This window comes from Vitis riparia, chromosome 6, assembly GCF_004353265.1.
Source record: "Vitis riparia cultivar Riparia Gloire de Montpellier isolate 1030 chromosome 6, EGFV_Vit.rip_1.0, whole genome shotgun sequence".
NCBI lineage: Eukaryota > Viridiplantae > Streptophyta > Magnoliopsida > Vitales > Vitaceae > Vitis > Vitis riparia.
This window is the reverse complement of record NC_048436.1, coordinates 13,847,158-13,969,053: the sequence shown is the minus strand read 5'-3', so window position 1 is coordinate 13,969,053 and position 121,896 is coordinate 13,847,158. Positions and strand designations below refer to the sequence as shown.

The following is a 121,896-nucleotide window of genomic DNA, read 5'->3' as shown; positions in this document are numbered from 1 at the left end:
AGGCAATTCTACTCGCCTTACTGCTTATAGTGATGCTGATTGGGTTGGTTGTGCAGATACCCGTCGCTCCATCATTGGTTGGTGTGTGTTCTTAGGTGATGCATTGATCTCTTGGAAAAGTAAGAAGCAAGACAGAGTCTCTAAGTCATCTATGGAATCTGAGTACCGGACGATGTCTCTTGCTTGTTCTGAAATCATTTGGGTTCGAAGTTTGCTTGTAGAGTTAGATTTTTCTGAGACCGATCCTACACCTCTACATATCGATAATACAAGTGCTATTCAGATCACGACCAATCTTGTCTATCATGAGCGCACAAAGCATATTGAAGTGGACTGTTACTCTATCCATGAAGCCTTTGAAGCTCATGTTATTACTCTTCCACATATTTCCACTGACTTACAAATTGCTGATATCTTCACCAAGGCTCTCCCTCGTCATCGACATTGCTTGCTAAGCAGCAAATTGATGCTTGTTGATCAACTTGCATCAATTTGAGGGGGGCTGTCTAAGGATAGCTTTACTGTCCACACTTCTTTTCTTATTTTAGCCCACAATTGTTTCCTTATTTCTCCATTTATTATTCTGTACAATTAACATACATTATTTTACAGATTATAGTTTACATATATAGGACTAGAATCATGCGGAATTTTATTTGCTTTCCATGTATAGCATCCTTATAAAGTCTATATATAATATACAAAACTTAAGGCCAAGGTATTTGACCATTCACATAATATTTTGACATACAGTACTAGTTTGAGCATTAGAGAGAATCTCACACAGAATGATGATGAATCACCATAGCTTTACTATCGATTCATCAAATACCAATATTAAAAAAAAAAATGTGATACTACATAAATGTATAACTCAAATATTTGACTTTTCTCTTTTCCATAAAATATCATCCAACAAAAAAATGTATCTATACCACCAACACTTTTTCTGTCATATGCCCACCCTTTCTGAGAGAATTAAAATAATAATCCACCTAGCAGTATGGTTCTAATATCCCACAATAATTTGGATTATATGCTAAACAATAGCTAGCATTTGGTTAACAAATACTTGGATAGAACTCAGACGAGGTCTTAAAGACGGTGAGGTCTTCAATGACCTGCACAGACTGTGATTGTGCTTCAGCCTCTTTCAAGTCAGTGTTACAACCCCACACCCGAACGGCAAGTCTCCGACAGTTTGGTGATGATTGAAGCAAATATGTTCTATACCAGTCAATAATGTCACTCTTGCAGATGCTCCTTAGTTCCTCTGCTTCCTTCACTGACATGTCAAACATATACCTGAAGATCACCAATATTTAGGGTTACAACCAGTGAAGCTATTGAGAAGAAGTATAATTTCGATGGTCAAGAAACCTTAATAATGTCGAACTTTCGGAAGTGAAACTTCCCACATGGGTCTCAACAATTAGACAATGCTTTCCAAGACCCTTAATTTTTTTGAACATGTGAAGAGAAACAATAGGCAAGAAATTGTCAAATACCAGCACACAGAATCAAACTGGATAACTGCTGCTTCCTGGTTTATAAATGTTTCGTGAAATCAGAAGAAATAAAAAATAACCAAAGCAAATGATTTGTATAAGACTCCACCATTTTGAATTTAGTCTTAGAGCAATAATAAGTACACATACATGCCAACTCATCCAGTCTACAGTCATTGCCCAAAATTGGGAACAGACCTAAGATATTTACCTTGAACGCATTTAAATTACTAATTATGATTCTCAAATCATCAGATGGGAGTATGATATATAGCATACTGATGCATTGTTAGCCTATAGTTCAATTGATTAGCGAGACCTAAAACATCCGAGTTGACAGTAAAGCAGAGTAAATGGGCATAACCAAATGATCAACCATAGCTGATCTAAAGCTGTTAACTGAGCAAAGAGAATATATATGGACTCGAGAATTACAATAACCTTTCAGATTATGAACATTAAAGAAAACTCACGTTTCAGATGGAAACACAAGGTGACTCAAATTCCATGACCATCTGATAACTACCATCTACATCAACCTTATGCATAGAGATGTTACCTCTTATCAACAATTTGACCCCAAATCCGATTGGTTTCATATGTGAGAGATGTATCTTTTTCCAGCAACTTAGCCAGTAATCCATTTCTGTATTGCTCAAAGGATTCAACATCGAGTCCAGCCTGCAATGCAATGAATTTTCTTTTCTTTTTTCAAATTGGAAATAGACAAAACCACTCAATTTTCAAACCAGGAATGCATTTCTTCTTGTTCTTTCAAAAAATTGGAAGTACATAAACCCAGCATATGAAGTATTGTGCTTGTATGAGCAAAAATAGAACTAGACAATTCTTGTACCTCTTCAGCCAAGTCAAGGTGCACGCAAGATATCCTTAGAAGTGAGAGAAACCAGTATTTGAAATAAACAACTAAAATGTTCTTGTGAATCTTACAACATACATTCTGCAAATTAAGAGCAAGTGATCTCACAGCCAAAACCAGTTCAAATTACATTATTCCTCCAGGCCATTCTTACATAGTTCTCATTCAAAAGGATGAAACCTGTCATAAGAATTTACCAGTTTCCCTAAAAGACTACTTACTAGGAAGCCTTGGATTGTGAAATCCCATGTGCATGTCACAGAAGTATTTTTCCAAGGCATGATTTCATAGTCAATAGCTAATCATGCTTATATAGTGGAAGGCACCTTTATTAAACGATATTGGAAGCATACTCTAAGCACACAACAGGAAAAAAGCACATCAAATGGATGTAGATTTCTGTGTGAACTATTGAACTAAGTGACCATGAGAAGGAAAGAATTTTGATTGCTTACCAACAAGTCTTCCAGACCATTTATGAAGCAATCAATTCTCTCTTGCAAGTAGACTGGGTTGTACTTTGAAGATTGAACACAAAAACAAAACCCAAACACACGATATGTTATCCGTGGGCCACATTCAACAACATATCCAAGCTGCTCCTTTGTCCTACATAGAATACAACATAAGCAAAGGTATTATGAGATTAGGACAGCCAACAAATAAGCCAATTAACCCAATGAAAATCCATGTAAAGCTCAACCACAGTTATCCCAATCATCTTTTACTGAAATTTATTCCTATTCATGATGGGATTATGACACTTGCAAACCCTAAACATAGTGAATGAATCAGGGACCAGTATACCATTGATGCTAACTAGGAGGTCATCCATCATTGAGTTCATAAAAGGTGTGAATGGATGAGCATAGGTCTTGGAAACCATGTGAACCTCCCCTTAGAAAATACAAAGATGGAGATTGAAAGTGAAATAGAGAATACATTAAATTTTCTTGTCCTGCTCTTTGTTTGAGGTTGATCATGCTGCCACCCCCAACCCACCCCTCCCCCAAAAAAAAAAAAAAAAAAAAATACGAAAAAGAAAGGATGACGAACAACATCCCAGGCCTGAGAGTTTTCAAAAGCAAATTGAGTCCAATGAGAAATGCAATATTTTTTTTTCCTGCCATGTTGTTTAAGGTTGATCTTTGGCGTGGCAAATTTCCTGGTTACGACATAAGTAATAACAATCATCGCCCCCACCCCAGCCCGAGAATTTTTAAAAGAAAATGGAGTCCAATGCAAAAAACCGAGCCTCAGATTGCATCACCTTAGCTGATTGAAAAGTGGTTCTTCCACAATTTCATCAAAAAGATCTACCAAAGCTTTCAATTTGGTTGTTGATTTTGCCCAGCATTCTGGCTCAATTTGAAAATAAAGCTGCAAATGGTAAAGATCGCCAGGAAATATCAATCAATTATGGAACAGGAGATCATAGAAGCATTGACATCTTGACAACTAAAGGGATTCCGAAAAATGATACCAATTCAATTACCTCAACCACAGAGTTTGTTTCAGGCTTATTCTTCACTCTGACATCTCTAACAAGGTTGGCACCAGAAGGAAGATTTATAACATGCTCTTTATGCATCATTTCATATGGAAGCGGTTGTACAGGAAAATTGTTTTCAAATATATTTGATATGTTGAGTGCTTCTTCTTTCAACATATTACCATGACAAAGACCCTCAATATGTACCTGTAAAAAATGCAGGCAGAAGTTAATAATAATCACTCCATGACTGCCATTCTGATAAAAAATAATTAGTAAAATATGAATAATGAATCAAAATGAACCCTTGAAATAGCCTGACTTGGTAGATTTATGGCCTTAGTGATCACAAGAAAAATGATCATAGGGAGATAACATTATTTATGGTTCATACAACCATTATGGTCCACATGGAGAAATAGTAGCTCAAATTAGAAATCACTCTTCTTCTCACATTTTCCTATTTCTCTTCCTCAATGTTATTTGAGTTATTCTCTCATTGATTGGTTTGTGAGATCAATATATCATGCTGCAGCACATGGATATGTCAGAGAAAGTAAATGACCTCAAATTGGAAGGCAACCGATCAATTTCAGAAAAGGTGCCAAAGAGAAGTGCATCCAGAATACAAGTGAAGTACAAGAAACAGTCACTAAAAGGAAAAAGGAATAAATGACAACCAAATTGACACTTTGGTTTTCAAGATGGACTCATCAGCTATTAGCTGGTAAAGTTTATTTGGGTTGTATACAGAATGGAGATCAACTCTCCAAACCCTGAGGTCAAACAACATATTCATTACCTAATGACTATCAATTTCTTGCCTCAACTGATCGTAAATCTCCGGAGAATGAGTTCTCCAAACAAGGTGCTTTGTATTGAATACAAATTTAACACGTATACTCATCAGAGACATGCCATACAAAACCCTAAAACTAAAAAATAAAAGAAATAAGAAAAAGAATTATTATAGATTCACTATCTTAAGAAACATGCATAGGTGATAGCCTTGCTAGGGTGGCATGGATCTTTTGGGGGAAAAAAATGGAAGAAGGTATGGAGAGTTACTCCTTTGTGCATTTTTTGGACTACGTGGAAAGAGAGAAATCGAAGGTTGTCTAAGAAAGAGGAGTTGTCTATCCAAAGTTTGAAAAGTATGTTCCTTAGTCATGTTCTCGTGGCTAAAGTTGTGCATAAGTGATGACTCAATGTCTAATTGATTTTGTTGAGTGGTTGGATTCTTATTAAGTGAGGGAGGTATTTTTTGTAATCCTGCCTCAGTCGCTCCTTGGCTCTTTTTTGATGTTATCTTTGACGCTCTTTGCATAATTCCGGTGTACTTTGTTGTGCTATCTCTATTTTTAATGAATTTCAACTTTGACTATCAAAAAAGAAAAAAACAAACCTAGAAACATGTATATAATATTCTTGCAACATGGCCCAATAAGTTTAGGATTTTGTTGGGTTAGAAAGCAACATCTTGAAAAGAAAGAGAGAGAGAGAGAGAGAGAGAGAGAGAGAGACCTAAGTTTCTTACAAAACAATAAAAATGGGGGTCATTTGAAAATAAATATCAACAAAGGCTTCTAAAAAATATCCTTATTAGATACTATTATATAAAAGATTGTATAAATGAGGGTAATTGCTCAAAACACTATAGCCTCATGAATCATAATTGGAGAGAGAGATACTCCCATCAAATTTAATTTTCAATATCATTAAATATTAAAAAATATAACTGTAATCTTTTAAATAAACTAACAAAAAATAAATGTTTAACTTGTTATTACACATACTTTCTAGGTAAATGACATGTTCTCCACCTGAACTATGACCATTTTGAACTCATTGCTTTGAACTCTAGGAGACATTTTTATTTTATTTTATTTTATTTTGATAGGGAAAATCAAGATAGTATTAAGAAAAAAGAAGGGGCACCCAAAAAGTGTCCCAAAGCATACAGGAATAATACAGTTGTAGAATCTACAAAAAAGAGGGGTTTCAAAAAAAATCACACGCCCTTATCTAGAACCCAACCAATCAAAAAAATTAATTAAAGGAAGAGGACCTTCATCTATACATGACTTTGCCCAAGACCAAAAAGTATAAGCAAAAGAGTTTTTCAGTCTTTTGTCATGGACTTAGTCGTTCACTAAGCTCGTGCGGCACTTAGGTAAGTCAAGACACTTGATCTTGCTAAGTCAGCCTTGTTCCCGATCCTTAGCTTGCTAAGTTAAGACGCTCACGACTCAAAAGTTTAAGAAGCTTAGTAGGCAACTCTTTAAAGAATGGAAGCTCTTATTAACTCAAGAAAGCCTTTACAAGTGCTTGGAAGCTCACTTGCTTGGTTAGGAAGTGATTTGGGTGGTGCCTTGGCCAAATGAGGGCCTCACTTATTTATAGGCACCAATGGAACTCTCTGGAACCTTGGAGGGTTCCTTACAAATCAAGAATATTCTAGAACTCCCTACACTAATCTATGTACAACCCTATGTACAAGAATATACAAGAGATCTCTAGAATTCTCTAGAAAGCCTTGGACTCCTCTCATGCCTTCCACCATAGTGTAGAGATGTGTGGACATCTCTAGGCATCTCTAGAACCTTCCACACTCTTCCCACCAATGTCTTAGTGTAGATAGCTCTAGGAGTCTCCAAAAGCTTCCCTCCTCCTATATAAGCCCATGGGGAGGGTCATTTGAAGCATCTTGTGACACTTTGTATTGAAAGCTCCTTGTTATCAAAGGCAAGCCTATATTTTTCCTTTCAAACTATACAAAAAACACATGAAGGGGTTGCCTTTTGAGCCTTTTTGCACTTCTTGCCCACAAAGGAGCCATACCAACCAAGAAGAGCCTATCTAACCAACAAGGGAAAGACCCAAGACACTTCAAAGAGAGCAACAAGTAATTCCCACAAAACCTTAGCCTTAACGCAATGAAGTAGAATGTGATCTATGGTCTCTTCTTCGACGTGGAAAAGGAAGCATGTATTTGCTAAAGACCATCCCCTCCTTTTCATCTTATCCAAAGTTAAGGTCTTCCCCACTGCTTCCTAAGTGAAAAAACCCGCCTTGGGAGGAACGCACAAACTCCAAATGACACTCCTCGGAAAAGGGACTGCATCACCTGGCTCTAAAGCATCATAGAGGGACTTAACATAAAACTTTCCACTATTCGGCACTGCCTAAAGCACCCTATCTTCCAAGTCTCATGACACCCTCTTTTCTTAGATTCTTGAAAGGAACTACTCCATAATATCCACCTCCCAATCATTAAAAGGTCTAGAGAAACTCGAATTCCAACCACCATCCTCAACTGTGGAGTTCCATACATTTGCCACTCACACCTCTCTTGAAGCCGTTGGAGGAAATAGAAAGGGGAACAAAACACACAAAGCCTTGTCACCACATCACTTATCCTTCCAAAAACCCACCCTTTTGCCATTACCCACTTCAAATGCAATTCTATAACTCAAGATATTTCATTCTTTACTTATAGCTTTCCAAAGGCCCACCACCCCAAATCCCTCTCTCACTTCATGGAAGCTCCATCCCCCTTCTTCTACCCCATACTTCCCACTAATAACTTGCTTCCAAAGAGCCCCTCTTCCATTCACAAAGCATCAACACCATTTACAAAGAAGAGCCCTATTAAGCAAAGAGAGACATCTAACACCCAAACCACCTTTCCTTTTATTTGAATATACAATCCCCCACTTTACTAAGTAGGGCTTCCACGCAAGAGCCCCCCTACCCCAAAGGAAATCCCTCTGAACCTGCTCTAATCACAATATAATGAACCTTGGCATGCTCAACAAGGACATAAAGTAAATAGGCATACTAGAAGACATTATAATCTGCACCAAACTTTTCAGAAAATTTTCATACTGTTTACACAAGGGTTTTCTTCAAAGGAGGTTGACCACATAAACAATGAGGTACCTAAGCTTTAATGGAAAGTAAATCCAAGTAAGATATGACAAGGATAGGAGGGAATAACAATAGCCTTACAAGATTTGAAATAGAAAATTTCAAAGAGTGAGTCTCTAAAGTGGAAAATTCAAGGAATCATATCAATAAAAATTCCCCTTCTCTATGGTGAGCTCTTTGTCATATTTATAGGAGTTTCCAAGACAAGAGTTAGGAGAGGTAAAAGACAACGAGTCAATAAGACATGGCATGTGTGTAACTAACTAACTCATTAGGTGGAAATGCAGATACATAATATATGTAGCCTAAAGTGGGACTCCCAATGCTCAATTAGGAGGAACGAACTTGGCAATGCTAGGTCACTCCTACCTCCACAAGCTTCCAATTCTAATCATCAAACGAAAATCCTAGAACCATCTCATGTACAGGTTAAATCCATCATCAAAGCACCACATCCATGTTGGCCCTCTAAGACTACTCCAACACATCTAAATTTTGTGCTACCAGCCTCCTTGGAAGGAAGCGTAGGGGAATTCTTTGGCTCAAGTAGTAGATGCTTTGATGATACCCTCCACAAACTAAACTACTCCCATCCCCATCCAAGGGTTATGGAAATCAGTGGAAACACCTTCTCAATGGGATGAAAAGGGCATATAAGGGATTGAAGGTGATCACCCACCTAGCAAGTTGGGAATGGTTGCATGAAGATATCCATCCTAAAAGAGGTAGGCCCCTCATTTATCCACCTTATAAAGTGGATGCTGCCATCTTGAGATGGACAGAAGAACTTCTTTCAGCATCCATCACAGACGATCATCCACATATTGTGAGCATCCACCAAGGGGTAGGTAACACCACTTGGTTGCCACCATGTCCTAGCATCAAGAATATATCAAGAACTTCATGACTGTATGGGCCACCTGAAAAAAGAATAATACATAATGCTCTATCAATAATCCTATATGGAAATGGTGTCCAAAAGTGTATCCACTTGCTACTAGTTCTACATATCATGATGGACACAAGGTTCATATTTGAAGGTCTGCATTCAACACAAAATTATGCATTAATACTAGCAAATAAAAAAATTCCCTCAACATCAAAGCCCTCTCTTTTATGAATTTTCTTTGTTGTTATAGACACTCTTTTAGACACAAAGAAAATCCCTCCAATAAAACAAAAAACCTTGAGGCTTTTTTTTGTGAAAGGAGAGAAAGATAGATGTAAGAAAAGTTTTAAGTTTTTTATATGTTGTTTTATTTTAAATAAAATTTTATAAAAAAATTCAGACAATAGGGCTTTCACCACAAAACTACAAGGAAAAACATAGAGATAGTAGGAAAATGATCTATGACCATGAGTTTGAAAAAGGAAAAATCACTATAAAAGAGATTTAAAGTCACATGTTGTATGGATAGAAGATGGAAGCATGATGTTGCAATCACACAAAAACAATCATGTGTGGCATGCATGATCTTTTTCTATTATCTTTCCCAACAAGAAGATGAAAGGTGGGTTTTTTATAGGTAAAAAAGAGATAGTATTACTAAGTGTAACAAAAATAGAATGCAAACCGTACACCAAAAGTATACAAAAAGGCACCAACACAACAAAAGAGAAAAGTAGGAGCCCTACAACAACTAGTTCATCTCCAAGCCATCAATGAACTATAAAAAAAGATTGGCTTCACCTGGAGGATTCCTTTACCATTCAACGAAAGACGTAAGGAATTCAAAGAGGATCAATATGCTCCACATCTTTCAAGACTTTGTGATTATGCTCTTTTTGCATGCACAAAATAGGAGGCCCAACCTATTAAAAGCTTATGCTTGTGCAAGGAAGAATGGGAAGATTTTCAGGTGATCTATGCAAGTGGACCAATGGGTGCAACCATATGGCTCACACAACAGAGGAGTATCTTTAGTGAGGTATGGTTTAAACTACTTCCTTCTATACACAAATTTTGGACCTGAAATTGATATCTAATCATATTTTAGTTCTGTAGCATCAAAGTTAGCAGCTATTTGTGGTGGATTCTGTCAACTTACTTTAGGTTTGCTGCAGCCATATTTGGTTAGTAGAAAGTATTTTACTTGTTTTGTTTTCAAAATTTGAGTAAGGAACAGCAACCTGGCCTAATGAAAAGTCCTGGCTTATTATAAGCTTTGCTATTTAGCTATCCGTTCCTAAATTTGAGTTCTATTTAGAGTTTAAAAAGATTAGAAATTCTTATTGTTAGAGTTTTCTGTTTACCCCTCTTTAGTTAGAAGGATTTCGTCAAAATGCTTCTATGTAGGCAAGATTTGCATACGTAATTTAGTAATTCAATGGAGAAGAACTCTTAGTACATTTTTTTGCTTGGGAGGCAGTCTAGGATAAGATACTCACAACCAACCAGCTTATGAGATATGGGTGGACTAGTAAATTCATGCTGTTTATGGAAGCAAGAGGACTTATGATTATGAATCTCCTAGTCTACTCAAGAAAGGAATGAAAAGAAATAAAGAAATCCTAAATTATTCTATCAAGGATATTCAGGTAATTTTGTAGTTTTTTTAGGTTTTCTACAGTCATTATTAGTTAATATTTGATCTTTGAATTTATTTAGAATTTAGGAAGATTTAAAAATCTCCTTAAAAGAAGTTATAAACTTTTTATTCTCTAAAATAATCTTTTTATTCTCTAAAATAATTTTATTTTGAGATCTTAGAACGTAGATAGGACATACATGTGTGATTTTTGCCAATAATTTATTTTCAAATTTATAAGTGTAAAAATGGGGGCACTTTGGTCATTATATTCATAACCTAGTGTATCAAAATGTGAAATAAAACTTATTTTGTTCTTTCTAGTTGAAAAGCAAAAAACTTGGTCATCTTTTTTTAAATATGACATTTTATCACACATTTCCCTCTTTATTTCCCCATATAAAAAAGATCCCCTCTACTATTTTACAATTTTCTGTGTTGACAAGTGTATATTGTGTCAATAAACATCCCTTATCAAAGTCCATGTTACTTAGAAGATCCATGAACGCTTTTTTCAAAACTTACTATAGCCCAATTAGGGAAAAAAGAAGAGACAATAGCTCCCTCAACCAAGAAAATGCCTGCCATATTCATTTTATGATCTGGCATTGTCCTATTTTCAGACTATTTAAAAGCCTTGTTTAGGGGGGCATTCTTTGGTGCAATGGTAAATCTCTCAGCTGCACAGTAGAAATGCTCAAGTTTCAAGTCTGAGAGGTGGCCATTCTGTGTCAAAATGTGGCATAAGAAAGTGCACAACTCACCCTCTGATGACCTGCTGTGGTGGGACGAGCACTGGTAAATGGCCTTTGACAAAAGCCTAAGTTATTTTTAACTATTTTTATCATGACATACATGCAACATATTTCTCATACCTGTCAATCTAAAAAAATTAGTATTCATACATAACAAATGATAAGTCCTTCAAAAATATTTTTAAATTCAATTGTTTATATTTCCTCTTCTTTTTCCCTTTTACTTTTTATGATTGGTTCTCCATATTCCAAGGTGGTTCTGATTTGAATAGGTTTTTACCACTTCAGAGTTGAAGACTTGAAGTTGGCCAATGTCCTCACTGGTATTGAGACTGTAACATCATGTTGAGGAACATATCCTAGGTTAAGCATATTACACAATGGGGCCAACAGGTCTGCACCTATGTCAAGCTACACATCAAGTGAGTCAAAGAACAAAGGAGGCAGCAAACAACATAGGATTTAAGAATAAAGTTGGTAGGAAAATGGTATTATTTGGTATGAAGAATTTAACGCATTAGACCTAATACAAAAATTCAATATGCCCATGTACATGCATACCTGGGAAAGAACCTTCGGAATGAAAGCCTTCAAATCAGCAAGAGACAAATCATTTAGAGAACAGAGCTTCTCATCTACATCCCAGAAACTCTGACACAGAATTTGCAGTCTCAAGTAAGATGAATGACTCAGAGGCTTCATATTGGTGTTTCTCAAAGTTCGCTCCATATCCTCTTTAATAACCTGTAAAATTCAGTCAGTTTTCCAAAGACAAACTAAAAACCAGGAGTTTACATGTAAGATAAAACCAGACTAAATGCAGAATTCGATTCATCTAGAATATACAGTAGAATAATGGAAATACAAAGCTACACTACAGCTTTCACATGACTAACTTTGATAATCTAACTATTAACAAGACAACATATCACTTTTTTATGAGAACAAAACAAGATATCTTAGTTTAGTTAAATTTTCAAATTGCATGCGGGAGACTGGCTTAATGCAGCTTTCCTTGGTTTGCAAGAGTCATTTCCTTGAATATGCAGGCCTAATTAGCATGCTGCCTTCAGTCTTAAATTATTGTCCTTCAGCTCAGCCTGATAAAAAGAGACTTACGATTCTCCTAATGAGCGGAAGCTTTTGAAGTGAAGAATTGATAATTGTTGAATATAGTGTATTTATAGTGTACAATCTTTCTTTCCTTTCTTAATATAGGTCACATATATGGTAGTTAGTTCAACCTAGCCTTGTATATATATTTTTCTATTGTAAGAAGTTAACAATATGAATGAGAATTAAGGTTTTTTCTCTCTCTCTTTCAACATGGTATCAGAGTCAAGGGAGAAAACTTTATTCTTTCTAGTTTACCCGTGTAATTAATTCTGGGAATCCGTCCAGTGATCGTGTTTCATTCTGGTCACCTTTTCCATCTCCCAAAGCTTTTCGGTCAGCCATATCGTGATCAGAAAACCCTCATCACTGTCAACATTTTTTCGGCGATATTTTCCAGTTACTTTTCCGGCAACTTTTCTCAAAGCACCGGAGCCAAAAACCGATCCACGCGCCTCCCATGCGCCATTTTTCTCCGACGGCCTGAATCCCATGCACTAGCGCGTGAGGGTGCGTGGCCCACTTTCTGGTGCTGAGCTTCTACCAGCAGGCTCGTCCGATGTCGTCTTGCACTTCGAAGCCTCCGTTAGTCCTCTCTAAACCCTGCTTCTCCATTTTTTTGGCATTTCAGCCTCCGCGGGTCTTCTTTCAGCCTCCTCCGGCCTTCGACGACAGCTCCCTTCCTTGGCCGAGACTTGTGTGTGCCTTGGGAAGGCCTCTTCTTCATTTCCAGTCACTTTTCTCCTTTGTTTGGGTCCCGACATACCAGGTTCTTCTTCCACAGCTGTGATCCAACCTCCCTTTAGGGCTCTCTTCGATCCAAACGTGATTCAATCTCAGGTGAAGTGGATATGGCGACTAAAAATCCTATTTTTACATCCGTCATCTCTGGATCTCCTATCACATCGGAAAAATTGATTGGTAATGAGAATTATCTCTCCTGGTCAGTGTTCGTGGAACTCTGGTTTATGGGAGAAGGTTATGAGGGTCATCTTGTTACACCTGAGGATGCTATACCTGATGTTGACAAAGTGCAATGGAAGAAAATTGATGCACAATTATGCAGCGCATTATGGCAATCTGTTGATCCCAAAATTTTACATCATCTTTGTGCCTACAAAACCTGCTTTAAATTTTGGACTCAGGCTAAAGGATTATACACGAATGATATTCAACAATTTTATAAGGTGGTTTATGATATTGTTCATGTGAGACAGTAGGACATGGATCTGTCTACTTTTATTGGTCGGATTGCGTCTCTTAAGGAGGAGTTCTTAACTTTGATGCCCTTCACTAATAGTACTGAAGCTCAACAAATACAGACTGACAAGTTCTTTATGGTGTTAGCCCTCATTGGCCTCCGTCCAGATCTTGAGCCTGTCCGAGATCAGATTCTTGCTAGTCCATCAGTATCATCATTGGATGATGTGTTCGCTCGTCTCTTACGCCTCTCCTCTACTCAGACCTTGTCGACTGATGGTCCTTCAGATTCATCTGTGTTAGCCTCTCAAACTAACTCTCGAGGAGGACGTAGTGGCAATCGGGGTCAAGGACAACGTCCTCAGTGCACCTATTGTAATAAGCTTGGTCACACTCGAGATCGTTGCTATCAGTTACATGGATGGCCTCCTCGCACTGCCCACATTGCTCAGTCATCTGATCCTCTGCTATCTCGACCTGATTCCGCTGCGAGCTCCACATCTCAAAGTATCACCCTTATTGGTAGTGATTATGATGCTTATCTCCGATATCAGGCAGCCACATCAGCTTCTATTGCCAAGACCGGTAATGTCTCTGTTTGCTTTACTCAGTTTTCTTCTCTTGGCCCGTGGATTCTAGATTCTGGAGCATCTGATCATATCTCTGGTAATAAACACCTTTTCTCCTCTATTACTACTACCTCTGCCTTACCTACCGTTACTTTAGCTAATGGTTCCCAAACTATGGCTAAAGGTATTGGTTTGGCTCATCCTCTCCATTCTGTCCTTTATGCCCCTAAATGTCCTTTTAATCTTATTTCCATAAGCAAAATAACTCGTACTCTTAACTGTTCCATCACTTTTTTTTGATAAATCTGTGATCTTGCAGGACTGGAGTACGGGGAAGACGATTGGCATAGGGCGTGAGTCTCAAGGCCTCTATCACCTCACATCACTTTCATCTTCTGCAGCTTGTATTTCCACCGATGCTCTTCTTCTCATTCACAGTCGTCTGGGTCATTCTAGTCTCTCCAAGCTCCAGAAGATGATTCCTCGTTTTTCCACTTTGTCGTCGCTTGCGTGTGAGTCGTGTCAGCTTGGGAAACATACTCGTGTCTCGTTCTCAAAGCGTTTGAATAATCGGGCAAAGTCTCCTTTTGAACTTGTCCACACTGATGTTTGGGGTTCGTGTTGGACCGTGTCTACTTTAGGATTTTAGTATTTTGTCACTTTCATTGATGACTATTCAAGATGTACTTGGTTATTTTTAATGAAAAATCGAGCTGAGTTATTCTCTATTTTCTAGAAATTTTATGCTGAAATCCAAGCACAATTCAATGTTTCCATTCGAGTGTTACGCAGTGACAATGCTCGGGAATATTTTTCTACACCCTTTACTTCTTTTATGTCCCAACATGGGATCCTCCATCAATCATCTTGTGCTCATACTCCTCAACAAAATGGGGTTGTTGAACGTAAAAATTGACATCTTGTTGAGACAGTTGGTACCCTCCTTCTCCATAGTCATGTTCCTTTTCGTTTTTTGTGGGAATGCTGTTCTTTCAGCCTGTTACTTGATTAATCGTATGCCTTCGTCTATATTACATGACCAAATCCCTCATTCCCTCCTTTTTCCTACCCAACCTCTTTATTTCCTTCCTCCTCGTGTCTGTGGTTGTACTTGTTTTGTTCATACTCTCACACTTGGACAGGACAAGCTCTCCGCCAAGGCTACGAAATGCATCTTCTTGGGATACTCTCGACTTCAGAAGGGCTATCGTTGTTATTCCCCTGACACTCATCGTTATTTTCTCTCTGTTGATGTCACATTTTTTGAAGACTCTCCATTCTTCTCATCCTTTGAATCTCTTCCCATTTCTGAAGTATTGCCACTTCCCTATATATCCCCCCTTTCAGATGCGCTCTCTCGTTCTCTTTAGGTTTATCATCGTCAACATCGTGTTGTTGCTCCTCCTCTCTTTTCAGTTGAGGTACTTGATGACTCACCTCCTGTCCCACCGATTTCTCCTACCCCGACCCTGTCATCTACTGACCATTTGCCTATTGCTTTTCGAAAAGGTAATCGATCTACTCGTAATCCTCATCCTATTTATAATTTTTTGAGCTACCATCGATTATCTTCATCTTATTCTGCCTTTGTCTCTACTTTATCCTCTGTTTCTCTTCCTAAGAGTACTAGTGAGACACTTTCTCATCCTAGGTGGCGACAGGCAATGGTTGATGAAATGGCTGCTCTGCACTCCAATGGCACATGGGATCTTGTTTCTTTACCTCCTGGTAAATCTACAGTTGGATGTCATTGGGTCTACACTGTTAAAGTTAGTCCTGATGGTCAGGTTGATCGCCTTAAGGCCCGCTTGGTTGCTAAAGGTTATACTCAGATTTGTGGTTGTGACTATGGTGACACCTTCTCTCCTGTTGCCAAGATTGCTTCTGTTCGCTTATTTCTCTCCATGGCAGCTATGTGTCATTGGCCTCTTTATCAATTGGATATTAAGAATGCTTTCCTTCATGGTGAACTTCTCGAGGAAGTGTATATGGAGCAACCACCTGGTTTTGTTGCTTAGGGGGAGTCCGATTTAGTGTGCAAGTTACGCCGCTCTCTATATGGCTTGAAATAGTCTCCTCGGGCATGGTTTGGGCGTTTTAGTTCAGTTGTTCAAGAGTTTGGAATGCTTCGGAGTGAAGCAGATCATTCAGTTTTCTATCATCATAACTCTTTGAGCCAGTGCATCTATTTGGTAGTTTATGTGAATGACATTGTCATTACAGGCAGTGATCAGGAGGGTATCCAAAGACTAAAGCAACACCTTTTCAACCACTTTCAAACCAAAGACTTGGGCAAACTCAAGTACTTTCTGGGACTTGAAATAGCTCAATCCAGTTCAGGTGTGGTTATGTCACAAATGAAGTATGCCTTAGACATCTTGGAAGAAACATGTATGTTAGAATGTAAACCTGTTGACACTCTTATGGATCCAAATGTTAAACTTGTACCAGGACAGGGGGAGCCTCTAAGAGATCCTGGGAGATATCGATGACTTGTAGGTAAACTGAACTACTTCACCATCACTCGGCCAGACATCTCTTTTCCTGTGAGTGTGGTTAGTCAATTTCTACAGTCACCATATAACAACCATTGGGATGCTGTGATCCGCATTCTTCGATATATTAAAGGAACACCAAGCCAAGGTATGTTGTATGAAGACAGGGGTCATATCCAAATTGTTGGTTACACAGATGCAAATTGGGCTGGTTCACGCTTAGATAGGCGTTTCACCTCAGGGTATTGTGTTTTTATTGGAGGTAACTTAATATCCTAGAAGAGTAAAAAACAAGATGTAGTGGCTAGATCAAGCGCCGAAGCTGAGTACCGAGCTATGACTTTGGCAACATGTGAACTCATATGGTTGAGGCAACTCCTTCAGGAATTGAGATTTGGAAAAGATGAATAGATAAAGTTAGTTTATGACAATCAGACCGCATTACATATTGCATCCAATCTAATCTTTCATGAAAGGACCAAGCATATTGAAGTTGACTGTCACTTCATTAGAGAGAAGATCGCATCAGGGTGTGTTGCTACAAGTTTTGTTAATTCAAATGATCAACTAGTAGACATCTTTACTAAATCTCACAGAGGTCCTAGGATTAAATACATTTGTAACAAGCTTGGTGCATATGACATATATGCTCCAGCTTGAGGGGGAGTGTTGAATATAATGTATTTATAGTGTACAATCTTTCTTTCCTTTCTTAATATAGGTCACATATATGGTAGTTAGTTTAACCTAGCCTTGTATATATATTTCTCTATTGTAAGAAGTTAACAATATGAATGAGAATTAAGGTTTTCTCTCTCTCTCTTTCAACAATAATAAAACATAAAAAGCAAAAGATGGCAAAGAAAGAAAAAGGATGCAGAAGATACAAAAGTTACCACATAAATACCTTAAAACGATCTTCAGTTGGCAAAAATGATTTGGCTATTGCCAAAATTCTAGACAAGAGAACTGGAAGCTTATCATTAAAACCATAGACCTTTAGCTCCAGCTTGTCGCTAAACAGAGCTATGGAAGTTTCTAATTTGGCTACACTGGCCTGCAGATAAAGAGTGAAGGCTCCTGTCAACTACAGAACTAAAATACAATATGAATGCCTGCTAATTATAACAAACATATCAAGTATGGCCATTCATGGCACAGGGCAGTAGAAAAACTCTAGCAAGTGGCACCATTTGTGCCAGGAGTAGGTTAGATTGAATAATGGTCAAAACTGAGATACAAAGATGTAAGTAGATTCCTCAGTGGTAAATGCTAGCTTTCTAAGATTGATAAATAGTGAAATTTGAAAGATATGAAACAATGGAGAATTTGTTTTAGAAGTAGTTTCACCCAACCTTGTAAAATATGGAAATTACAGGAAAAAAAAAAAAAAACCCACGGTTAAGCACATTACCGATTTAACATATTCAACAACAGATTGATAAGCAATTGACCTGATATATAATCTCATTCAGCTCATCTTTGAGAAGGTGCATAAATAATTCAGTCAAAACACAGTTCTTCACGTTATCATATGCCTCCTTCAAAGTTATACGGAAATATGTATTTGCACGAGGAAGTTTGAAAGTATTATCAAGCTTGTACCAAAGCTTCATTAACTGAGTATCAAGTATACATCTTGGCAAAGATTCATTTGCAAGATCATTATGCATGTTGTTAGCATGGATGGAAAAATCACATGGAATGAACTCATTCTTCAAGGGCAGATGTAAAGAAACATCAATTTCAGGAGGATCCCTCCACAGTGCCATCAAAGATGGAGAAATATCTTCCTCGGTATATTTGGATCCAAACCATGGCTCATATTGGAAATCTGGAACAGGAAGAAAGAAATGGAAGCATGGTTAAGCAGATCAATAAATTTATTGAAATATACCTTGCAGCATCAATCGGTCAATACGACATACTCGTGTGCATGTGTGGCATTTTGGTAGAAGCTACTAGTGTGTGTGTATATATATATATATATATTTAAATTTAGAGGAATTAATGAATCTGAAAAAATGTAAGAGTGGCAGAAGAATGGTGACTAACAGAGAAACCATGACCATGTTCCATAAAACTCAAATGTGTCTAGGACCAAAAAACCCCACAATCAGGGTAAACCCATCAAAAGCTGAAATATAGTTCCATTCCAAAAGCAGGTAATAAAATGAGACGTAACTGAGCCAAGCCAAAATTTTCAATCTGTAAGACAGTTTCTGCACCTTTTTTTCACTAAGATTACTTCCAAGAAGTCCTCTGTGTATGATATTGAACTGAGAAAGATTCTAGGCATTCTACTACCTTGTTTTTGGGATGAGAAACTATAAGCTCTGTCCTTTCATTCAAAGTGAGAAGATAAACTCACTGTGGGGAGAGAATCTTCTAGACTAGACTGATTGCCATCTAAAGTAGGCAGGAGGTTTTTGTTTCTGGTTAAACATAAAAGGAAAATTGAATAATCCTAATAAATTGGCAAGCCTGCAGAGATAGTTCTAAACCAGTCAACTAGTTTAAAAATAGAATCTTCAAGATATAAATTTTTAAAAGCTAATCTTATTTATAAAAATAAAAATAAAAATTTAAAAGCTAATCTTAAAATAGATTATTATAATAAGTTACTGTCTATATAGTCTAGTTTTAGTTAACAAACTACTGGTAAAATGAACTCTTCTAATACTGGTTTAAATAAACAAAAATGAAACAAAGGCCAATCATTTATGGTTAGTACCCATAACTTATATGAGTTACTGTTAAAACAAAAAAAAAGGTTGCTAATAAATTAAAAGTGAGAAAGTACTCAAACAAACCACTTCATTACATACTATATTAGATGCACGCTCGTGTGCTTTCTGCACCCTATACTGTAATAACTCTAAATTGTTTAGTAAATCAGTACAAATCTCCATGTCTAATGATAGTTTTCATACTTTTTTCAATTTTTAATATCGAGAGCAACATATTACATTTTAAGCATCAGCATTGTGATTGGCAAAACATGTGTCTTGAATTTGAACATATAATGTAGTTTTGTATCATAAAAAAAAAATCCTGAAATGAAAATATAGTTTTGTATCAAGCCTGATGCAGCCCCCACCTTTATGAAAAGTTGTCCATAATATCCCACTTTAAGGTAACATCTGGACATTTTTATTATTTGTAACAGAAAAAAAAAAAAAAAAAGAACCTATGACTCCAAGTCACTTCTAAGAAACACTTACATTTCCCATGTAAAAAGGAAAAAAAGAAAAACGTAGTGAAAATACCATGATAGGACATAGTAATGGTTGGTGAGGGGATATAGAAAGTTACCTTGTGATTCAGGAAATGACTTTGATAGAACATCAATCCTCATGTTTTCTGGTGTGAAAAAACACAGAAGATTTTTTATCTTTTCCTCATCCCATTCTTTGAATGCATAATCCCCATAAATAACATGTTCCTTAGGATAAACAAACAAATTCTCTGCAATAAAGAATATCATCAGTGACTAAGCTGAAATAGCTATTTGTTTTATTATTAGTACTAGTAATAGTGAGCAGTTGTGGTAGTAAGAAAGACAATACTCCATCCTCAAAAAAGAAGAATAATGAAAATAAATGAAATGAAATCACTTCAAACCATCACTGTATAAAATTCCCTGTTGATCACTTGCCCAAATAATTTAAAATATTGGCATAATATTCCCTGAATTTATTTTCTTAATTCAGCATTCTTGAATTATTCACACACATAATGACTTAGAAGAATGATGAGAATGATTTTCAAATTATTCAATACAATTAATGAAAGAAAACAGTGTCTTCCTTTATGCTAAACTGTGAAGTATTCACATATATCATGACTTAGAAGATTGCCTGACATCATAGGAAAAACCAGCCAAAGACCCAATACAATATACTCCCATGTAGTATAGTATACAATTTAATAGATCTAAGGAAGTGCATGGCGACCAGAGCTATTTAATCAACCTAGGAACCTCAAGAACATTATATGTTTTTGAAAATTCATACGAAATTAGTTAGGCAAGCTAAATATATGTTATGCCTTCTGTGCACTGTGTGATAATGGAGCAAAACTACTCAGTTGACATAGGAACCTCAAGAACATTAGGGCAATGCATATATGTTATGTTTTTCAAAATTTGTATGATTCCGCCCAAGAGTATACATGGTATGTTGATTATCTCATTTAGAGGTTGGGAGAGTTTCATCTGAGGCAAGACCCTTTGGCAACTCACTTGCCTCACTAAGCATGAGATTGTTTGGTGAGAAAGAAATATTCGGATCTTTGAGTAAAAGTTAAGAACAGAAGAGACAGGCGTTCCACTCAGGCTATGCTTGGTACGTGGGAATGAGGATGGGAATGGGCATCTCATTCCTTTTCTCATCCACTCCCATGTTTGGATAACTAAAGCAAGGATGAAAATATTGGTAATCATGGATATATCGGTACTTTGATTTTACAGATATATCGACGGATATTTTGAAAAAAAAATATCGATAAACCTAAAATTGATCAAAATTTATAAAAATATAAGAAAAACTTCATAAAAATGTAATTAGAAGTATAATGATATTTTTAAGTTGTTTTATTAAATAATTTGATATATGTATAATATGATTTATCATATTTGATAATAATATCGTATGCATTGATAAAAATATGAATTTTATAAGTGTACATTTATTATTAAATTACATCTAATATTATGATATTTGATTGTAATATGTCTAATTTTAAAATATATATTAATATTAAAATTATGATCCATTTAATTCAATTGTATTAAACAATATAAAATAAATTATGATATATGTATAATTTTTTAATATTTAATTAATTATTAATGATATTAAAAACATTATGAAGAAAATTATATAATTTTTATATTTTTGGTAATCAATTAAAAGAAAATTTTGCATTTAATTATAAAATAATTATAATTAATTTGCTCTTTAAAATATTATTTTAATACTTTCTTTATACAATGAGTTTAACTATATATATATTTAGTGCATATTATATAACAAGGGTAAGTTTGCCCGGATGGTAAGTGGGTTGAACCTCAAACCTTTTGGTTTGAGGTTCAAATCCCCTCAGCAACAAAAGGATTTTTTTCAGGCACTGTAGCAGCACTGTAGCGCATTGACTTCACTGTAGCGCGTTTGACCGCCGTTGACCCGCATTGACCATGTGATATATCGGGAAAAATCGGCGATTTATCGCCAAAATTGTCGATATATCGCGAGATATTGTCGATTTTTTGGGATTTCTCCCGAAATTTTGTCAGACCGATATTTCTTGGAGAAATATCGTATCGATACCCTCCGATACACGATATATCAGCGATATATCGCCGACATATTGTGATATTTTCCTCCTTGAACTAAAGTGACGATGGAAATGGAAATGGAATCAAGAATGATTCCAAGGAATTGACAATTCATTTCTAGGAAGTATTTTAATTCCTTAGTACAAGTTATTTTTAAAAACACTTTTCAAAAATGAAAAAAATCAACTACAAATAAATTAAAAAATTAACAGTTTTTAATAAAATATGAATAGTAATATTATAATAAAGTCATAAATTAATTTTAATAAATATTATAAACATATGAATATTAACATTTTATAAAAGCATAATTGATTTATTTTGTTAAAAATAAATAATAATAATTTAAAATTAATAATTTCTAATATTATTTTTAAAATTGATTAAACTTATTACTTTGTTTTTAAAAAACGTTTCTCAAGAACAACAACAAAACGATGGTATTAATTTTTAAAAACAATTTTGTTTTCAAATCACAAGCCCAAATAATTTTTTATTATTTAGCAAAAAGAACTCTCAAAGATATTTTTTTGAATGAAAATAAAAATTACTTTAAACTGAGATTTTTTTTAAAATAAAAATTATTTTAAACTATATGTATGGATATTATGGTCAATTTATTTCTTTTTTTCATTCCGTTCCCATTATTATTTAACATTGAAATGGAAATAAATAATCATTCCAACTTTGCATTTCTATATACATCCAAACACAAAAATTAGAATCATCAAATCCATTCCTATTAAAGGAGAAATAGGAATGAAAAGAAAATTTTCATTCCGATTCCTTATTCCCATGTACCAAACATGGCCTCAATGTTATTCAACTTAGTTGGCTTTCAATTTGTAATTCAAAGGGGGAGGATAACTTTTAGGAGTTGAGTCCAGTTTTGAGAAGTTTGTGTATCCTTAAGCAGCCTATGCCTTTGTGTATATAATACTTTGGTCAGTATTATATATATATTGTGAGGACAACCTCTCATCCTTCTCTTGTACTTTTTCATAATAAATATATCTTTTGTTTTTTATATATTAAAAAAAAAAAGTATCAAAATTGGTTAGGCAAGCTACATATATTTCATTTTTGAAACTTCTATAAACGCTTTAATTATATAACTACCTTAAGCATATTCTGTACAGCTAAGCAAACTGCAAACTGCAAGATTTTCTGAAACAGTCATATGACTGAAGCTTTCAAATAGAGCATATCAGGCTCAATACAACACATTGAGGTATGCCCTCCTTTGGCAACTGGAAAATGAATAAAAGTTATAGAAGCTATAGAAGGACATAGGAGTCCTGAGAAGAGCCAATGGTAAACAAAAATATATAAATAAATAAATGTCAGCCAACAAAGAATCAATGGTGGTCTAATTTTCATGCAAACAGAAACTATGCCAACATAAAAGAAATAATGACATCTAAAAAATTATTAACACCTTAAACATAAGGTCTCAAATTATTCACACGAAATAAACAATCAGATGCAAGAAGCGAAACATAACCTGAAAGCTCAGCAGCATAATCATCCTGAGGCTGCTCCTCTGCAAATCTAAATTCCATATTTCCGATATTCTGAAGTTCCTTAAAGATCCATTCTTGGGGAGAAACTTGACGCAATAACTTAAAATATTGATAAACAAAGCCAATGATCTCAAAGATCTGCCAAATCAGTTTGTCATCGTATAGGGAGAAACATCAATGAAATAAACTTGAGAAGGGAAAGATATCCAGAATGAAATAGATTAAAAAAGCACACATATTAAATATACAATATAATTAGAGTAGCCAAAGCAAGACATAGGCAGTGGCCTATAAAATAACCACCAATTACTTGCATTACACCCTAGATTGGTGGCATTTGGAAAACCAACACTAGGCCACAAAAGAGATGTACTTTCATTTACTTCCATAGAAAGAATCCATATAGATCCACAAGCACTCTATTTCATATCTGACATGTTTACACTGGTAATGGAAAAAGCAATACTTCAAGGCCAACCGAACTAAATGTTAACCAGGAAGAGATTTAGTGAGACAAGAGTCAACATGATCAGATGGGTGTGGAATATTTGACTTAAAAGTTCTCCTCTTTTATTTCAGCTGGTGTAGTTTGCAGGTAATGGCATGTATGTGGGGCTTATCTAAAGTCCTTGCACCAAGTGAGGATTGATGAGGGTCTCCCTAGTTATCAAAAAAGAGAGAAGAAAAAGACTTCAATGAGAACATTTCTTTTTTTATCAGAAACGAAAAATATGTTATATTAATAATAAATTTTTTTTATTTATCAATAAGCAGAAAATTGTATAGCAAAGAAGCGCTAAAGAAGTGACTCACAGAATTACAGTATAGACAAACTCACCCCCATACAAAAGGACCCAAACAACAAGGAAAACACAAAAAAAACCTTCTCCCTTGTCACAAACACACCCAATCTATAAAATCTATTAAGGTCGAAGGACCATTTTTTATCCACAATTTGGTTTCCGACCAAAGTAAATACACAAAAGAAACTTTCAACTTTTGAATGGACAGCACACCGTCCTCAAAAGCAATTGTATTCATAGCCTTCCAAATGACCCAAAACAAGCATAACGGTCCCAGCTGCCACGCCACCTTCCTCTTCTTGCCCACAAAAGAGCCCCTCCATCCTAAAAAGGTTTCCTTTACCGAATAAGGAAAGACCCAAGAAACTCCAAAGAAAGAGAGGAACAACGTCCACACTTCCCTTGTTCTTTCACAATGAAGGAGGAGGTGGTCAATCAACTCCCCACACGTTTGGCACAGAAAGCACCTATTTGCCAAAGCCCAACCCCTCTTTTGTAAACGGTCCAAGGTTAGAACTTTTCCCCAAGAAGCCTCCCACGTGAAGAAGCTTATCTTGGGCTGCACATAAGAATTCCAAATAATCTTCGAAGGGAAGCAATAGACACCGGCTGCAAAGCCCTATACAACGATTTTACCTAAAAAGCCCCACCCTTTGAATCCATCCACCTCACCCTATCCTCCTCATCCACCCTAACCATCTTCCCATCCAAGCAACAAAGCAGTCTTCCCACTTCTTCCATCTCCCAATCATTAAAAGGCCTATTGAAACGAGGAGTCCAATTTCCCCCCCTTTCCCTCTCGGTTGTCCAAACTTCATTTACCCAAACCTCTTTTGAAGTTGCTAGAGCAAATAATGAAGGGAAAGCCTCACAAAAAGGGGTGGTTCCACACCACTTATCTTTCCAAAAACTCACATTCTTCCCATCCCCCACCACAAAACCAAAAAGAGGGGTTACTAGCTGTCCCATCTTACTTATAGCTTTCCATATCCCAACTCCATAGGCCTCCCTAGCCTCACAAGATCTCCACACCCCTTTTTCCTCCCCATATTTCCTTCTAATCACTTGGTTCCAAAGGACCTTTTTTTCGTTTGCAAAACACCAAACCCACTTGCCAAGGAGAGCCCTATTGAAAGAACCAAGACTCTTAACCCCCAACTCTCCTTTACTTTTGTCTACACACACAATCGGCCACCTTACTAAGTGCGGTTTTTGCTCAAGAGCCCCACCACCACATAGAAAGTCCCTCTGAATCTGTTCTAGTCTCATCCTGACCACCCTTGGTAGCTGGAAAAGAGACATAAAATAGATTGGTAAATTGGACAAGGTACTTCGAATTAAGGTAATCCTCCCCCCTTTTGAGATATACTTCCGCTTCCACATAGCCAATCTCTTTCGGATTCTTTCTTCTATTCCATCCCATGCACCAACAGATTTAAAAGGAGCACCCAAAGGCATTCCTAGGTAGGTGGAGGGCAAATTTCCCACTTTATAACTGAACTTATCAGCCAACTCTTCCACATTCTCAACTCTACCAATTGGAATCAATTCACTTTTTTCCAAATTCACTCTTAACCCTGACATTGCCTCAAACCACATTAACAGCCAGTACAAATATGTCAACTGCTCCTCTTTAGCCTAAAATCAGTGTGTCATCAGCAAACAATAAATGGGAGATCTGGACCCCTTCTTCCCCGAACCGAACACGGTGTCAAATAACCTCCAGCAACTGCTCTTTTCAACAAACAACTAAAAGCCCCCATGACTACTACGAATAAATAAGGCGAGAAAGGGTCTCCTTGCCTTAAACCCCTTGAGCTCTGGAAAAAACCAGTAGGGCTTCCATTCACCAAGACTGAAAATCTAACAATGGATAAACACTACTTTATCCAACTACACCACCCTTCCCCAAACCTCATTTTTTCCGATACCGCTAAAAGAAATGACCAGTCCACGTCATCATAGGCTTTCTCAATGTCTAATTTGCAAAGAATTGCCCCTCTATTACTTTTCAAAATGGAATCTATTGCCTCATTAGCGATTAGCACTGCATCCATAATCTGCTGCCCCTCCACAAAAGCGTTTTGAGACGTTAAGATCAACTTGGCTAACATTCCTTTCATATTGTTAGCCAACACCTTAGCTAACCACTTGTACAACCCTTCCACAAGCTAATTGGCATAAAATCCTTCAAGTCCTCACCCACGCCACCCCCCCCCCCCCCCCCCCCCCTTTCTTAGGAATCAACACTAAAAAGGTTGCATTCAGACTTCTAACAATCTCCCAGCCTCATGGAACTGTCTGAAAAAATTCATAACCTCCTCCTTCACAAAATCCCAAGAAAACTGCTAAAATGCCATTGAGAAACTGTTAGGGCCTGGCGCTTTCTCTTCGCAATAGCCTGACAGTGCTCCAAAAACCTCCTCCTCCGAGAAAGGCTTCTCCAACCCTTCCACATCAACCTCTTCCAGCCTCTCAAAATTTAAACCATCTATACCGGGCTTCCAATCACCAGGATCAACCAACATACCTTGGAAAGCTCTACTCACCTCCTCTTTGATTTCACTTTCCTCAGTCAACCACCTCCCATTCACTTTTACTCTGGTCAGCTGATTCTTTCTTCTATGAGCATTAGTTATCTGATGAAAAAACATAGTGTTTCTATCCCCCTCCTTCAGCCAAATTTCCCTAGACTTCTGCCTCCATGACACTTCTTCTAAAAGAACCCATTTCTTATACATCTCTCTTGCCTCCTTCCTAGCCTCCTCTTCTTCCAACGACAAAGAGCGAACCTCTCTTCCTTATCCCAATAATCCATTAAATTCCACGCATCTTGCTTCTTAGACTCAATCTGACCAAAAACGTCTTTATTCCAACTTCTCAAAATCGGTTTTAAAGCCTTCAATTTTTCAGTCAGAATGTAGCTCGCTAACCCACTAACTTGAATCCCCTCCCACCACTTTCTCAACACTTCTTTAAACCCCTCATCCTTCAACCACATATTCTCAAATCTAAAGGGCGTGGGCCCTCTCCTCATCCCTCCCCCATCAAGAAGAATCGGAGAGTAATCAGAAACTGGCCTAGCCAATACAACTTGTATGGCCCCCTAAAAATGAACTTCCCAATCCTCATAAATGAGGAACCGATCAATTCTTGACTTTAACCGATTATTAAGACCTCCACTCCACGTGAACAACCCCCCTTGAAGAGGCAAGTCCCTTAGCTCTAACTCCTCAACCACCTCTGAGAATCTCCTCATCGTCGGGGACATACGACCTCCTCTACTCTGCTTAGAAGGGAATCTTATCATGTTGAAGTCTCCTGCTACACACCACAGCTCATTCCACAAACCTCTAATGGCCCCCAGCTCACTAAAAAAATATTCTCTCTCCACTTTCACAATGGGCCCATACACTCCTGAAAAAATCTAGCAGAATCCATCTTCACAATTCTTAAAGCGACAGGAAACTACAACCCCAACCCCCCGCCGCCCCCCTTGAATTTAAGGCCCCCCACTCCAAATATCTTCTTACCCTGAGGCTTCTTACAATTCCATTAGTCATCTCCTGAGTTTTTGTTTCTTAGAGACACACTAAGTCCACCTTCTGTGTTTTAATCATATTCTTTATCAATTTTCTCTTGTCTCTGTCATTTACTCCCCTTACATTCCACGAAAGGATTCTAAGCCACATCTAACACACTCCTGATGACCCCGATCTCCTTCTGATCCATTGTAACAATAATAATAGTAAAGGTACAAAATGAAGCAGGAAATATCAAGTATGAGAAGAAGCAGGAAAGCAAAATGAAGAAAGAAGTCAGACCTTCTAAACTCTACAAACATCAAATCTAATCTTCATTTTTCCTTACTATGTATGCATTTTTCAATTGAATGATGCTACTTTTTTGGTCAAGGAATGGAATAATACCATCAAGTGAACCAAGTCCATAGCTTTGGCAAAACCTACCACAATATTTTTTTTTGAGCCTGTAACCAAATAAATTTATGTGGATAAATCAACAGTCACAACAAGTTTGGTAGAGTCACAAAAACTGGTCTCAACCAGGATTGCTGGAAAGAAATACAGTACTAATGTACTATACTGGTAAATGCTAGAACAAGTAAAAAAACCACTATTGCAGTCAATAACAACAGATGAAGCAAGCATTCAGTCATTTTACATACTTCTCCTGCAATTTTAGAATTGATGGATTAGATACTTAAACTCATCTACTGAAGAGAAGCATTGACCCAGAACCTAGGATTTCTAAATGGTGTTTCCGGCAATTTTGCATGGGCACCAAATGTAAAGTAAGTACATTTGGTCCCCAAGAATCCTCATATAATTTATTCAAGGAAAGCAATCCCATTACTGAACGTATTTTTCAAGATGAAGAGGAAGCAGAACATTAAATAAACTTACAAAACAGAAGACAAGGAGTACAAGAAAAAAAGGAAGCTGTACAAAAACTATGAAAAATACACCACCTTTTCCAAGCCAGAGTCAGTGAGGTGTATAGACATGCTAAATATATAGGCTATAGACGATTGTTGCATTCCTTCATTCCCAACACCAGCAGATATAGAAGTGACCCATCCTCTAGCTTTTAGAAAGAAATGCAAGCTTCCTCTGCCCTCTGAAAAAATAGTGATTTTCTGCTCAGGCTTAAAAAGACTGGAAACATATGATCAGCTAAATGAATTAATGCAATTTGAGCAGGGCAGGAAAATCTTCTGAAAAAATTGATTAGACCAATCTGAAGTCTAAAAAGAATTAAAAGAATAGAGTCAAAGCACGAAATTTGTAACAGTATGTGCCAGGAGAAAATCAATTTCGGAGGTACCATTATGTATGGGCCTAAAAAATTAGTGAAGAGATATTTTAAGATTCTATGGCCTTTCCTCTCCATATACGTCACATGTGCATGAGTAGGCCCTGTTTATATTTAATAATTTTTTGCTCATAGAAAAGGGTACCAATCGGTTGGCTTGTTGAAAGAAGCAATATCTTTGGTCTGAAATGAGTGTTTCCAGAGACAGTGAAAAATCTACTCCTCGAATGGAAGGCTAAGGGATTGGATAAGAAGAGATGTTATATTTGGGGAATAGTTCCCCTATGTCTGTTCTGGTGCATGTAGAAAGAGTGTAACTGCCGAATCTTTAAGGGTGAATGGCTCTTAGATCAAAGGTTAAAGGAGAACTTCACTAGAGCCCTCTTGGAGTAGTCAAATGTTTCTTTAGAATTGGGAAAACTTCTCAATGTTTGACTTTTTAGATAGTCTTAGTTACAAGTGGATTGGGTTTTGTGGCTGTTTTTTGTAGATACATGTTGGCTTTCTTTGTTTGGTTTTTTTGCATAAACACCTGTATACATAGGGTGTGCCCCTTTTTCTTGGCACTTTTTTAATGGAATGCTCTGTTTGCTTATAACCAAAAAAAAAAAAAAAGGCAATATTTTTTAAGTGAAAAAGGTTCATGCAAATCAAAAACACCCTTTCTAGTCTTCCAATTTGCTTCAAGTACAATGGATAAATATTAGGTATGAGAAGATTTAGAGAAACTTCCTCCTTTGTACATAAGGAGCACCCACTATCATCAAGCACTTTCAATTGCATCTTTGTTTACCCATAAGCAAAGAGAGAGATTCAGTGGTAACAATCTGAATGGAGACCCATCTTATGACGTGGTCATCTGTTTGCTTAGATAAAGGAAAAGGAAGTCTAGGAATCAGAAAGCCCTTCAAATAATAGTTCTGAAAGGTGTAAGATGCGCCTAAGGGGCAAAAAGGTCTCCTACAGCCTAGGTGCAGATCACAACTTAAGGGACACACTTAAGCAAAGTGAACCACAACCTAGGATGCATGTCTATTTTATAAAATAGTGTAAATTTGAGCAAGCAAACATTTACCATATACTCATATAATCAAATATGATGCAAAATTCCAATTCAAGCTGCAAAAAAATAAAGATTCCAAACATTTAAAAAAAAACCATCAAATAAAAAACAAATGCAATGTAAAATTTCAAAGTTCATAGAAAAATTTCAAGAATTAAGGTCTACAAAGGAAATAAAATAGATAAGGCACACCTCTCCAACAAGGTGTGCACCCTAGTAAGCAAAGGGGTTACAGTAAGGGAGCCGTCATGCCTTCAGCCCACATGCACCTTCAACAACTATGCTTCAAATTCAACAAGGCTTTACTCAAAAGTGGCTTTGGAAGTCTAAAAAGGAGTGGGATAATTTTTGGATTTAAGTCATATGAGAAAAGTAGGTGTGCTTTTTTTTTGATAAGTAAGCACGGAATATATTAACACAAGGCAAAAAAGCCACATAGCATACAGGGAATATACAGAGCGACAAAGGCCTCACAACCAAAAAGAGACAAAAAACAAACCAACCCTTACTTGGAGGCTAATCACTCCAAGAAGCCTATAAGAGAGCGCGTCTCCACTCCACTATACAATTTTGCCCAGCCCCACACATTACAAACAAAAGAATTTTTAAGTTTCTGAATAGCTAACCCCCCCCTTCAAAGCTAGTCTATTCCTTTCCTTCCTAACCGTCCAAAAAATAAATAACGGAATGGATGTCCAGGTTTCTTTTCTCTTTTTACCCACAATAAAGCCCTTCCAACTGAGTAGAACCTTCTTTACAGTTTCTAGAAAAACCCACTGGGCACCGAACAAACCAAGAACAATCTCCCACAACACTCTGACCACTGTACAATGAATGAGCAAATGATTTACATTTTCCTCTTCACTACCACATAAAAAGCATCGGTTAGGAAGCTGCCACCCTCTCTTATGAAGTCTATCAAGGGTAAGAACCTTCCCCCAAGCGGCTTCCCACGCAAAGAACGCTAGTTTAGTTGGGACTCTATCCACCCAAATGCCATTTTTGGGGAAAACGGAGACAATGGGGCTGATCAACAAGCTGTACGCATTCTTAACCCCAAACTGCCCGTTTTTTCCTCCCTTCCAAAAAACCGAGTTTTCCTCCAAGGTAACCCTTTGGCCCCTTAATGCTTGAAGTAATTCACCTACCAAGTCCAACTCCCAATCGTTGAAATCTCTGAAAAACCTTAAATTCCAGCCTCAACCAGAATTCTGGTCCCACATTTCTCCCACTGTGGCATTCCAATGGGCAGCCACGGCATAGAGTTGAGGGAATCTTAGGGACAGCTCAACACCCCCACACCAAGGATCAGTCCAGAATCTGATTCTGGTGCCTTTTCCCACATTGAAAGCCATATTATCCCAACACCAATCAGATTCCTTCAGAATTTCCTTCCAAACCCTACACCAAACCCCCCATTTGCCTTCTTAGTCCTCCAACCAAGGTCCTCTTGCCCATATTTCACCATGAGCACTTGCTTCCACAGCTCGTCCTTGGCCAGAGCGAATCTCCAAACCCATTTACCAAGCAATGCTTTGTTCAAGAGGACTAGCTTCCTCAAGCCAAGCCCCCCCTTCTCCTTACCCGCACACACCATCTCCCAATTGACTAAGTGGGCTTTTCTTTCCATATTTCCCCCTTCCCACAAGAAATCTCTTTGCAACTTTTCTAGCCTTCTTGCCACTATCTTAGGCATACGGAACAAGGATAGTTGATACAAAGGCATACTAGCCAACGTACTCTTTATGAGGGTGATTCTTCCACCTTTGGAGATATACTGTCGTTTCCAAAGGGCAAGTTTCCACCTCACCCTCTTTCCACCCCATCCCACACGAAAGATGCCTTATTTGGCGCCCCTAAGGGCAGCCCCAAGTAGACTGAGGGTAATTAGCCTACCTTGCATCCAAGCTCCACAGCCATCTCAACAATCTCTTCCACCTCCGCTACTGGGATAATTTCACTTTTAGCCAGATTAATCCTTAACCCTGATGCAGCTTCAAACCAAAATAAGATCCAGCTCAAATGAGTCAAGTGGTCCTTCTTTGCCTCACAAAATACTATTGTGTCATCAGCAAAGAGAAGGTGAGAAACATTGGCAGCCAGCCCACTACCCCGCCTGATGTTGCACCCAGAAATAAAACCCCCCTCCACAGCCCTCCTAATAAGACCACTCAACACTTCCATTCCCATGACGAACAAGTATGGGGATAGAGGATCACCTTGCCGTAGCCCCTCAGAGCTAGAGAAAAACCCAACAGGCACTCCATTTACTAGAACTGAAAACTTGGCAGTTGAGATACAACTCCACATCCATTCCGTCAACTTAGACCCGAACCCCATTTTTTGCAAAACCCTCATCAAGAAATGCCAATTAACGTTGTCATACGCCTTCTCAATATCCAATTTGCAAATTAGGCCTTTCTCTCCCATTTTTTTCCAAGAATCAATCACCTCATTTGCAATTAAGGAGGCATCCAGAATCTGCCTACCCATGACGAATGCATTCTGATCCGAGGAAACCACTTTTCCAATCACTTTTTTAATCCTATTGGCCAGCACCTTAGCCAATAATTTGTACAGCCCCCCTAAAAGACTGATAGGTCTGAAGTCCCCCAGTTCCTCCGCCTCTCCTTTTTTGGGTAAAAGAACCAGAAACGTGTTATTAAGGCTCTTGAGGAAAGAGTTTTGCTCATGAAACTCCTTAAACATCTCTAGAATCTCCTCTTTCAAGAACTCCCAACAGCATTGCCAAAAGGCCACAATGAAGCCATCCAGTCCTGGAGCCTTGTCCCCATTCATGTCCATTAGAGCCGAATGAACTTCATCCTCAGAGAAGGGAAGCTCCAGAATTTCCGCTTCTTGTTGATTGATCTGATTCAAGTTTAGCCCTCCTATATCTGCCTTCCACTTCGAGTCTTTCGTGAGCAACTGTTTAAAGGCGTCTACAATCCTTGTCCTTACTTCTTGCTCCTCTGACAACCACACCCCAATAATTTTTATTTTGTCCATGGAGTTCCTCTTTCGGTGTGCCGTTGCCATACGATGAAAGTAACCCGTGTTTCTATCCCCTTTCCTTAGCCATAACTCCCTTGATAACTGTCTCCAGTGTATTTCCTCCAGGTTTAGCCACTTAGCATAACCCTCTTTGGCTTATTTTTTACTAGAGATTTTCTCCTCTATCAACCTCTTCTCACTTTCCACCTAATCCCTATATTCCACTTGCTGAAGAGCTGCAAACACATCCTTATTCCAGGTTTTTAAATTCTATTTAATCACCTTCAGCTTTGTAGCCAACTTATAGCTAGCCCTACCTCTGACCGACATCCCCTGCCACCAACTCCGTATGAGGTCTTTAAACCCTTCCACTTTAAGCCACATATTTTCGAACCTAAATGGTGAAGGATCTCTTCTTATGCCACCCCCCTCAATTAGAATAGGAAAGTGATCCGATATGGCCCGAGACAGTCTTTTCTGGATCACATTGCTGAACTGATCAAGCCAACTGGGAGACGCAAGGAATCTGTCCAACCTGGCGTAGGATTAGTTATAGAGACCTCCACTCCAAGTATATGATCCTCCTTGCAGGGGGAGGTCAACAAGCTCGAGATCATCTATAACCTGAGCAAACCTCCTCAAAGCTGAGGAATCCTCCCTTGTCTACTCCTTTCCCCTTGGGATAGAATAATGTTAAAATCACCCCCTACACACCAGGGTTCTCCCCAAATTACTCTAATTGCCCCAAATTCATCCCACATGCTCTCCCTTTCCTCTTTGGTGAAAGGACCATAAACTCCCATAAACACCTAGACTACCCCATTTTCAACATTCCTGAATTTACAGGAGATTGAGAACTGGCCCTCCTCCCAATCCAAGATTTCCATAGATCTTTTGTCTCAACAAATCAAGACACCTCTTGCCGATCCAGAAGCATTAAAGCTCTCCAGTCTAAGAATCTCCCCGCCCCTAAACTTCTCACCACCCTTTTAGACATTAAATGGATTTTTGTCTCCTGGATACAAAGCAAGTCCACCTTCTGTCTTCTAACCAAAGACTTGATTATTTTCCTTTTAGAACTGTCAATCGCACCCCTCACATTCCAACTCAGTAATTTGAGATTCATTATCCGATCATTAGTTGACCCCCTCTGCCCTTAAGATGACAGTTCTTCTTAATTTCCCCCTCATAATTGATTGAACTCTTCAGCCTCTTGAGCTCCCTTTCGAATTTCGATTTCACCAAATTACCTTTGTTGTGTATCCTTTCCCACCTTTTTTTGATCTTGATAAAAAAAAACCCAAGATTTCCTTTTCCAGGCCTTTTGTTGGAAATCCCAAAAAGTTACTAAATTTGGCCAGACTGCTTTCCTCCCAATTAATCTCCTTCCCGCCTTTGATTTCTTGGGGCTCAGCCCGAGCCGAATTCCACTCCAAGTTGTGTGCCTCGTTTGCAGCACAATTAACCTCAATCAAATCCCAACAACCCTTACCACTCACTGTGGACCCTTTTGCAATTGCCACCTTCCTGAAGATTCTCCATCCTCACCCCAGAATGGTCCTAACACTCCCCCTCCGGAGTCTGACCAAAAGAAAAAGAAGAAGAATAAAAAGGCCCCGAAACCCTTAAACCTCAAGAGTTTAAATCAGACCCATAGAGGCTTCTTCCACTAATGCACAGTTTGTCATTGAACTTTGGGATTCCGGCTACTGCTTCCTCCTTTCATCCTTCTCTCAGCACTTTAAAAATTCCATCTCTAGGTTACACCCAAAGCAAGCCAGGTGGGCTGGGGAACAAAACTTCAAAGGGAGTCCTCTGTCGTGGGGTTGGGCCTGAGAAGGCCCAAGACTGCCCCCAAGCAGGACTGAAGGCGCACAAGGCGAAATCTTGGACCCTTCCGCGGCCTGCCCCTCAGACGGCCCAAACGCTGGCCCAACACCAACAGTGCAGCCCCCTTTAAAATAGCTAAAGGGCCCTGCGTGGGGGCCCATCAGCCCACTTCAAACCCACGAGACCCTCAGCCAGACCAGACTGGGTCAACCCAGCACCCGAAGATCCAGAAGAAAGGCGAGTCACCGGCCCGATATGGGCCGGTGTTCAAACTCTTCACTGCCCGCCCCTCTTACCTGCCCCCTAGTCACATCATCTGAGCGAAGCAGCTCCTCTGGCCCATCAGCTAGCATTTCTCCCACGCGCAGCCCAGCGCATGTTACACCGTCATCCCTAACCTCCCCATCCTGTCGCCCAAGCCAGACTCGACAGTCCCCCGGTTTCTTCCTCAGCGACGGCGAGATCTCCCACCATAGAGACAAGGAGTAGATCCCCTCCTCAACCCCGATCTCCAGCGAACTCGGCTGGTCATCACCACTCGTTTTTACTAGAATCCTAACCCACTCAAGCTCCTCCATCCTTTCCGTCTGAGGATCGACACCTAAAAACCCACCGCACGCTTCCCCCACTCTTCTCAAAATTGACGGAACCCACAACGAAATTAGGAGATCTAGAATCCTTACCCAAGCTTCATTCCTAGCTTCTCTCTCTGTTGAGCACCCAGATTTTGGACTCCATCTCTCCAAACCCATCTGAAGCCCTCCCACTGATCTCTTCCCAGAGGCGAGGACATTTCTAGCTTCCTCCACGAATTCAAACTCCAGAAGAACTCGTCCCTTTCCCAGCCTTGCCAAACCTAATTTTTCTTTCAATCCCCATGCACTTGCCACTAACCACCCTAATCTCTCCAAATCCTCTTCTCGTGCTGAACTAGGGTTCCAATTTCCTACCAAGCAATGTTCCAATCTGCTCAGATTTTTACTTATTTCCTCCCCCTTTACCTCTACTCTGACCCTTGTAATATCCCTACTCCTTGGTCCCTTTGCCACTTCCACATACGACCTCCCATGGCCCTCTCTTCTTGTCTATTCTCCTTCTTATCAAAACAAAATCCCATATTCTATAAGGACTCCACCATGGAAGCCCACCCCCCCTTCTCCCCCTTGCCTTTCAGAATGCAAATACTAAATCTCCTCTTCTCCATGTTGGTAACCCCTAATCGAAGTAGGTGTTTAAGGGTGGGAAGCCTTTCAATCATGCTAGAGCATTGTTGTCAGAGTGACATTTGGTGGAGGGATTATTTTTTATTTTTTTATTTTTTGATAGGAAACAACAAAGGGATATAATGAAAGAAAAAAGAAGTACAAGGGAAGGATGAGAAAACCTCCCACCAAAGAAAACTAAACTACAAGAATACAAAAACAAGAAAATACACAGTTCCTTGAAGGGATTATTGATTGAAGGACTTTTTTCCAGTTCCTTTTAGCAATGCGTCTTATCAAAATTCTTAAGCGTCTAATCTTTAGAAGGGAGAAGGTGGTCAGAATATTCCCTTGTTTTCAGAGAAACTTCTTGAAAAGGGAGTTGAAGATGGTGTCAGTTTTATTTATTATTTTTTTGGTTGTGTTCAGTGGTCATGAAAGTTGGATGCTCTGATAAGTTAAATGAGGCAAACAAAGAATGGTATTTCTCAGTCTACTCATTCTATAGTTTTTTGAGTTTGAGCGTGCAGGATGCTCTTGCTACTAAGGAAATTTAGGTTCTGATGGCATTATATAAAGTCAGTTTCTTTGCTTCAGAGGTTGTTTTGCAGAAAAGAAAAAAACTCAAAAAAAAAAAAAAATTACATTTGATTAACTTAAAAAGAGGAGTTAATTGTTAGCTAATTGGTGCTTCCTTTTTCAGTCAGATGAGAAATCAGCTAATTACACTCATTCACAGTGGGGTGCCTGCAGTTTATGGAGTTCGGGTTTTTCTTTGTTAGGGATTTTGTGAATACTTTCCAATCAGTCAAAGAGTAGTTATTAAGTAGGCATGGTGGTCAGGAAGAAATTGAAAGAGGTTGTGGAGGATGTAACTCTTTGCTTGATGTAGACTGTTTGGAGAGAGCAAAATACAAGATGTTTTGAGAAAATGAAGAGTTCAGAAATGAGTTGTGAAAAATTGCTTCGTGAATCCTTCATACCCATCATCTAATGTCGTTTCCAATAGTAATTGTGGTTCCATATTCCATGGACTGCTCAAGAATGGGTTAAGGTGTTGTTCCATTTTTTGTTGCCTTTGGTGCTCATCGCATACACTTGTGTACTTGAATTGCACCCCTTTATGTCATATGCAACTTCTAATAGAATTTTGCATTGCCAATAGATTTTAAGGGATTCATGCAAAAAGAAAGCAAAATTAGGACAATCTTTATTGGAACAAGCAAAAGGTGGCTATGGTGCTGTACAAATCAGGGAGAAGATGACTATCAAAACTTGTGTGATATCAAAGGCATTATTTACAAAAAAAAGGAAAGAAAAAAGAAGGAAAAAAAATCAACCATAGCAAGCTAATAATGAATAAATAAACTTTAAATGCATTAAAAAGTCCTAATTCTATAAAACAAAGAAAATAAAAGGACATTGCATCATTTAAATATAATCACTTATTCCAAAGCAATGAAATACAATACCATGCCCAATAAGATGTGCTAAGTAATCTTCAGACTTTTTCAGGTAATCTTGGCGGAGACAAGGTAATGTCCATGATAAATCAAGGATATGAACATCTTTTACTGCCTCTAATCTGTAAAGTTTACCAACTTTCCAGATAGGAACTGCCATCCTCGGCTCTAGTTTTACCCAAGGACCTTTTCTGACATTATTAAACAATTCCAAAACCCAATTCTCCAGTACATCAAGGGACTCTGCAGCATTTGAACATATATTAACATAAGATACACTGAATATATCAAAGCTCTACAGAAGTTGTTTTTAAATTCCCACTTCAACAGTCACTGTACAACTGAATATAGTAACACATGTAACAGTTTCTCTCGCCACAACTTTGTTAAATTTATGTTGCTAACATTAGCACAAACTGAACATCAACATCTGCATAATTAGCAAAACAATTTTGTTAAGAAAAAACATAATTAAAGGAATTCTACATCATGATAATAACTGATTTAAGTCATAATCAGAATTTGATTTTTAGCAAACCCTGAGATGGTCCTTGGTAAATTTCCCTTCTCAATTCTTGAAATATCACCTGAAACTCTCAAGTTATAATTAAGGCATGTTTCAACAGGATGAACTTAAACTTGGAACTGGAATTGGATATTCAAATTCCTTTAAAGTGTTATTGAAATGAAGTGAAAAACAAAAGGGGGGAATATATGCCTAGATCAACATTTAACTGCTTCAAGACCTTCAACTGCTCCTATGGCCATGACAATTGGCACCAAACCTCCTCCTCCAACTCCAACCTCTACAACTGCATATCACCATGAGCACCCTGCCCCAAATAGCTGGAAGGCTGCAATTTATGCTGAGATAGCCTCACAACTATTCATTCAATCTGAAAACCTCCAGGCTAAGCTAAATACAGGTATGGGCTGTATGGTGCTCAACCATGGCCCAAGGTCCAATGCCAAGTTTGGGCAGAGCTTGAGCCATTCTCAGCTCAGCCCAAACGCTGTCCTGAGCCCAAACTGAGCAAGGGCACTCAAACAGTTCTGATATAATGTATACATATTTGTCAAAAGCTGTTCTCAAACTCTGCATTGTTTATATTATTTTTTTGATAGGTTGCTTTGTTTATGTTATACATATTTACTGCTTATAAGGTCAAGATACTCACTTGATGGAATGGTTGATGCAGCAGTTTAAAACCTAAATACAGCAATTTTAATATTTTTTGCAGATTAATAGCGGAAAACAGGTTTTGGAGGGCTTTTTAAGCTTGAACCAGCCCAAATTGAGCAATAAGTTCATTGCTTAATATGGGCTCAACTCCAGTTATGGAACAAAGATCAGGCTGGGCTAAGCTTGCACACAACCAATGAGCTCCAGGTACACACAGGCAGAACTCAACCTGCTTTGGCCAGCCAAACTGACCCGCCACACTACTGTTCCTATCACCACAGCAACCTGCAAGGCTACCCCAACCACTACCATTGTCACCATTACCACTCCAGCACCACCTTCACTGTAAGACTAGCATCATAACATCACCACCACTACATTTCTGCCTCCATCTCTGGCACCCCATTGATTGCTCTGCCACTTGCTCTTATAGTCCCACAGAATTCAACATAAACATCCTAAAAACAAAATGCCTCCAAGGAAATCAATTTAGTTTGATCAAAATGAAATTCCTTATACCAATTTCATTCCCTCCAACCAAACACCTTAAGTAGATATTATAATATGAACTACATCATTAGCACTACAGAAGGAAAACTTCACCTCCCCCAATGACAACTAGCTTCATTAATCCACCACGGTAGTTATCTTTGTACAAGTTTAGAATTTGTTCACGCAAATTGATCCCTTTCTCCATTGCATCAATGAGGCTCTTCTTATTCCCTTCCATTCAAGCAGACAAAGAAATGAGTTATTTCATGTAAACAAATAAAGACCACCAAAAAATAAAAACAAAAATAAATAACACCACTTATTTCAAGCTTACCCCAACAAAATCTGTTAAAAGGATGGCCAGGTGCAGATGTATGGCATTGAAGTTGTTGAAGGCGGCAAGCATCACTTTGCAAAACCTGATTAAATTCTATTTTCCAAGTTGTTTCACGTTAGGGTATACCATAAAGCAAGAAAAAAAAAGCCAACAGCATAAAAAATAAAATAAAATAACTTTTAAACAAGAGTGAATATAGACTGAGTTCTTCATGAAAGTAAAAAACAGAAATTATTAATTCCAATAAGATCATACACACCTGAATCTACAGCAAGAACCTCTCTCTCCATGGCATCAATTTTCACTAAAGGTGAAATAAAGAACTGAGAAAATCTGAGAAAGCAAAACAACCAACATAAATCAAGTAATGCTCTGGTTCAGAAATAAAATGTGCAACAAACTACAATAAAAAATAAGAAATAAAGTATACAACAAACTATACTGAAAGATAAGTAATTTGACGGAAACAACCAGGAATCAAAAAATAATAATAAGAAGAAGAAGTAAATAAATAAATAGATCGAGCCATACATTATGCAATTGGTGATACATATTGCAATTGCAATAAACATCATGTTTCTGCATTATCATGTTGCAGCTTCATGTAGGAAAAAAAGTCAAACAACCTCTTCTTTATCAAAAGCAAAGAACTTGTTTTCTTTTTAGGTTTTCCTACTCTCTGCTCCCCTTTTTTTGATAGGTTTTCTGACTCTCTACTTGTAATACCCCAAACCCAATTTAGGGGTAAAATCGTAATTTAAAAATTAATTAATTAAATTAATTAATCTAATAAGGGTAGAAAAGTCTTTTCGCTTTTAAAAATCTTAGGTATAAATTAGATTTTACCTATCTTCTCTATTCAAAAAACCCTTTTACACGGAGATCAAAAAGATTAGAGAGCATAAAACTAAAGATTCGGAGGTTTAGGGTTTGAAGATCACTTTTTCATGTGAGATTTTAATCATCAGATTACTATTTTATATTCATTAATTAGATCTGAATACTTTAGAAATCCCAATCTAAATTAGGGTTTGTTTATTTAATTTTTTTAGACCAAAAGATTGGAAATTTATTATTGCAGATTAATTTATTGATGAAAATAGGAAATTTTCAATTGAATAGAAAATAAATAAATGAAAAATTAGTGGAAGAAGAGATTTTAGATTTATAAAATAAATAAATAAATTGTTTGTGGAGGCTTTAGATTGAAAAAAGAAAATAATAATAAGAAAAAGAAGAAGAAGAATTGAAAGGTTTCTAGATTTTGGAATTTGAGGAGGTATGTTGGGGCAACAATCTCAAAAAAATAAAAATAAATAAATAAATAAATAAAAATAAAAAATCAATCTAACCGTGAGAGCCAAAGGGTGAAAGAGTGGTAGTGGAATAAATTAAAATAATAATAATAATAATAAGTGGAGTTGGTGGGGTTGTTAGAGTTGTTAAAAGTGCATGGGTGGTTTGTTAAGGAAGAGAGGATATTGGGATTAATAATAATAATAATGGTTTTTGTATAAGCCTTAATTTAATTTAAGTATATAAAGAAATAAATAGTCAGGATAATATTGTGGAGGAATATGAATTTTATAAAAATTTGGAAACTTATTAAATTAATTTATTATTGTTTAGGAAGTTGAAAATAATATTATCTCTAGATAAATAATCAATAATAAATGTTATGTATGATATTATGTTAGATGAGAAGTAAATTTTTCAAGTTTTTGAGTGCTTCTTTGAGGTAAGGAAAATTAATGCAAATTTTGTAAAAGGAAATAAGTTTCTTTTTATATTATATTTTGAAATGTGTAAAGATATTATTTTTATTTTTATGCATGGATCAAATATATGTTTTGTATGAAAAAATATATGTTTTGAGTATTTTTTTTGTTTATGAAAAACGAAAATTGTGGAGATATGATATTTTGTTTTGTAAGTTTGAATTAATGAAATGAAGTGTTTGACTCTAGTTTCTATGGCCCTAGTCAACAAGTTATAATTGTTGACATTTCTATGGCTCTAGTCAACGGGTTGTAATTGTTGACTTTTGGTTTTGTTCACCTTAAATGGAACAAATTTGAAACTAGTCACTCATTTGTGAAGTCTCACCTAATTGGGATCAGAGTAAAGATATTTTGAATGTATTTGATTAGGTTTTGATGAGAAATTGTTTTGGAATGGATATGAGAAAGTTTCATTGAAAAGTTTGATTGTATTAGCATTTTGAACTCAAAAGTTTTTATGAAAATAATTATATGTTGTATCTCCAATTTGTAATTGAATTGAAAATGTTTGATCCATGAAACTGCATTGATGTTCCTTATTGAGCTTTAAGCTCATGCCCTTTTGTTGATAATTTTTCAAATACTCTCAATTGGGGCAAAAAGTGATGGCTAGGCTGGGGAATTTTTCTTTATTAAGATTTTGGTTCAAACTTTATTTTGGACATTGTTTAAATGTTAAAATTTAATTCCTATTTGGATTATTTGAGTTTGAAGTTATTTGGACAATAACACTTGGGTAGATGTGTTAGTTTTTAAACTTGAGAATTGAGGATTATAAAATTTATTTATTTTACTACTCTGAACAGGAATTTGGTAACTGGTAATTTCCAGTTACAAGATGAATGTTTGTATTGTTTCCACTTTAAGCCTTCAGGTTTGAGGTGTGAAATGACCGTCATGCCCATGGAGTAGGTTTTGGGGCGTGACACTACTCTATGCAAGCCATGTATCCAACCATGCATACAAGATGCGCAAAAGAGGAAAAGAAACCTTGATCTGCTAGCCACTCCAACCTTGTTTACAAAATCAATAAAAGAGTGTAACCTTTTCTCATTCCCCATTAGACCATAAGGAAAGGGCTTTCAGGAATGAATTCGTTACTGCCATAATCAACTTCTCCATCCCTTCAAAGGTTCTGAGTTTGTGCTCTTTCCAGATATTCCAGAACAGGTGCAAAGGGATCAATTTCCAAACTGCTTCACACCTGGTTCCAACCAAAGCATCATACCAGCTTAATAAAGCTTACTTAACAGATTGGGGAACAACCTAAGTCACTACAAACATGGAGAAAACCAAAGACCAAAGGCTAGAAGCCTACTGTCAGCCCCTTAGCAACTTGATTCAGACCAAGAGGAGTTGGAATGTCGGCCGGACAGAATGGCGGCTGTAAGACATCCGGATAAGGAAGAACCCTGGCCGACAGAATTCCGGATATAAGGGATTCCCGTCCGGGTGGAATAAGGGATTCCCGTCCTGGGTGGAATGAGGGATTCCGTCCGGGTGGACTGAGGGATTCCCGTCTGGGTGGACTGAGGGATTCCCGTTCGGGTGGACTGAGGAATTCCCGTCCAGGTGGAATGAGTGATGCCACGCGTCGAAAGAAGGACGTCTGCGTGTCCAAGAAAGAGGGAGCCACGCAGCACCTTTTTAGGGAAGATCCCACAAGTGGGTGGTTTCTCAGCAAACCATCATCTGGGTAGTGGGTGGTTGTGCAAGTGGTTCAGGGCAATTATGGGCGGTTGCATAACCACCAAGGGAAAAACTGCAGATGAGTCATTTAAATAGGGCTCCTGCAGCCTTGAAACAGAGGGTGAGAGTTGAGGAAAGGGTTCCTTCTCATATGCCTTGAGTAAGTGCATTGTACTCTGGTTCAAGAAGCAATTTTGTCTTGTAAGAGTGATTAATACAAGTTGAGAAAGGATTTTCCTGTAACCTCGTGTGTTCCTATTGCTTTGTGATTTCTGTATTCTACTCTGTTCTTCTAAACGTTGAAAAGGGAAATGTTGGCTAAGGAAGGGTCCTTAGCACCACACACTCGTGAAAATTTTAGGGTGATTTTCGAGGTGTGACACCTACTCACAGTGAATCAGAATGTAGCCTGCCAAATCAGATCAGAAACTAATTCATCAATCATGAGGATTTTCATCCAAATCGCCTCCCAAATAAAGAAGCTAACCTTAGATGAAGCCTTAGAAGTTCAAGTCATTTGAGCTGGAAAAAGAGAGGACATACTCATAGTCAAAGAATAACATCTGATTGAGAAATCCATTCTTGGAAAATCTTCCAAACCAGTTTATCCACCAATCCACTAGCCACTGACAGAGAATTCATCCACAGCAACAAGGATTCCACCACCAAAGCCACTATTCAAGAAGTTTGTTCTAATGCTTGGACTTCAGCTGTTCCCATCCTAATATTCAGAAACCTAAGTCTCTCCATGAACTGCTATATTAAATAACAAGGGGAAAAAATCTTCCGACAGTGTTTCACAACACCTAGTGTTATGCCAAAACCTGATCTATTGACCATTTCCAAGAGAAAAGTTTGTTCTCAAGAAAAAGTCACACCTCCCTTCCTCATGATCAAACTCCCTCCATTTTCCCATACCTACACAAAACCACTTTTCTCAAGTATCAGAGGCCTTATTTGAACAAACAGTTAACCACCTCACTAAATGGATCTTAATATCTGATAGGCCTCCTCCCCAAAGAAAATCCCTTTCTCAACTTTCTAAGAATAGCAAAAACCAACAAGAAATAGATTGGCAGGCTAGGGCAATAAGTTGAAAACCAACTCTCTCGGCCAAACGTAGTCAAAGATACAATCCATTTCATTTTTCTACTCTCCTATGCCATATCCTTCAGATTTTGAAAAACTAGGTTAATTGGCCCAATCTTCTCAATTCTCAAGCACACTGCACATCTCTTGTAAGAATTATCTTAAAGTCCATTTGGAACTTTAAATTGTTTATTTTAATTGACATTAAAGATTGGGACTTGGGGTTGGTCTTTTCTTTGCACAAACAACCAGTGAAAACTCCTTTTCTTAAAATTTCATTTGTTTTCTTAATATTTTCCGATCCAAAACATGTGCAGAAGATGTGCAGTTAGGATTGGTCCTTATCCTATTGGTACTTAGAACTGAACTTTTCTTTCACTACACCTAAGAAGACTGGTCAGTGTTTTTTCCTAATTCTTGGTTAAAACAATATAGAGCAGGAATCGCCGATATTTCATTCTTTGGTACTGTTGATGAATTTGTTTGGGGGTTCAAAGCTGCAGTCATTTGTCTTTTCTTTTTTCTTTATCATCTTTTTCTTCATCCTTAGGTGTCCATGTATAGTTCCATTAGACAATTCGCAATAAATTATTGTTCATTTGCCTATGAAAAATGGTCTTTTCCTTGACACAGTTTGTTCAAATTCACTCAATTAAAACACAAAAGAAGAACAGGTTAAGGCCAATCTGAAAAGCATCAACCCATTTCATTAATGCAGATAATGGATTATAAGCACTCTGGTTTTCAATATCTAATTGAATGAAGAGATCAGCATTTACCTCCTCAAAGCACCCTTAAGAAACTCTCTATTAACTTCAAAATGGTAGCAGGTATGTTCAGCTTCTGTGTATGCATTTGATGAGCCTCCATGTTTGGACAAGTAACTATCATACTAGCAAAGAAAAGAGTCAAATACGAGGCCAAAAGACATTTAATTTTTCTTTTTCTTTCCTTTTTTTTAGGTAAGAGGACAATAAATGACCATTCATGATCAATATTTTGTCAAAATTATACCAATTTACAGATATCACAAGCTATAGTTCCATAGTGGGCTCTATACCAATAGAAGGAAAATAAGTATTATTCAGAACTCAAAAGGGGGAGAGGGGGAGAATTACACTGTAACTATCTTTCATGAAAATAAGAAAAAGACCAAATGAATTATTTGGAAATATACATATACTACTAGACATTAATACAGAGATAAAAAAAAAATTTGACTTTTGCTTCAAGGATCATCATATTAAAAATTATTCACATTTGTTTTCGCCTACCCTTAGGTAGGGTGACCTAAACACATCTAAGACACATCCCCAGTTCCATAGACTTAAACATCAGGAACAATTTGGAAACTGACTTGCTTATCATGAGAGGTGGAATATATGATTCCATGACTTGATGACATGGAAATAGTCCTATATGGTCAAACATATTTACAAGCTGAATACTAGCATAAACACCTAATTATGGATAGACCTTCAGTTTGTGTGATCTTGAAATTCTTCTATTACCTTAGAAAACAGTTGCTATGCTCTCCTATCTTGTCATATTTCTCATTTTCATTTTTCTTGATAGGTAAAGGCAATTGTATTAAAAGAAAAAGGTATACACAACGTATACAAAACAACCAAAGAGGTGTGAATACACAAAAACTATCAACCACACCCTAAGAAGAACCTAACCTATCCACAAAATCTAGTAAGGACATAGAACCATCCCCACTATACAATCTAGCCCAATTCCAAAATAGATAAAAAATGAGCTTTTAAAAGTTTGGTCTAAACTTTCGCGATTCTCAAAGGCACTCTTATTTCTCTCTCTCCAAATGGTCCAAAAAAGGCATAAAGGATCAACTTCCCAAGCCTTTTTCCTTTTTCTACCAACAAAGGAGCCTCCCTAACTCAAAAGCAACCCTCTCACCGAAGAGTTCATCACCTACTATACATCAAATAAAGCAAAAATCAACTACCACAAAATGCGAGCTTTTGAACAATGCAGAAGAATATGATCACTTGTTTCTTCCTCTTCTTTACACATGTAGCATCTATTAGGCATCTTCCAACCCCTTTTTCTGAGTAGATCCTATGTTGAAATCTTGGCCTAAGTTGCCTCCCAAGCAAAAAAGAGGCTTACTCTAACTAGAGCCCAGGAATTCCAAACTATGCCATGAGGAAAAGGATTCGTCCCCTACTAGCCAAGGAAGAATAGAAGGACTTCACTGAAAAGATGTCATTCTTTGTGTCCACCCACACCAAAAGATCCTCAAAATCCAAAGAGAAAGAATGATCATGCAACCTCCAAAAAGTTATCCACTTCCTCCAACTCCCAATCATTCCACTATCTAAAAAACCTAGGATCCCAACTACCACAATCCTAAACATCAACCGCCCAAGCATCCTTAGAGGAAGCTATAGAAAAAAAATCTAGGAAAGCATCCCTCAAAGGCATATCCCCACACCATCTATTCTTTCACCCTGTTCCCAGAACCAACTCTAAAGCAAGTGTTGACTTTAAAAGCCTCCCAACCATTTCTGATTGCCTTCCATACCTTTATCTCACCCCTTTCGTGGACCAACCCCCATCTTCTTGCCTATACTTGCTAACAATTACCCGTTTCCAAAGAAGATCTCTTTCAATTGTCTTATCTCTAAGACCACTTTCCTAAAAGGGCCTTATTAAAGGTCAAAAAGTTTCTAAAACCCAAACCCCCTTTCATTTTTTCCAAGCACACAATAAACCTACTCAGGAAATGGGGCTTGTTAACCAAAGCCCCCCCTCCTTAAAGGAAATCCCTTTGTATCTTTTCTAATCTAGTCACTACCCTCTTAAGGATGACAAAAAGGGACATATAATAGATTGGTAAGCTAGAAAGGGTGTTCTTAATCAGAGTCTATCTTTCACCTTTTCAAAGATACTACCACTTCCACAAAGCGAGCCTTTTTTGAAACCCCTCCACAATTTCCCAAACCCTTGAAGACTTAAAAGGCACACCCAAAGGAGACCAAGGTAGGTGATTGGGAGAGCTCTCACCTTGCAACCTAGAATTCTCAGCAAGCTCCTTCAAATTCGGCACATCCCCAACTAGAATCAACTCACTTTTCCCGGGTTAATCTTTAGCCCTGAACACACCTCAAACCACATGAAGACTCAACTCAAATACCCAAGATTTTTCTTGCTTGCATCACAAATAATGAGAGTATTGTCTGCAAAAAACAAATGAGACACCTCCACTCCCACATCATGCCTTCCTCTAACTAGAAAATCATTGATAAAACCACCCTCATTCGCCCTAGAGAGCAAGCAAAAGAGAGTCTCCATTGCTAAGATGAATAAATATGGAGACAAAGGGTCTCCTTGTCTCAAACCTCTAGAGCTTTGGAAAAAGCTTGAAGGATAACCATTTATCAAAATAGAGAAACGATCTGTAGAAATACACCATCTAATCCATCCTATCCACCTGGAACCAAACCTCATTTTCTTCATAATTGCGAGTATAAAGCTCCAATTAACATGTCATAGGCCTTTTCGATGTCCAACTTACATAAGATTCCTTTCAAATTGTGTTTAATTTTGGAATCAATGGCTTCATTTGCTATCAACACCACATCCAAGATTTGTCTCCCCGCCACAAAAGCATGCTGAAAATCTAAAACTAGAGAACCCACCACCTTTTTAAGTCTATTTGCTAGGACCCTAGCCAAGAGCTTGTATAACCGTCCAATCAAGCTAATAAGTCTAACCTATTGGGTATGTACATAGGAGATCCGATGCCTTGGATACATTCATTGAATTTAAGTCGGGATAGGATAATCTATTAAGTATACATACCAAGTCACTTCGATTAGATCAAGGTGATATGTCTAGTAAGTTTGATTCTTTCCACTGAAGCACGAGATTATTTCCTAGTCATGTGCACCAGGGTCTCTTGGTTGGACAAAGTGAGATCGTGGATAGGTTTCTCATCTTTCCCGAATTCTTTTGGGGATATGTCTTATAGATTGTGTAATACCTCTTTTCCTTAAGAGGTAAATCAGTTTATAAGATATCGAAGAGGATTTTTGGGTTATTACTTTTATAGTCAGGATCATCAAAAGATATTTGTTGACACAAATATCAGATTTGTTATGAAAACTATATGATAAGGATTAAGGCAGAGAGTAATACAAATTGGAGGGTATATTAGAAGATAGTCCCACATTGCATAGGATACTATGGATCCAAAGGGTTAAAGAAATATCATTCCTATATTTCTAATACACCTAAGGGCAACAAGTATTCTCAATAAAAGCACCATGATATCTCATGGGATTGAGACAGTGTGTCCCTTAGGTGATCCAAACGACATGTGATCATGAAATCTATGACCACAATAATTCCTTTAGTAGAATTTGGCATATGCTCCTTGGAGTTAGAGTATGTCATTTAATCACATAATAAGTGAGATCTATAACTCAAGGATTCGAGAGGTAACCTTGATAGGTGATAGCACTACCTTGTTAGATTACTAACATCAGTTCATGGGGAGTCTGCATATAGTGGATAGTACGTCATGAACATGAGCACTTAGTGTCTCATTATAATATACATAGGGTACTGGAGTGCAGTTGATTCTTTGTAGTGGGATGTTGAGTCAATTTCAGAATTTGATTATGAGGGAGTCAGTACTCTTATGGGTCCTAGTGGTCCCTGCTCTAAACTCATATTCCTTGTTGGCACAACTTATGAGTGTTGGTTGAGTTTTTAGCTCACTTTTGTGCATAAAAGTGTTTTGATAATTACACAAGATTGCACAGAGATAAATGAGTGGTATCTTTGGACTAGGTTAATTGATTAATTAGGTCTTGTATGGTTAATTAATCAATTAGCAACCTTTTTGGGCTACATTAAATGACCCAAGCCCATGGTGGACTTAAGTCATTTAAGCCCAATAGGACCCTATAAATACCCATTTAGGGGTTAGGGTCTCCAAGTATTGTCATTCTCTCCTTCAGTCTAGAGAGAGAACCCTAAACTCCACCCTTAAGGTCTCCACCATCTCAGTGCCTAGACACAAGGAAGAGTCATTAGGCGGAAGATCATGGTGCTTACGAGATCCATTATGACTTTGGAGTTATCTACCTCAATTTGAATTGGTCTGAGAATATCCGGATCAAAGGTAAGTGGCTTTATTCTCTAAATCTATGTTTTCTTTGGTATCCATATTGTTTGTGAATATTTGTTTATCCGCTATGATAGATTTAAAGAGCCTATGATATATTTGCATACACCCTACACGATTCAAGGCATGGAAACGGATTAATCCAAGGTTCCCAACAACACCAAGGATCATTCCAAAGACCCCTAATGACACTCAAATCATCCCAAAAGTCTTTCCTCTCCTTTGCCAAAACAGGGCCATACACTCTAGTGAACATGTAAACAAAATTATCCTAGCAATTTCTGAAGCGACAAGAAATTGAAAAGGCACCTAACTCCATCTTAATAAGCTCCAAAACCCGATTGTCCCAAAGAACCAAGATATCCCTTGACCCCTAGCCTCCACTACCCCCCCAGTCCAAAAACCTTCCCACACCCAAATTCTTCACCAGGTAGGCTATCATTCATTTGTTGCATCTTCGTTTCTTTAAGGCAGACAAGGTCGGCCGAGTAAGACCGAATCATTGATTTAATGATTCTACGCTTATCTCCCTCATTCATCCCTCTCACATTCCAAGAAAAGATTTTGAGCTTCATTGACACACTTCGGCTAATTCTCCAAAAGACTTTCTCTTCTCCCACCAAAGGAGTTAGTCTTATAAGACACAGAGCATTCCAATTTTCATAACTCCCTCTCAAATTTAGACCCTCCACAGCTAGACTTTTTTAATATCTACCCCACAGTCTTTTTATTAGTATAGAACTCCATATTTCTCAGAAGGCCTAGAATTTCTTCCTCAAATCCATTGTACCTTGAAAAAGAGCTGCTTCCGCCACCAAAGCTTCATCGACAAGAGAGAGAGAATGCCTTCCGTTTTTTTTTTTTTTTGATAAGTAAAAAGTAAGTATATTAACCAAAAAGAGGAAACACCAAAAAACTAGTGCCCTCGAAGTATACAGGGAGTATACACACCACTTTCCCTTACTAGGAGTCTATCCAGTCTAAAAAACTTATAAGAGAAGAATGACTCTCTACTAAGGAAACCCTGACCTAAGACCAAAGATTACATAGAAAAGAATATTTCAATCTTTGAAGCGAGAGTTCCTCATTCCCAAAAGCTAGTCTATTTCTCTCCTTCCAGACTGACCAAAATATACATAAATGAGCCATTCGCCAAGCCCTTTTGCGTCTTTTCCCCACAAACACTCCATTCCATCCAAGAAGGGTTGCCTTCACTGTACACAAAAGAGCCCAAGATACACCAAAAAGGGAGAAAAGAAGGTTCCACAGTACCCGCATCTTAACACAATGAAGTAAGAGATGATCCACCGTTTCTGCTTCGAAAAGACAAAGAAAACACCTGTTTGCCAAAGAGAACCCCCTCCTTTGAAGTTTCTCCAAAGTTAAGACTTTACCCCAGGAAGCCTCCCAAGCAAAGAAAGCTACCTTTGGACGCACTCTTACCCTCCAAATTCTTTCGCTAGGGAACATAGAAGAACCCCCCCACTCCAACATAGAATAAAGAGACTTAACTGAGAAAGCACTGTCATTTGAAGCTATCCAGATCACTCTATCTTCCTCCTCCCTTTGAACCCTGAAGGCATGGATCTTCTGCAACAAACGCTCCACCAAATCGATCTCCCAATCATTAAACACCCTTGCAAAAAGAGGAGTCCAGTCATCCCCATCCCCAACGGGGTTCCAAACCTCCGAAACCCAAGCATTTTTAGACATGGAAATGGAGAACAGAGAGGAGAAGGACTCACAAAGTGGCCCATCTCCACACCACTTGGCTTTCTAGAATCTCACTCTTTGCCCATTACCCACATGGTAAGCTAACCTACCATCTAATAACCACCACTTCTTCCTAATTGCTTTCCAAAGCCCAACACCGTTTCTCCCAATTACATCCCGAGAGAATGCCTTCCGTTGGAGACAACGAGCTACCACCTTGCTCTTTGACAGCTTTAAGGCAAAGATCAACCTTGCAAGAAGGAATCGTGTTCATCGGGGCCTTAAAACCCTCCCTCTCCCGCGATGGATCAAGGCCCATAAAGCAATCTTGGGCCAAATATAAAAAAGAAGGGGATTGGGACAAACTACCATCTCTCATTGATCAATATGCCTATGCATATACACAAGCATGGGTAAGAAAATTTGTAACAATGGTGAATTCAAAGTGGAGGGAAGAGGGGGTGAGGGTGTGGGGATTTCTCATCTCTAATTTGGTAATGATTCTTTATTGTTCTATGAGGCTAGTAGTGTGCAATTGCTCCATTTAAGATGGGTGGTTCTCTTTTGACTTGAATTGGTTTTAGAACCTCAAATTAATCTTAGCAACAATGAGCTCATTCCAATAGGTGTTGGGATTTGGTTGCAAAATGGGTCCTTGCCTTCTACTTACTTGCATTTGCCTCAAGGCGCTCCTTCTAAGTCCTCTATTTCAAATCTGGGGGAAAAAAAGATTCAAGAAGAGACTTGCTCTTTGTAATAAGCAATTTCTATCAAAAGGAAGGAAACTTATACCACTCAAGAGCACTCTTTCAAGTTTACCAGTCCATTGTTTTGTCATGCTTTGTGATTTCAAGTAGAGTAAGGAGTAGATTAGATAACTACCAACATGACCTAGCGAGTATCTAGAAAGGAAAATTCACCTGGTAAGTGGATTGTCATCTGCTATTCAAAAACTAATGGTGGAATGGAGTGCATAATTCTTGCTCTACTTAATAAAGCATTGTCAAGAAAGGAAGGTGGGAGGTAAAACCGGTGAGAGGGTTGACGCGACTCACCTATTGTTTGTCAATCTAATTTTTGGTGAGGCGTGCAAAGATTAGATGATGTATCTTAGTTGGATTTTAATGTGGTCTAAGGCGATTTCTAAGCTAAAGATCAATCTTAAGAGAGTAAGTCGATTCCAATTAGGGGTGTTTCTTATATGGAGGAATTGGTGGTTGTTTTCAGGTGCAAAATAGGGATGCTCCCATCCACATATCTAAGTCTCCCTTCGGGAGACTCGTACAAATCGATGGTGGTCTAGGATATGGTGGAAGAGAGGTTTTAGAAAAGAAATGCAATGAGAAAGCGACAGTATATGTCAAAAAGATTCAAAAGGATTTTCTACGAGGTGGAACATTTGAAAATAAGCCTTACTTGGTGGATTTGTTTAATGTTTGCATGCACAAAAAGAAAAAGGGGTAGGCATTCGTGATCTTTAGTTTTAAACAAGGCTCTACTTAGCAAGTGGTGTCAAAGGTTTGTATCAAAAAGGGAATCTCTTTGGAAGCAAGTTATTATAGGAAATTTTGGAGAAAAAAATGGAGGATGGTGTTTAATGGAGGCGAGGGAAGGTATGGTAGAGTTGTGGCAGGCAATAAGGAGAGTGTAGGGAGTTTCAAAAGTAAAATTTGCATTATTGTGGACAATCAAAAGATAAAAATTTTAGAAGGAAGCATGGTGGAGGGATTCTTCTTTAAGGGTTCCTTTTCAATTTTTGTATGCTATAGCTTCCTCAAAGGTTGCTTAGGTAGCAAATGAATGGAAGCAGGAAAGGGAGGGCATTGAACTCATGTTTTTCAAGACAACTCCATGACTAGAAGTTGGATGGTGTTGAAGCTTTCCTTCTAAGACCTCAAGGAAAATCAATAAAGGATGTTGAAGATATGGCGGCATGGATGACCTCAAAGAGTAGCAACTTTTCAATTAAATCCTATTGCTCTTGGTTGGAGCATGGGATGTATCGATGGGTTCCAACAAAAGGCAACTTTTTTGCCGATAATGTAATTTGGAAAGGAATCTTGACTATGGATAAGTCAATAAGGAGAAGATAGACTTTGGTGAATATATGTTTTATGTGTAAAGGCAAGAAAGAATTTGTTAAGCACATCCTCATTCATTGTTTCAAAGCAAGAATTATATGGCAGTTGGCCTTCTCCTTGCTTGGAATTATATGGGTGCTAAATTCATTGATTAAAACAATACTTCCAAGTTGGCATAAATCTTTTGTTGGGAAGAAGTAGAAGAAAGCATGGAAAGTTGCTCGTTTGAGTTTACTTTAGACTATTTGGAAAGAAACAAACAAGAGGGCTTTTGATAACATAGAGTTGTCAAATCAAAAGCTTAAATCCCTGTTTATGAGTAATTTTTTGGAGTGGGTCAAAAGGGGTTTAGAGGATGTGTCCATGTCTATGGTAGACTTTGTCGATTGATTAGGTGGCAAGTAAGAGGAGGGAGTGTTTTTTGCTCTCTCTCTCTCTCTTCTTGTTCTTTACCATGTGCTAACCTTGTATACGTCTTGTGTACATTTGTGTGCCCTTCTATTTGATGCTTATTAATATATTACTTTACTTGCCTACCAAGAAATAATACACCATCAAGAAAATGGTGTTGTAGGTTTTTTAGGGAGTGTGATTACCTTTGGAGGAGTAATAAGGACATGGTTTAGGGATGTAAAGGGGGCTTTGGTACTCTAGGATGGGAAGGGAGATCTATGAGATAAGCCTTTTGGAAAGCTATTAGTCAAGTATGGGATGACTTCTTTGATAGAACTAGTCTTGAGGCATCCAATGGTTGGAGGACCAAGTTTTGGCTAGAAGTGTGGTCTAGGAAGTAGCCTTTTGAAGGACCATTATATTAAACTTTTTTGATAAGAAAACAAGATATGCATTAGAAAAGGCTAAACGCCACAAAGCATACAGGGAGTATACAAGACGACTACAACCTCAAAAAAAAGGAAAAGGGACCAAAAAGAACTACCTCCCCTTAAGTGGAAGCTATCCACTCCAAAAAAACCTATAAGGAAGGAAGACTCCTCACCTAAATATACTTTGGCCCAATTCCATAAGTTACAGACAAAAGAATTCTTTAATTTCTGAATATTCAACGCACCCCCCCTAAAGGCTAACCTATTCCTCTCCTTCCAAACCGTCCAAAAAATACACAACGGAATGGATTTCCAAATCTTTTTCCTTTTCTTCCCTACAAATGAACCCCTCCAGGAGATTAAAGCCTCCTTTACAGTTTCTGGGAGGACCCACTTAATATCTATCAACCCAAAAATAATATCCCATAGGGCTCTAGTCACTATACAGTGTAAAAGAATATGATTTACATCCTCTTCTTCACAACCACACAAAAAACAACAATTTGGGAGTTGCACCCCTCTTATCTGGAGTCTATCCAGAGTGAGCACCTTCCCCCACGTAGCCTCCCAAGCAAAAAAGCAGACTTTAGTTGGCACCCTATCCACCCATATTCTCCTTGCGGGAAACACTATGGCATTAGGCTTGTCCAACAACCTGTAAGCTTCTTTAACCCTGAAAAGACCATTTCTTCCCTGCCTCCACTTAACTGAATCATCCTCCAGGGAAGGCCTATGACCCCTCAAAGTATGGAGCAAATCACCAACCATATCCATCTCCCAATCATTGAAGACCATTATATTAAACTTTAAAGCATAGCTTGCACAAAGATGGTTGGATTGCAGATTTATGGGTGGAAGAATGAGGAAAACTTTGATCATTGTTTGCTTGGGTGTAAAAGGGTATTCTAAAATTGGGAGTTAACATTTATGGAGTCCTTTTTGCAATTAATCCATCTTTGAGTTGGAATGGCATGCAACCAAGGACATTTTCTTTGTAAAATTCTTTTATCTTGTGCAATGCTCAAGGAACTCCATTCCACTCCCTTCTAAAGAAATTTGGTTTTCAAATGCTCCTTCTAACGTGTGTTTCTTTTTGCAAAAGACTAAATGAGGGAAAATTCTTACTATTGGTTAGATCATGACTAAAGGGTAGTCTCTAGTGAACAATTGTATCGGAAAATAGTAGTAGTAAATTAGCCAACCACATCCTCACTCATTGGCAAACTATCATCTTCTATTATTCTCTCTTTTTGGTGTGGAGTGGATTTAAGGATGAACATATCAATGGGTTTGATTTTTCAAAATATTGATAAAAATGTCGATCAATATTGACATTGGCAAAAATGATAGAAATCATAGGAATAGACCTCAAAACATGGACATTTTGAATAAAACCTTTAAAAATAATAAACAATCAATAATGCACGAATTAAACTAGTTCTTTTTATTAAAATAAGATATGTTTGATAAAATTAATGTCATTGATTGATAATATCACATGTGTAGATAAGAAATATTTGAAATTAAATTACATTATTTTTAATTAACATTTTAAATAAAATTTACAAAATGTACATAAATTATGTTTAGAAACTAAAGAATAGAAATCATAAACTAATTGATCATATTCAAATTAACCATATTAAAAAATCACATAATAAATAAGCAACAACTCATTAGAATACAACATCGTAATAAAACATGTTACATGATATCATGCAATTAAATTCAACTAAGAAATGAACAAAATAAATACTTTGATCATAGACTATTATGACATGATGTCAACCATGTTCATTATTTTCATTTTTGGAATTGGCAATGGCTTTCAAAAAAACTATTTTTACTCATAATTGCACAGGCCTATGAATTCTTCAATTTATTCATAAACTACCAAATAGATTTCATTCAACTAATTCTCTAGCCTTTAACTTTTGACAAAGCCCACAGAAAACCAGATTATTAATTTGCATATATAATTAAACAAATTAAGACTGAGCTTCAATAACACAAATTTAAAAAAAAGAGAGAAAGTAATATATTTTTATCAAAAACAATCGCAAGACACTATTAATTACTAGAACAACCATGAAACATTAAAAATAAACATAAGATACCACCTTGCAATGAAAAGGGGGTGATAAGGTGTGAGGGAGGAAAGAAATTAATAAGAAAAAGTTTCGACACCTAAACTAACATTTTATGAGGAATCCATATTCATCAGTAGGAACTCTATTATGAAGGTAATCTAGGATGTAGTTCGAGTGAGTGAGTGTTCCACACAGTCAAAACAATTTTTGTTGGATAAGCAGATTCTTTTCTACAATTTGAGCTATACCATGTTTCTTAACCCCATTCATTTTTATTTATAAAAGTGCAAAGCTTCTTAACTAGTGTTGTGAACATAATCTCACAAAACCACATTTTTGATTGGTCACCAAAGAAATATCATCTCTAACTTAATTTAGACATTCAAACATGGAGAAAACAGATTAAACAAATGTAAAATTGACTATGAGAATTTTTTTTCTCAAACAAACCTCATTTTCATCTGGAAAATCAGCACTCCCCATGAAGAGCATGTGTTCTGCAAAACATAAAATTTGTAAAGTAGTGCACTTGACAAGAAATCAACCCTAACCACCCCTTAAGCAAACCCAAAAAGAAAAATGTAAAAGAAGAAGAAGAAGAGAGAAATAGATCTATTTGGAAATTTTTGAAAAAAAACATGTAAAAAGAAAGCCCATCCTCCATAAGGGAAAAAGGGATGGATGAAGCTAAATCCAAAAGGTCTAAAACACTACAGTTAAATCTCCTTCAAACGTCTCAAATCTTGAGAAGCCTCATAAGTCACCATGTCATTGCCCATAACCCATTGCATGTGCTTAATGGTGGCTCAGACAGACCCATCCACCAGTCAATCCACACAAAATCAAGTCACAATTTTATGAGTTCCAAGATCATCCTCATTAGTTTCTCTTTATCACTTCCATCCATCCCATGGACATTCCAGATACAGATAGTTTGGATGGGAAGGAACAAAATTGTTTTTGATAATGAGGAGATTTCCAAACAAAAGCTGAAAACCTCTTTTGTTTGTAACTTTTGGTTATGGGAGCCCTTTACAAGTCCTATAGGGTTTGGGAAGGAGTGGAAGAATGTTTTTTAAAAAGGTTTGCCTTGTGGAAGAGACAGTATCTCTCAGAGGGGGGAAGACAAACTCTGATAAAAAACACATTGTCTAGCTTACCGATCTATTTCATGTCTATGTCTACCATCCCGAAGAGGGTAGCTATGAGATTGGAAAAAAATGCAAAGGGATTTTCTATGGGGAGGGGGTGATTTGACTCACAAACCACATTTGATGAATTGGTCTATTTGCTGCATGGAAAAACTAAAAGGGGGTTTGGGCATCAAAAATTTATCCATCCTAAATAAGGCGTTGTTGGGAAAATGGTCCTAGAGATTTGGGAATGAAAGGGACTCCCTTTAGTAACGGGTTATTGTAGGAAAGTATGGACAAGAAAATAGAGGATGGTGTACTATAGAAGTGAGCAAAGGGTATGGTGTGGGTGTGTAGAAGACAATCAAAGGTGGATGAGAAGTGCTCAAGGATAGAACATGGTTTAAAGTTGGAGTCAACAATAGGATGAAATTTTGGATAGACAAGTGGTATGGGCACACTTGCCCGAGGGATTCATTTCCAGCGTTTTATTCTATAGCATCCTCAAAAGATGCTTGGGTGGCTAACGTCTAGGATGGTGGTAGTTGGGGCCCTAGGTTTGTTAGACAGATACATGACTGAGACCTTGAGGAGGTGGATGTATTTTTTAGGAGATTGTATGACTACTCCATCAGGGTGGACTCTAAGGATAATATAGTGTGATTGGGATCAAGGAATGGCACCTTCTTAGTTAAGTCTTTTTACTCATCTTTGGATTGTAGGAGAATGGAGCCTTTCCCTCATAATATAATTAAGAATTCTTAAGCCTCAGTGAGAGTTAGGTTTTTCTGCTTGGGAAACTACATAGGCTAGGATTTTGACTTTGGATCGACTTAAAAAGAGGGGTTGGAGGATCCCCAATTGATGGTATACGTGTAAAGAAGATGAGGAAACGAGTGATCATATTCTCCTTCATTGCACGAAAGTACGCATTGTGTGGCAATTGGTTTTTGCTTTGTTCAGTGTACAGTGGGTGATGTACTCTTTAGTTAGGGGATTTCTCTTAAGCTAGGGTGGCTCCTTTATGGCGAAAAAAAAGAAAAAAGACTTGGAAGGTTGTTATGTTATGTGTGTGTTTTACCATATGGAGGAAGAGAAATAGAAGAGTCTTTGATAATTGTGAAAGTATAGATCAAACAATTAAAAATTCTTTCTTGAATCTTTTTTTAGATTGGGTTAAATTGTATATTGCGGACGGCTCTTTGTGGATTGGTTTGGCCTTATGTAGGGCGCTTTTAATAGTTTTTGTGTTTCCGCACTTCCTTTTAGGTATTGTGGCTACATTGTATACATCGTGTATACCTTTTTTATTTATAATACATCTTTATCTATCAAAAAAAACTTTTGGTCATGGACAAGGGTGTTTATAGATGAGGGCCCTTCATTTTTAATCAGTTTTATTGATTTAGTGGGTTTTCAATGAGGGCATGTGTTGTTTTTTATTTTTTTTATAAAGAAGCAAATATGAATTAAAAAGAGACATCAAAAAAGCAACCTAAGGTATACAAGATCAATACACCGACCACCAAAAAGGCTCAAATAGGAGAAAGATCTACCAAATAAAGGGGCTACAAACCTTAATAAGAGTTCAACCAATAAAAGAAACTAACTAAAATCAAAGAACGATCATCTATAAACAACTTAATCTCTGACCAAATAAAGCAAACAAAAACACTTTTTAGCCTTTGGATTGAAAGCACATGATCATCGAAAGCAATTCTATTTCTTGCCTTCCAAACCGTCCAAAAGATGCATAAGGGGCCTGCACTCCAAACCTTCTTCTGCTTTTTACCCACAAAGGAACCATGTCAACCTAAAAGTGTTTCTCTAACCAACGAAGGAAGCACCTAAGACACCCCAAAAGGAACAAAGAGCAGCTCCTATAAAACCTTTTCTTTTTAAAGTGAAAAATGAGGTGATCTATGGATTCTTCATGTAATTGGCAAAGATAACATCTATTTTCTAAAGACCATCCTCTTCTCTAAACTTGATCCAAAATTAAAATTTTTCCCATGTTGCCTCTCATGCAAAAAAGCTAATTTTTTTTAGGTTGCACCTATAAATTCCAAATGTCTCTCATTGAAAAAGAAATGGAATTGCTCAGCTCCAAGGCACTGTAAAGAGACTTAACTATAAACTTGTCATTCTTTGTCTCTGTTCAAAGCATCCTATCTTTCTCATCCCAACACACTTTCTTCCTATGCGAACTCCCCAAAAAATCTCTCCATGCAATCCATTTCCCAATTGTTGAAAGATCTAGAGAAGTAAGGATTCCACATCCTCCACCCACGCCGCCTTGGAGTCAGCTAAAGCAAACAAAGAACGGAATGACACACTCAAAGGACATCCTCTTGTCTTAATCCCTGCAAATCAATCTCTTCTGATATTTCAAAGTGCAAGCTTGTAAACTGGGCCCCTCATGTTTCACACATTTTTCAATATCTCCTGTTCTTAGTATGCCAATCCTTGACATAACAAGGCTTCTCCATTCCTTAAGGTCTATATGCTGAAACAATACTCCAACTTAATATCTAAAATTGTGAGGAAGATCTATCAGTTGCTAAGCGCTTGCCTAAACATAAACTCGTCTAACTACTGAAACAGAACTCCCAACTATAATTTAAAGATACAACCGAAATGCATCAATGCAGCCAAACAACAAGTATATTTGATATTTTAAAATAACAAGTGATGAATTTTAAATCAGGCCCCAGTTAGGCTCCTTCCTGTCTGGAAAAATTGATAGGTGTAGTTTACACGGTCAAAAAGCAAAGGAATGATGCAGAGAGGTGACTAAACAATGAATCCAAAAATCAATACATGCATGAACAGGCAATTGCAGTTTTTGCTGGGAAAGTTTCATGAGGAAAACTTCTGACTTTGAATTAGCTCAAAAGGAAAGTTGGGGGTTGTTGAGTAAGTATTATTTGTGAAAAGGAGAAGAAGAAATGGTGGTCCATATCCCCCTTCATTGTTCCAAAGCAGTCATGCTTTGGCAGTCAATTTATGCTCTGTTTGGTCATCAATTAGAGAGGTCCTTCTAAGCTGCATGGACCCTTTGTAGACACAAAAAAAAAAAGGAAAGAGGCTGGAAAGCAGCTCCTTTGTGTTTATCTGGGACCATATTAAAAGAGAGAAATGGGGAAGTTTCGGAAACACCAAAAATGCGATCAAGCAATTGCTCAATCATTTATGTACAATTTTTTGAAATGGGCTAGGGTGCACATGGGAGATAGCTACTTACCCATGATTTATCGATTGGTTGAACTCTAATTATGGTGAGGGTGTTGTTTTTCTGTGTTTCCCTCAGCCGGGCTTGGTGGTTGGTGCCTTGTATCAGGCACTTTTAATACAACTGATCTTAACCTATTTAAAAAATACATAATAAAATGAATAGGCAATTACAGTTAAAGAACCAACCTAGAAAATGCGCAAGTCCCTGTGCCTCAGAAGGATCGGCGAAACTACCCATCCCAACACACATTGCTGCTGCTGCCTACAAAGATAAAAAAATAAAATAAAAATAAAAATAAAAAATAAAAAACCATCTCCAATTAAAAAATGCAGACTCAATGCAAGCATTTTTTTCACCGAACAAACAGCAATCCAAAAATAAACAATCCGAACAGAAGCTTAAATATCTATTCCCGATTGCGAATCAATTACTATATTTTCAAACTCATATACCACAAAAATAAGATAACAAAATGGAAATTAAATTTTATTTGAATGACCTTCTTGGTCTGAGAGGCATTTTTCTTTCTCTTCTCTTTCCCTTCAACTTCATCATCTTCACCTTCCTCATCCTCTTCTTCTTCGTCCTCGTCATCCTCGCTATATTCGTCTTCCTCCTCCTCTTCCTCGTCATCGGCTTCTTCTTCTCCTTCTTCTTCTTCTGTGTTCGCTGGAGCTTTCGAAGGTTCGAGAGCTCCGTCGGGGTAGATCTCCGGATCGTGAACGATGAGGGCACAGAGGCCATTCTCGAGTTGAATGTATCGGTATAACCGGCGATCGTTCGGAGACTTTATCACGATGTCGTCTGACTTGAAAGTGACACCGCCGACGGCCATTCTGTCTGACGGAAGATGGAGAACAGCGAGAGACAGCGTGTTAGCGATAGTGGTTCTCTTCACTCGGAGCCTGGACTCAAGTAGGGCTTGGACCACACCTGGAAAGACATCCACTCCACTCTCTGTTGAAACGACATCGTTTTACTTCCCCGTTTCTTGTTTCGCCGTTTCATCTCCTCCGTTTCTCACTTTTAAATCAGACTTCAAATGTCTGTGCAATTCGTTTTATAATATACTTCTTACCTTCAAATATTTTGTGTATGTATAAAAGTTAAAAAAATTAGACCATAATTACAATTAAAAATAATTTTTCAACTCAAAAAAAATACATTTAACAAAATTTTAAAATAAAACAATTTATAATAATTTATTATGAAGAAGATATTTCAATTATCTCTTGTGATTATTAAGAATACTCTACAAATTTTTACAATATACATAAGCCTATAATACTTTCATAAATTGTTACAAGGACTTTTTAAATATATTAGAAACTTTCACAATCACGAGAAAGGAGGACATTTGTATAATTTCATTCGGATTACGAAAAGACCCAAAAAAAAAAAAAAAAATTCAATAAAAGAGACCCTGAAAATAGCACCTTATTTTGTAAATAGGGGAAGTTGTGTTTCGAGAGGCCCATTTAAGGTTATATGGGAAAGAAACCCATAGAAAGTGGAATATGGGCTTTGATCATTAATGATCAGAATATATATTTTTTTTTATGCACTAAATACTGTTTCAAAAAGTTATTCCAAAATTGCCCTTTTGTTTTCCTTGTGAGTAGCCACCACAGTCTCCATGTAAGTAGCCACTGGTCTCCAAAATACTCCATGTAATAAGCACTCAAATCTGAACCGAGAAGAAGCCGATCAAAGGAAACACAACATGAGGTATGTGGGTCTCCGTTCAGTGGGTTTTCACCTTCAAGGAGTAATCCTGTAATTTTTCCTCAGAAAAGGTGAAGAAGAAGACCATTTTTGTTGGTACGAATTTCCACCTTCAAGGAGTAATCCCGTCTTTTTCTTCACCTTTTCTGAGGAAAAATTAATAATAATGGTACCAACAGAAAACCATTTAAATTCAACACTTCATCCCCAAATCAAATCAGAAGACTCTTCTATAACCCTCTCAACTCACTATCTTGGTCCTATAAACAAAGAACACTTAATTTGTTAGTCACAACACTCTTGAACCCTGTATTCTTAAAGTTTCCCTAAATCAAATCCTCATTGTGTAACAAAAAAGGAAGCTTATCTAAGTAAATATTGGTTACAAATTAACTAAACACTCTTCTTGAAGCATGAGACTAAACCACAACCTAGATAAAAAGATAGCAAAATAAAAGAGTTAGCTTTTTCACTGTAATTTCTAGATTTCTTATCCATATTAGATAGTTCAACATCATTCCATACTTGTTTCTAAATCATTTCCTCATGTGTAGTTCCATTTTGAGAAATCATCTATGGTCATTTCTCAAGCATGTTTCCTGTGAACATATCATTGGAAGCAATGCATCCCAAAGTATCAAATAATATAGAAAAATAATAAACTTTACTTTTGCATAAGTAGAGTAGAATATGAAGATTGTTGTCAGTTTTGAAATGGATATGGATTCTTCATGAATGTTCTATAGGCAGGCATCCAACAGGCTAACCACTCACAGGGAGAAGTGGTCGGCATAAAATAGTTTTGCTGAACATTCCAATATTATGATTTCTTACTGCTTTTGTTGAGTCATTTCCAATACCATTTCCTACTTCTTTCTTGTTCCTTTATTAGATGCCTCCACATTGTTTTCCTCAAAACTTTGAGGGAAAATTCTCCCTTTTAGGTGTGGGTTTGAGGATTTTGATGAACATTTCAACATTTATAGTCCATTCTTCCGATGACTTAGGTCAAGTTTTGGCATAACGAGTAAATTTGAGAATGTGTTTTTGGGAGACAGACTCATTTTTTCACATGGGTTTGAATTTGATTGATGATTTGGTGAGCATTTCTTAACTATATGGCTACTCATGAAATGACCCATGTAAACTTCTGACTGTATTTGTGGGAAAAAAAGGTCTTACATTAGATAATTTTGCTGACCATTTCTCCAATACATGGCCATCCATACAAAGGCCCACTTCCAAGTTTTGGAACAACATGAACATTTTAGTGTATTTTTGGGAAAGTAGATAAATAAAGGCTCTCTTTTACATATGGGGTCGAAATTGATTTGATGATTTTGGTGAGCACTTCTCAATTATAGAACCATTCATCCAATGACCCACCTCAAGTTTAGGCACAATAATAATATTTTATAAGGTAATTTTGGGAAGTAGTCTTGTTTTTTAAGGATTGTACCTTAGGTACTACCTTAGTGGCCTTGAGGTACTACCTTAGTGGCCTTTAGGTACTACCTTAAGGGCCCCTAGGTACTACCTTAGCTAAACCTCAACTCAACCTCTCCAAAGCCTCAGACCTTCCTCTCCTACCCTTACACCATCCCCTTATGTGCTTCTCTTGAGTGCTTAAGTGGTCCCCAAGTGCTATTTAGGGACTGTACCTTAGGTACTACCTTAGTGGCCTTGAGGTACTACCTTAATGGCTTTTAGATACTACCTTAAGGGCCCCTAGGTACTACCTTAACTAAACTTCAACTCAACCTCTCCCAAGCCTCGGGTCTTCATTTATAACCCTTAGACCATGCCATTATATGTTTCTCTTGAGTCCTCAAGTGGTCCACCAATGGTTTTTTGCTACTGTTCTTTAGGTACTACCTTAATGGCCTTTAGGTACTACCTTAATGGCCTTTAGGTACTACCTTAGTGGCCTTGAGGTACTACCTTAAGGGACCCTAGGTACTACCTTAGCTAAACTTCAACTCAACCTCTCCCAAGCCTCGGGTCTTCTTTTGTGACCCTTAGACCATGCCATTATATGCTTCTCTTAAGTCCTCAAGTGGTCCACCAATGGTTTTTTGCTACTGTTCCTTAGGTACTGCCTTAATGGCCTTTAGGTACTACCTTAGTGGCCTTGAGGTACTACCTTAAGGGCCCCTAGGTACTACCTTAGCTAAACTTCAACTCAACCTCTCCTAAGCCTCGGGTCTTCATTTGTATCCCTTAGACCATGCCATTATATGCTTCTCTTGAGTCCTCAAGTGGTCCACCAATGGTTTTTTTTCTACTGTTCCTTAGGTACTACCTTAATGGCCTTTAGGTACTACCTTAGTGGCCTTCAGGTACTACCTTAAGGGTCCCTAGGTACTACCTTAGCTAAACTTCAACTCAACCTCTCCCAAGCCTTGGGTCTTCCTTTGTGACCCTTAGACCATACCATTATATGCTTCTCTTGAGTTCTCAAGTGGTCCACCAATGGTTTTTTGCTACTGTTCCTTAGGTACTACCTTAATGGCCTTTAGGTACTACCTTAGTGTCCTTGAGGTACTACCTTAAGGGCCCCTAGGTACTACCTTAGCTAAACTTCAACTCAACCTCTCCCAAGCCTCGGGTCTTCCTTTGTGACCCTTAGACCATGCCATTATATGCTTCTCGTGAGTTCTCAAGTGGTCCACCAATGGTTTTTTGCTATTGTTCCTTAGGTACTACCTTAATGGCCTTTAGGTACTACCTTAGTGGCCTTCAGGTACTACCTTAAGGGCCCCTAGGTACTACCTTAGCTAAACTTCAACTCAACCTCTCCCAAGCCTTGGGTCTTCCTTTGTGACCCTTAGACCATACCATTATATGCTTCTCTTGAGTTCTCAAGTGGTCCATCAATGGTTTTTTGCTACTGTTCCTTAGGTACCACCTTAATGGCCTTTAGGTACTACCTTAGTGGCCTTCAGGTACTACTTTAAGGGCCCCTAGGTACTACCTTAGCTAAACTTCAACTCAACCTCTCCTAAGCCTCGGGTCTTCCTTTGTATCCCTTAGACCATGCCATTATATGTTTCTTTTGAGTTCTCAAGTGGTCCACCAATGGTTTTTTGCTACTATTCCTTAGGTACTACCTTAATGGCCTTTAGGTACTACCTTAGTGGCCTTCAGGTACTACCTTAAGGGCCCCTAGGTACTACCTTAGCTAAACTTCAACTCAACCTCTCCCAAGCCTCGGGTTTTCCTTTGTGACACTTAGACCATGCCATTATATGCTTCTCTTAAGTCTTCAAGTGGTCCACCAATGGTTTTTTGCTACTGTTCCTTAGGTACTACCTTAATGGCCTTTAGGTACTACCTTAGTGGCCTTGAGGTACTATCTTAAGGGCCCCTAGGTACTACCTTAGCTAAACCTCAACTCAACCTCTCCAAAGCCTCGGGTCTTCCTCTCTTACCCTTACACCATCCCTTACATGCTTCTCTTGAGTTCTCAAGTAGTCCACAAGTGCTTTTTAGGGATTGTACCTTAAGTACTACCTTAGTGGTCTTGAGGTAATACCTTAGTGGCCTTTAGGTACTACCTTAAGGCCCCCTAGGTACTACCTTAGCTAAACCTCAACTCAACCTCTTCCAAGCCTCAGGCTTGCCTCTCCTATCCTTACACCATCCTCTTATGTGCTTCTCTTGAGTGCTCAAGTGGTCCCCAAGTGCTTTTTAGGGACTGTACCTTAGGTACTACCTTAGTGGCCTTGAAGTACTACCTTAGTGGCTTTTAGGTACTACCTTAGTGGCCTTTAGGTACTACCTTAAGGGCCCCTAGGTACTACCTTAGCTAAACCTCAACTCAACCTCTCCCAAGCCTTGGGTCTTCCTCTCCTACCCTTACACCATCCCCTTATGTGCTTCTCTTGAGTTCTCAAGTGGTCCCCAAGTGCTTTTTAAGGATTGTACCTTAGGTACTATCTTAGTGGTCTTGAGGTACTACCTTAGTGGCCTTTAGGTACTATCTTAAGGGCCCCTATATACTACCTTAGCTAAACCTCAACTCAACCTCTCCCAAGCCTCGGGCCTTCCTCTCCTACCCTTACTGGTCCATTATGTGCTTCGTCTTCAAATCTATTTTATTTGCAATGTAAGGCTACCAACTATATGTATGGAAATTAAATTTAAACTCTTTCCAAATTAAATTTTAGCATATTTGAAATTTATACTTAAGCTAACATGTAATGTTAGATGTTGCATGAATTTCTCAATTTTCATTATGTCTAGTTAGACCAGTGGAGAAATGGTTCATCTCAATTGTACATCTACTTTGTAGGCTTACCATTTTCTGTTGTAAAATAGTAAATGTATATAGGAAAGTGAAAAATGGTTCATAGTGAATGATGGCATTTTCCATTTGCTATGCTCATTGAAATCAAAATTCATAACATAAATATACTTTATGTAAAAGAGCATACTAGGTTTAACAATAATATATTTTATTGGTGAATCAGACGATCTTCATTGCAAATGAACACATCGAAGCCATGTATCATCTTTTCATTTGTTACAATGGTTCATTGGAAGGGATGTGTGATATCCTATATTAGATTAGATATAACAAAAAACTCGAGATGCTATATATAAATATATGGGTTCTTCTTAATTTTATATACACATTTTAGAGCTATAAGGGTTAAAAGTAAACAATTTATGCACATTCGACAGTGAATAGAAGTCTGCACACTCCCACATTCCAGTTTTATTGGATGAATGAAAAAGGGTTTGGCTCTTATTCCAGTTCACAAAGTCTCTACTTCGAAAAAAAAGTGTTGTGCCATGACCATTTCTCAGGCTTCCACCAAGAATTCTCCATACTTTGAGTAAGGCTTGCCAAGTAGTGATAGGGTTTCTGAAATTGCTTGCATCAATGCCATCAATAGGAGTCATTATAAGATTATGGGGTGATTTCATCCATTCTCTATGGAGTGTATCAGATATGTTCTTGGCCAGTGCCCTATTTTGGAATTGTCAGATTTTAGTATCTGCTCCAATGTATATAATGACAGGTTCTTCTCTGGGAAGTATTGTGGCAGAACCAGTCCAACAACCATTGACGTCACAAGGATCAGTTGGATTAAGAGCATGACCAAGATTAACCCATTTGACAAGAACATAAGATATGGAATGGGCCCATGTAATGTTACCCCATACTGCAACATAAGAATTGTAGTGATATAACATATGGTAAACTCCATTGTAGTACATTGACCCTTTAAATTATAAACAAAATGAATGAGGACAAGGAATAAAATTGAATGAAAAAATGGGAAAAAAAATGTATATAATTGTATGACAAGCCATGAAACAAGTTCTTTCCCTGCGAGGAAATAAAGTGAGCAGCCTCTTCAAAGTTCAAACCATAAATCATCATCCAATCTTTTAGGTTTTTCTTTTCCCCATCTTCCTCATAGTGCCCACCACCAAACCCCAAACACTCAAATACAATCCCAACCCTTTATTTTCAGATTTTTGCCCACTGTTCTTTACATTGTGGGACAGTGCTCTTAAAAAAGTAAGGTGGTTAGGGTAGGTAGGGGATGAAGATAGGTGAAAACAAAGTTCAGTGTAAGCAGATGTTACCACAAACAATAGTAACAAAATTCAGCTTCAGCATCCATTCAATATACTTGAGGGTTTGATGAACTAATGACTAAAAGTCCTCATCTATCTTGAAGACATAATTCTTTCCACCATATAGGCTTGACATTACAGATGCCTTTTGATAATCACCCATTCTTCTCTGAAAGAAGTTTGCATTACCCTTGCTCAATCAAACAAATAGGACAAAAAATCAAGGAAATCAAGCCAAGTAGAAAGTGGAAGAAAAAGTAATGGTTATCCGGCAACCAGGGCTTGGAGCAACAGTCATAAAAAAACACATAGGCTAAAAAGTCAAAGCATGATAAGTTAAATAAGAGAAGGAATTTTGATCTTTTTCTTAGAGGAATCCACTTCCAACATGTCCTTAAACTCAAGGAAATCAGCTTCTAACCATCACTTTCATCCTATAGTTCCAGATTCCATCTTGCACATCCCCATATGAAAACTTTAACTAATGGGATAATTACAAGATCTAGCCTTGAGCAACTTGTTTTGTACATACATGAACGGAAGATAAAAATTAATATTTGAGGGTCCTAGAAGAAGACATCTATTAATTAAGGTTAGGATGATAAGACTGAATAGTTTTACTCAAATGTGTAAAAAAAAAATGGTGGAAAGCTCTAAATTAGATAGTTTAAAATTATCATGATGTAAAACATGAGAGGTGTCAAAAGAAGCACCCTCTAGTGGAAGCACAACTTGGTTGAGCATGTGGAATGTCTCCTATTATTGAATGATTAAAAACCCATTTTTGAGTCCAAAACCTAGTAAGCAAGACCTCCAAGATGTACATGTTTTTGAAATAAATAGCATTTTAATAGAGTTCAACAACATAAAATTAGAATCCAAGACATGCACTCATCAATACTCACTGCAAAGAAATAAACTCCATCCAATCAAATGGATTTTCCACGTTGTATTTCCTCTCATACCCAAGGGCAACCTTGAGAAAAGAAAAACAAAACAGTTTAAGCGAATAAATCTACCAAACAATTTGGCTAAAAAATCTCAAACGAACAAAATGGAAATATACCAAAAGGCGGTCAGCGAAAATTTTTATGTAATGTCTCATGAGTGTTGCGTTCATGCCAATCAATGCACAAGGCAGGGCTTCACAAATGAACTGGGTTTCAATTTCCACTGCTTCATGGACAATATGAACCTTTTGCCAGGGTAGCTGCTTCTGTAATAAATTGTTAACAACAACAATGATCTCAATTTTCAAAATTTTTTATTTTTTATTTTCCAATTTTTAGAGGAACTAAAACTAAACCCATGATTTCAAATGAAAAAAAAAAAAAGAGTCTAGGTCTAGGTATAAGACATGAAATAAGTACTATAGGAAAAAAAATAATATAAATATTTGTAAAATCAACAATTTTTATATCATGTGCCACTGAATGGATTAATTCAATCCACGAATCTACACAATCAGTCGTTTCATATTCTGTTCATGATTCTTCGTCTTTGTTTACAGAGTGAAAAAAAGATACATTACATGTTTATAAAGTGAAAAGAAGATAAATTACAAAGGGATGAATCTCAAAAACCTTTGTATCAATCAATCAACTAGTTTTATCCTAGAATCTAGGCTTTCCATATCCGACCTATAACCCGAAGCATGGGCATTCTCGTCTCTCCTCCTAAGGAAAACGCCATGCCTCCCAACACAATGAGGCTGTCTGCACTCTCCAAACTACTCCTTTTACTCTCTCTAATGCTTCGTGGGATGCCCTCAAAAGTAAGCTTCCGCCCATTTCCACCTATCTCTAGGTTGTAGTTGTAGTTGCCGGCCTCTGCTTGGTTGCCTATCAGGTTGAGGAATGCCATGTAAACGGGAATTGACCCTATAAGGAAGGCTTCAGCATGGAGACAGAAGTGTTTGTCAAAACAATTGATGATCTGAAAAGGCAAAAGAGAAAGTTCCATTATTTGCCATAATCCAACAACCAACCATGTTATCCTACTGGGACTGTTTTTCAGTAGCCTGTGAATCATGTATGCATTGTTTTTGGCATCACTCTTAATGTATGGTGCCAAGGTGCTTATCTAAAGCTTACGTTTTATGAATCTAAATTTATGGCAATGTAAAAAAAGTACTTACAGTTACATCCCATTTGTAGCTTTGGTATTTATAAAGATCTTCTATCAAAAATTCAAGTTTGAACTTGCAGCCATAGAGCATGACTGCCTTGTTATAATCTATCAGGTGAGAAACAAGGAGTGGAATATCCCCAACAACAGAGCACGAACATCCATACTATGGGGAAATGTATGGCCAGAAGTTACACGAGTCTTCATGCATGAGCTTGGTGTGGTAAGGGATGATCTTAGGGCATCCAAACTCCTCATTCTTGCAATGCAGTTCAAGTGATTCGACCATCTTCTCCAAAGCTAGACACCTTATATCACCGAGCTGTTGCCTACAAATGGAACATTTGTTGAGTACCCTTGCTTTACAGCTTGAATAGAGTGTGTGTCCATTGTGGCACTGTAGGAACAAAAGCTTTGTTTCAAACATCGACGAAAAACAAAAACTTTGGGGTTTCCTATTCCTAGACAAACAAGAAGACATCATTTACATATTTATAAATCTGGAAGGGACATCTAGGCAATATACCAATTCAAGGCATTCATGATCAAAATCACTCTATCATCAAAAGTGGAGGATGCAAATAAAAGAAAAGACCAACAATAATATAACTATGTTTTTAAAGACAAAAAAAAATGGAAGAAAGATGAGAAGGGGTGTTCAAAGTCCAAGGAAACAATCGAACCAGGCCTGGAATAACTCCCTAGAGGCGCAAATAACAGAGCAAGCAGACACCTTATTCAGATACATAACACCATATTTATGAAAGAAGAGTGATATACAAGAAATGGCAAAACACAGAAGCAAATTTTATTTTGAGCAAAAAGCATGATGAATCTGTTTCCACTTCACTCTCTTATGATCTCGCAAAGGACCAACATTCCAAAGTTTCCAATCCTGTCACTCCCTCTGAAGATTGGTGTGTCAAAAAAGGCACTAGCAAGTGCCAAGTAGCTCCAAATTCTTCACCTCCCAAACAACAGTCACATTTAGTTTTTCTAATACAAAGTTACGCATGCACCAAAAGTCCGCCTCTTAGATCCATCTATTCTAAGGCCTATTGATAGTCACTTCTCATTGGCACTGCAATCCCAACATCTTCTTTGTTTCTACACCGTTAGTATGTCATCTACTCCTCTCTCTGTAATTCTAATGACCTTCCCTTTACACCTACTTCATCATATTTTCCCTGATTAAAGAAGTTTCAGATATCACCTAGTTTTTGTAAGACATTGCAAGGTGTAGTATTTGGAATTAAATAGGCAGAAATTCATTTTATAGGCTGCTTCTGTAATAAACTATTAACAACAACAATGATCTCAATTTTCAAAATTTTTTATTTTCCAATTTTTGGAGGAACTAAAACTGAACCCATGGTTTCAAATGAAAAAAAAAAGAGCAGCATTAGGTAAATTATGATTACTATTCTAGTTCCAATCATCTAACATGAAATTTAAATATTGATTAAGAAAACACCCCCTGTACAGAAGGCAAGCAAAATCGCAGTGAAGACCCTCATATCTAGAAATAAGCTCATTTGAGAAAGTCAAACCTGGCATCAATATTTTCTTTTTAAGCTAAAAAATGGCATAGAAGCTGAAAACCAAAAAGAAAAGGGGGAAACCCATAATATGTTACTTAAACCTTTTGACTAACAAATATGATCCATATTTAAGAACATAGAGGATCCCATGATTTGTGAAGAAACTACCTTCATGAGAAAAAGATTCCTTCAACACATGCAAAGACAATAAGTCTCTCAACAAATAAAGTGGAACTACAAAAGGGGATTACCACAATGAGAAAAAAAAATAAATAAATAAAGCAATAAATCCCATGCTTCACTTATTGAGAGCCAAGGTTCAAAGTTAAAAAATGGAGTTGAACTATCATGATCAGGAAGCCCAAACAAAATCGAACTTGAGGTAAAGAATGTAGTAAAAGCTTTAAAATTTGATGCTTGCTATGAGAGTTTAGGATACAGAACATTACAGAAACTACTAAACCCAGGTTCAAAAATTTATTTATCAAGTGTTCTGCTCCCCTCCCCTCCCACCCCTGCCCCAACCCACACACAAGTGCTTTCTCTATGCAAAACAAAAGTCTAACAATGTTCTGGGATACAATAGCCTCTGTCAAATCCACATAAACAATCAAGCCCATGACTCAAAAACTTGGTGGGGTAGACAGGTTTCTAATTTTATTGCTTTTGCCATACACATGTTTTCATTAAGTTTCAGATTCTATGGTTTTGTTATATTTCACAGTTTTGCCCAATTTCTATGCTCTTAAGAGTTAAACAATAAAAAAAAAATTGGAATTTTATAGTACAAAAACATTAAAAGACATCATCAAGTGCAATGTGCAAGTGCTTTTATGCATATTACACATTTATATAAAAGTTACTCATCAATACTCATCAATACTCATTGCCTCTATCAATTGAGATAAACCTCAATCCATCGAGTGGATGCCAATTGATTGAGGCTGAGTTTTGAAGTTGGATTAACCAGCCCATTTCACAATCAATCAGCCCATTTTTGAAAGTTTGAGGCCAACAAAATATTTGAAAACAAAAATAGAAATTTTTTTCTAAAAAAAGCATTTGGATTCAGCTTAATTTTAGGAGAGAGCCTTCAAAACTGCAGCTTATTGTTTTAGTACAAATTTCAAGTTAAGTAGACCCTTAGTCATGAGGAATCCAACACTTTTGCTCAAATTGGAGTCAATCTTCAAAATCTTATATGTTAAAAAAACAATTGATATCAAGAGCTTCTTTGAACTTGACCATAAAAATCACTCAAATTTCATAGTCCTGGAATTGCAAAATATTACAAAATCCAACCCTTCAAAATCCTACACTTCAAAATCCTAACAATATATTTGACATTACTAATGGTGAATCATGAAAGACATTTTTTTGACATAGATACAACATATGATGGTAGATTTTTGAGGTTGTGGCACCACTTGAAAAGGTCCAGATCTGTGTTAAGGAAGGTCCAGGTCAACTTCAATTTGAAATGAATGGACCCATTTTCTAAATATTTGAGTTTCTAAAGCGGGGCCAACATCATCAATGAGAAATAGCCACCTCATATAACATGTACACATACCTCAACTTTCCTATATAAGTGGTGCTCCCCTTCCAAACATCACCAGCATTAAGAGAGATGATATCATCTATGCAAGTAGGACGTCTACAGTTCCATGTACCAAGAAGAAACTTTCCATCATCAGTTGAAGCTGTCAACAAATAAGACAAAAGCAAAAAAGTTAAAACATTTACAACTCAAAAAGGAAACTCGAAAACAAAACCTGTCTTCTAAATATCCTACTTGGTGATTAAGAATGAGGACATTTAGCTTTTCACCAATCCAACCATGCAACTAAATACATCAAATGACCCTGGATCATTGTAGGTTCTATATGCAAGAAAACCTTCATTAATGAACCACAACTTCTCCAAAAATAAATGGGGTTTAGTTATTCACCTTGAATTAAGCCGAGATAGAGATGATATGTTTGGTTGGTACGATTCCGTTTTATATAACACTAAATGAGGGAGCCCCTTGGCCCAGGCTAGGGGGAAAAATTGATTTTCATATATGAGCTTATAAAGGGATGGGCAAATGTGTTGAAGACTATAAACATCCAAACAAGTAGCATTAAATTACAACAATCACTAATAACAAAGCAGCATCCAACAAACCCTCCAACCACCCCCACCCCAACACACATAGAGGACTTCAAATAATTTATAATGGCATCCCTGTAAGAGTCAAATATTCAAGAATCATAAAAATTAACTACATAAACTAAACCGGTTTAGAAGACTAAAATTCATTTATAAGGATAGAAACAACTTAATCCGTATTGTTCTACATAAATGACACTAAATGTGACCCCAACTTTATATTGCTTTTAATTGAAACTTTTGATCATGCCCTACAAAATATTTTTATTGATCACTATTAGTCTTGCACCTTAATGCATTAGTTGATATAATTTTTTTTTTCAGTCTCATTTTTTCACAAAAATTTTGAAAGTGGACTATCAAAGTAGTAAACCAATGGCACTTCCTTAGTCTAGCATTGCTATAAAAGGACAATTCACTACGAGTTTCCCACTAATGGTATCGAATAACTTAAAATAACCAGAAAAGCTTGACAAGCAACATAAAAATAAATAATCAAAATCTTACTTAAAAATTCCAACTTCACATCTCATATAGCAGAATTAGCTTGGCCAAATAGTAGGCAGAATAGAAAGTGAAGAATTTCTGAATTCCTTTATTGATATTTTAGGTACACACCATACACATATATATACACAAATGACTGAATAAGAAAATATCAATCTAGCTTGATTCTCTCCTAAAATTAGGAAACTGAATCATCCTAAATGATATCTCCTTTTTTTATTCCTAAAATACTTTCCTAAATTAAAACCCTAACTTTGAATGCCAAATTTCAACACTCCCCCTCAAGCTGGAGAATATATATCATATAATCCCAGCTTGCAAGTTAAGTCTTAGAAGTTAGACCTAGGTAAAGCTTTGGTGAGGATGTTTGCGGTTTGGTGCTTGGTAGGAACATAGTTCAATTTAACCGTCTCACTAGTCACCTTCTCTGTGATGAAGTGTCTGTCAATCTCAACGTGCTTGGTCCTGTCATGATGCATGGGGTTCTTTGCTATGCTTATAGCTGCTTGATTATCACACATCATCAGAATTGGAGATGAACTCGTTTGTCCCAGTTCACTAAGAACCCTTTTTATCCAAATCTTTTCACAGATTCCCTGTGCAAGAGCTCTATACTCAGCTTCTGCACTATTTTTGGCTAGAACTGATTGCTTCTTACTCCTTCAGGTAACAAGATTTCCCCAGACAAAAGAACAATATCCAAAAGTGGACCACCTGTCAATGATGTTTCCTGCCCAATCCACATCTAAGTATACTTCAGTGTCCCAGTTCTCTGTCTTTCTGAAGAATAGACCTTTCCCTGGTGTCATTTTTAAATATCTAAGAATCCTGTAGACTGCTTCCATGTGTTCCTCAGTGGGGCTGTGCATGAATTGACTTACAGTACTCACTGCAAAGCCAATATCTGGCCGAGTGTGTGAGAGATAAATCAAGCGCCCGACGAGCCGCTGATATCTCCCCCTGTCTACCGGTGTACTTTCTTTCTCGATACCAAGTTTCTTCTGACTATCCATAGGAGTATCAATTGGTTTGCATCCAAGCATACCGGTCTCCTTAAGAAGATCGAGTATGTATTTCTTTGAGAGACTACAATTCCCTTCCTTGATCTAGCCACTTCCATACCAAGGAAATATTTCAAATGTCCAAGGTCTTTAACTTCAAACTCTTCTGACAAATACTTCTTCAAATTCTGTAATTCCTCCATATCATTCCCAGATAGAATAATATCATCGACATTGACTATCAATATGGCCATTTTCCCGGCATGAGACTTCTTGACAAATAGAGTATGATCAGCCTGACCTTGTTTGTAGCCCAGTTTCAGGACTGCTTTTGTGAATCTATCAAACCAGGTTCGGGGAGATTGTTTAAGGCCGTACAAGGATTTTTGGAGTTTGCAAACCTGATTCTTTACCATACTTCCTTCGAAACTAGGTGGTATTTTCATGTAGACTTCCTCTTCTAGGTCACCATTTAGAAACGCATTTTTTATGTCCAGTTGTTGCAAGCACCAATCTTGATTGACAGCCAATGAGAGAAGAATCCTGATAGTGTTCAGTTTTGCAACAGGAGCAAAGTCTCCTGATAGTCTATCCCATAGGATTGTGTAAACCCTCTAGCTACCAAACGAGCCTTGAATCTCTCGACTAATCCATCTGCTTTGTATTTTATGGTGAAAATCCACTTGCACCCCATGGGCCTCTTCCCAACCGGCAAATCTGTGATAGTCCACGTCCTATTCTTCTCAAGTGCATCAATCTCATCTTGTACTACCTTCTTCCATTCTAAAATTTTGAATGCCTCTTGTATTGTGTTGGGAACCTGAGTATCATCAAGAGAAGTAGCAAATGCTCTGTAAGATGGTAATAACCCTTCATACATAACATAATTCCCAATTGGATGATCTGTACATCTCCTAACACACTTCCTCAATGCAATCGGTAGAGTAGAATCATCAATGCTGGGAATTAACACCTCTCCAACCCTATCCTCACCTATGTTCTCTTCAGGAAGACTTGAATTGGAGTCGATATATTGGCCACATGTTGATTGTGATCCGTGCTTTAATTCCTATCTTTTCCTCCTCCTGATGTAAACTTGTAAGTTCTCATTAGCAACTTGTGGGGCTATAGGTTGAATAGGCATGGGAGACTGGATGGTCACGGGAGAAGGAACATTTGTGTGCTGGGCTGGCTGGACTGATGACGGCATGGGTGTGGACAACTCAGTGGGCGCGAATTGGGAAGGATTTGGTGACTCTGAGTGAAAAGAAGGTACACCCTCAAGAAGAGACTCCCAAACTTGATGTTCATTCATGCTCTCCCCCTGAACATGAGATTTGGGATAGAAGAAGACATGTTCAAAGAAAGAGACATCCATGGTGGTGTAAAATCTTTTGTTGGTTGGAGAATAACATTTGTACCATTTTTGGGTTGGAGAATACCCTAGGAAAATGCACTTATTGGCTCGAGGAGCAAATTTGCTACGATTTTGAGGATACACATGAACGAATGTCGTGCAACCAAATACTTTGAGTGGTAAATCAGAAGAGGTTGCACGGGTGTGAGGAAATTGTTTTAAGAAAAATTGACGTGGGGATTGAAAGGTAAGCACTCTGGATGGCATACGGTTAATCAAATAGGTAGCTGTGAGAATAGCCTCCCCCCATAAATAGTTTGGAACATTAGAGGAAAACATAAGGCACCGGGCAACCTCCAAGAAATGTCTATTCTTGCGTTCAGCCACCCCATTTTGTTGTGGGGTGTCAACGCAAGAACTTATGTGGATAATGCCGTGATTTTGAAGATAAGTACTGAGACTACTAGTAAAGTATTCCTTTGCATTATTTGACTTGAGGACTTGAATTTTGGAATTGAATTGATTTTGAACCATAAGATTGAAGGTTTGAAAAATGTGCCCGACCTCTGACTTTTCTTTCATAAGGAAAACCCATGTTACCCGTGTATGATCATCAACGAATGTCACAAACCATCAAGTGCTAGAAATATTTTTTATCCGGGAGGAACCCCACACATCACTATGTACTAGAGAGAAAACAGTCGAAGGTTTGTATGGGATTTGAGGATATACTATTCGAGTATGCTTTGCAAATTGACAAATTTCACAGTGAAAAGATGCTGGATTTTTATTGATAAATAATTTGGGAAACAATTTTGCAAGGTAAACAAAGCTAGGATGACCAAGGCGATAGTGTAACATTATAATCTCACTATCTTTATTGACCTTAGAATTTGACACAGAATTGAAAGACTCTAACATACTCTGAGACTGTACGCAACTTGCTTGAGAGACTTGGTTTGAGAATTGGCCACATGAGAGGAGGTAGAGCCCGGAACACAGTTCAGCACTGCCAATCATCTTCCCCGATTTCAAGTCCTGAAAAACACACGAGTTTGGATAAAATTTAGTAACACATTGGAGATCACGGGCCAATTTGCTAATGGACAAAAGATTACAATCCAAGTTTGGAACATGGAGGACAGAGTCAAGATATAAGTCTTTAGTAAGTTTTATAGAACCTGTCCCGACAATTTTTGACTTTGAACCATCAGCAATATGGACGGATGAATGACCATTACTTGGCTTGTAATTTTGAAGAATGGCAGCATCTCCTGTCATGTGATCAGAAGCACCTGTGTCCACTATCCACGGCTTCATTCCTCCTCGATTAGCAGTGAATGCTACATCGGTAGTACTGCCACTGCCAACTTGGCTTAATAGTTTCCGTAGCATCTTCATCTGCTCTTTGTTGAATGGACTCGGCTCGGGAACAGATGTGCTCTTAGAGTTGGCAGCCACGTGTGCTCTGCCATCTCTGTCAAACAGTGGCTTTGGTTTCCAATCAGCCAGTTTGCCATGAAGCTTCCAGCAAGTCTCCTTATATTGGCCTAGTTTCTTACAATAATCACACCAAGGCCTATCCCGTTTCTGACGATCTCCACCACTACTATTAAATGACCGAGCAGCAAGGGCAGAGGCATCCAATGTTGGGGCATGTTGCTCTTTGGATCCCATCATCACTTTCTTTCTACTTTCTTCATGCCTAACCTCTGAAAAAGCCTCCCTGAGACTTGGCAGGGGTTTAATGCCCATGATTCGGCCTCTAACATCATCCAATTCCCTGTTTAGTCCTAGAAAAAACTTGAACAGTCTCTTTTGTTCCACAATTTTCCTATATGTTGCTGCATCATCAGAACATTTCCACGAGTGAGTCTCGAATAAGTCAAGGTGCTGCAAATACCTTGTGAGTGTGTTGTAATACTGAGTAACTATCTGCTCTCCTTGGCAGAAGTCATGTAGGGCTGATTCAACCTGAAAAAGTTCTGAAGTATTTTCAGAACTTGAGTAAGTTTCTTTGACTACATCCCATATGTCCTTTACAGTCCCAAACAACAAGAAATTTTCACCTATGTCATTGTTCATGGAATTGATAAGCCATGACATGATCATGCTGTTTTCAATCTTCCACTTCCTAAAACCCGGTTCTGTAGTTTCTGGCATGGCTGCTTCTCCAGTGAGGTACTAATCCTTTCCTTTACCGCAAATGAACAGCAACACAGATTGTGACCATTGTAAATAGTTATGGCCATTTAATTTGTGTCATGTGATGAGAATAGGAGAGGAATCACTACCACCAAGGTTTGGAATTTCAGATCTGCCTCCTGATTCTGGTGACGTGACGCTGGATACTTGTGATGATGCCATTCCGTATTTTGTCATGGACCGGAAAGGTAGAAGAACACTTCCCAAGGCACGTGCAGGGATTGGAGTTGAGAAAAAATAGTTGGAGGACGCCGGAAAAACTGATTGGAGGGCCCGCGGAGGCAAAAGAACCCCAAAAGAGGCACGTGTAGGGCTCGGATGGCAGAAACAGGTAAAAAGGGTGGCTGGTCGGCGTTAGGCGAGCCTGGAGGAGGAAGTGCGTCGCCGGAAAGTGGCTCACGCGCCCTCACGTGCCAGCGCATGAGATGCAGTTGCCGGCCGGAAATACGCACGTGGACGGTGCGTGGATGGTTTTCTAGCTTCGGTGCTTTGGGAAAAATTGGAGATCTCCTCCAGGCGCTCTTTGCGGTGTGAAAAAAAAACCGTCGTCGGGAAGTTAGCTGGAAAAGTTCATCGGAAAAGTTGCCGACGATGAATGTTTTCTGACGACGATTCGACCGATCGGAAAACGTTTTCTCCATTGGCTCTGAGAACAGGGACTGATGACCGGAATGAGAGATGGCCAGAGAAAGAGATGGTCGGACTGAGAGATGGCCAGAGAGATTTGGCTGGAATGAATGATGACCTGAATAAGAGGTGGCCAGAAGGGATTAGGGTTTCAGAAAACTGGCTCTGATACCATGAAGAATTTCTGAATTTCTTTATTGATATTTTAGGTACACACCATACACATATATATACACAAATGACTGAATAAGAAAATATCAATCTAGCTTGATTCTCTCCTAAAATTAGGAAACTGAATCATCCTAAATGATCTCTCCTTTTTTATTCCTAAAATACTTTCCTAAATTAAAACCCTAACTTTGAATGCCAAATTTCAACAGAAAGCAATTTCTTCAACCTAGGCAATAGTTTCTCATATTGCATGGTTCTCTTAGAACTACGCACCTGCAAAGAGGTCATGGAGTAACCTCTTTAGCTTAACCAAAATTTCATATACCAATGTATTTTTTATAGTCAGTGGTAAATTAATCTAAAAGCACCTAACAGAAGGGGGGACACAACCCAAATATATCGGAAGTATGCAATGGGTGCCCAAAGTAAAAATGGTAAACCAAAAAACCAATTATGATGTATCTATATAGTTTTTAGAGGGCCCTGGTATTGAGCATGCCTAAATTTACAAACAAAAATCAAAATAGGAACAGTTATATTATAAAGTCTGAGTCATGATGAGAATGTCTTATGATCACATCCCTTTCTCCAACAGCCACGATTCCGAAGTGTAACATTGCTCATGTTTTTATGGTTGTCAACCATCTTGTTTTCCAATTGTCGCCTACAATTAAGAAAAAAATAAAATAATACCAATAATGATGAGAATAAAAAGAAGGGAAAAGAAGGTGACATGAAGCTAAGAAGTAGTTTTATCTAAAACACAGAAAATATAGTACATAATAATAGTGCAACCTTAAACTGATTTGAGCATCACGATAGCATAGAGGGCTCCATCTTTTGATTATGGACTGCCGGCACCACCAGCCCCCCTCTCATGCAAGTAAGGTCCCATCAGTGACCTTCCATGTTGCAGGTGGCCTCTATTAATCACATTTGACTTGCCTTCATGACGTTCTCTCTAGCATTGTTTACGGTACTAGTAACCAAGGTAACGACCAACCTCAATCGATATAGATGCATCTTATCCTGCACAACACACCAAAATCATGGCCCGGTTTGGTCAAACATGTAGTACTCCGGATGATGTCCAAAATATGTGTGAAAAATTTCTACTATCCTATATAAATTCATGCTCAACCAAATCAATCATAAAGGAGACTTGACCTCTACTATCTGAACCCCAAAATGATTTTCAATTTTTGAGATCAGGATGTTGTCCTTCTCACTGCACAACCAATTAAAAACAACTCATGTAGAATCATGTAAAACAAATTCGTTAGAATGCTCTACTTTTTTTTTTTTTGGTGGGGGAATACAACAATTTAGAATTTGAGCTTTAAATGATTGGCAATAGGAGAATCAAACTACATTATTGATTTCCCATATTTGAAACAACAACTAATCATGGGATCAACAACAAACAAAGAGGCATAATAATTACATTTCAATGGAGGAAGTATTACGTCAAGCATAAAGTAACAACGACATAAGCATGACATCAAGAACATACCCTCTACTGCCAAAACGTCATGCCCTCCCATTTCTATGCAAGTACACCTCATAGTTAGGCTTTACCTGTGTCCCATATTTAAGTGGCAGATCATAGTTGATGTCTAAATTCACCTTCACAGACAAATTCGAAGCAATTACCATCATGGAAATTCATTATCAGTACAAGGAATAAAAAAATTACTCAAAAATCCACAAGTGCTTTGTGTAACATTCCTACACTATTCTTCATACTGACAGAAATAATTGTTTGCCCCAGCTTATGTCCTAATTCAAAATTTTTGTCTTTAATCACAACCATCTTGGAAAATGCATCAGGGCATTTCACCTTACACTGCTTCACAGCCTGCAAGGATTGTTATTCTTTCTTTACAAACATTTGATGGTAGGAAGCTTTTCTTGTAACGTAATTTTTATCTGTATCGTTGAAAGTAGCAGAAAACAGAAGCACCTAATGAAATTCACAACACAACAAAAAAAGGAAGTCAATAGTATGATGGTAGCTCCTTTCACATGATACTAACAACTTTAACATAAAGATCCAAACCATCCAAGAAATGAGAACTTACAACTGGCATGTGCAAGTGAGATCGCATTAATGAGGAGAACCTTGGTATTTTCTTGTTCTTCTTTTCTCAGTGCTTTCCCAGCTTACGAACCACCTCCAGATTCTAGACCATTAAATTTCCACTGATAAAGCCTACATGCTCAAATATTCAAACAATAAGCCTCTATATGTTTCAGCAGATATAATTCAGGTATAAAGTTTTCAGTAATAAACTATCAAAATCACTTGACAAGGTATTTATCACAGAAAAAAAAATAAAAATAAAATACTTCACAGGGTATTCATTCTAGTGTGTGTCTTCTCTTATCAAAACTCACAAGGACACTAATCTATTGGCTTAGTTCATATGTATTTAATTGTGATTCCAGGAAAAAGTCTACTTTTATGCCTGAATATTTTTTATTGGAAAGGTAATTCCCTCAAATATAAATTTTCCAGAGAAACATACAACAGAAAAAAAAAGAGGGCACCACCTTCTAATTATGCACTGCCAGCACCACCAACACCACTCTCATGCAAGTACGGTCCCATCATTTTCCTTGTCTGTCCAAGGTGGCCTCTATTAATCAAATTTGACATGCCTTCAAGACCTTATCTCTAGCATTGTTTGCTGCATTAGTAACCAAAGTAATGACCAGCCTTAATCGATATAGATGCATCTTGTCCTGCACAACACACACCAAAATCATAGGTTGGTTTGGTAAAAATTCAAATAAACCAATTTCTAAAGTCTTGGTTGCACTTGCCTCCGCGATTGAATGTGCTAGTGTTGCCCCGTTCCAATGTTCCATGTACTCTATTGCGAACATGCCACAATCATATCTACACCACCAATTGCATTACACCAATCATATGCATACATCAAGCATAAAAGACAAATACATCAGTACCACATATTTAATGATACATAAAATTATAACGGTTAAAGTAATCTACCCATTTGGTTGTTGCACAATTTGGGATTGCACATACTGGAATTTTGAGACCTCCAATCGCCTGAGCATGCCATGAGCATGGAATGCTTTATCAATTGCCTCAGACAAGCATCTTGATACGACACTTATCCCGTTACCCCTTCTTAAAGGCAACAAAGATAAGATTTCGACCCTTGAAGCTGGAATGTTGACCACGTGCACGTGCCAATGGTTGTTGTATCAAACGGGAAAAAATAGCTACACACATATTGATGACATTGCCATTAATAGGTTAGTAGGACACTGTAATATGATAATTAAATGAAACAAAGGCTTTGACCATGATGCCATTATACTAGGTTTGACGTACCATATCACAACTTGAGAAATCATGGCCCACAAATTTTGCATGAAGGAACATCAGACATCGCTCTTTGATTTCATGCTTTTTAGCCTTTTCCGTAAGGCTGGCTAGCACCACTTATCCATTTGTTCTTACAGCTCACCACATAGTCTCCAATTTAAAATAATAGAGAAACACATTAAAGAATTATGATTAAGGCCTCACGGAGAATGATGGGTCGAAATAGTGTGCGCGCGGTGGTCTAGTTTATTCTGCATTCATCATTCGGCAGACCACTCCAATAATCTGAAAATGTACACATGTAAATGACCATAAAACATAATAATGTGCTTCTTATATAACGACCATGGCCCTAGCCAAAATCTGACACATACCGCACTATATACCTAACGACCTCCATTGAGCGAAGAAAGCTTATCCCGTGTTATATATGTGTCATGTATATCGCATAAGATCTCGCTGCAATGTCAAAAATGTGTTAAGTCAATAGCCATAAACATTAACAATAATGTTAACTTTAACAATAAATGGTGAATTCATGTAAAGTACCTTGGCTCACCGTTTTTTGACAACGCATAATCCACAACCAACCTTTCTTGTTGGCTGATTTTAGGAAATAGTTGAACACATTGAGAGATGAAGGGGGATTTGTAAATGGCGGCTAGCTTGACAAGCATTTTCGATGTGTGTTTAAATCTCCGCCTAGGGGTAAGAGAAGGCTATTTGTTGCCACAGCCTTCTTGAACACCCATTTGCACCCCTTTAAGTGATTGCAAATAAGTACTCTTTTGTGAAGGTGGGCATGTGTCGTGGTCAATACATGGGCCATCATCTACTATTGCACCGGTGACTCTTTGCTGGCCAGAATGATTGCTTACGGCACCGGTTCCTTTTCCCATAATTTCATCACTACAAGGATGCACACCGGTGCTTCCCTCGTCTTTCTTTCTTTCTACATTCACAGCTTCTTCTGATGGAGTGAGTGCACAACCACTTTGTCTTCCATTGGACCTTGCACGTAGTGTGGCAATGTCTTGTGCCACAGATGAAGCGAGACTCATAAGATGTTCTGAATTCTAACTCAACCGTGCTTCAATGGTCTAGTGTTAGGGATAAGGAGTATCAATTAGCACGGTTAACTAGAATGAGGATGGTGCTCAAGTTTGTTTGTGAAGTAATAAAGTCATAGTGCCATAACGTACCTCAGTTGGGTCATCAGAGTGTGAGCTACCCGCCTCGTATGGACGTCCATCATTATGTGCAGAAGATTTGCTTCCCTGTATAACTTGCCCATACATCAAACAAACATTGATGATTACGTTTGAAACATAAATTAATGATAACACCAAACTATGTTTATGGAGATGCTGAATTTTAGCATACCTGGACATGGCCATAATTGCCATAGGTGTGTATTTCGGCAGCCAAGCGCCTCTTGACTTGCTCATCTATCCATGCAACCGAAAGTGGACTGCAAACTTCAACTTGGAAAATCGTCATATAGAACTTGGTGAGATAGAAAAGCTGTGAAGTGGGAATCAAATATAAGTTGGTTAGAGAAGCAATTACAATATCAACAAAAGAAGAAATTATTTTGGTAGACGCATATGACATTAATGTGGAGAGGTTGAGAAACGAATACCTGAAGAAACAAGACACAACTTCTAATGTATGTCAGGTGACTTGTACGATAGTCCCTTATCCCATCCTCGACATATTGGAGAACAAACTTGGCCCAATTTTTGCGCACCCCCACTTCACTATCCCAAACCGTGTCCCACAAGTCATGCATACCTTCTTGTTTTGAGTTGGGGGCAAGGATAGTGGGACAAGAGAAAATGAGGAAGGATTTCATGAATTCTTCGCCAACTGGTAGATCACGCAAATTAGCTTCCAATATTTTAATGTCATATGTGCGGTTAGGTGTGCCACGCCTATTGTAGATGAGAATGTCAACGCCATTGTCCGAGATGCCCAACACCTCTCTAATATCTTTGGGCATGACTGGGACATCAACTTTTGTTTCCATGCATAAGCGGTGGTAGCCAATGTTGTAATTAGCGACTATCGACGTTATTAGCTCATAAGGCAACTCTTTACAACCAAGCTGCAGCAAGCCCCCGAATCCCATATCGCTGATGGCATTTTTCTTATCCATTGGGAGGGTATCCATGATTGATAGGAATTTCTTTCCTGAGCAGCGGGATTTTGGTAACTTAACCTACAACATGAAAGAAGAAAAATATATTACAAATATGTCGCAATTCCAGAGTTAAGCCTCAAAGGCAATAGTTTTAAAAGTACGTTAAAGGGCTATTGAATATTTTACAGCTTCAGATCTTGATGGAACATGGCTTCTCCGCTTCCTTTGTCTGCTATCCATGTGTTTAATAAATGAAGTGCTTCTTTTCCTTGAGTATTTTCAGCAACAGCGTAGACTAGTAGTTGGGGAAAATTATGCACCAAGAGATTGTGAATGGAGCATCACCGTGACAATTGCAATATAAGGGGTAGATGTTGCATCTGCACAATGAAATGAGTAGTTTTATATATGTATTCCTCATTAACAGCATAACAATCTTAAAAGGCTACATGTATAGTGTTGTAGTTGTATTAGTTGATCAGAATTGATCTCAAATATAATAAAAATGAGTTCAGAGGTCAAAGAAAATTCATAAAGTTTACATAAAACAGTTGGCCCTTTCAACCCTTAAGATTGAAAACAACTTCCACTAAAAGTGAAAAATGTCAAAACAATGTAAGTGAACTAGTGCACAAAGTCCAAACATAATAATAATAATAATAATAATAATAATAATAATAATAATAACAATAATAATAATAATAATAATAATAATATTAAGATTATTTCTAAAAGAAACTTAATATTAAATATTGTATCCAATATTTTCATTTTATACTCCATTTTGAACCATGCATTGGACATGGCTGATGAAATTGATGCTAATACAATCTTGGTGATACATTGCGTATGATGTCATAAAGTGGTTACAACCATCTTTTGATGGATCCATATTTGTAGATCATATGAGCTGCTTAGTTTGAAACTATTTCAGATCAATCTGACCAAACAAACCATTAGTCTAAGGCCAAAGTGAACTGATGGTGTATGATTCAAAACAAGTTGATGTGGACAGGGAAAAAACAATGGAAAAGCTTATAAGTTGTGGATTTTGGAACAAGGTTGTGAATTGGATAATGATGAGCATTACAAATTAAATGGCCCAATATTCCATGATAAAAGAAAGTATAGGATATAATAGTATAAATAAAAAGACATTACATATGGACATAGACATTAATTGATTAAACATCTAAACAAACATAGAAATAAATATAAATGGAATTAATTACATTGCCTATGTTAATATAGACAAAATTGATGGGGAAATAATAAATTATACTAAAGCACATTCCCAGGATAGATGTGTACAATCCAAATGTTGTGAAGCACGTATTGCATATAATTGTAAATTTTTAACTTAACAGTCCTACTTCATTTGATTGTAGATGGAAAGGAGAGAAAGAAGATTTGAAATTTTACATAGAGAAGTTGTAATCATGCCACCATGTAAAGAGAAAAATTTTTGTTTCAGCATTGGATTAGAATTAAAAGAAACTTCAATGATAACACCAAATACCATGAGGGATTTTCTATTAAAGAAAGGGCAAAAACAAGTTACAATTTTGGAACTAAAAAATCTGTGTGGTACTCAAACCAGAAGCAAAATTCGAGATCAAGTGTTTTTTCTTGAAAATAAAAGTAAGGAAGCATTCATTAATTGGTTGTTTAAAAAATATATCTTCATATGCACCATGTACCAATAAAGGACATGGAGCCAAGCATCAAAATACTGGGACCTAGTAATAAAATAATTACAGCAATTGAAGTTCCAATTTGTTGCATGCATGTTATGGGTTGCCTTGTTTTGAATTTGCACCAGAAACAGCAAAAGATAAAAGGCGAAAATATCACATTCATGCCTTTGGTAGAACAACCTAAAAAATATAGATTAATCAATTTCTTTCCTTTAGTGTATCTTTTATACATCATGCAAATATACTTAGTCTATACAACCCGGTTAAGATTATTATTATTATTATTATTATTATTATGAGATGACATTTCCATTATAGCATGTTTAGTCATGCACATGTGTTCGGGGTTTAGACCTATTTTTCATTATGCTTGTGTCGAAGGGTTTATAGAAAGCTTTTCTGTCTGTCTCTCTCCCTTCCTCTATCTTCATATAGTCTCTTAGAAGATCGCTATTTTCTTATTAGGCAAAATGAGCATAAACGAAAGTTTGTAAGGTGTCAATGGAAATAAACGTTCTTTGCCATCTCAAAACCTTTTTATAAGATGAAGATTAACATATGCAGGTAAGTTTGGGGCAAGTTGTTCCTTAATGGTGGCTTTACATATGGGATTTATATTGAACTTCGGGTCATATTCTCAATCCGCATAAATGCGGTATTTCTAAAAGTACCCTTATACCTCATTAGTCTAGGAATGTAAGGTGAAGATCCTTATTTAGAAGGTTGGAATGAAGTTGAATAATTTATTTCAGATTTGAAGATTCAATTGGGGAACCTGATGGTTGATCTTCTTTTATTTCCCCTATGCTGATATTGTTGAGGCTAAAATTAAAGATTGGAATATGTCAATGTTTGGGAAGAGTAGGGCAGGATAAACTAAGGAAGGTGGTAACAGTACATAAGTCAGCATAACCAAAGCCTAGTAGGGTCAATTTGATTAATTATAGATGAAATGAATCAATCAAATGGGTTAGAAGAAGCAAACTTTGAGGAACATATTGATTATCTTAAAAAAACCAAGCCAGGCAGAAGAGAATGTTAAGACTTTTTCTGTGCTACATTAATCTATGTGGTTATTTACGAGCATGTTGACTAATTTGTTATGTGTTAGAGTAATGTATGTGGTGAGAAAAAGGTATTCGAAGAATAAAACCCATGAAAATAATAAGACTTGTGAGAGTAGTTAAAGGGGTATATTCATAATTTCCAATAAACTACCAATTAGAGATAGGATTTTTCATTTAGGTTCAAACTTGAAGGTAAAGCTCAAACCCCCATTCAGAGATGGGACCGAATATGGAAATTTAGTACAATGCCTTTAACAATGACCCAAATTTTCCTACCAGTGGCCGATAAATTTCAGGCCCTATTTGGATTGAAATACCGTTAGAAACGCAAATTCATCAACATGTTTCTATAATTAAAAAGGGCAAAAAAAAATTCAGAATGAAAAGAGTAACACCTAGATGGATTTATACAAAATGTAGATGACTAGACATCAAAGAAAATAATTTGCTTGACTTGCCATGTCAACTAGGTGCAACATAAACAAAGTACACAATACGAAGAGACCATTAACTTCATCCACCACTCATAAGAGGAAACATGTGTTCATGGAAGTAGGAATGGTTGTCTATTATGAAAAATAAAAATAAAAATAAAAATAAAAACCAATCGTAAATATGTGCTTACCCCTAGGAGTTCTTCAAGCTCTGTGAAGGGAGTCTTTCTCTTGCAATGGTATCATAGATGGAAACTGCCTACAGAAGTGGCTGGAAAGTCTATGGAGGTCGTCTAATACAAGCAGGAAAGGGCACTCCATTACTATCAATTTAAGGTTATGAAACATACTATATAAGACATGTTCATAGGTGATGATGCATCAGAAGACAATAAACATGAAGAGTATAGCAAGGAAACACCAAAGATGTATGAGAAGAGGCTGATCAGACTCAGTAGAAGCAGTCATATTTTGCCATATATTGGGATAGTAGCAAGAAATGTCATGTGAATGACAATTTTCCAATATGTACCTTTGTTGTCCCTATGTCTGTGAATGATGGATTTTGATTTACAACCTGTATAAGCTTGTTTAGTACAACGATAACATTTGTTCAAGTATTGAACAACATAGTTCTTAATAAATGGGAGCTTGATATTTACAATATACCTTAAATTGGAATTAAAAAGTACACCACTATATGGTTTTCAACAAGATTAGCCTACTAATAAATTAAGCAAAAGGAATTATGATAACAATCTTGATGTAATATTACCCATTACCACACACCAATGATAAGTGTTACATATGTGTTCTTGGTTGGTAACAACTTATAGAAGAGTGTTCAAAACATGTAATGGATATACAAAAAACACATAGTTTCAGTCAAGGAAGAATGTGATAGCATTGCACTTAAGACAAAGGGTTCTTGCACGTTTTCCTGTTGTGCTCGGAAGTATGACATCTTAAGCAATAGACAGTCCGTTTATCTTGAAATTGGGACTCAATGCGCTTTTTCTTGGTATGTCAGGAGGCCACTTGGTATGGGGAGGGTTAAGAGAGAGGAAAACTTCACCAGTGATAGATCGAACCAAACCATCATTAGTGACCATTGGCATGTCATGGGTCTCTATACCGGAGAAGGAGCCCAAGTAAATCAGCTCTTGCATTGGGAATTTGTACCAATCTTGAACAAAATCAACAACATTTTGATCGATGGAAAGAATAACGGCTGCCGCATGTTCACAAGGGATGCCCAACATTCCCAACCCCTACATGTGCAAGTACGTTTCATAATGTCCACATTCAAGAAGGTGGTTCCGATAGAAACCCCAAATATTCCGTTCATGAAAGGAATGACCGGATACACCTCACCCTTGGCAATTTTCTACTGCATTTTTTCTTCAATTTTTGGCCCTATGCATTCCTTCCAATTGTTTGATTCCTCTTTATGTTTGACAAGCATAGAACCTAACTTAGCCATATGCTCCATTAGAAATGTACAAATGGAGTGAGGTCTTTCATTCCTTAGCCAAGCATTAAACGACTCGGCAAGGTTTTGGTCATTTTATCCCATCTTTGTTTTGGGAATTTGGACATAGCCCAATGTTCGGGTTTATTTTCTTCAACCCATTTGGTCAAAGCGTCATTGTATTTCTGTAGTTCAAACATGGAAACATTGTAATCGTGATCTAACCTTGCATAGGCAATACTATCAAGGAATTGGAGTGCATTTTCTTTACCTTTGTTTCCTCTTGTGTTATGTTTGCTCAAGAAAGAGCTGAAATTTTCCTTCAAGTGACGGTAACAGTAGGCGTGAAGCCCAAACACTTTAGGAACACTACGAAGGAGAGCGGGATGTCTATCCGAGATAATAACGACTTCCTTATCTCCAACAACCTTCTTCAAATTTTGCAAAAACGAAGACCAATCATCATAATTTTCTGAGCTCATCACGCCAAAGGCTAAGGGGAACATGGCGTCATTAGCATCGTATGCGGTCGCCGAAAATAACGCACCCCTATATGGCCCACTCATATGGACGGAGTCAATAGCTATGATTGGCCGACACCCCATTGCAAACCCTTGGATAGATACCGAATGAGCAACAAAGAGTTGCTCAAAATGTCCATCACTTGAATGCCCCAACTCAACAATGCTTCCCAGATTTGTTGCAACCATTTTCTCACACATTCAAGGCAACAATTTGTAATAATATTTGGGTTCTCCATAAATGCACTCATTTGCCTTCTCCTTGATATTCCATGCTTGAAGATATGTCAATTGCATCCCATGTTGCCTTTGAAAGTCCTTACAAATTTGGCGAGGTTGGTAATCGGGAGTGGATCGGATGACATCATCAATAAGCAATAAAGCTCGATTAGGCCTCACTAAAGGTTGGCATGCGCCAACATCTTCCAAACTATGATTATGGTGGTTATGAAAAGTGTGAACCTGAACGATGTTCAAATCCCCAACTGCACGAGTTGTGACTTTCCAAAGACATTTAGTAACTGTGCAAACAACTGTCATGTGTTTCGTACTATTCCTCTTGAAGCGATAACGGAATCTACCAGCAATTGACATCAAATAAACGACATCACGAAACTCGGCAGCATTGGGGAAGGTATGTCCACTACCCATAATGGAATTTTCAAACCGCCTTAAGTCACGTTCGAATATATTTGCTTCCGCACATCTATGGGAAAACCCATATGACTCAATTGTAAGAGAGTCATTATAGATATTAATTGGCAGATCGCCACTAGATGAAAGTAGGTGTGCAGAATTCGAACCAACAATAATGGAAGGGGCACTACAAAGGAAAAAAAATAAAAAAATAAAAAAATTCATCCATTTACATATATTTGAAGAAAAGTTAATAGACATAACGGATGTGATGTTGGGAAGACTATCTATACCTATTCGGTGCTATACAGCCTTCAACAACTTCACTTGATGATGAGACATAGACGTGACAAAACATTTCGTTGAATCGAAACATCTTAAGTAGGGTTGCATCATCATGCAACGGTAGTAGACATGATGACTCAAACTTGACCATGAATTCCAATTTGATAGAATTATGGTCAAAGTGCAGTGCATCACACAGTTTTGAAACAAAATCACTATGTGACATATGCCGGCTAACAACCATCGATTCGGTACGACCACCCTGATATTGAATAGACCCTCCAACACATTTAACTAGTTGACCGCCTTCATGAATGTAACAGAACATGTCCTCTTCCATCACCTTAATTAAATAGAAACTTGTTACCAAAAAATGACAATAAAAGTAAATAGGGATTATGTATGAATATAATGATGAAGGAAAGAGAAGAAGAAAGAGTGGAGAGAAAGACCTAAAGGGGTTATCCTCGGGCCATGTGATGGTAATCAAACGTCTAAGATTTTTTTCTTAGTGACACAGAAGACATAGAGGAAACGAGGGAGCATGGATTGAAGGGGCCCTTTCTATATTCAAATCCCTAATATATACATGTATCCATAATCTAATGCCATGAAGTTGCTTAAGGAATATGAATGGTGGCTTCCTCCCTACCCACCTTTCCCGTGTCCTCATCTCCAACCGATTATCTATGTTTCTTTCCACTTCCATTCCTCATCATCCTAAAAACATAATTACATCTTATAACAGTTATTGAAAAGAACTTTTTACCAGGGATAAGACATTAATAGTTAAATGATCGCACATATCGAAGAGGGACATTCTTTTGATGCAATTACTTTATGAGTCTCACTCTCACTCTCATGTACATAACTTTCTATATTAACTTTGTAGGTGTATACCTAGGCCTAATGTGTTTATACATGGACCTTGATTCGAAAGTGAAAAGTCCATTGTATCTTCACAAAGATTTCAATAAATCCCATATTATAGTTTTTTTCGAAATCAAATTCATTCATATAGTTAATATTCAATCACCTCATCCTTCAAGGTAAGAAATTGAAAGCAATTTTGGTGGACAAAGACAAAGCAAAAATATGTGGTAAATAGTGAGTGATTAATGGGGCTAACTATAAACAAATAAGTTACTGTCTTAGTGAACATAACGGATGATAATAGTTGCACAGTTAGGAAGAAAAGTTGATTGCAGAAACATCACAATAATTATGGGTTTTCCCTACATTTGCATGATGTTCTCGCAAGAAAATGAGAGAGAGACAGACACAGACACACAGAGAAGAAAGAAGAAGGAGCATAGGAAAAAGAGAATACCTCAAAAACAGTTTCCAAGTAATCTATGAATGCTAGAAAGTTGGTTTCTTCAAAAGTCCGTATATATCTGTAGTCCAACAAGGAGAAGCTGAGAATGGGAAGAGAAAAAGGGATAGAGGAGGAATGTAAAAGCTTAGATATAGTACATAATGAATAAGCTAAGAAGGATTAATGTTTATTGTAAATAACATAGGGCTCTTCTGGTATGTTTGAACAAGAAGAAGTAAAAGTCACTTATGTTTGGAAATAAATATGACAACAAAACAAACATTTTATATAGGTAACATTTTTGCCCTCTCCTGAAAATTAAAGTGGAAACCTACCAGGATCCCACCCCCAACACTTTGCTACGCCAACTAAGTTTCAAGGGCTATGAAAAAGGAGGCCAAAATAAGCATTGAAGACAACTTTGAAGAAGCAAGAACCAGCAAGAAAGAATCTAGAAGCTAATATAAACAAATCACAATCAAACTACAGCATATAGGTTGACTATACAGATTCTATCACTCAAAATATTATGTTTAACTATTGACCATTAAGCATGCGAGTAGAGGTGGCCAGAAACAACATGACAGTGAAGGGTTGAACCAAACATGAAGTTGGCTAGCAATGAAGGATTCATATAGCAGTACTAGTGAAGTAGCTGGATCAAAGACTAGTTGAATTAATTTGTTAGGTATATGCAGATATAATATAGTCTCTGCAACATACTGTGGTAAGTATCCAATATGAACTTGAAGCTGTATTTACTAATAGATAGTGCAGGCATGTGATATTCTATATAGGATTGGTGAACAGTAGAAAATGCTACAAAAAACAATTGAAAACACCTCAATTATTCTAAAAATCAATATGTTTGTAGAATAATTTATGAAAACACCGTTTTCAATCAAAAGTTTGCCAAAAGTGTTTTTTAATTTAGAAAACAGTTTTTTTTTCGAGAACGGTTAGAAAATGGACCCTTGGTGTTTGTCATATATATATAAACATATATATTATTGAGTTAACTAACATTTTACTTCTTTCATTCTCCTATGTATTGGATTCACTCTTTTCTAGTGCGTTAAATATAATTTTCTTACCTATGAAAGTAGAATTAACCTTTTATATCTCCTTGTATTTTTTGTTTATTTATGATCCTAGGACAACTTCAGTTACTAAAAATATTCCATAGCTTTAATAATCATCAAAGACAGAAGTTTGTGTCCATTTTCTACATCTTGGAACAACATTAAAATATCACTCTTTGAGTAGCAAAATCAGGTGTAAAAAATCTTGGGAGTCAAATGCCAAGACTCATAGAAGTACAAAGTTTTCTTGTACCTTTTAGTCACTTTTTATAGATCTATTTCAGAGAATACTCTTAAAAAAAAATGAATAAAATAGATAAAATCCTATGCTTTCTGTTCATTGGAAAGGAAAACTCACACTACCTACTGCCATTAATTAAAAAACATGATATTTATCAGATGTAACCCATCAAAAAAAAAAAAAAAATCAGATGTATTGTGAGGAACAAGAAATACAAAATAGAGAACTCCACAAAATGGACAACCTCCACACTCCCAGAATGCCAAAATGCACCCCCTACCCACAGGAAGATTTCCTTAAACTATCCATACAAATATATTATAAACTTATATATATAAGAAACCATACTGGCAGGAACTTTTATACTCAATTCATTTATAAACCATACTGACAGGAAACTTTATATTCATTCATTTACAAACCATACTGATAGGCACATTTATACTCGTTAATTCATAAATGTAAGAATCCATACTAATTGGCACCCTTGCACTCATTCAAATATACATTTACAAGATCCTCTGAGCCAAGGAAATTAAGACACTCAATGCTCCATTGTTCTCGTATAGAAAAGTTCAACAATTTTTTTCCATATCAGATTCCATTAATGAATTACTACAATTTATAACCACACATGCCCACTTTAGAACCATTGAATTGAATTAGTTCACATGGTTACAACATTTTTGTGAATCATGAATAAAATTAGTAGATACTGGTATAGTATAAAATTCCTTAGCAACTTTAAGAATGAAACAAAAATTGCATCTAATATTGGTGTGCATCATGGAGGAGAAAAATCATTTAAACAACACCTAAATATATGTAAGAAACTGAGGAAAAGGAAAGAAAATAGCAAGGCATTACAAAACATTTATTAAAGAATTAAAATATAATGTATTTAATGAAAATTAACTCTTAATTGTGAAAAACGCTTCACACAGAAAAGTCTAAAGTTTCTGCTTGATATGAAACTTATGATAGGCCATGGAAAATTAATGCATGAAGCATGAAAACTTTATCATATAATCACTAAAAATAAAGAAATTCTAAATTAGAAATTTACTTGCCTGTCCATTCAATATCTTCCCCTAAACTTCTTGAGCAGCCTTCTTAAATTTCTCGATTCCCTGAAGATTTTTTATTTTTTATTGATAGGTAAATGCAAATTGTATTAAAATTTAAAAGTATACATGAAGTATATAAGGCAAAAAAAAAAAAAAAAAAGGTGGGAATACATAAAAACCAACAACCAACCCTTATTCTCAATTCCCTGAAGATAGATCAATCATCAGTATTACAAAATTCAGATTGCCATAAGAACCCTAAAAAGGCATGGATGCATTATGTACACTACAATTATATTATATTTGTTCACCAATAAACCAACTTGCCTATTGTTCCATGGTTTTTAAGGGCATTCCCCTTAATGTGTTACAACTAGATTGGCTAGCAGTGTGTAGCCCCAACGGGATGGTCTAGTCAAAAGAGCTTGTTTGTAGTTTTTACATTGTAGCTTCTTGTTTCTTTATTCTTGTTGTTTAGTTTTTTCTTTGGAGGGAGGAGTTCTCATCATTCTTTTGTACTTCTTATTTCTATCAATATATCTCTTTGTTGTTTCCTATCAAAAAAATAAACCAGCTTGCCTAGAGATAAAATAGGATACCGGTCTAGCATCTTACTCTCCATAAGGGGTTGTTCCTCTGTTCCATGCACATGTCAAAAAGTGTGAAGTATGCATGTCAAATACAACATAATATGAAGACAGGCATGGGGCATGAGTGCAACAAGCCTATTGTTAGATTTTAAATTCGACAGGCATACTCATTTAAGGAAGAGAAAATATGCATGCTCACTATAAGTCCCCAAAAATACATCCTTTATCTGCTTATTAGTTACATGGATGTATTTGAAATAGTGAAATATTGTTCTTGGAACCAGGCATGTTGTGTGTGTGTATTAATTCACCTATCCTTGATGAAATTTGACAACTATAACACCTACTAAAAATACTTGTAAACAAAGGGTGTTCCTTTCTTTGTCTCATCCCTGAAAGACCTCCCAATTTAATAGGTTCAATTTCCTTGTCCATCTCCCCCCAACGCACACACAAAAAGTGAATACTTCAAAACCCATGAAAGGGAAGATCTTCCATAATGGGCATCCCTCTACCCATCTACTTATCCAACAACATTTAACCCAACTTGGGAGAGTTTCTAAGATGTTAAAAGCAGGGTTTGAAGGTCAAATGTAGCTTTTAAGAGAGTATTTGGATAGAACTTTCAACAATGGCCATGTACATTCAAACATGATTTATTCATATTTTGGAAAATCAGGAAGACCCATGGTTTTCCTCAAACATGAAGCAGGGAGAAAATTTTTATTTGATTAAAATGTTTAAAAATGTGAAAATTATCATTTTTTTGAATAAAAGTATTTTTAAAATACAATTCCCAAACATAAAATGCAACCCGACGACAATATCTACTTCTACTTCCACCTCTACTGCACAAAAGTTAATGCTATCCCAAACAAGCCTTTAAGATCGACTCTTTATGTGGAATATGCAAGCAGTGCACTAACTACACTAGGCAACACAAGGAAGGACAAAATCCAACAACACAACCAAAAAGATAAATTAAAATTAAGAGAAGATCATAAAAGCCCTCTTTGTATTAAACTAACAACATAATTTCAAAAATAATGGTTTCAACAAGACACAAAATAATTCCCGTTAGCATTCTAGCAACATCAGACAATGAAAGAATACGAATTTGAAATTATTTTAAATTTTAGAATATATGCCTAGCAGTGAGAAAGTTTTTGAAATTATTCATGTTCATTGTTCTTTTATAGAAAAAAAAAACACGGAGCCCTAGAACTTGTAAAGTTTTTTAAATCCATTTCTTGGGAGTTCCACAACATGTCATATAGATTTGACCTAAAGGACAAAAAAATGTCACCACAACTTCTAAGTTCTACCTATTCAGAAATATATTAAAGTTTCCCATTTTTAAAATTTTCAATATTTCTAGCAATGCTAAACTATGAACCCATAAAAACAATTCAGTGAAGTCCACAAATGTTAGAATTTTAGACCAAAACATCAAGCACAAGGTAAAGAAACTTAGCAATAATTATATACATATACGCACGCATACGTTAAGTAGTGTCTTGCCAAAACTTGCTTCATCTTCAACAATTATAAACTGATGTGCACTTCATGTTGTTTCAGTTTAGGGAAAACATCACCCATCACCTTTACAACAATGTTTATGAGGCTAGTTTCAAAAAACCATTAACAAAAATGGTCAATATATAGAGTTATGAATTAGTAACAAAAACTGTGAATGAAGTTTCAAGTGGTCCTTTATGTGAAAAATTAGGGAAAAAAATACAAGAGAAACTTCAATAAATGCCTACACTGGGGAAAATTAAAAGAAACCTAAGCACCATTGTCATTTCTACCTATTGAAGAATCCTTCTTGTGCTTTCAGAACTTCACTTCCATAATTAACAGCTCTACGGAGAATACGCCTCAGAACGTATTCACAGCCCTCATTGCCTACAAAGTAAGTAAGGTAGTCATGAATACTGCTTTGAAAAAAGATACACTGAGATAATAAACAAAACAAGGAGAATTAGATTTTCATACACAATCCCCAACATCTACTTCCTCCCAACACCACTCATCCAAAAAAAAAAAAAAAAAAAAAAAAAAATTAAAGCACAAATTTATTATGAGAAAATAATCAGCATATATTATTTCAAGTACAAGATAAAATAAAGAATCAATATCCATCCAAGAGATTAAATATATTTCCACAAGATCTTTTTAAACTTTGCCATCAGAGAAAAAATGATAACATAAAATCCTTCCATTCATTGGTTGCAGTAAAATTATATAACTAAACTTCAGACTTTCATTGTACAACAACAAGAAGATAGACAAAGAGAGTGAAAACAAAAATTTTCCAATCATAACACTACCCCATCCCCATATACTTTCTTCTCTTCTAGAAAGACAAGAAAGAAAAGTTAATTATATAAAAACACACAAATATTTTCCTAGAAAGATATCTTTAACCAAACCAATGATATTCCTACAGTTTAAATACAAAATCCCAAACTTCTGAACAAATTTTTCATAGATAAAGATGAAATGTGAAAAAGAAGCCATGTATCCAACCCTAAGTAGTCAGAATTAAAGTTTTGGTGAGCTAAGTTGAATGTTCTCTGTTTATTGTTTCACAAGTTAGCAGGCTTCCACAGCCCAACAACGTCAAAAGATACTCTAAAGCGCAAAGGGAATTTTTATTAAAATCTTCATCAATTAAGATTAAAGCTCTCAAGTCTCAATAACAATCTCTATCCAGCAACAACTAGAAAAGAAAGTATCAGTTAAAGAGGATTAACTTCATAGTTATTTGTTTACAGAGGAGAAAAAAAAAAGACTAATATCCATAAAATGCTTGAGTGCCTAGCTTCTAACCAATCCAATAATAATTCCTAAATTGTACCACAATAGAATTGCTAACAACTATGATGAATTACTGTTTTAGCAAGCTTTCAATGACCAAATCAATAACTATGGATAAAAGGCTTAAGAACTATCCAAAGAGAGAAAAGATAAATAAATAGTAGCAGATAATTTTATTTTTGAAAAGAAATATAGAAAAGGAAAACAAGAGAACCATAGAGATCAAAACAGAGCCAAATGACGGTTTTATGATCTAATATAGCCAAAAAAATAAAATAAAAGCATTATACCTTCAATAAAAATAACTAGCAATCTGGATAAATTGATTGTAATTTCTCAGGACCCATTTATTAGACCTAGTGGTAACAATTCCCAATCATCATACAACTCCAATCTTGTATGTATATTCCCAATCATCAGAATCTAAGATCATGTTTGGTAGAAAGACAAATGGAACACAGATTTATGAGATGACAAGATTGAAAGTTTGCATGAAGCAAATCTCTAAATTAAGGACATATTGAATAGTTGACTAGGAGATTGAAAGAGGAAAGAGAGAAGTATGGCTTACGAGCCGACCATGCGTATCTTGATATATTTGGAAGTGAAGGAATAAAACAATCTTTGATGATGTTGATAAATCAAAATTGTACCTGAAAAATGTTTTCCTGGATTTTTTGTTGAATGGTCTGCTACATCAGTAAGAAATAGAGGCCTTTCTTTTGTAGATTTCATTTGATATTTTAGCTGCTACTTTAAGGATCAAGGAGTGTAATTTCCCCCTTGTTTTTTCGTTTTAAAATCCTTATGAACATCACAAGTACTAGGGAAGTGCCCTCTTATTGGCAATTGTTTCACAACATTATAAATATTATAAAAACATTAAATCAAGTTCAAGTTAGGCTTAGGTTGTTTGAACCTTAAACTAAACCTAACCTTGATTAAGTTCGGGAAAAAAAAAACCTAATTTTTGCCTAACTCGAGTATTGAAAATGATTGTCCAAGTCTACAGGTTGGGTCCGTATTTTGCCCAAGTTGCACCCCTAACTTAATATCTATTGAATTATACTTCTTGTCATAAATTTTAAAAATAAAAAATATTAATATTTTTTTTATATGAGATACAAAAGTTCTTAAAAATGTAATGATTTTAAAAATTATTTAAATAAATTGAGATATCCAATATTTTTACTATCTCAAATTATAAATTTCCAAAAACAAAAATTCAAAATATAATGAAATTTTAATAGATAATTCTCATATATATAAAAAAAAGAAATATATCCAATCTGTAACTATCATTTTTCCTCATTTATATGAAAATTAAATAATATTAAAATATATAAATCTCTTTACCTTTACTAATTTTAATTATATTTAATTTTTTATATTTCAAAAACCAAACACAAAAAATATAATTTTTTTGCATGTTTATTTTTTCGACAACCAAACATAACATAATTAAGTCTTCGATGAATTTACTTTGATTTCAAACACAATGAATGAAGTGAATGAATTAGGGACTGATTCTAAGCAATAATGCAGAGAATGGTAGTTCACTATCAAAACAAAAGAACAAAAGGAAGGAGGAGGAGGAGAAGAAGAAAGAATAAGAGAAAAAGCCTTAGCTGCACTTACTACATTCCACTTATTTGAAGTGACTAAAGAAATTGTTGACAAATATGCAGTTGTGTAGGAGTGCAAGATGCAGTATCCAAATAAACCTCTTCCAACTCCCTGCATGTGCAAAAAGTCCACTAACTCATCCTATAACCCTAAAATCTTTGTCAACAAATCTACACTCCTCTCCACCATTTATTTATCATACTATCATCTATTTGCATTTTCACCAATGTAGAAAATTGTCTAATAGATAATTGGGTTCTAGACTGAAAATAATTTCAATCTTAGCTTTCACCCACTAAGCTTGAAATCCATGATCATAAATTGATGGGTGTGTCTTATTCACACATACACATTGCAAGAATCCTCAGCTAATGCTGTTATTGGAAGGAATCAGTGGGTGATGACTATGATTGTGACCTTAAGGTCCCACTAATAATTAAACATCTATCAATGAATGAACACTTATTCCGGGTATGACATGGAATTCTGAAAATCCATGACTCATAAACAACAAGGTTTACCATGTGGGAACCTTGTTCCTATGACTCATAAACTCTCTTTGTTTTTATTGGTGGTGCTTTAGGCGCCCTTTGTACACTCTCTATGTAATTTAGGGTGCTTTTGGAATTTCTCATGTTTTTTTTCCCCTCAAAACAGGAACAACTGTCCATGCCATAGGGGCTTCTAAAGAGTTGGGATTTCAAGGAATTTCTTTTTGTTTGTAGTTTATACGTCTAGTGTTCCTTTTACTCCAGTTTAATGACAACGCAAACCACTTGTAAGCTAAAGTCTTTCATTTTTTTTATGGAATACAGTGTATTATCCTTTCCCAGGGAAAATATATGTATATAATAGAAAAAGAATTGAATACACCATTTGCAGCAGCATGAACATGAATTGTGTATGCATTTCTAAGTACCTTTGAACACTTGTAAGTAGTTAGAAAACATATATTGTATCAGTTAGCCCAAGGGTTCTCCTAATCAGGTTTTGATGATAACAAACCATGGTTAAGTGAGTAATTGGTTTAATGATTAAGAATCTCAGGTATAAACTCGAAAATTCATCAAATGACCAAATGGATACAAGATCGAGACGCTTGGAAGACTTGTGATCATAGGAAACTAATGTAAGATGAATGCATGAGTGCACTTAGGATTTTCACACGTTTCATGCATCTTTGAAAACTCGGTTTATTCTTTAAAACGTCGATTTCATTAAAACCCGAGTTTTTAACTAATGTACCTTAGGAAAAATATTTCAAGCTTAATAATTTACCTAAAGACCTTACCTAAGTGTTAGAAAAGAAAGGAATTGAAAAAAATAGGTTTTCGGGGCAAAAAAGGCTCAACCGGTCGAGACTATGGCCAACCGGCTCAACCGGTTGAGAAACCGGTCGATCGGTTGTGGTCGTCCGGTCGAGAGAGGTCAAAAACCTTCTCTCTTTCCCAGTATCCTTCTCTTCCCGATCGAGGTGTTTCTCTTACCGGTCAAGGTCCGATTGAGGCAACGGTAACCTATCATGCATTAAATGCTCCAGGTTAGTGAATCAGCCGACCCCTAGCTCGACCGGACGAAGTTACCTTTTGCTGTTTTTGATTCCCGAGCTTAGAAACCTATAAATTGAGAGCTCCACTTCATTTATTGACAAGAGAACACTTTCATTCAATAGCCTACCTACATGTTCTTGATCAAAAAGCTCTCATTTCTTTCATAGTGCATTAAATCACCACTTGCATATCCTTTAGTGCACTCTTGTGTGTCATCCTAGTTTTGTCTTGTATTTGAGCTATCTTTGAGCTATGTTGAGGGATTATATCTTGTAAAAATCCGAGTGTTAAAGCCTTCGAGAGGGTTGAATCTTGAAGAGGTTGTGTAAGAGCCCATTGGAGTCGGAATCCAAGTGTAAGAAGATTGAAAGCTTGGTTGAAGCTTCAAGTTAGTGGAACTCTCACTCGGTTAGAAGGTTGAGGAGAGTCGACGTAGGCAAGGAATTGTCGAACCACTATAAACCCAAGTTTGAATTCTCTAAACTCTATCTCTTTACTTTGCTTATATTGTGTTTGAATATGTTGTGATTGAAAAGATTTTAAGAACTCAATTCACCCCCTCTCCTCCCTTTTGGGTGTTTTTCTTAACTAAGCATTGCCTTTGTTTTCTCAATTGGTATAAGAGCTAAACCTCTTCTTTTTTAAGACTTAATCGTCTAAGAGGAAATGGTTATTCCATCAAGCTCATCCCAAGCTGAAATTTTTTCAAAATATAGAGCTCCATTCTTTACAGGAACCAATTATCCTTATTGGAAAACTAGAATGACTTGGTATTTGCAATCTACTGATTTAGATGTATGGGATGTCATAGAAAATGACCCAACTTTTCCCACTAAACTAGTTGATGGAGTTTTGGTTCCAAAACCCAAGCAAGAATGGAATGAGCTTGATAGAATAAACTTTCAATTAAATGCTAAAGTCGTTTTTACTTTACAATGTGTTATGGATAAAAATGAATATAATAGAATATGTCGATGCAAATTGGCTAAAGAAATTTGGACGTTGCTTGAAATAACTCATAAAGGAACTAATCAAGTGAAAGAGTTAAAAATCAATTTACTTGTTCATAACTATGAATTGTTTTCAATGAAAGAAACTGAGACTATTGTTGAGATGATTACTAGGTTCACCGACATTGTCAATGGTCTTGAAGCTTTGGGAAAAACCTACAAGAAATCTGAGAAGGTGATGAAGATATTGAGGTCTTTCCCATCAAAGTGGCATACCAAGGTCACCGCAATTCAAGAAGCAAAAGACTTGACTAAGCTACCTATGGAAGAGCTCATAGGGTCATTAATGACATATGAGATCAATTTGACAAAGAAGCTACAAGAGGGTGAAGACAAAAAGAAGAAAAACATAGCCCTCAAAGCTACAACCAAGGAAGAAGAAGATGTTGAAGAAGAAAAGTCAAGTAATGAAGATGATGATTTAGCCCTCATCACAAGAAAGCTCAACAAATACATGAGAGGTGAAAGGTTTAGAGGAAGGAAATTCACATCTAGAAGGGATCCTTCTAAAAAGGAATCTTCATCCCATGGTGACAAGGAAAAATGGGATGAGAAAAGAGATTTGACATGCTTCAAGTGCAAAAAACCGGGACACATTAAATATGATTGTCCTCTCTAAAAGAGTGAAGCCAAGAGAAGAATGAAGAAGACAATCATGGCCACTTGGAATGAAAGTGAAGAATTCTCCAAAGAAGAAAATGAGAAGGAAGTGGCAAACATGTGCTTCATGGCAATAAATGATCTTGATGAGGTAAACTCTAACTTTAGTGATGAAAATATGCATGATGTTTTTGAAGAATTATATGAGGATTTTGAAAAACTTAGTTTGAAAAATAATTCTCTTAAAAAGAAAATTCAAGAACTTGAAAAAGAACTTGAAGAAGTGAAAGAAAAATTTTCAATTGTTGAAATATCTAAAACTCATCTTGAAAAAGAAAATGAGATTTTGAGGAGTGAAAATGAGATTTTGAAAAAGAAAAATGAATGGTTAACCTCCTTTCTTTCAATTTTCTCTTGTGGACAAAAATCTTTTGAAATAATCTTAGCTAGCCAAAAATGTGTCTTTGACAAACAAGGGCTAGGATTCAAATCATCAAAAAATCAAAAGTATTTTAAAAACTACTTTGTAAAAGAATCTGCAAGTGCAAGTCCTTCCACCATTTGCAAATTTTGTGGAAGAGGAGTGCACATTAGTAGTACACGTCCCTTACGAAATGGTTCTCAAAAGAATTCAAATGCTAAAGCTAAAAAGGCTTGGGTTAAGAAATCCAAGGTCACTAACCCTCCAGGATCCAAAAAGATATGGGTACCTAAATCAACTTAAATTTTATTTTGTAGGGATCAAAGAAGGATAAGTGGTTTTTGGATAGTGGATGCTCAAGACACATGACCGGGGATGAATCCAAGTTTGCTTTCCTTACAAAGAGAAAGGGAGGATACGTTACCTTTGGAGACAATTCAAAAGGAAGGATCATTGGTCAAGGCAACATTGGTAATGGCACATCCTCTCTTATTGAAAGTGATTTATTAGTGGATGGTTTAAAACATAATCTTTTGAACATAAGTCAACTTTGTGACCAAGGTTTTAAAGTGATTTTTGAAGCATCTCATTGCATCATCAAAGATATTCAAAATGATAAAACCATCTTCATGGGCCATAGATGTGATAATGTTTATGCAATAAATATTTCAAAATATGATGGCCATGATAGATGCTTTTCAAGCATGCATGATCAAAGTTGGTTGTGGCATAGGAGGTTGGGACATGCTAACATGGACGACATTTCCCAACTCAACAAAGATGAACTTGTTAGAGGTCTTCCCAAAATAAATTTTCAAAAAGACAAAGTTTGTGAAGCTTGTCAAATGGGAAAGCAAATCAAAAACTCTTTTAAAAACAAAAATTTCATTTCAACAACTAGGCCTCTTGAATTGTTGCATATGAATTTATTTGATCCCTCTAGGACACCAAGCCTTGGAGGAAAATCTTATACTTTTGTTATTGTGAATGACTTCTCTAAATACACTTGGGTCTTATTTTTAAGTCAAAAGAATGAAGCCTTTTATGAGTTTTCAAAGTTTTGCAACAAGGTTCAAAATGAAAAAGGTTTTACAATTACTTGTATAAGAAGTGATCATGGGAGAGAATTTGAAAATATTGATTTTGAAGACTATTGCAATGAGCATGGTATTAACCACAACTTTTCAGCTCATAGAACTCCTCAACAAAATGGGGTAGTTGAAAGAAAAAATAGAACTCTTCAAGAAATGACTAGAACCATGCTAAATGAAAACAATTTACCAAAATACTTTTGGGTCAAAGCGGTTAACACTTCTTGTTATGTTTTAAATAGAATTTTATTAAGACCTATTCTTAATAAAACTCCCTATGAGCTTTGGAAAAACAAGAAACCTAACATTAGTTATTTCAAAGTCTTTGGGTGCAAATGCTTTATATTAAACACCAAAGACAATCATGGAAAATTTGATGCAAAATCTGATGTTCGAATTTTTCTTGGATAACTTAACTTCAAGTAAAGCCTTTAGAGTTTTTAACAAAAGAACCATGGTTGTTGAGGAGTCCATCCATGTTATTTTTTATGAATCTAACAATTCTCTCCAAGAAAGAGAGAGTTTTGATGATGATTTAGGCTTGGATACTTCCATGAGAAAATTACAAATTGAAGATAGAAGGCAACAAGAAGAAGTTGTAGAGGATCCCAAGAAAGAATAATCACCTTTCGCACTACCTCCTCCTCAACAAGTGCAAGGAGAATCAAGCCAAGACCTCTCTAAAAATTGGAAGTTTGTCATCAACCACCCACAAGATCAAATTATAGGTAATCCATCTAGTGGGGTAAGAACTAGATCATCTCTTAGAAATATTTGCAATAATCTTGCTTTTATTTCTCAAATTGAACCTAAAAATATAAAAGATGCTCTAGTTGATGAAAATTGGATGATTGCCATGCAAGAAGAGTTAAACCAATTTGAAATAAGTGAAGTATGGGAATTAGTGCCAAGACCTCAAAATCAAAGTGTTATTGGAACTAGATGTGTCTTTAGAAACAAAATGGATGAAAATGGCATAATTATAAGGAATAAAGCAAGATTGGTAGCCCAAGGTTTTAATCAAGTAGAAGGGATAGATTATGAAGAAACCTTTGCTCCCGTAGCTAGATTAGAAGCCATTAGAATGCTACTTGCCTTTGCATGTTTTAACACTACAAGAAAAAGGGTCATTGTTGACATATATTATCTTTACTTAAAGTAGTATATGTCAATATTTTTTATTTAAATGGACAACTATGACATATAAAACTTAGTTAAAAGGAATAATGACATATATGAATTCCAGTGATTATTCCATGACTTATGATGATGCAACCTTAACAGAGAATTTATAGGTCAATATAAAATTAATATATTTGTATGTCAAGGTAGCTAAATAAAGGCAATAATGACATATATGGAATTTGCTAAAATTTTCTTTAATTTATAGTAATACAATCTTGATAGAAAAATTATAAGTCAATATATATGGTTAAAATATTCTTATGTCAAGGTTGGTAAAAGCTATCTTGACAAATAATTTATAAGTCAATGTAATTTCATTTATAAATCTATCAAGGTTATATTAGTAAATATTGAAAATCTCACTTCTCATTTTTTTTTTCTTTCAATTCTTTTTTTTTTTCTTTTAATTCTATCTAGACCCATTCCCATTTAGAAGCAACTTGAAAGAAAATCCTAATAGGGCACCATTAAAAATTTTGTGAAAAGTACAAATAGTTTTTATGAAAATTTATTGGATTAGATATTTATTCTCCATGAAAATATATATCCTTTATTGGGTTAAAATTTTTATTTTCGTTTTGTTTTGTTTTTGTTTTTGTTTTTGTTTTTTTTGTTTTTGTTTTTGTTTTTTTTTTCATTTTTTATGACATTTATTAAATGATGTAACATGACTTCCTGTTCAAATTTGGAATTTATGGAAATCTGATATAAATATATTTTATGACATTTATTAAATGATGTAACATGACTTCCTATTCAATTACCCAGTTATCCCAGAAGGCATTTGTATAATGATCAGAAATAAGATAATTTTGCATTGAACATGGTATAGTGGATACAACATAAACGAAGGATAAGATATCCTTTTACAAAGTTGGAATTTGTTTTTTTCAGGTTACTTCCTTTTCATTGTTTTCAATAACTAATAACTCTGTAAAATTTGTTTTATGCAATACATTCCTGGAACAAAGATGGTGTTCCCTAGACTAAAGAAGCCTCAGGAATGGGCTGACTTGATTGCATATTTGAAGCAAGCCATTGCTTAATTTGAAACTAAACGTTTGAAGAGAGTCCATTTTGTAGTTGCTAGACGTACCAAAACTAGATGGCAATACCATTCTTTTCCAAATAAAATAGACTTATGTTGGTAGGTCCGGTATAATGAGAGTTTGTAGTTATTGCTACTTTTGCTAAGAGATTGCCTTGGAAAACATTCAATTGGATTTAGTTACCTGTTTGTGACTATCTGATGAATATTTGGTGAAACATCAATTTACTACTATGAATGCCTGGGCTAGTCTTTATATGATTAGCAATATGTTTATGGTTAAGTTCCTTTTTCTTTGTTTCTTTCTTTGGTTCATTTTTTTTTAACCCAAGCTGATGACATAAGAGGTTGCGGTTGATGCTGTTGGCATGAGGAGAGAGCATCATTGTCTTTTAGCTATGTTGGAAACATTATGAAATAACATTTGCAAGGAGTTAGTCATCTCATATGAAAACCAATTAAGTGTCTAGACATTCATATTCTATTCATTGTAGGCTTTAACCATTTAGAGGTACACCTTTGTGTTTGATCTATTCCATGCAACATGCTTATCTCCATCTTGAGTATTACTTATACTGAAGTTTATACCAGTGTTCAACCATCACCGGTCTTATCAGGGGGCTGTTTAGCATGTGTCTTATCAAAGGGTTTCAATTTTGAACTCTCAATGATTAAGTGTATTTAGTTCAAATATCGAATGAGGCAAGTGAAATTTAAAGAAAAGACACTTTAAATAATGTGTTTTTGAGCAAACCCATATCAATTTATGATGATAATTGAAATGAAATGAAATGAAAGTTGGTTTAATATTTGTGGGTTTCACTTGATTTTAAAGTAGTTATCAACACATGTAAGGGGGATTAATAAATTTATTTTATTTTGTTTATATAAATATTAATATTAATAATTGTTTATCAAATTTAAATAATATTAAAAATATCAAATCCTTAATAATTATACCTAGTCAATGAAATATAAATATGTCAAATTAAATTCTAAACTCTTTCATTTTTTTTTTTTAAAGATGAAGTTGTAATCCCTTCAAAACAAAATTTTAGAATGAGAATAATTTTTAAAAATATATAATAATAATAATTTTATTTAATTATTGGTTTTTGCATTCCTTAGAGTAGGAACATTACTCCCACACATTAAGTAAACACATCCTTGGATGTCATTTTGTATGAGAAAGGGCATTTGAGATTGTAAAATCATCCAATTAAACCCTAGTCATGCATTTATTTTATTCAACATCCTTTCATCTCACATAGTTTTTTTTTTTTTTTTTTTTTTTTTTTTTTTGTAGTTACCATGTTCAATATATTACATATATAGAAACTAACGTACCAAATCCCAATGATTTTGTTTGCCTATTGACATTGATCTTGCAAATAAATGCATGGAAATCTTTAGACAGTCTCTACACTATGATGCATTCTAATAAAATAAAAATTTAGTAAATAACTTTATAGAATTATGCATACAAGCATTTGAGTAAATATATTTATATCATGTTCAAGGGTTGCTTGTGTTTTTAGGCTCAGGAGTGACATCAGGACCACTATTTTTGCAGGGTATCTTTTGGTGGGAAGAAAGAGATGGATTATGGATGAGTAGGATGAAGCAGGAGGTGGTGGAAAGGGAAAACCAAATTTGGAAAGTAGCGTTCACGTCCCCTGGACAAGTGACATCATGCCACATGCCACAAAAAATACAAGCATAAAATAGTGAAAGTCAGATGATTTTCCTCATGTGCGATAGCATCATTGTACAGGTTCCTGATTTGGATGGGAAATGTGGTGGAAATGGAATTTTACCATCAAAAAAACAATTCCCCTTAAAAAAAAAAAACAATTCCCCTTGTCAGACTGAAGTCTTTGCTCCTGTTTCTTCTTTCTACTCTTATACATTTTCATTGGGAATCAATCAGCTTCCTCGTGCATCTATGCAAACTACACCAAACCCCCCCCCCCCCCCCTTTTTTTTTCGAAGTATCTTTTTTTGTGTCAATATTCATACTGTCCCATGCAATGATTCTCCTTCCACCCATCCAACCCTTAGCCCCTTCCTGTTTATAATCAATTTGACTTTCAAAATCACATAATCCAATGTTTCAAAATGTAGGAATGAAAAATCAGTTCCTTATTCTAAATATAATAATTTTTTCTGATAAACTAAAAATAAAAAGAATATTAAAAAAGAAATTTAAATTTTAAATTAAAAATCAATTTTCCCCCTTAAATTGCTTCTAACCAAACCCAAAAATCATATTTTGGGTTTGTAGAAGTAAAGTATAAGGTTAAAATGAAGGAGTCAAGAATTAGTACTTACAAGTCACTACAACCATAAAATCTGAAAATTACTTATCATAATTCCTTTTTTGACAACAAACGAAATAAAAGGTAGAAACAATCATATAATTTATCTCTTTTTGGGTGGGAGCTGGTGGAGGGCATGATGAGGGTGTTAGAGTTGTGAATCTAACTACTTGGATTTTATCTGATAGGCCATAGAACATAGGTAAGGTTGTGAAAAGTAATAGATTATTTATTTATTTATTTATTTAATGGGGCCTTTGAATCGAAGAGCAGAGAACATGGCCCATTTGTTGAAGGTAAGGATTATTCTATTCTCTATTGGGTGATCTGCCTCTCCTCCCCACCTTCATGCCTCCACTCTCCACCTTCTGCCTCTCCTCCCCATCTTCCTTTATTTTTTTCACTCCCACAACCTTTCACATGGACTGATGGGTAATTTTCAGTACTCCTACTTTCAGAGTAAGAAGAGAAACTTCAAGTTCTTTTCATCTATACTAAAATAACTGAGATAAAAAATTATGCACTGCAATTGATAAATAGAGAAAATATTTGTAATTGAAATGATGACTATATTAAAATCCAATAAGATCATATATGAATCCATGGCAAACACTCTGTTATGCCAAATGGAAGAAAATATAAGAAAGAACAATATTCCAATCAGGAATGAACCAAAAATGTCAAATATAACAGCATAATGAGACCAAGAAATCACTTATAAGAAAAACAATCTTAAATCTAAAGCGCCCAAGACAAGAAAATAAAAAAAGTCATCCATGAAAGGGAAAACCTGTCGGGATTAAAGAACTGCAACAGCAAAATCTTGGCAAGCCTCAAAAGACCTCATCCATGAAGTCCTTTTAGCATCTGAACGAGTTGTGGGTTGAATAAGGCTGAAGCTTGCTGCAATTCAATTGCACACTCGTCGTTTCTGCTCCTCATAGCACGTTCTGCTGGTACACATCCCATTTGTCTAGTGCCCGTCGGATTCTCTTGTTGTTGCATGTCGGATTCCCCGCGGTTTCGATGGAGTTGACAATCGAGTTCTACATGATGACCAAAAAACGTTTGGGTCGAGCCATCCTTGCCACCTCTTCACGGATGATTTGCTGCATATTGAAACTGCTATGGTGTTCAGTTTGAAGGAAAGAAGAAGACGACATCATAGTGAGGCTAGGTGCTGCTGATCAAAATGTGCATGTGTTGAGGGATAAGGAGGGAGAATTAGTGGATGGGAAGCATGGGTGGCTATTCATTATGATAGATGGTTTTGGGCAGCCCAAAGCATGGGCTGTGTCAGAAGAAAGACGTTTGATGTCTGATGAAGGTGGTAGAGATAGGTTTTTTTGATTGCCTAAAGAATAGGGTGTTGCAGGGTATGGCATGGTCTGAAGTACTTGTCTTGAGCAACTAAAAATAAGCTTTAAAGAGAGAGTGGTATGAGGTTAAGATACGTTTTAAGCCATCTGAAATATGAACAGTAGCAAGTAGCAACAAAACACAATTGATGGGTGAGAGAAATGGGAAGCTAGGCTAACGACCTATGGAGAATATTGATGGATGGTTGATGCATGGGTTAGTTTAAGGTGTGTTTGGTATGTTTTAAATTATATGAAAGCTAAGTATAAATATTTCATAAAATCATACAAGTTGCATATTTGTTTTTGATTTACAAAATTAAATTATTTTATGTTTTGATGTGTGATTTTTAATATCATATACACTTTACTTATGATTCATGATATCTAAAAATAATAATTATTTTGGCATGTTTATTATAAAAAAAAATAACACATTTTGTTTTATATTTTAAGACATGAATTAGATAACCATAATAAACTCAAATTATAATTTTGTTTTTGGTTCATAAAGTATTAAAAAAAGAATTGCTTTGATATATATTAATAAACTCAAATCTTTATTTTGATTTAGGATTCCTGTGATGTTAAAAAATAAAATTATTTTATCATAAAATAAAGTTTTGAATATATATTTAATAATCTTAACATATTATTTCTCAATTTAATCATTCAATATATTGATTAATACCTCAATTTCTATAATTTATAAGATAAAGTTGACAAAAAAAAAAACTTGAATCTTATTAAATCATTCTTTAAAAAAAAAAAAATACCCCATTCCAATTCATTATCAAAATCTTATTGTATTTTATATTTTTAAAGAATATGATATCAATTATTATATTATTTTAAAACATTAATTTATTTGTAAGAATTAAGATTTTAGAATTCTAAACAAACCTAAATATGCTATAACTCAATCAAAAAAACAAAGTCCTAAATTAATAATTAAGGATCACTACACATGAAATAGGGATCCACTTAGTCTCTCCAAAATATATAATTGAAAATCCAAAACTAGTCATCGATATAGTCTTAGTGGACCATCAATTAATAAGAGCTAAAAACAACTCAAAAAATAACCACAATTGCACATTAAAGCATCAAAGGATGTAGGAGAACAATCCTATATGGAATGTGTCAAAAGAACAAAATAGAGGGTTTATAATATTCTAAGAAAAATTACACGTAATCATCTTTCTTAGTTTAGACTTTAATACAGTAGTATAAAACTAAAGTTGTTTTTTTGTCAGCCACTTTATTAAGCCAGGTTTAAGTCTTTTCATACTTCAACTCTATCCCAGTTCATTTATGCTATATCTTTATATTTTAATACTTAGGGTTCATTTGCTTTCACTAGTATTTTTCAATTTTATAATTTCAAAGAGATGCCCAAATAATATTACTTTAAGCGCTTTTTTAATTTTTAAAATTTTTGTTGGTTTTAGGATAGAAATGGTCTATTTGATAACCATTTTTGAGAATAGTTTTTTTGTTCTCTAAAACAAAAAAACAAAAAAAATATACATTTGATAATAAAAAATATGATATTTTTAGATAACATCTTTTAGTTATTTTCTATTATCTTCACTTGTTTTTTATGGTTATTTTTAAAAATAATTATACAAACATATAGAATTATTAAAAATAAAATATTAAACATAAAAATTATTTTAAAAAAATATTAAAAATAGATTAAAAACATTTTAGGTTTTAAAATAAATATTTTTTTTTCACATAAAACATTAGATAACAATTTTTAAAAAGTTTTTGAAAACTGTTACTAAATATACCCAAAACGTTTGAATTTTCAAAAATAGTAAACATGCATGTTGCGTGTGTAGTAGTTTAAAATTTGCTCTTGTATGGCAAAAACATGCAACATGTTAATTGTTGACTTTTTAATAAAGTGATTCCCGACAATGTTCCTAATGGCCATTGGAGAACTTTAATTTAGTAAAAAAAAAAAAAAGATAAAGTACAGAACTCGTCAGTTGATTTTTCAATTGTTTAAAATTCATTTAGACATTTTGATAAATAAAAAAAGCACGAGTTAATCCGGTCAAAAAAAACAAACCAACAATTCCACAGTTTCCACTAAGTAATTACCTCACGGGTCACGTGTGAGCAATGGGGTGATTGTTTTTTACTTGCATGTGAAGCAACCTTACTCGTTCTAAGGGAGCTAGGAGCCTAGGAGTAGGGCCTGTTTTCCCACTGATACATTCGTGGCCATCCCTTTACAGCAACATGTACAAACAATTGAAGCATCCGTTGTGGAAGAGCCCAATGCTGCCACTCAGCTAGTCACCAAGCATTCCAAGGCCCAGTCCAACTCAGGCCCACGCAGGCCCAGAAAACCACCAACTTGGATGAACGACTACGTCGTGTAAGGAAAGGGATGTGAAGCTCCGGTTTTATCTTTTGGTTTGTTTTTTATTTTTCCTGCACTTTACTATTTCTGGTTGTAACCAATTCTGTTAGAGGGTGGTGTCGCTTTGGTTTTGTTTTTCCCAAGAGAAGGCATAAAACTCTCGGGATAGGTCTGCATAAGGGGATTATGAGATTTTGGATCTGAACTTTCTCTCTTTTCCTTATTCTTCCTTTTTCTGCTCAACCTTTTCTCTGTTTTCTCTCTTCTTCGTTTTGGAGATATTGGAGCAGACACTCGCTCGGAGAGTGCCCTTGTGCTAACCGGTCATTTTTGCAGGAAGATCGTATCACCCACCCTTCAATATTATTATTTTTCGAAAATAAGTTTATTTGGTGAATTGTTTAATTTTAAAAGCATTTTTCAATCTGCATCAAATAAAAACTTGTTTCCAAAAATAATCATTTTGTCTTTTGTCCAAGTTGTAATAGACACCACCATTGATTTTTCTTTGGTTAGAATACCCAATTTCTGTTGACTCTTTTTCCTATTAAGCGTGACAATTTATTTTGCAAATATTAAATATAAAAATTAATATAAAATTTATTTTAAAAATATATTTAAAATATTAAAAACAGTTTAAAAACATTTTAAGTTTGAAATAGATTTTTATTTTATAAATATGAAAGAATAATTTTTAAATGCTTGATACCTTTATGTTTATTATTTTGTACCATCAAATTTTTAAAAAAGAAAATGGTTAACAAACATGAGTGATATATCTTAATTCTAAAAACAAAAATGTAAAACCAAAAAAAAAATTATAAATTTTATTATTTACCCATTTTTCTAAAGACAATTTCATAAAAAGGAATTATTACTTTGGACTGTATTTGGCAATTATTTCTGATAATAGATTTAAAAAAAATAAGTTTTAATATTTTGTGTAGTGGAGTCACATGTTATCTGCATCCTAACTATCTAAGTGTTTTAATGCTGTTACAGGTTAGATGGGAAGTGGAGGACTATTTATAGGCTATAGGATAGTAGTGAAGTGGAGAAGTGGAGAAAATGTCATATCCCCAATCATTATCCCTAAATTGTTAGCTACTCATAGCATGTCAAAATATTGAACATTACCACCCAATCGGTCGAGAAAAAAAATTAAAAAGAGGGAAAAAATCCATTAAAAAAGTGTTAAGGAGGAAAAAATCCATAAAAACTTATTGCTATATATTTAAATGTTTCTGATATATATAATTAGAATCAAGGATAAAAATACCAATAATTACGGATATATCGGTACTTCAATTTTAGGGATATATCAGAAATATCAGAGAAATATCAATGAATATTTTTTCACAAATATTGGTGGAGCGAAAATTATTTAACATTCATAGGAATGCTTGGAAAAACTGTAAAAATGATAAAATAAGCAAGAATACACATTTTTAAATTATTTTGTAAGTATAATTGACATAGATATGATAAAAAGAAAAAAATAATAATAAACAAATATATATCGATAGATTCGATATTTCAATTTTAAGAATAATAAATATGCATTTTGGAAATGTATAAAATTAGAATTGAGTTCAAAATTTTTTTTATTGAATAAAAATAATTTATACATATGACATTGCAACAGAACTTAGTATCAAAATGAAGATTGATATGGTTCTATCATGTTGTTAGATGAAGGGAGCCTATCTTGTTGAAGACAATATTTATTTTCAAAATTTTAAAATACTTTTATTATAACATGTTTTATTACATTTTAAATGAAAAATGAAAATAATTTTTATACAATATTTTATTTGAGATTTAATTTCTACAATTTTATTAAAAATATGTTGTAAAATTTTTTTCTATTAACATTAATTTATTTAAATAATTAAAATTATTAATAATTTATCTTATGAAATTAATTTTAATTTCTAAAATATGGCATATAGAAAGTGAAATTTATGATTTCATCAAGATGGACAATTAATATATATTTTTATAGAGGGAGGAAAATTGTTCTCATAATTTGTTTCCTTGTTTTTTTATTTGTACTAAATCTAAAAATCAAAAGGCCACTCACTTCCTCTGACTCGGCCATGAAAAAGCCATTTCTCAAGTTGCCTTCCACAAGAGAGAATCCCTAAAAAGGCCATTTTTTCCTCTGCCACTCTCATTCAAACGCAGGTACTAATCTAATAAGGTTACTATTTCTATTATTATTATTGCAATCCCCATTTGATTCCCATTAAAATCCATTCCCCATTCCATTTCCGGGAAGATTCTTCCTCGTTTGATTTTGGAGACAATCCATGCAAAAACCCCATGGAAAACCATTAAAAAAAAATGTTTTTTTCTTTGCTCTGTGTGGTTTCTGGATGTGTTGTAAGGGTCTCTTAGCTTTTGTGCCATTGGATTTAAATTTTTTGAACCCTAACTCCACGATTTTTGAGGCAGGCTGAAAAACTCAACCTTTGCTTGCAAATCATGGTATTACCGAATAGAATCTGATGCTTTAAAAAAAAAAAAAAAAAAACAGATAGCTTTTGTATCCTGTGCGTGGGTTAGAGTGGTAGGAAATATCAATAAATTTTCCGAAAAATCGGTAAAAATACCAATTAATACCGAAATATCGGATAAATTTTGGAGAAATTACCGAAATTTCCGTGGACCAATAATTGGTTACGAATTTTGTGTTGGAGCCGACTGATCAATGATATTTCTCTCCAAAATAGTATTTTATTTTTAATTATTGTGAAAGCAATGATAAAAAAATTTATTAAAAAAATATGACAAATTTTATGTTAAAATTATTTATTAATCAAAAATTGTTTCTATGAAAAAGATAAACATGAAATATGACAATTCTAAAATTATTGAAAGAAAAATATTATAAAATAAATATCATAAATAAATTAAAATGGATATTTTATAATTCTAATTTATTTATTACAAAATTCATTATAAAATATTTTATTGCTATGTAATAATGGTCCATAATTTCCATCCCATTGTAGAAATAAAGCAAAGCTTTCTCAAACTGCATTGGTACAATAAGGGAGGGTGTTGGATATGAGGTTTTGTGGCTTGTTGCATTTGTGATAAATGATTCGCGGAAAAACCCAGTCGGGTCATTTAATCAAACACATTTATAAAACCTATGACCTCATACTAGTGTAGCAAAGCTACTATAGTATAGTGGCTCTAGGGTCGAACTCTGGGATGGGTTTTCATTCTACCAGTGATATACTCATGATTAGAAATTAAATTTAATGATTTCCTTTATCAAAAACTTAAAGCTTAAAAAGAAAATAAAATTTGTTTTGAAAGTATTTGAACCTAAATTAACATAAACTAATTAAAAATGGAAGAAAGAAAGTTTCTCGGAGCTAAGGATTGCTAGGATCAAGTTTAGAATGCAAAGTGGAAAATTCCGGATTTTTCTCCTCGCATTGGGGATTTAACCTATAGTTATTTCCCGAACCGGTGTAGGTTTAACAATGAAGATTTAATCCATAAAAATCAATAGAAATGGTAGTCAAGGTCCATTAATGGCTTTAGGACACTATATAGGTCTTCACCTTGAACCACTTTCCAATGGCTCGTACATGATAACTAATGGACTAATATGGATCTAGCAATAAGCATCCATAAAGACCTGAAGCTTACCATGTATTGGCCATTCAAAGTGATTCTAAGGGATTTAAAGCAAAACTTTGGATTAAAAAGCCATTTATGAACTTCAACTACCTGAATTTAATGCACGAGCATTTTCCACCTTTTCATCTGGACTTTTCACCTAGCTTCCTTCACTCCAAGAAACCAAGAGTTTAGCCTCTCATCCTCTGAGAAAACATCCTCAGAGGTTGTTTGGCTTCCAAGAAAGAGAAAATAGTAACGAGAAAATAGAAAATAAGAGTGCTCTGTATATTGCTAAGTGTTAAGCTTAACACTCGGGTTACATATCTTCAAGAGGTGATTTCCACCCCTTATATAGTTTTTACAAAAGCAAAGCTTTTCATTGGCTTGATACAAGGAGAAGAAAGGAAATTACATCAAAAGAAACTTAAGAAAATATCTAAAGTGGAGTCGGCAAAAAACAGAGGAGATTTCGCACAGGGGTGCGAAATTCGCACACCATTCAGGAGGTGTGCGAAATTTTCGCACACCTGAAGCAGTTTTCTTCCGAAGGTCATAACTTCCTTGTTTCAGCTCCAAATCGTGCACGGTTTGAAGCGTTGGATTCTTGACTTCTTGAGCTTTGAAACGGTATATAGCATGTAAAAAATGGACTTCGGGAAGTGCTCCAAAAGTGCCAAAGAACACTGCAGCTGCTGTCCTCAGATTTCCTCCTTGCTTCTCTTTTGATTTTCTTTGCTTCTCTTTGCTTTTCTTCTTTGGTTGGCTTGTCTTAATGATCCAAAAATATGTCAAAACACTAAAACTAGCCACAAATATGATTAGAAGTCATTGCTAGGTCCTTAACATGCCAATTGGAATAAAGGTGAAGAATTACTACACAAAAGTGCTTAAAACATAATGACTTAAAGGTGTAAAATGGCACTTTTGGGTAGTAATCAATAAATAATGAAAATGATGAGATGAATAATGTTATACCCAAACTTTCAAAGTTGAGTTATATTTTCCTACACTCTTGGTTTATTTATTTTTCATTTTAATGTCATGCATCTATTTATGTGTTTAGGATTTTGGCAAGAGGAAGAATAAAATAAAGAAGATACAAGCATCCCCAAAGAAAATCAAATATGAGAATCCTAGAGATATACAACCGTTTTCTAAAACAGTTTCAGCAATGTTGGAGGGTAAACCGGCACCTAAAGTTGACTTTCCAATCAATGTTTTTGGGATGAAATTTCAAACCTTCCTCTTGACAATTGAAATGAAGGATGTAATTTCTGCAAAAGAGTTGTGATTTGCGTGAAAATCCAGTCGGGTCATTTAATCAAAAACATTTATAAAACCTATGACCTCATACTAGTGTAGCAAAGCTACTATAGTATAGTGGCTCTAGAGTCGAACTCTGGGATGGGTTTTCATTCTATCAGTGATATACTTGAGATTAGAAATTGAATTTAATGATTTCCTTTATCAAAAACTTAAAGTTTAAAAGAAAATAAAATTTGTTTTGAAAGTGTTTGAACCTAAATTAACATAAACTAATTAAAAATGGAAGAAAGAAAGTTTCTCGGAGCTAAGGATTGCTAGGATCAAGTTTAGAATGCAAAGTGGAAAATTCCGGGTTTTTCTCCTCGCATTAGGGATTTAACCTATAGTTATTTCCCGAACTGGTATAGGTTTAACAATGAAGATTTAATCCATAAAAATCAATAGAAATGGTAGTCAAGGTCCATTAATGGCTTTAGACACTATATAGGTCTTCACCTTGAACCACTTTCCAATGGCTCGTACATGATAACTAATGGACTAATATGGATCTAGCAATAAGCATCCATAAAGACCTGAAGCTTACCATGTATTGGCCATTCAAAGTGATTCTAAGGGATTTAAAGCAAAACTTTGGATTTAAAAGCCATTTATGAACTTCAACTACCTGTATTTAATGCACGAGCGTTTTCCACCGTTGCATCTGGACTTTTCACCTAGCTTCCTTCACTCCAAGAAACCAAGAGTTTAGCCTCTCATCCTCTGAGAAAACATCCTCAAAGGTTGTTTGGCTTCCAAGAAAAAGAAAATAGTAAAGAGAAAATAGAAAACGAGAGAGCCCTGTATATTGCTAAGTGTTAAGCTTAACACCCGTGTTACCTGTCTTCAAGAGGTGATTTCCACCCCTTATATAGTTTTTACAAAAGCAAAGCTTTTCATTGGCTTGTTACAAGGAGAAGAAAGGAAATTACATCAAAAAATACTTAAGAAAATATCTAAAGTGGAGTCGGCAAAAACAGAGGAGATTTTGCACCACGCATGGGGTGTGCGAAATTTTCGCACACCTAAAGGGGGGTGTGCGAAATTCGCACACCATTCGCACACCTGAAGGGGGTGTGCGAAATTTTCGCACACCTAGAGCAGTTGTCTTCCAAAGGCCATAACTTCCTCGTTTCAGCTCCAAATCGTACACGGTTTGAAGCATTGGATTCTTGACTTCTTGAGCTTTGAAACGGTATATAGCATGTAGAAAATGGACTTCGGGAAGCACTCCAAAAGTGCCCAAGAAGACTGCAGCTTCTGTCCTCTGATTTCCTCCTTGCTTCTCTTTGCTTTCCTTTGCTTTTCTTTTGCTTCTCTTGGCTATTCTTCTTTGGTTGGCTTGTCTTAATGATCCAAAAAGATGTCAAAACACTAAAACTAGCCACAAATATGATTAGAAGTCATTGCTAGGTCCTTAACATGCCAATTGGAATAAAGGTGAAGAATTACTACACAAAAGTGCTTAAAACATAATGACTTAAAGGTGTAAAATGGCACTTTTGGGTAGTAATCAAGTTGACTATGAATTGTATATGTTTCTATATTTGGTGATATTTTGTTGTAATTCTTTATGTTACATTCATGATATAAATAAGTAGAAGCTGTTTTTTTTTTTTTTTAAGTAATTCTAAATTGGGTGATATTCCATTAGGTGGCTGCATGAACATCTGGATGATACACTACATGAGAAAATTATATTTGTTCATCCAGGAATGGTGTCCAAGGTTGGAACAATAGCCCCACAAATTGAAAAAAGAGCAAGGTTCATTGTTGATCGCCTAATTGACTCCAAATTAGCAGATTTGATTTTTCTTCCGTATAACCCAAGGTAAGTTGTTAATTATAATTGTTTTTAATTTCTTAGCCTTATAAATGCTATTTATATAAATTATATGTTAATATATTGTAGGTTTCATTGGGTTTTGGCTGTAATTGACCTCAAATCACAAACAGTTTACTATTTAGACTCACTATTACAATAGCCATACCAAGATATAAAAGATATTGTGAACATGTCAGTCTACCATAATTTTAGTTTTCATGTCTCAAAATAAACACTAATGTAATCTTATTTTTTTGTAGGGGGTTTCGAATTTTTGTATCTCAAAAGAAGAAAGGATATAAAAAAGAGCTCAAGTGGATAGTTATTGAGGTTACATTTTTTTCTTCTAAACTTTTTGAAGACTTACCTACATTTAAGTTGCTTTCTTGAATTAAAGTTTACTTGATTTTTGAAATGTAAAGATTCTATATGGCTTTCTCTCACATGAATATATACCTATATATATGAATTTTCTTAGCTTATAATTGTTTTTGTTATTATTTCCTATTCCTAAGTTGAGTTGAGAAGGATACCATATACATTTGTTTCACCACCTTATGAAAATATAATCTAAATTGCTATGAATACAATGTACTCATTTGTCCATTATTCCACTAGTAATGAAGTAGTACTAAAAAAACAAAACAAACCTATAGTATTTACAATCCTTTACAACGATTTAGATGTATGTGTGGGTAAGGAAGCAATGAGGATTCATTTAGATAGTTTTGATCATGTTACTTAGGTGTGAGTTGTTCTTTATATCTTTCTTTTGGCCTTAGTATGTCTTATATACATCCTATTATTTAGTTTAAACATTTCTTGTAAGGCACAACCTCTCTCTCTCTCTCTCTTTCTCTCTTTAATCTAAATTTTTTTACTCTTTTATCCATCTTCAATCAAATTGTTCAAATGTAAAACATTTATTCCTTATAATTACTAATTGCATTTCTCTTCTATAATGTCAATCTATGAGATGTAAAAGGATGCTAATACTACATATTTCCAAATATATTATCGATAATTGCTCTTGAAGCTTGATTGATATACCTTAATGAAGTCTTAAAAGTCATGATCTTTTCTAAGGGATATTTTCACACAAACAAAAGTTAACTATTTTTTTTTCAAAGTTAATCACTATTCTTAAAAAATGTAATTAATCATTACCTTTATCTATTCCTTTTTTTTTTTGTCCATATTTCACATATACATGTTATTTGACATTCTTACATTTTACCCAATTTAACCCTCCAAGTTGTAAATAGGGGAGCTTAAGGTATTATGCTAGACATGTATTGACTTAATTTAGGTGCAAATTTTACTTTAAACTAACATTATGTCATTCATTGTTTTTTTAAATTTAAATGTGAAGGATGAAAAAATTGACCAAATTTATATGTTGTCATATTTGATCATGAAAATTTATTGATATAATTTTGCTCATAGGGACCCAAACAGTTGGATGGTGTCATGTGCGGATATTTTGTCATGCGATACATGCGAGACATAATTGCAAATAGAAGTCTTCTAACATCTCAGGTTTATTTGCCTATGTATTTTCATAAGTACATGATAACTTATACATATATATAATGTTTCACTTTAACATATTTTCTCTTCTCATATATTTTAGTTTGAAGGGAAAAAAACCTATTCGCGAGCTGAGTTAGATGAAGTGAGATCTGAATGGGTCTCTTTTTTTAGCACTCTTATCTTAGACCAAGTATAGTGGGTATGTGAATTTTATAATTTTTTAATAAATTCTCAAACATAAATTTTAATTAATGTTGCATCTTTTCTCTTTGCAAGGTATAGGGTGACATTTGCAATTGTTGCAATTTTGAGATTTCAAGATCATACGTAAGATCTTATTGTCATGCATAGATGCTAAAGTTTTGGATACTTTTGGGTACATACCTATATCTTTTAAAAGATACATTTGATGAAAGTACCAATTCATGTTTTTTTTTATTATGTATGTTTGTTGGATTCTTTTAGCATAAATTTTCGTACATGTTAATATCATTTTAGTAAAATTTTAAATATAGACTTAAAGTAATGTAGTTTTTTTTTATCTACTTGCAAGAAGTTGCATAACATTTGTAGTAGTTGGAATTTTGAGAATACAACATCAGCATAGGTTCTTCCTTTCATGTATGTAAAGTTGCAATTAGTTTTTTCTTTTATTGGATATTTTTAGGTACATATCTTATCTATATTTTTTCCTTAAAAGTTCATTGCTAGATTTTTTTTTATTTTTAAATTTTTTTATGTATTTTGGTACATGTTTATATCTTTTTAATTAGTACTTTTAAATATAAACATAAACTAATGTTGTTTTTTTTTCTTATTTGCAAGAGGTTGGGTGATATTTGCAACATTTACAATTTTTAGAGTACGAGATCATGCATAAGTTTTGTCATCATGTTTAGATTTTTTGGTAAATATCTGTCATTTTATATATATATATATATATATA

General features: G+C 36.0%; 2 protein-coding genes and 1 pseudogene across 2 annotated transcripts; all 3 read right to left on the bottom strand.

Moving 5' to 3' along the window:
• Positions 1-789: 789 nt before the first annotated feature.
• LOC117915652 (nardilysin-like) lies at positions 790-61,267 on the bottom strand. The gene is made up of 19 exons (XM_034831275.1): positions 60,824-61,267; positions 60,510-60,585; positions 56,407-56,453; positions 44,870-44,982; positions 39,791-39,864; positions 39,529-39,624; positions 39,306-39,425; positions 37,529-37,762; positions 28,624-28,772; positions 23,313-23,469; positions 19,786-19,938; positions 17,925-18,304; positions 17,378-17,527; positions 11,655-11,837; positions 3,884-4,087; positions 3,659-3,768; positions 2,844-2,997; positions 2,068-2,189; positions 790-1,305 (listed from the first exon to the last, which is right to left on the bottom strand). Exons 1-19 carry the CDS (start codon positions 61,157-61,159, stop codon positions 1,062-1,064), a joined length of 3,102 nt encoding a protein of 1,033 aa, XP_034687166.1. The 5' UTR covers positions 61,160-61,267; the 3' UTR covers positions 790-1,061.
• A 6,453-nt stretch (positions 61,268-67,720) lies between these two features.
• On the bottom strand, positions 67,721-73,507 carry LOC117917008 (annotated as a pseudogene).
• Positions 73,508-74,746: 1,239 nt separating this feature from the next.
• LOC117915900 (uncharacterized mitochondrial protein AtMg00810-like) lies at positions 74,747-75,875 on the bottom strand (the record flags this gene model as incomplete). The annotated part of the gene is made up of 3 exons (XM_034831643.1): positions 74,747-75,046; positions 75,373-75,584; positions 75,653-75,875. Coding segments are annotated over 3 exons (735 nt in total), but the record flags the coding sequence as incomplete, so codon positions are not given.
• Between the last annotated feature and the right edge of the window lie 46,021 nt (positions 75,876-121,896).

Excerpts from the sequence above, each read along its gene's own strand:
- LOC117915652 (XM_034831275.1), bottom strand. The coding sequence starts at position 61,159 with ATGGCCGTCGGCGGTGTCACTTTCAAGTCAGACGACATCGTGATAAAG. Across the intron at positions 60,586-60,823 it reads ATGCCTCTCAGACCAAGAAG|GCAGCAGCAGCAATGTGTGT; the intron begins GTCATTCAAATA and ends TTATCTTTGTAG. Across the intron at positions 44,983-56,406 it reads ATTTTCCAGATGAAAATGAG|TATGATAGTTACTTGTCCAA; the intron begins GTTTGTTTGAGA and ends TTTCTTTGCTAG.